Source organism: Quercus robur, chromosome 1 (assembly GCF_932294415.1).
Source record: "Quercus robur chromosome 1, dhQueRobu3.1, whole genome shotgun sequence".
Taxonomy (NCBI): domain Eukaryota; kingdom Viridiplantae; phylum Streptophyta; class Magnoliopsida; order Fagales; family Fagaceae; genus Quercus; species Quercus robur.
Genome location: NC_065534.1, coordinates 16,954,672 through 17,076,567, shown reverse-complemented (window position 1 = coordinate 17,076,567; position 121,896 = coordinate 16,954,672). Strand labels below are relative to the sequence as shown.

Below are 121,896 nucleotides of genomic sequence, written 5' to 3'. Positions count from 1 at the left end.
TAATTAAGAACCCATGATGCATATATTTATACTGGATTGTCTAACATTAAATAATAATTCATCCAAGTTTTTCTTTTCCAAGGATATTGCTTCACATGTAGGAATGGAAAGGGGAAAATAAACTGACGGAATATTCTAGCAGAAAACACAGTAAAACATATTGCCATAGTAGTTGGACACAAAAATGTATTGTAGCTGTGGGAACTTTAATTTTTGATTTTTTTACAATATGAGTGTTTTTGCCATATAGACTGCACATTGTTGTAGTATGTTAATACTAAATGATTGATTTTAATTTTTTAATGAATAAAAATAGGTTGGGAAATTAAATGTAAAAATATGAAAGTTAATATGGAAGATAAAGTTAAAGAGGTAGCATTTTAATAAATGAATGGTTTAATGACAATACCAGTTTCTAACTTGTGTAAAGATAGTTTTCCGTGTTTTCCATTGTTTGGTAACATAAAAAAAGATGAGTCAAAGGAAAACTATCTTTGGTCAACATAAAAAGTATGACTTATTTTTAGAAATTGTTTTCCATTAATTTTTTTTGGAAAACAACTCTATCTCACAGCAAGCTAAATTAGGGAAGTTAGAAGGTTGTTTTTCAACTTATTTAAAGTTGCTACCAAACATTAGAAAATGAGATCGTTTTATAGAAAATACTTCTTAGAAAATGACTCATTTTCTAAAAAACATCATTGCTGAAACAAACAGAGTGTTAATCAATAATAACTTTTGAATTACCTTTTAGAAGCATATATTATAGTTTCGAGTCTTTTGACGTAATATTTTTATAAGTATATATATTTCAGCTCTAAGAATTACATATTCCGTAAAAATCTATTGTCCATTCCCTAAAGACATTACTTGAATTAATTAAATTTTCCTATTACTTCTGCTAACCATTAACCTTTGTCTTCACCTCATTTCTTTCCCTAAAGGTAACCATGTGCAAAAAAGAAAAGCGAAAACCAGGTTGGAAATTTATTGACCATGAAAACTGTATTATTAAGACTTTTTACAGGTGTATTTGGGTCGATGACAATAGAATTAAAAGTAGCAATATCGAACTTTATGAAATTGTTAAAGAGTGCTTAGACATGTATGACAAATTCGGTCTTCATAAGAGTGGCAATAAATTACTTAAATGTTATGAAGTTGAGCTCAAGAAGCTGAAGGAGAGAAGAGAAAAGGTGCATCAAACTTAGCTACAGTTGGGACTCAATGGGTTTTGTTTCATCCCGATCTGTGTTGCAAATAATTCTATCAATGGTCTTGTTTAGTTTGGTGCAGTGACTGTTCTATGATTCAAGTCACTGTTTGGTGTCTTTACTCTCGATTAAGTCGTCAGTTTTTCTCAAAAAATAAAAGGAACGTCTATTTGTTAGTGGTGTTGCGTCGGTTTTTATAGTCAGTGCAGTGTCTATCACTTTCACATTCCAAAATACACACACCTGTACACACAAAGACCACATGGTGAAATACAATATAATCAGCTATACCAATTCCAAGTAAGCATTCTTCATATTATCCAAGAATAAGCAAAAATATGGTTGGTCTCCACTCCAATTACCAAAAGCAAGCAAATATGGTTGGTCCCCACGGCACGCCTCTTCATAATTCTAAATTGCATGATATATTAACTCAAAATAAAATAGAATGTCATTGCAAATTTAATTATGAGCTTCAACAGGTTCATTGGCTTCATGCTGTACCAATTTCAAGTTTATTGGACATTTTCGATTTTCAAGTTTTCAAGTATATCGATGCATCTTTTTAACAATGACCTTGCCTCCCCATTCTTCTCCACCCCAAGCTGATTAAGAATCTCATTCTTAAACCCTACATCTATCAAATGCGCTGATGGAAGGTCTCCGAACAACTTGGTGATTTCCAGAAGGCACTCTGAAGCAGTGATGTGAACCTAAATTTGAGAATTAGATTAGACAGTGTAAAATTTGTAAAAATGGGAATAAGAAAACGCATTAATAAATTTGAAACTGCTAGAAGCAAAGTGGAACAGTCAAACAGACATGAAAGTCAAACAATAAATCTTTTCTGAGAAAGTTAATACCAATTGAAAATAAAAAGGGAGGGGGGTTTATGCCAATTTTAGAAGTTAACATCAATAAAAATTTATTATATGAATGTGTACCATTAATTAAAGAGCTTTGGTAAATCTTTATATTTGAGTATTATGAGATGGTTATATGAATGTGTTTGATGAGCTGATACTTGGCAAAAGGTCTGGAAGAAACTAGAGGAATACAACTAAGCAAGTACAATGAAAAGAAAGTCATGAAACCTCATTGTGAAAAAGAAACTGCAGTATCACAATGCAACATTTTGATGATTTTAAAAATGCAATTTCAATAATACCTTCGGCCAAAAGATTTATATTATTTTTTAAATGTGAAAATCATGTGTTCGCCCCGCGATTACGGACCCCAAAGATGTATGTAGGCAAGCAACTGACCAATAGAGAGATGCAATATACAATTTATTTGATGTCAAAAATAATGACATGGCCATCTTATCAGTGGATTCTGATTTATTGTATTAACTAACATTTTTTTTTAAAAATTACATAAAGTTGAATTAAACAATAAAAATAATAGATGTTGCCCTATTTGGGTGGGGGAGCAGAATCATTATGACTACATATATAGGATCAGTTTCGATATGTATCAGATGTTTTACTTGAAAGGCATACAAGAGATGAGGTGCCTCCTGATATCCAATAAGTCAGGTGTAAGGGTTTCCTCAAGCTCAATGAACCAATAACTAGAACAAAAGTTGATGTGCATTGACCAGCCAAATAAGGAAATGGATAACATACCTGGGCAATCTTTACTGTGCTTATGCATTGGACTACCTCAGGTGACACTGAGTGAAACAACTGAAAAAAAAATATAGAATTTCGTGTTCAGAAAAGCCATAGAAAATATCTGACAAATGAATACAACTCTGATTACCTCCTGAACTAAAGAAGTTATGTTGGCATGAAGGGAAGTTCCGTGAAAGTCAACAGAAGCCTTGTTGAGTCTTGAACAAAGTTCTTTGATTGATGTAAACACTGATGTTTTGACTGCCCATGAAAGTTTAATCAATAAACTATAAAGAAGGGTACTAAACTTTTGAGAAAAAGAAAAAGCTAATCAGGGTACCTGTCCATGGAGATCCAGGTGACAGGGAAGTTATGAAGATGTGCAATATGTTCTTTTTCTGTTCAAGAATATCATTTATATGTGCAACATGGATGCAAGACGTCATGCAGTCCAATATTTTCTCATGTGGAATAGATACATCTTCAGCAGCTTCTGATTCTGCACAACAGAAAGTTTATAATAAGACTACTAGCACCGCTTTACAGCCTTAACACACAAATTTCAAATTGTAAAATAGTTTGATGATGCATGGAAGCAAGTGGGGAAAAGAGAAACAAAGGTAAGGCTATTTTTGCAGTAGATAATAAGCAAAGAGCTGAAGATCTTGCCCCCTTTCTTCAGTTGAGTCAAGGTTTAAAATTTGTAGTTTCATTTAGGGTTTGAAAAACTTTAGTTCTGGGGGCCTGAAAGAGGCTACGAATTGAGGACTTTGTTTTCCAGAAATTATGGGTAGTGGAAGTGATGGTCATACCCAGTGCACAAATCTACATGAAAATATCACAACAGTAAATGTACAAAGGACAGACAAACCCCTGAGGGTTGCATCTGAAAAAATAGATAGAAATTCTTTTATGCTAACAACAGAAGCCCAAGCTCATGAGAGAAACTATGAAAAATTAGCTTTATTTGGTAGGGAGGATACAAAACTGAGAGGAGGGAATGTGAGAATTGGGGGGGGGGGGGGGGGGGGGTGGTGGTGTGTGGGCGGAAAAAGAAGAAGAAGAGATTTCTAGTTTCCATTGTAAGTGTTTGGTAGGAAGGAGAGAAAACAAAACAACTTGTATTTAATTTTTTTTAATGAACTAGAGGTAGAAGACAGTCAGATAACCATGCAAGACATTTTTTCTCCTATTTTCCTCCCAATTTGGGAGGATTAAGAATGGTGATCCCGGATAAAAAAATAACCATCTCTCCCTTTGTTCCTTCATTTTGCTTTTTTAATCTATCGAAATATCAATCCGTCTTCCATTTTCTCTCTACCATTTTATTTTCTCTTACTTATCCTCTCAACCGACTGCATTCTAGTTTACACTTTCCAGCATCCTTTGGATATATGTTGTAAAATGGAAAAATGGATTTCATGATTCTACAAATACATGTCCTAAAACCATCTGCATATCGGAAAAAAGACTGCAGCAATGATCCTTTTTTTTTTATAGGTAATAGAGATTTTATTGATAAAAAAGTTTAATGCGTTCACTATGATGAAAACTCTAAACTGGAAATGAATAAATTAAACTCGAGTAAAACTAATAGAATGAAGAAAAGAATGAATGGAAATATATTGCGTATAACCCCAAACTCGAGACCACTGAAACAGAGTACCAAACAGAAGAGATTTTAAGAGTTCTAGAGATTTCTATTTATCTTCAAAGGTACGGGTACGCATTCCTGCCAAACTAACCACATTAGATACCCCGAAACCATATTCTAGATCTTTGACCAGTGCTTTCCCAACAAATTCCTCCATGCAAAAAGGAGAGAAACAACTGTCTTCAGCATCGCCCACTGGATCCCAAACACCAAAAAATATTTCACTCCATAAAGCATAAGCAAACTGATAGTGTAGCAGAAGATGGTCCATAGATTCCCCATAACAACGACACAAACAAAATCTATTAACTATTGAGGTGATGATCCTATTTAAGTCCAATTATCATTTACACTTTAGAAACTAGAGGTCAAGCCTTGGTGTGATGGCAAGTGTCTTTCCACCAAAAGCAAGTCAAGGATTTGAGTCTAGGAATCAGCCTCTCCAAAAAATATTGGAGTAAGGCTGTGTACCAATCATCTCTCCCAGATCTAGCAAAAGTGGGAGTTTTAGGCATTGGTTACACCCTTTATATTGATACTTCAAGAGCTAATTGTCACGTCCTTCAAACCTCCTAAGGAAAAGATCCCAATCAGACGAACTCAATCCCAATCATGTTCTAGATAGTTATAAGTTAACAATAATATTCTAAATTTATGAAATGATTAAATATACCTTCACCATACCTAGCTCAATTAATGTGAACTATAAATTTTTAGATAGGACTGAAAATCTGAATGTAACCTTTTGTAGCAGCATCACTTGCCAAGGGTGCTTGCCCAGACTTATTGAGTGCAGCCATATTACACATATCAAATAACAAAGGAAAGACCAAATTGAAGAACTCTGGAAGACCAAAGGCTTTTATGACCTGTAACAAATAATACAGGAAGGAAAATAAACAAAAGAAGTCAAATCTCAAATTAAAATTATAGGTAACAAAAAGAAGTCATTCTTCATCAATCACCATGAGAGCATACATCAACATTTCATAATACAGTTTAAGCAAAACCTATAATTCAAGCATGTTAAATTGCCGATTGTCCCAAAAGCTTAAACTATTAGGAAATTGTGAATTTAATCATAATTCTAACAATCCCCCACATTTGTGGGCCTAAATTCCCCCTTAATAAGTGAGCTCAACACATGGGATTTTTAACATTTTAAATGGGAGGTAGTAAAGCTAGGGATCGAATTCAGGATCTTCTGCTCTGATACTCTATTAAATTACCAATTGCCCCAAAAGCTAAAACTATTAGGAAATTTGTGGGCCTAAATTCCCCCTTAATAAGTGAGCTCAACACATGGGATTTTTAACATTTTAAATGGGAGGTAGTAAAGCTAGGGATCGAATTCAGGATCTTCTGCTCTGATACTCTATTAAATTACCAATTGCCCCAAAAGCTAAAACTATTAGGAAATGGTGAATTTAATCATTTAGTCATAATTCTAAGAAAGCATATATTGAAAAAGTAGCCCAGATAAATCAGTTAAAAATACAGCATAGTGACATCTGACTTCTGGTGGTGAGGACACCAAAAGTGCTATATTAATGGTGATTGGTTTCATTGTACCTAATTGATTGTGATTGATCTTGATGGATGCTGAAACTCTTAGGATTTTATTCTCTTTTATTTTACATCTAATGTAATAGATTACAAGTTATTTCCTTTCCTTGTTAGGTTAGAAATTTATTTCCTTCCCTTCTATGATGTTGATCCAAACAACTTAAATTATTATAAATTATTAGGAAGTAGTGAATTAAATCATTTAACCAGTATTCCAACACTCTCCCTCATATGTGAGCCCAAACTCCCACATAGTAAGTGGGACCCAACATTTTTACCTTTTTATTGGAGGTAAAATGGAGGCATGATTCGAACTCAGTGCCACATGCTTTGATACCATGATAAACTACTGATTATCCTAAAAGCTTATTGTTAGTATAATATAACTATTTTTCTACCATAGGTAATTTTAGAGTCTATTTAAAAGCCCCAAAATGCAGTTAAAGGTAATTTTAGAGTCTATTTAACAAAAGCCTCGAAATATCATAGCACTATCACAACTTGATAATATAACTGTTAAAGGTATAATGGCCCAAGAAGCCCAGGCTTATTATAGGACCATTTACTGATAGAGCAAGCAAAGTAATCTTAGACCTAGTTGTAGTGAAAGTACTGCAATTTGAGGGTTAGCTTAGGGTTAACTACTATATATCCTACATTAGGTTCATTGTAAAACACAGTTCAATATGGTAAAGGTGTGGCCACTGAGCGCTCTACACTAGGGATGTAAGCCTCTAAGGTCAAACTGTATTAATTCTCTTGCTTCCACCTTCAGACTTATTTCATCTTTCTATTTTAACATATATCAAAGCCTGGGTTCTAACACCTTTAAAAATTAAGGAAAAAAATTGTTCCTCTAAGAGGAGACACATTTTTTAGGTATCAACTGAACTAAGTGTTAATGCCAACTAATTAGGGTTCACTAGATAAATCCTTTTCCACCAATCAGTAGATGACTTCATAGAATGCTAACCAAAGGGGGCCCGCACATTGTTTCAATATTTTAGTGATCATTACATAAAGAGATGGAGTGTTATGTTAAAAAAAAGATCGGAACTTCCATTTGACGTACATTGATAACATATTTCAATAAAAAAATGTAATTCATCATAAAACATGTTTTCAGGATTGCAATAATTGGACTAAGGTGCAACTGTCTAGAAAGGACCACTGGAACTTAAACTGTAAGTCAGGAACCATAATTCCATACGACCTGCTTTAGTATGAAATAGTGAAATTTAAGAATCCTTGTATAAAAGTTTTGTGAAGACATAGGTTCTACTGTCCAATGTTTCCAGAAAATATATGAAACATTTCATGAATATTACAGCAACATTATACAATTCTAACCTGTTCAAGACAGGAGAAAGCTGCTTCACGGTATTTCTTCACTTTTTTTGTGCACGCAGAAGATACCAAACTCAAAATGGCATTGGGACTGGCAGGATCTCCAGTGGAGATTGCTGCATGGCATGATGCAGAGAGGGCACCTAAAGCATTCAATAGAGCATCCTTCCCCTGTCCACCCAAAAAATTGGTTCTCAATACTAGCAAAATAGGTTAAAATATGAAGGAAAAAAAAAAAAAAAAAGAGGAAAAATCTTACACTATGACATAATTAAGAACCCATGAGGCATATATTTATACTGGATTGACTACCATTAAAAAGTAACTCAATCAGGTTTTTATTTTACAATGATATTGCTTCATATGTAGGAATGGAAGGGGGGAAAAACTGACTGCATATTCTAGCAGAAAACACAGTAAAACATATTGCTTATGATAACTTTGACTTTGTGCATTCTCTTTATCAAAGCTCATGAAAAGATCAACCTACCTCCCATAAGCGGCCAGGAACTTCCTTCATAAGAGATTGGAGCAAAATTTGATAATAAGATGACATGGATTCACCCAAAACTTCACTAAGCTTGCAAATTGCTAGGGCTGACTGCAAGACACAAGCAGAGATCTTACAAATATAGGAAACAATTTTTATTTTATTTTTCTTTTTAGGTTCTTATGTGATTGAACCTGTGAGTGAACCCCTTACCACTTACAGGGAACGGGGAATGGGAACTCCATTTGGTTAAAAACCATAGGCAACCAATTTCCATTTCATAGGAACATAAAATTAAAAGGCGAGGAAAAGAGGGAAAAAAAAAAGAAAGAAAGAAGAAGAAGAAGATAACACTGACCTTTCTTTTACTTGCCCATGATGACAATGTAATGCTCTCGCATATGAGAGAAACAATTTCCCCCAAGTACAACTGGAGGGTGATGCGTTCACCACTTATATTTTCTTCCCACAACTCCTCAAATAAGCCAGAAATATACTTGTCATCCTCAAACCTGCATCATAATTGACTGGTTTCTTTAAAGGAAAATAAAATTTCACTTGCACAATCAATTTTGCTTGTTAATTATTATAAAGATCTTTTTGGATACATTGAAAGGGGGTTGGGAGGTGGAATTGAGGGGGAAGGAATTTCAAACCCTAGACATCTCTGTTAGAAACATCAACACCATTTGACCTAAACGTCATTGGCAATTATTATAAAGATCTTTAAAAAGTGTCAACATTTTTTGTACAGATTTTTTTATTAATATATGTAAATAAGTTTCATTGAAGAAGCAAAAATGTTGGTTTATATTTCAAAATTTCCAACAATTTAAGTGCATGAGTCCAAAAGAATACAGTCATCAAAGACTCGGGTAATTCTCTACCAGAATGGGTAATATTCTGTAAACCTTGATAGTACTTTAATCCAAAATGCAGTTTAACTTCTAAGTCTGTAAACAACTAAGCATTGTATGATTTTTACTGGCCGGAATGGTTCTCTAAAACTATTTACCATATTCATCTACATTCCCTGCCAACATGATAAATAGTAATCAGAGAATAACATGGTGACAACAATTTATTGTATGATATATTTTTCCTTTCTGGTGAGAACATTAATAATATCTCAAAGTAAAAAAAAAAAAAAATTCCAATCATCTGATTCGGACCTTGAAAGAAAGATAACTGGAACAATTGCTGCATGATATCCACTCACGACATCTGAGGCCATGGATGAATAGCTTTTTAATAAAATTGCACACGAAATTTGAGCATTCCTGTCACCAGTATGTAAAGCTGCAGTTTCTTCAATTAACTTTTGAGCCTGAAGGGGTGTTGCATGCTTAAGAACAATAGCACAAGCATTGGCAAAGGCACGCTTTGCTGCAACACTTTTCTCCTCTGTAACAACTGGAAACAACAGCCTCAATAGCATGCTTATATGCGGTCTGATATCAGCTCCAACATTTTGAACTAGTAAGGTAATAAAGCTGGCAACACCAACCCTGCAGAAGAATATGTATAGGTTACAGAAAGCATCATTGCTGTTAACAATTGTGTACATTACAGACAGGACTAATTTTTTAGAAAGTTACAATGCCTGTTCCCTTGGAGACACTATGTTCAGGAACTTCCATCACTTTTTGAACAATAAAGATGTATCCGTCATTGTTAAACTCTCTTCAGTTAAACAGCAGTCCATAGCATTACCAACTAAGATTGCTAAATGCCTTGTATGAAGTAAACAGAAAAAATGGGGAGATAACTGGGAGCACAGTACAATTAAAGATATGAATTTTGCTTTGGTCTGAAAGTTTCAAAATATAACATTGATGGTGGCCAAACAAGAAAAATGTTCCCAATATAACTTAGGTCGACCAAGAAGTTTCAACAAGAGTAAAAGCCTGTTTGGTGTAGCTTATAAGCCTACTTATGTTTAACTTTTTAAAACCTCACTTTTTCTAAGTACAGTTGTACGCTCACCCAACTTATTTTTAAAGCAAAATAAGCCAATTAAAAAAAGCTATCCCAATAACACACACTAAGCTGAAGAACAAATATGCTTGAAAAGGATCCAAACAAACAATGATCTTAAAGATTCAATGCTTCAGGATCTTTGTAATTTTCCACATGTACTGGGACTGAAACCTTCTCTTATTTAACTAAATTTTATTACTTATCAGAATAGAAATTCAATACTTATGGGTACAAGACTTTACTGTTGGCCTTTTAATTCAAATTTCACATAATAAAAAGTTGTTTTCTAAAACGCCTTTTTAATTTCTACACTAATAATTGCAAGTTGTAGGAAATTTTAAGGGTTAATTTAATTACCAAACCATCATTCTAACACTGCCCTCAGTATGGGCCCAAACTCTCCCTTGATAAGTGGGACCCAACACATTAAACTTTTAATATAAACTACCACTTGTCCTAAATGTTTAAACTAATATGAAATGGTCAATTTAATCACTTAACCACAATATATTCCACTGCGCCTTACATGGATAACTTGAAGAGAAAGGTGGACTTTTGGAGAAATGGAATTAATCTTGATTTTGTTTAAATCTCAGTTCTTGAGAATTTTATTATACAATTGAAAATCTGTCTTAGGCATTGTTCATTCCTCTTCTTAGAATTTGTTGATCTTTTAAATTTCTGCTTGTAATTTCATTAGGACTTGCTCTAGTATACAGCCTGTGTTCAGAAGCATTCTCCTCTTCTTTATAAGATGATTATTTACTCATCAAAAGATAATACGAGGATTTGGGATCAAAACATAATTCGTTAGAGTTAGTTCTAGTTGTCGTTTATTTTAGCATATTAATTGTATTTCCAGTTGGAAACCAAATAGAAATAAGGGGTTCATAGTTAATGATTATTATAATCTTCTAGTGGGCTCTAATGATTTTTGTTTCCCCTAGAAAAGCATTTGTAAGTAGAAGATCCCTGCTCGAGTGGCTTTCTTTGTCTGGACTGCTATTTTAGGGAAATTCTTGACGATTGACAATTTACGAAAAAGGAAGATTTATATTTTGGATTGGTGTTATCTGTGCAAGTATAATAGTGAATCGGTTGACCATCTCTTCCTTCATTGTCCAGTTGCTATGGATTTGTGGTCTATGGTTTTGGGTTTATTTGGAGTTGATTGTGGGGCTCCTAGCTTGCCGGTAAGGCAAACTTCGACATCAAAATGGCCATATATGGTTACTTGTTCCCCATTGTTTAATGTGGTGTCTTTGGAGGGAAAGATAGTGGGTGTTTTAAAGATAATGAGAGATCCATAACAGGCCCCAAGTTATTTTTATTTAGAACATTATTGGATTGGTTGTCTACTTTGCGAAACCAATCATTCTCTTCTTGACTTGATTTTCTTGATTCTTGTAATTTTTGTACTTGATTTGTTGGCCTAGGGGGTCCCTTTTTTGATATCAATAAAACTTATTACTTATCAAAAAAAGAATTGATTGTACTTCTCTTTTAGTACACCGTCATGTGCTAAGTTTGCTTTTTTGTTTTTTCTAATAAAAGATTTCATTACTTATCAAAATAAATAATGTATTAGATGAAATGAGGAGACACTAAGGAATATAGTAAAACTTGGATCCAAAATTGAATCATTGCTACTACCCAAAATTTTGTGCAATATTGTAAATGCAAAAGGATTTAACATTCCTTTCAAATGTGCCACATTAAGACATTACCCAAACATTTCACACCAAGTTCACCCAATAAAATAAATGAAACAAATTGAACCTTTGAAATTTGTTGTGTGTATTATGTAGTGCAACTGGAAGGGACATAATAGGGCGACTAAAGGATATATATATATATATATATATATATGTATTTTGGGTAAGTTACAAACACATCTGATGGGTCTTGAAACCATGATCTCACCCTCTGCCTAGCACTTAAAAGGGGAGAAGGTACCAATTGAGCTAGAGCTCGTTCACAACAGGGCAAGTCAAGGATCTTGAACTTGAATCAATTGAATTGAATAAACACCTATGGACATTATCTTTAGAAGTTTGAAGAAATCAAAGTTTCTTGTATTTTGGTGACCATCTGTTTCTTACTTGATTATGTCGCCCAGGGTTTTGTATGTGAAATTACACACAAGTTAAGGGGTTTGCCCCAAACTTCCGTACCCTATCAATTCTTCAATTTTTTACAATTTACAACTTTTTTCTGTTTAAGTCATGTCCTTTATTGATCTGCTTAGTACTTACCATAAAACTAAAATTTGTAACCATAGTTATGTTACTAATAATTTGCACATAAAGATTTTGCACCGAAAGTGAACAAGGGAAAGGAAAATCAAATACAAAAATTGCAAGAGTCTAGGAAAACAATAAAAGAAGGGAAAGATTTATTTTGCAAAGCAAACAACCAATCCCTTAAAGTTCTAAAAAAGAGAAGCTTGAGATCCGGAATAGATCTCTCAGAATCTTCAAAACATCTACTATTCCGCTCCCTCCAAAGGCACCACAATAAGCAATGAGGAATGATAGACCAAATAAAACCATTTCGATGATTACCCCTCCATCCCATTTTATAGGAAAAGGAAGAGCCAGTTGAGCTATAACTCACTGTAGAAAGAGGTTTTTTTTTTTTTTTTTTGATAGGTAAGAAAGAGTAGTTTATATATATAAATTGAGAAAGAAAACAGGCAACACAAACTGCTATTAAATACAAAACAAATCCTTTTTCATCTTGAATAGATGCTAAAATACAGCACATGAATTAGTATGACTATATACCTGGTATTGAGGCCTACTCCAGAGCGTACCAATTGAGCAAGACGAGGAACCAATGGATCTAATGATTCAGTATCTACAACATTTATGCATATGTCAAGAGTTTCCCACATGGGAGAGCCTTTTGCAATCGAAATTCTCAAATGTTCGAGCTTCTCTGTTTGTATTCCAACATTTGCTGCATGCAACTGGAACAGAAAAGTAAATAAATATATGAATAAACTAAACAGCATGAGCTGATATAAATGCAATAATGGCACAAAGATTATGTTATACCTCAACATAATTGAGCCCTTGGTCTTCAAGGCTTGATAAACTTTCCAGCATGCAGCAAACTAAATCAGATAAATGTGGACGAACTGCAATTCCTGCACCCTGTAAATAAGGCACAAAATCCAAGAGCAATTTTTAATAAAAGGGGATATGTAGTTTTTGACAGAACCAATGAATGAAAGAAATTAATGACTTACACCTTGGCTATTGATTAACAAGTATGCTAATTAAACATGTGACAGCTTGAAAGTTGTACTACCAGAATCAGTCACTTAGGAACAAACAAAAAATAAAAAATAAAGCACAAAACCTTATCAAGTTCAAGCATATGCAGAAAATGAGCTGTTAAACCAATCCACAAAAATCATATAAAATATCAAGATCTTATATCCTTCTACAAGTCTCCTTTATGGCCACTATAGTAAACAGAACAATTGACCATATCCCACTGGGCATTTGTGTTGCCAAAGCTTAGCATCTGACAACTTATATCATTATAACGGGAGAGAATAGAGTGAACATGCTTTTCATGTCCTTCCCACTAATCATTTATGCGCTTTAATATAGAAACACCTTGATGCCTGCTAGATCTTATGTGACGCTTAATGATAGAAAAGTTGATCCTAGCAAGGTCTTGAGCAAATCAATGGTAAGTGCAGCCTCCACCCCACTTCAACATTTCTAACATCATCAAAGTGAAGCAGTTATTGCTTTACTACGCAACTGAAGAAGATGTTTCTGCTAGTATTCCAACTTGAGGACAAGTTTTTTTTTTTTAAGAGGAGAAGTCTCTGATGCAGGGCATTCTCTGAACTGTTTTGAGTGGTTGTTACTTGTTTGTTATTTTGGGCTGTCATTTTGCTTAAGTAACCAGGATGTAAGGGGAGTATAGCCTATTATTTGTTCTTAGAGTATACATAATAGAATTCCAACCCTTGTAATAAATTTTTCACTTGTAAAGAATTTCTTTTCCAATAACAAAGCCTGGCCTTATTTTCGCTCTTAAGTTCTCGACAAGCTAATCCTTCTCTAAACCCAAAATCTCTTCTCTCACTTCTTGAATCTGAAAGTTGGAAGCATTAGAGGGGCTATTGGAGCTAGAGCTCATTAGCTAACATCACAAATATATTGACTTTACAATGAAACCCATGATTATAGAACAAAGAATTAGAGAGTGAATAAAGTCAACAACCTAATACCTTTTTTTCTGATAAGTCTACAAACCAAAACTAAAAATAAAAAAATAAAAAAAGAAAGAAGAAGAAGAAGAAGAAGAAGAAGAGAGATCATTTGATATTATATTAATGAATGAATAGAGTAAGGAAAAAGGTTCCTTGAGATCCTTGAAGGGAATATGAAAAAGCAATGGCAACATGTGGGTGTTGTGGAGCTTTTAGCTAGCTGAAAAGGCAAGTTCAGTTAGTGTCGTAATTATTACCCCTTGCCTCATGTGGGGTCTTTGGTGGCAAAGGAATGGTCAGACTTTTGAGGTTTATTAAAAATCTGCTCATGACCTGAAGCTGTTATTCCTCAAGACCCTGTTTGAGTGGATTAACGGTTTTGGGATGTTTTCTATTACTTTGCATGATTTGATTGATCAATGTACTTTAGCATTTTATTTTGGTACTGTTGTACAGTTCCTATGTACATGGGTGGCGCCCTTCTATCTTTATTTTTTAATGAAATTTTACTTATCAAAAAAAAAAAAAAAGGAATAAAAGAAAAGGCAATGACAACATAGTGAAATAATAAGGTTCGCATTGCAATTAATACAGCAAGTCAAACTAGCAATCTTCCATTTTGTCCTGTCTCCAGGCGCCAAGCCATCTGTCCAATTTCAATCTTGACTAGTTTACAAGATTGAATAGCCAAAACTTGTCTAGAACCTCGATTCAGTTGTTTTGCAAAAAAAATTAGGAGTTTATGTAACCCATGTATCTATAGGAACTTAAGAGAAGGATTTTCAGTTTTTTGCACCCTGTTTTAGTCTTCAAGCTACTAATCTTGTTACAGATATGGGAGTGAAAAAAGTAATTTCAAAAAGAGAAGACGAGGAAACATGCAGAGATCCACCAGGGCACATCAGAGATTTTTGGACAAGTGTTGAGATGGTCAAAGGCATACCTTATAATAAATTGTTGAACAGTGAAGAAACATGCCCATGAAACTGAGTACAACAGGAATGAGGATGCCAAAAGAAAGGAAATATGAAAAAATAGAAGACAAAATCAAAGGAGCTTGTTGTCAAGCTATAGGAGGCAACATGATGGTACAACAGTAGGAAATTCAATTAATGTGGACCAGCCCAGGTCAGTAATGCTTATCCAAATACAGTTAAGGAGAGATTTGATCCATGTTGAAGGTGCAGAGAGGAAAGGAGGGAAAAGAGTGGTTAAAAATGACATAATGGCTAACAATTCAAACAAGCATGAGGGTACAAATAAATTAATATGGAGAAAATCGTCAATGTAATTGACCCTAGTTGTGGGGATCAAATTAATCACAGAATGACAGAACCTATCTCATAGACCAAGGCTACTTTGCAAATTAGATGTTGAGAAGGCTCTTGATCATGTAAACTGGAGATTTCTTATGCAGTTACTAGAATGGGGTGGGTTCTCTGCTAAATGGAGGCGGTGGATTTTCTTTTGTATATCTATAGTTCGCTTCTCTATTATGATAAATGGCTCTCCTTGTGGGCTTTTTGAGAGTTCTAGGGGGTTGAGACAAAGCCATTGTCCCCTTTGCTATTTGTCTTGGTTATGGAAGCCCTTGGGAGAATGTTGGATAAAGCTGTTCATGATGATCACATGTCAAGCTTTGGTGTGGGTCATTTAAAGGGAAGATCTTTGGCGGTGTCTCATCTTCTCTTTGCGGACGATACTTTAATTTTTTGTGATGCTGATCTGGATTAGGTTTTGTTTCTCCGTATGATCCTCATTTGGTTTGAGGTGGTTTCTAGTCTAAAGATAAATTTGGGCAAGTCAGAGTTGGTTCCTATTGGTATGGTGCAAAATTTTGACTTATTGTTGAATGTCCTTGGCTGTAAACAATATAATCTTCCAATGAAATATTTGGGTCTTCCTTTGGGAACTAAATTCAAGGATAAGAAAATATGGAATCCAATTCTGGAGAAGATAGAATGAAGATTAGCAGGATGGAAACGTTTGTACTTATCCCAGGGAGGTAGAGTCACTTTAATTTAAAGCACTCTATCTAATTTACCCACTTATTTTCTATCTTTATTTCCTATTCCTATTGCTGTGGCTAACCGAATTGAGAAACTTCAGAGGAATTTCTTATGGGGTGGCATCGTTGATGAACCAAAATTCCATTTGGTTAAATGGGCTACTGGCTGCACTCCCATTGGTTCGAGTGGTTTGGGGATAAGGAAGGTAAGACTTTTTAATGAAGCTTTGCTTGGAAAATGGCTATGGAGATTTGAAATGGAGAGGGCTGCCCTTTGGAGGAAAGTGATAGCGATAAAATATGGCTGTGGATGGGGTGACTGGTGTACTAGGCCTATTAATGGCCTATATGGTGTTGGCTTGCAGAAAACTATTAGTGGAGGATGGCCTTCTTTTTCTCGCCACATTCTATATGATATTGGGGATGGGTCTAGGGTGAAATTTTGGCAATACCGTTGGTGTGGTGAAACATCTCTTGCAATCAACTATCCTGAATTGTTTAGATTTTGCCGATATCAGGAGGTTAGTGTGGCTGAGATTATGAAGTTTGATAATGGTATCCTGTTTTGGGATGTAAGTTTCTTTAGGGGTGTGCATGCTCAGGAATTAGAGGCACTGGCCGGTTTCATGTATACCATATATGGTGCTTCGGTGAGAGGGTTTGGCGAGGATAAAATGTGCTGGAAATCTGATAGAGAAAAGGGCTTCATGGTTAAGGATTATTATAGTAAGGGCTTCATGGTTAAGGATTATTATAGTCTCTTAGTGGGCTCTAATGACTACTGCATTCCTTGGAAGAGCATTTGGAAACAGAAGATTCCTTCTTGAGTAGCTTTCTTTGTTTGGACTGCTGCTTTAGGGAAATGCTTAACGATTGACAATTTACGAAAAAGGTAGGTTTGGATATTGGATTGGTGCTACATGTGCAAGTGTAATGGTGAATCGGTTGATCATCTTTTTCTTCATTGTCCGGTTGCAATGGATTTGTGGGCTATGGTGTTCAGTTTGTTTGGAGTGAGCTGGGTTATGCCACAATCTGTAGTAGGGCTTCTAGCATGTTGGCAAGGCAGATTTGGCCGTCATCGAAATGGGTAATTATGGCTAACGGTTCCCCATTGCTTATTGTGGTGCCTTTGAAGGGAGAGAAATAGTTGGTGCTTTGAAAATAAGGAGAGATCCATATCAGACTTGAAGCTATTTTTCTTTAGAACTTTAATGGATTGGTTTGCTACTTTGCGGAACCAATCATTTTTATCTTTTCTTGATTTCTTAGATTCTTGTAATTTTTGTTCTTGAGTGTTTGACCCCTTGTACTCTCCCTGTGTACTAGGGTGTTCCCCTTTTTTGACATCAATAAACTTATTACTTATTAAAAAAAATAACTTAGTCTATACCAACTCATAACTCCATAAGTTAGTTGTTGCATTTTTCTTAAAAGTGTAAAGTCATTAGTGCATTTATGGATTTATTTAAAAGTATTTCTTAATATCATTGGCACCTTTATTTGCTGTTGCTATTGCCTAAAGAATAGTTGATGTTGGGTACAACATGTCTTTTTCATTATATCAACAACATATATTTGATTTAATTAGAAATAAAGTCTTGTTCATAATATCATTTATTTGCATATCTTTTTTTTAATAAATATTTATTTGCATATCTTTAGATACAGCTCTTCAATAAAGAATCCCACTCCAAAGCCAAGCAAAAGGCTTCTACAATTTGACAGTTCAGTGAGATTTAGTAATAATGGGATGGCATTTTTTGACCTAGTTGGGGCAGCATACACAATGATACTATACTGTATGACAATAGTACTAGAGTTTTCTCCCATTTAGAGGACGCAAGCAATTCCACCTCCTCGTATCAAGATTCCCACATCATCTAAAAACAAGCAGATATAATCCCTTTCCTCTTATTGAAGTAGCCAAAGAATGTATATTCAATGTATTATCAAGATCAAAGATTGGTAAACCATTTAGCGTCCAGGTGTTACACACATACACGGAAAACATTATATATATATATGCATGTAATTATACCTTGAATAGACAAGAATATGGTTCTTATAAACAACTCAAAGTAACATTTCATAATGAGACCTCAACTGTATTGGACAGTCTGAACAATATCATTTGAGGTGATATTTAAAAGCTAGTACCACAGTAACAGAAAACTTAAGTTATTTTCACTAAAAAAAAGCGTACTGTACTGTAACACAATGCTAACCTTCGCTAGTTTTGTAACAACTTCGATAGATGCCTTACGGATACTGTCAACTTTACTTAATATGCCTTCCACAAGCAAAAAAGGAAGAACAATATTCATGGCTTGACTTGCATCTGAGATTTCAGTTAAGGATGCATCACAAAGCCTCTTAGATAATGAAGTTACAGAACGGCATAATTTATCACCAGAAGTACGAACTGTCTCTTTTATGTCATCCATGGCTCGAAATGCTGCTGACCATAATTTCTTCAAATGCTTTCCGACCTACATGTCAAAAATACAATTAAATGATATCGCCAAGCAGCAAACGCAAATGATATTTTAAAGATGCTGTATGTAGAAAAATAGGAACAATCTGAGTATAAGATGTATCAGATGGTATTGGATTCTGCTGAAAGTTATCGATGAATTCACATCTCCATTAAAAGGAAAGAATGGCCATATTGTGGATGTATATACAAATACAGAAACTTAATCTTGTTACTACAGTGGTAAAAAACGAAGAGTAAAGAAGGGCTTTTAATATTTCGGATTCTGCTGTGTATTGAACAAGATCAGGTTTGAGTGGACGACAGCAGTTGGGATGTTTTCCTTTTCTAATTTATCAGAGCTTATTGACTTTTGTAATTTTAGATCCTAGCTTGTTGAGCTGTTAGTATACTGCACTATACTTTTTTTTTTAATAAATTTTTATTACCTATCAAAGAAAAGATCAGGTTTGAATCCAATTAGTTTAAGTCCAAATCACAGAAATGAAATGAACTTTGAATCCAACTGTAAAACCAAGATTCTGGATTGTAAATTTTTTTGATAGGTAAGAAAGATGTATTATCAAAGAACTGTTAAATGCAAATTAGCACAGAGCAAAAAAATAAGTACAAAAAAAATAGAGAAAAGCAAGAACATAAAAGAAGCACTAATTGCAAAGGATTCTGGATTGTAATGCATCCATATCTGTCTTATATAAAGAACAATGTACTCTTATAGTCTTATTTCCCATTAAAAAGGCCAAATCATTGTATAATTTTAATAAAAATATGGACAAAGTTTAGCCATAAAATTGTGTTGTAGCCCAAGGCTACAACCTTACTCAATATCTTTTTATTGGAGATGAATTTTGACAAATAGATCATTGGATTACATCTTCTTCTTATAACTTCCATACTTGTAAAATTTCTAAAAATTAAAGATCAATAACTATGTCATCAATAAATTGTTTAAATTGCAAGTTTTTATAATTTAGAATTATGCATAAAATATAAGCGCTTATAGATCATATAGTAAATAATATACAATTGACACAAAATTTGACATGTGTATTAAGAAAGTAAAAAACATGTAATTCAACGGTTAGATTTCAAAATATGTAGTAATTTTTATTTTTATTGATGACACAAATCATAAAGCTTACTTAATTTTGAATGTCACAAGGCAATGGAGTAGATGATCAATAGTCTCCCCATCCCTTTTACACATACAACACCAGTCTAAGTCTAATGATTATACAACACTTATTAAGGTTATCAAAAGTTAGAATTCTCCCCAAAGTTGATGTCCAAATGAAAAAGCTAACTTTAGAAGGAACTTTAGGCTTCCATAGACTCCTCCAAGGAAAAGAAAAATGAAACGTGGAATGTAAAATCTTATAATAGGATCTAACCTCAAAGACATTCGGTGAAGAAGGGTTCTAAAACAGAATATCCACCCCACTCTGCCTTATCAACACCATATAAAGTACATTCATAAAAGAGGCAAAAGACACCATTTCCCAATCATAAATCAGTCTAACAAAGCTAATGCCCTAGTGGTAATAGCCCCCAAGTAAGTCAAATGATCCACAGTGGTGGCCCATCACACTAAGAGTCATGCCAAAAATTAATAGAAGAGTCATCACCTACCTTGAAACTGTTGGACCGATGAAAACCCTCCCAACCCTTCCTGATGAATTTCCAAAGACTAACCCCATACGGACCTTGAGTTCTGTTTCAGCACGTCCTGAATATAAATTCTAGAAGTTGACACCACTCCATACTTTCCCCAAGGACAATCCAGTAATCAGATTGAGGCACAAGGACAATCCAGTAATCAGATTGAGGCATGATATTTGCAGCTTATTGTAGTTACAAGCCCAGGATAAGAGATACTAAAATTTTTTCAAACTCTGCATTGCAAAAAAGTTTGTAAGGTGAGTTATGGTCATTGGTGTTTTGTTTGTTTGGAATTCAATGGGTTATGCCACATAAGGTTATTGAGTTGTTTGAGTCTTGGCAAGGTAAGTTTGGGAAACATCACAATATAGATTTTTGGAGACTTGTGACAAATTACTTGATGTGTCTATTTGGAGTGAAAGGAATGCTAGATGTTTTGAGGGATGTGAACGGTCTTTGCTAGAGATTAAGTCTTTTTTCTTACATACTCTCCTTGTATGGAGTGTGGCTCTATTGCTTTTTTCTTGTTTTTCCCTTCTTGTTCTACTTTATCATTGTAATTTTGGTCCATGATTTTTGCCCCCACAGTACATTCCCAATGTACTCGGGTTGGCTATTTTTTTTAATAAAAATTTTCCTTACCTATCAAAAAAACTTGCAAGGTGTACTGATTAAGCCATGCCATACTAGGTAATATTTAAATTTAAAATTGAGTTCTGAATCAATATCCTAATCTTCTGAGAAAACTTGGTTTACTACTACTGAGCAACCTAAGCAAGGATTGTATAGGTTACAATGTCAAACATGAGTTTACAATATACTAGGACAAAGAAATGAATATAGACCTCCTCACCTGATCAAATTTTCGTCCTTGGATGATATCTGCAAGGGCAAGACAGGATGCCTCACGTGAACGCCAAAGCCTCGATCCACATTGTATTAACAAATCATCAATAATGAGGTCCAAGTTTTCATCAATGGTTTTCTTTGAGTCTGTTACTAGTGACTTCCAGATGTGGGCCATTGCATCCTAAAACATTGCAAGAACAACAGGCAATGAGAAAATGACATTAGTAACATTAATTGGCCTAAAGCAAACAACAATATTAAGATATACAAGTTAGTATGCTCATTTGAAAGAGGGGGGAAAAGGAAACAAAATACTCGCAGAAACATACGCATTAAAGTGTGTGAAAATACAGAATGCAGTTGAAAATATTTACATTTTTAAGTAACAAACTACATCCAGTATAGAATAGAAATTCATAAATATAAATCAGAGCACTCAAAAATGTGTACCTGGACATTTTTATCAGGATCATATTGGTAACGAACAAGCCTTGGAATCAATGAGCGTAAATATGGTGTAAGAGCATCCCCTGCCTGCTTTGCTATCTTGGAAAACCCAAAAGCTGCACCCCTCTTGGAATTCAAAGAAGCTTGATAATTAGCAAGATCCATAAACTTATAGATTAAGTCGGGTTGCCCCATCTCATTTGCTAAGCTGCAAAGCTCCTTATAAGTGCTCAATTTCCCTCCACTTAGATTTTCACCAATAGTCCCCTCTTGAAACACTTCAGAGTCTTCAACAAGCTGCATAAAAACTCTAGAACTTCAGACTTCAATGGGAAGAGAGAGAGAGAAATAGAAGGTATCAGAACAGTAACTTATATATATAAGATACAGTAACTTATATATATATAAGGTATCGAAACAGTTACCTTGATGGCTCTTTTTCTCTTCCCTGAACCAGTCAGAGTGCTTACAAGTGCATTGACCAAGTTTTCCTTCATTGCTGCATCACCAATTTCATACACAATACTCATGCCATGAGAGGCCAACTCCTGTGTAAGTTCATTCTGTTCACCTAGTAAGTGTGAGAAAGCCTCCTGCATTCATATGAAAATGTTTTATACTCAGAAATCCAATTATGGTATTACAAGAAGCTGGAAAGAAGGTTTTAACATCGACGCCTCTTTGGTGTTTGCAAGAAAATGCAGCCGTATAGAATATTCATTGGCAGCATTAGCATTTGCAATTTGTACTAATAACAACAAAAAAACCTTAATCACAAAACTTTGGGGTCAGCATGCATTTCTTCTTCTTGAATTTCGGTACAATGCAAACAAGTAACTCTCAAAGATAAGAAAAAGGGGGGAAAATAACACAATAGATATTTTTGACTTGTAAAGGAATGGCAAACCTGAATTTCAGGAAGCATTTGTTGAATGGCTGGGTGATGGCCAGCATACATTGTAAGTGATAGCAACCAGACAGTTCCGGAACAGCGCTCTTCTTTTCTGGTACTGTATAAAAGAACGTCAAAAAGCTTTCTAGTAATTGCATCTCTAACCATGGCATGACAATCATCATTCACTTTGCCTTTCTCAACAGGGCCATATTTTGCAAGTGATGAGGTCACATCTCCAGTAAGGAAGTTTGAAAACATGGAAAGTGAAGTATAGTTAGTTTTGAGAATCGCATCGGCAGTCACAGGAACACCACCCCACAAAAATGATAGAGCCTCCCCAGCAGCAAAGAGGATATCTTCAACCTGTAAAACTCCAAAGTTGTAATTATTAGGGTTTTTCCAATCTCATCCACTAGGGTACAACTTAATCCAAAGCAACCTAAGAACTGAACAGAACCAATCCCTTGGTTGAGTTTGGTTCAGTATTTAAGCCATTTTCGCTTGGTCACAAACTCCTTATTCAAGAGATAAATAATTAACCAAAGTTACTCAAATTTAAAGATTAGAGGTTTGGGAATAAACGCAACCTGAGAATCATCCTTATTTACATGACATAAAAGGCCTATGAATGTGCAAACGTGTAGTCCTGTACTCATTGCTTCAAGTTAGAGATTTTTAACTTATTACAAAGCATAAGATGCAACAAACAACCCATTTCATCAACATTTAATTGCAATGAGGAACAAAATCCTCTTACTAATTTTTCCTTTTCTCTTAGTAGCTTTTTTTCCCTTTTTCTTTTTCCTAATTTGTTTTCCATCTTGGGTTTTTCTGGTGTAATCATGATAATGATTTCCACCCATCAAGATTCCCCACATATCATATAGAAAAAATAATAATTTTGACCTGAACCAAACCAGGATTTACACGTATTGGGTTGGATTAATTCTACTTCATTGGAGTAATTCCATGTTAGAAAAAAGAGAAATGACCGCCACTGGTCTGGTTTTGGTTTGAGACTAAAGTCATCCCTTGCTGAATTTATTGTATCCAGATTTGTTTGTGTAAGTTTAAAAAAATGAAAACACCATGCTAAATAATATTTACAAGCAGTCCAATGCGTGTACAAGCACATTAGCTGATTAAGAAATTACACCTACCTTAGACCGGCTAAGACTGAAAATCAAATCAAGGGCGATATTTAGATGTGAGGATGCTGTTTCCTTTACACATATATGTCCAATGGAAATAACAATCTTCTGAATCGCTTTAATATCATCACCAGAAAGTAGCTTCCTCAACTTTTCATGTAAAACCGTCAGAATGTCAACTGCATTTAATAAATGGGTTTATGTGATACCTCAAGTATAGCTGTAAAGATATAACAAGTACAGTACAGTAAAAGCAATCCATGAGGTTTCAGCAAATGCACAGAAACTTCACCTGAACTAGAATCATTAATAAGTGGAGGCAATGAAACACGCAGCCCAATATGACCTAGTGCCTGCATTGCAATTGAGGCCAGTGTGGCAGTCTCTGAAACAACAACATCAACCAGGCACTTAAGAGTAGTCTGAAATAATGTCTCTGGAATCTGTCAAAATATTTAAGAGAATTACAAATGCAAGTAAAAAAAAAAAATCAGATTTTCAGTTTTAATTGATAAAGTAACCTGCATTTAGAGAACAGAAATAATTAAAGTAAAAAATAACAGAAAATTTTAGTCAGTACCAATAAATTTCACTGAGAGATGACGCAAAATTATGTTGGATACATGTCAGTACTGTATAGAACATTAGACATTCATTTGTAAAATTTGGCAACTTACAATTGAGTGTACTGTTTGAACCTATCCAACCCCATCATAATACTATTCCATAACCCACAACCATAGTTCCTTGAACAAGTTTTGTACTCTATCCACCCCAGTCCTCAACATACTTCACAGCAGTTTGTGTGATTTTATTGACTAATCGTACTATTGGTCTATGGTGGTTCCCCTATGTACATCTGGTATACTCCATACTGGCCCCTTTGCAGTGTTGGAGCCAACCAGCCATTCCAACTTTCATACATAGTACTCCCCTCCTTAATACTCCTCCCCATAACCCCCACACCACCATACCAAAAAAATAAAAAGTAAACCACCAAAGCCACTAACCTAAAAGCACCCTATTAAGAAGGAAGATTCCTAACAATAATTAAATTGGGATTAAGGCTTAGCTGTCTTCCTCTTCTTTCTACCCCTCACTGAATCTTTTTTCTTTTTTTCTTTATTTGGCAAGTAAAACATTTTAGGAAGTAAAACCAGCATTACCCCATCCATGAAAAGTAAAGGAACATCCCTTCCATGACCGAATGGTGTTCAAATAAATCATCCTTCCCATTCCAAAGGAGATCCCTCTGGCGTTTCTTAATCTATTAGAAAACTCAAGAGTAAGCTTATATTAAGATTGATATTCCTGCCTTTTCAAAGATACTGCCTCTTCTAAGCAGCCAATCTCTTTTCAACAGCTGCTGCTGCCTTAAAAGGGGCCATAGTAGTAATCCACAGTATGTAATCAGAAGAGAACACACATGGCAACCCAGCAACACCACCAAGTTCCAAATACTATCTTCTTACCCAGAGGGGAGAGTGGGGGGAAAGAATGAAAAAAGATACATAATAACATAACAACACAAACATTCAACTTACAGTAGGCGTTCTAGACATGCAATCTGCAGTAATATATCCTATTGCACATAATGCTCCATGCTGAGTCTCAAACCTAAACAGAGAAAGAATAAATAAAAGACTGAGAAATCTAATACAATTTACATATTCTGTTGCAAATATCAAATTCCTTACAAGATAACCATACAAACCTTAACTTGTGTGTTCCACTGATTGAGGCAATCAGCTCATGAATAAAAGCAGATGCTGCAGGCATAGGAAGAGCAGAGGAAGCTATTCCAAGTAAGCGTGCGACAGATTCACGAGTATCCAAGTCCACATGACTAAGTAGTGCCTTCAGCCATGACAACTTAAGTGCATAGTGTGAAGCAATCATCTAGATAGAACAATAATACGTAAGAAAAGAAAGATGCAACAACAAGAACCAGTGAAGAAACAAAGCAAGAGAATCTGTGCTAACCAACCTTTGGAAAGTGACATGCAATATCTATCAATGCTTTGGAAGCATTGGCATGCAACTCAACAGAGCCTTCAAAGGATATAGCATGCTCTAGTAATAAACACATTGCTTCCACTGAAGACTGAAATTCAGATGATCCTTCTAGAGAGTTGTTCAGTTCCAACTCTGACTCGAAGCACTTCAACAAAAATTTAATCATAGCCACATATGTTTTTGATGGGAAAAGAAGCTTATGTTCCCTTGTTTCATTGGACTCTAACAACTTCGGTTGCTGCTTAAGAATATAATCTAGCATGACACCAAGTTTTGGGTATCGAAGATCAAGACTTTGAGTCATTATCCGTCCTTCATCTTTATCAGGAAAAAGGCCTTCAAGTGCCATTTCCCTAAAAAATTAAGGGGGATGCAAGTGTTATAATTTATTGATAAAAACTATCTGAGTTCTTTCTTCATCTGACAGAAGGAAATTACATTAACAACAAAACATCATCATCATGTACTTATCAAAAAAAATAACGGCGTTAGTTAAAATTGTTAGATTTCAAGAAAGAAATAATACAAAAAGATGAGATATAGATCTAAGAATCAAAACGTACAAGACATTATGAAACAGAATGGCATAAATTGTTTTCCATTCAATCACTTCATTCCAAAAGCAAGATTATAAAGAAGTTGAATTATAAATTGAATGTAAATTTTATTTATTTTAAATTATTGTACACACACACACATATATATATATAAAGAGAGCCAGAAAGACAGACATAAGGAGAGAATTTTCTGCAAATTAAGCAGAGACCATTCCAAATACAAAATGAAAATTTACAGTACCTTATGTCCAACTTAGAATCTGCAGTTCCAAGGATACAAATAAACCGACTTGGGCAATGTTGCATATCATATAAAGAAGTAGCCCATCTCAGAGCACAGAACCGTACTTCACTTTTTTCCTGGTCAGCACCAATAAGTTAGCCATATATGGTTGAGCAGCAAGTTTCTTTAATGAATCATAGAAATTCTTATCCTCAAAGGAAGAACAAAGAGCAACAGACAAACGAAGTCAACAAATTAAAAGTGTGATACCTCTTGAGAACTTTTCAGTAAAAGAGTTTCCAAATCCCTTAGCACTGTTGCAGGGGCTTCCTGATGCTCAGATAATATAGCAGCATTAATTAGATTATTATAAAGGGCATGTGATGCAGAATAATCAAAACAAAAAAGTTAATATCATAGAACATGGCTCAGATGTACAGGTGCAAAGTGGTCAAGAAGTCAAATACTTCTGAATTGTAAGTTGTCAGCTTTATCAGCAAGCTAATTGTATTCACAAAAATGTGAATGCTTACGGTAAAGCAAAGAAAGAGAATGTCCAACAAACAAGAAGCATTCAAGCCAAGTAACCCACCCATCTTTAACTCAAATAAACATTTGGAATATTTCTGACTGCACTGAGGAAGCTATGAGCATATAAATAAAGGTTGAGAGTGCATAATGACAAAGAAACAGAATTTAACTCTTGTTTTTCAGTTTTTAGTGGCCTTCCACCTGCAACCCCACCACCCCAAACAAATCTCCATCTCTACAAAGACGCCTAACTTAAGCTTTAGAGCACTAACCAATAATATACTTAAATTGATTGTAGGTTATAACTTGTATTGCAAAAGAAGATATGAATAGTAAAATCCAAATCAAGCAGTTGGGTATAAATACCACTCTTTCTAGGACTGCAATCAGTGATAACATATATTGGAAAGAATGGTTCACTTTCCACATCTTGAAATGGTTTTAAAAACCGGAACGGACAAAAAACCGAAAAAGGGACAGTTTATCAGTTTTGTGGTCTGACTAGTGACGTCATAAATAATTTAATTAAATTATAAAAATAAATAATAAGTCTTTTCATATAACTAATAAGCTAATAGTAGTAAATATGTTTAGTTAAAAATATATAAAAAAATTTAAAATGATTTAAGTAAGCTTTTAGATCTTATATTTACAAAATAAAAATACTAAAATATAACCAAAGACTTATTTAGCATATGAATTAATTAATTATATATAATATATTAATATTTAGTTAATATATAATTATTTGGTTATTTAATTCATAACTATATATAAATTTATGCTCATTTTCGTGTTTTTATATTAATGAAATGAGATGATACTGTTTTTTTTTTTTTTTAAGAAAAAGAAATGTCATGATCACTCATGACTTCACGATTTATGACTAATGGAAAAATTTTACTACCCTGCATGCCAACGACATGGCACCACATGGAACACACAATTGAATGGAAAAAAATTTTAAAAAGCCTATAACCAATAGAAAACTGAAACGTGGCACAGCATTAAATATCTCAACCTACCCCAACTTCTTTCTATGCTATCCCTCTATTTCGGCATTTGCATTTCAGTTTCTTCAAATACCAATTTTAAACTTTCAAATGTTTCATACCAGTATACCACCACTAAAGCAGACAAGAGCAGCCAAAAAAGGCCTCAACTGAAGCACAGATCATATCATTGTAAAATTGTAAATCTGCTTCATCTTTGAGCTTCTTCCTCAACACAAAGATGGTAAATCTGATGTTTTTGCCTTTTTGGGGTCATTGTGGCCATTTTAGGCTTCACCACTTCAAACTTAAGAGCATTTTCAAAATAAAAATCTCTCTTCTCCTTAAATCTGAAACAAGATTGCTCTCTTTTTTTCTTTTTTCTTTTCAAAAACACAACAGCAGAAGTCTTTTATAAAGAACTGCTTAAAACCAGTTTAATCGTACTGATTTCCGGTTTTGCCGGTGGAACCAGCGGTTTCTGGTTTTTTGCAGTTTTTCTCTTATTTCCGGTTTTTAATAATAACCGGACCGGATTAATGTCCGGTTCCCAGTTGAACCAGCTGGTCTAGTCCGGTTCGGTTTTTAAAACCATGCATCTTGAAGACAAGACCAAGGAATTGATTGGTTGGAGTAAATGTAAATGATATTGATTAGAAAATTCAAATTCAAAATATATTTGTAATAAATTTATAGTTGACCTATTTTAAAATTCAATGAATCTCATTATAAACATGGTTTCCACCATAATGTACTGTCAATCAAGTGAGTTAAAGATGTTGCCCTTTAGCATTTGTTGTTCTGGACAGGTCTTAGTGACTAAATGATGGTAACTATATCTAATTCTACATCAAATTTATTTGAGGTAACTTTTGGGCATATAACTTATACACTTCAATGGCTCTCTTTGAAATCCTTGTATAATATCCTTTTAACTAATATAATGGGTCTCTTTTAATCCTTCCATACTATGTCACAGATCTCAAAGATATCCTCTCTGACAATCTCAATTGTCTATAAATGAGTTTGTCCAGGATTATAAATGAATCTCAGACATCCTTTCTCTCATTTGGATCAGTTGGAGCATGAGTATTCCGTAAATAGAAGAATAGTCTTAAACATGTTTCCCATCATGAGCATTTTCCTTAGAAAATAGCAAGGGTAGATATAAATACTAAAAAATACACCTTAATAAATAAAACAAAACAAAACCTTCCCTGCCACTGAACCAACCAGTATCACGTAGCAATAGTTCAATTGACAAAACCACAACAGAATTGCTAAAATTAACTTCACTAAAGTAGCGATGAGAAACAACAGCTTTGTGAATTAATTGCCACATCAGCGAAAGAGAATTTATTAATGATATATTCAACCCAGTGAAAAAAAAAAATACTAGCAAACCTTGTATGCTGCAGCAAGGGAATTGGTTGCTTCTTGAACAATGAAACGAAGAGACTGATCCTCTACTTTCAATGCATCAAAAAGACGTAGAGCCATGTCGATCTTACCACTGAGAAAAAAAATAGCCATCAGAACTTTTTCCCCTCCTACACAATGTTAAGAAATGCCTAATGGGGGGTCACAGAAGAAAGCAGAAAAGTTGGGTGATGAACCTGAAAAGTTGAGGCATGCGCTGTGCTAACAACCCAATTGCTTGAAAAGCAAAAGTCTTGGTGTCCCTAGCAGTAGCATCTGGGTGAATTTAGTACACTAGATCAATCAGAATGAAGTTCTACAAAGCCTAATAAAATAAAATTTTATACATACATACATGCATACATACATAAATACACACACACACACACAGATATATATATAAGAAGTTCAAAGAACTTCAAATGCAGGACCTGATTTTGAATCTGAATAACTGTCAAGTGACTTCAGGATTCCAGTGAGTATAACTGGGCCAATAAGCTTAAGTTGATCAATTTTTGCCTGCATAAATAATTATCAAAATGAAGTGAGGAAGAAGAGCATCAAAATCTCTAATTTGGTCATGTGCAGAGGAGAGTGATTAATACACCAGTAAGAAAGTGTGAGTTAATTCAGTTAAGGGAACAAAAGAAGTTAGAGGAAGACCAAAGATAACATTAGTAGAAGTAGTTAAAAATGACATGTCAATTAAGGAAGTAACAAAAGTTATGACTTTGAATATAATAAAATGGAGGAAAAGAACACATGTGGACCCAAACTAATCTTGTAGAGGATCCATAGCTGACCCCAAAAAATTTGATACAAAGGCCTTGTTGTTGTTGTTGTTGTTTTTGTTAATGTAGAGCAACAACGACTAACAGTTGATGGTTAGCTATCCCATGCTCACATTTGCATTGCAATTGGGGCACACGCAGCATGGGGTGTTTCACTACACATGATAAAGCTCCAACTTGAACAAGAAAAAACCTTTCTAATACAAAAAAAAAAAAAAGGACCCCCCATTGTTCAAAGGCTACAATATGTTTTTCATCTGGAAATTTGATCCAAGTTTGATTTTCATTCTTCAATATTAAATAATCAAAAATCAAACAAACAAACTGCAATTTTTTCCCCGAATTTTAAAAAGTACCAATTGCTTCCTTCTCTCCTTCAGCTACTAAAGGAATTGCGTACTAGGCAAGCAGAGTACTAACACGGCACATTAAAAAGTTGAGGTTGGTCATGAATAAATTATGAAATGACAAAATTGATACCTTTTATATTTTCCACAAAATTGCAACCTTTTACATTTGGAGGACGAAGATTGAATTTAGATCAAATTTTAGAGACAAAAGTGCATTTCAACCAAAACATATTAAAATTGACATGATTCATGGCAAACATCAATTAACTTATATACCAAACACGCAAAATCTCTTAGTCATTAAAACGTCCCAACATATGTAATTTTAGATGTATGCTAGCGTAGGAAACTAGAACCAAAGGTTTGATCATAGCCCACAAAATGTAGTATCTAACATCTAGAACTTATAGTGGGAACCACAAATAGGAGCCTGCACTAGCATGAGCACTCTTTCAGAACACCAAAGACAAAGAAGAAGTTATAAGTTCCTTACGTGTTTAAATACCCAGACAGTAAACTCCATTCCCAACTGCTTCAACCTTGATGTGGTACCACTTCCTATCACATTTAAGAATTCAGGAAACCAAAGAAAAATAAGCATAAGGACATTCTATCACACAATCAACATGAAATTACCAAAATTAGAAAAGAAGATAAAAGTAAATCTGCCCTTTTATGATCAAGTAGTCAAAATGATGAGGTTTAGATAAACTATCACAAAATACAAAAATCCAAAACCTTGGATATGACATTTCTATGACACTGCATTATTAAAGTAATGTACTTATACATAAACCCTACAAATTGCAGTACCAATCAGTATTTCCTGTTCTAAAAAGCATTTAGCCTTTCAAGCTCCTTTGCCCAAAGTAAAGTGTTCAATACAAAAGGATGGCATGAAAATGGGGTTGCTGTTAGTTTGTATGTTATTTACAATTTTAGCAATATGAAGATTTATGTGTGACACCAATGGCAACAAGGCTTACATGGTTTTCAAAATCAAGTGATAAGTATTTGTGGTTAAATACTTGTGTACTCTGGCAGAATCAGAAAGACTGCATGACAAAGGCAATGGAGATAAGGATAGATATAGATTCTTTAACAGTCCGTGTTCCAAAATAATCTAAGGATGCATTTTTTTTCAAGATTATTTCCACTATTGAGTTTTACCACATTCAATACAGATTACATTTTCTTTTATAAGTATTGATTCCATACAGATTACATAAGGCATGAAACACAGATCCTTTGTTATTAAGCTTGATGCTTCAAAAGGTGAGCGAAAAGTTAATGCAATTTTTTTACCAAGATTGAAATGCATGTCTAGTGCTCATTGGAAAGAAATCAATTTCTGTGCTAGAAAAGCCCAGGCCAGATTTCTTCAAACTTGGGGAGAATGATGCAGCCATGGAAAGTCCTAAATTTCTATGTGATTTCCAATATGACAATTATAAGGATGTTTGCCTCTCTTTTTTTAAAGGAAACATCACTTTATGTAAAGGGGAGAATGCTACAGTACAAAGAGAGTACATTAGAGCAACTCTTAAGAAGTATATTCTAAAATTTAAAATATCAATCAATTCTACAAAAAAGCAGAATTAACCCTACCTAAGACAGACATCTAGTTATACAAAGTTCTTAGGTATAAAGATTTGATCAAGATCAATGTAAGCTCAGCCCCTTCAAAAGTTCAGATAATCTTCTCTCCAAATTACCCACAGAAGATGCCAAAAAAAAAAAAAAAGGACTCCCAGATTTTACCACTCACAGAGTGACCATAGTTTCCTTGCAAAGAAGAGAACAATTCTACTACCGTGGCATCACCCAACAAAATGATTGCGTTTATTGATCTTTTCACAAGTCAGCATTACTCAAGCCCCACTGGGTGTGTGTAGTTTACCAAAACAAAACAAAATATTTGCAACCCAATAACAATGCTTCAGCAAATCTAGCAACAGGAACAATCCAGATGCAGGACAAACCAGAACAATGCAACAGAAAAATAAATGATAAAACCTAGGAGTCGGCACCTAGGGTTGCTTGGAGTAAACACCAAGTAAAGGAGAACCACTAGGAGTCAGCACTAGACCACGGATTTCAATCGAAACTTTATTCATCAAAAAAATCTCTCTCCATAGGAGTACAAAACTTAGCTTATCTAGGAATGCTAAACCTTAATTCTGTAAGAAACCCTACTTATTGAATGACAAAAATACCCTAGACTTTAAATAAAAATACTAATTAACCTAATTAATTACTAGGGCCCAAACAAAAATACAATTGTCTTGCAAAACAATAAACAACTAAATTAAAATAATGATCTCTGTGTCTCCAGCATCAAGTCCCCATGTTTGAAATGGAACCATTCCAACAATGGGCAAACACAAAGTCAAGTTATATATATTATAAAATTAAAAATACATATATATTATAAAATTTAAAAAAAAAAATTAAGAGAAGCTAAGTACCATATATGCAGCCAAATATGCACTGCAAAGTTGATGGGAAACTGTTTGCGGCCATTACAGAATGGCAGAAAATAGACATCAGTCTGGATTTAAGAGCAGGATTCCCAGGATTGACTCTTAAATCTGGTTCAACATTTTCTGCTCCAACATTACCTACAAAAATCGTAATTATGTATCAAATATGTACTAGCATGATAGGAAAGAGGGTGAAAAAGACTTGCAAAAACCAATGTATTTCTTCCTCAAAAAAAAAAAAAACCAATGTATTTCAAACAAAAGCCTTAACATAAATTTTTCAGATAGAAAATATTACAAATGTAAACTCCTCTTATTCAAACTATAAGCCAAAGCATACTAGCAGTCGCTATCATCAAATACTCAAACGAACCTTTAATCATGATCAGGATAAAAGGATGAGTCATAAATATTGTGAAAAGTGATTTTCTTCACATATTATCACTTCATGACCTTCTGTTACTTCATTATATCATTTTTTAGCAACTGTATATGAAAGCTCCCAAGACTTGCAAGGAGATTCAGATTCATTACAGTTAGTACAATCTAACAAATCCAACTAATAAAATTATGGTCAATTACCCATGGAATCTCAAGGTTAAGTATATGGTAATGATTTCCATCATCCAAAGATATTTTAAAAAGCCAAACTAATATGCCAAAATTATCAAAAAAAAAATTTCAATTTAATGATAGAACTTATCAACAGATCATTTACTTCTTCATTGTGATATTGCTAGAGAGTTGTGGGTCATGGTTTATGACTATTTGAGATTAATTGGGCTAAGCCTAAAGGGTGATTTATTCATTAGCTTGTTGGAAGGGACAGCTCAGACAGCATCGTCATATTTGACATTTGGAATGCGATTCCTTAGTGCCTGATATGGTATGGTGTATATGGAAAGCGAGAAATGCTTGTGGCTATGAAGGGTGTGAGAGATCAATTTTGGACTTAAAGCTTCTATTATTGCGTTCCCTGTACGTTGGATTGCTACCACTAGTTGTTATTCCTTTTCAAAATGATAGTGTTTATTGATCTTCATTTTCTTTTCTTTTTTCGAATAAAGCAACAAAAAGGTTTTTTTTTTTTTTTTTTTTTTGATAGGTAATATGAGAACTATTTTTTTTTATAAGATAAAAAAGAAACATACAATGTTTATTGATTGTTTAATTTCAGATGATAGCTGTTTGGTATCTCTTGTATGCATTCCCTTTATTGAAGTTGCACCCATTTTTGTGCTTTTTTAATAAAATTTCTTAATAAAAAACGGATAAGATATCTAGCGAGGAAGAGAATGTGGGAAAAGAACATCACTTGATCAAATTATAACAAATCCATTACATCAAATTTAATTAAAAAGATAAATTAAGAATTACATACCATTAAATAATATAAATAGTTTGTTTATCAGGTTGGGATTCTCTAAATTCGCACCAGAACCCTTCTTCTTTAAAAGCTCCTCCCCTCTCTTAACAACAGGCTCCTGCCTTGAATCAATCAATCATAAAATAACACATTATAATTGATATATTAAACAAACCAAAGTAAAAAAAAGATAAGAAATATTTAAATTAACTTAAATAAATATACAAGAGGAACTATGACGTACCAATCTACACAAGCAGCCACATATATAGGATAAACAAGCTCAGGGGCGAACTCCATGGCTTCAATAACATTCAAGATCCCCAACTGCTTACAAAAAAAAATATATATCTATCTCATGAAAGAATTCAAGGCATTGACCAATATAGACTGCGTGCATACATGTGTAAGGAGAGATATGTTGGTGCAAGTTGATAATCAGCTAATTTTTACACTAAGGAGGAGTTTGCAATACATGAGAGCTGGATGAGTATAGTTCTGAACTGAAAATTATGTTTTGACCCCTATGTAACTAAACAGAGGAAATTAAACATGTTTATTGTGGATTCTAGTGCAAACAAATATATTAACCACATGTACCAAATCTAAACCAACACAAGTAAGAACACAAAGGTTTGGAATGAAGTGCAAAACCAATGAAGAGCCTATTCAATGGACAACCACTCCGGGAAATCCAATCCCATTGAAAATATACTATAAAGGAACAGTTACAATTAGTCAGAACTCTCAAACCTTTGTAACCTAGACTCTCTATATAACGTCTGCAAACACATGCTTACCTTCTTACCAAAATAGTACCAGAACCTATGGCATCCATTTACAGTGATATTCTCCACATCACAAACCAAACCTCTGTCACTTCAAGGACCTCCATTAAGATTTGCTGCAGTTTTTTTTTTTTTTTTTTTTTTTTTTATAGGTAAAAATAATATTATTGAAATGAGGCTACTTTGTGAGAATAAGCACGAAGTAGCCTAAAGAATTACAATGGGAGAAATATCTACACATGAATTAATTCTTCAAAAGAGTGAATAGAGTTACTATCAATAAGACCCGATACAAAAGACCACTCATAAACAGAACTAATGAAGGATGCTTGCAATTGAGATGACGCGCACTCCACATCTTCAAAAGTACACCGGCTTCGTTCCCTCCACATAGTCCACATCAAACATAAAGGAATAAGATTCCATATATCTGAATTCGGGCCTCAACATCACCACACACATGGTAAATCAAAACCTTCTCCGGTAAAACCCACTAAACCCCAAACATCATGAATATACAGCTCCACAACTTGAAAGCCAAGCTACAATAAATCAAGAGGTAATCCACAATCTTCCCACTACAATGGCACATACAACACCAACTCACCATTGAATAAACTCTCTTGATGAGATTCTCAAAAGTGAGAATTTTCCCCCAAGCCACTGTCCACACAAAGAAAGAACCTCTTTGGGGGGCCTTGGCCCTCCATATGGCCTTCCAAGGAAAAGTCAGAGGGCATGAGCCCCGCAATATCTCATAAAAAGATTGCAAAGCGAACTCCCCAGTACTCTTTAACTTCCATCTCATCCTATCATTACTTTCCCTAAGGAGAATATGAGAATCTAACAAATGGAAAAACGTAATGTCTCATTAAAAGATTGCAAAGTGAACTCCCTAGTACTCTTGAACTTCTATCTCATCCTATCATTATTTTCCCTAAGAAGAATATGAGAATCTAACAAATGGAAAAATGAAGCCACCCCATCAAACTCCCAATCATTAAAATTTCTTATGAATTCCACATGCCAATAAGATTTGCTGCAGTGAACTCACTGGAAAGAATCTTTGTGGTTTCAAATAAACTCACAATCACTCTCTTTAGGATCACAAGATGAGTGGGCAAAATCTAAAAATTTTTAGTTTGGCACAAGGAAGGAAAGGCAAGAAGTTCTCTCCATTGCTCTTGGTGTGTCAACCTTTTTCAATGTCAAATAGTCACGCAATATAAAGCTTATATAGTGGCATAAGATAGGTTTAATCAGGTCTTCAAATTGCACTTGGAAACGACTTTTGCAGAATTAAGCTCAAGAGAATGGCGAGTAAGTTACAGGCAATATCTCTATCTGATTAATGCTTTTGCATTTAATGATTTGCTTGAGAGAAATTTCTGTCTTCAATTTCTTCAGTGACACAACCCAATGTACCCAAAACACACAGAAACAAATATCCACAAAGCATAAGCAAGGCCACAATGTTAAAAACGAAGTTTAATTTTATGAACATAAATCATTTCCTGGATTAGATACCAATTAACAATGAAACCATTTGCTATTTAATAGGCATGTTAGATATATAATGAGCTTTTGCTCCAACAATCAGTTTGGAAAAATAACAAAATACTTAAAGTCAGCTCAAGATTGGATTAATAAAAACGACTTGAACAATCAACTATAATCTTGAAAGATGAATGTACTAATCATAAGCACCTAATTGCTCAGGTTGGCTTGATTCTTTACCCTAGAAAAGCTAAATAACTTGATCAATCCTAAATGAAAATTTGCTCTAGATTGCTAATAAATAAATGAAATAGCTTGAGCAACCAACCTCACAGCTCATTTATTTTAGATTTTTTTTTTTTTCCACGTAGGATTGGAAATAGGACAAGCCATCTAATTTATTGCAGTTGAATTGCCCCATAATAAATTCACCTTTGTCGTTAAAAGCATATCGCTTTTCAATTGATTTTTCCCACTAACACGACTGGCTTGAGCAATTGAAAGTCCAGGTGGACATCCTCCACTGCAAAGAAACATGAGTCTTCAAAGTCAGCTATGATATAACAAACAACATGCTTAGTGATCAAGTATCACAAAAAAACTAAATTGATTTCTGTACCTTTGAGATGGTGGTTGATACAAAACTGTATGAAGACAAAATTCAATGAAGAGCTCCCTATCCTGAGAATCATTTATTGATCTATACTTGGCAGTAACTTCATCATCAATTTGACTTGAATGACATTCACCAATCACCTAAAAGCAAGCAACAGTCGATATTTGTGAATTGCCATAACTCCGAAAGAAACCCAGATGTAAAATGGAATGCCACATAAGCTGTTTCTTAGAATTAATAAGTTAGCTAACTTTTGCCAATTTTCACTGAACTCAACCACGTCTTAACTCCAAGCATGGTCGGAGTCAGTCATGAGAATCCTTTTCACTGTCTCAACTAAGTCTTAATTTGAATTGTATTTAAGGTCAGTTATGAGAATCTTTTTCCACCATTCAGCCGTTTCCAACTTTAGCTGGTCGGTTTACCTTGAGAAACTCATTAAGAACACTAAGATATTTTTGTGTAGGAAAGGCCTCTAACGAGGACACAAGGCATTTTGGAAAGGTTTACAAAAGACGTAAGAATCCGAACTCTAAATCATGAATTTTTATTTCAGACTACAATGATACTACAAGTCTCACCAGGGATTTATCTAGCTAGTTTGATTGCTGGAAGTTTGTTATATGTGGGTCTTATGCTAAAACAGAGCTGCTGCCAGATTATCCTTTTTTTTTAAGTGCTTTATTTGATTTTAAAGTCAGGTATTTTAGTTTTATTGCCATGTAGGGTTTTATTTAAAAAGCTGTTTGTAGCCAAGATATGAAATAAGGACAATTTCTGGAATTTTCTAGAGCCATTGTAAGAAGCATTCAAACCCTAAAAGTGAATCCTCGAACTCTAGAGTAAATCATGGCCTTTTTCCCTCTTTTGTTATAATTTCTTGATCCTTTTACTTTTACATGATTTCTTGGTGCACCTCTCAAATACTTCCCTTTTACATAGGTTACACCCCTTTGAGATATTAAAGAATTTTTATTTCCTTATTTTTTCCAAAAAAAAAAAATATATATATATATATATGAGCTACTTTTGGAAGACCTTATGAATAATATGGTTACTAAGCTGAGTGCTCAAATGCCTACTACCATAAGACCGATGGTTAGTCAGACAGAGGTTATTAACCAAAGTTCAAGAAACCTTTTATGATACCTTGTTGGGGAAAATGTACAATCATGCATGTGATTCTGCCTGCAGCATAATTTTCTTATAACAATTCTAATAATAAAATAACAGGTCGGTCACCATTTGAAATTGCCACAGGATTAAAAGCCAAGCCAACCTATTGACCTTATCCGTTACCAACAGATATTAGAACAAGCCGAAAGGCTGAGGATTTCGTGAGGCATATCTATGAGATCCATGAAGAAGTTTAAAAGAAGATTGCTATTAGCTCTGAGCAATTCAAGTCTCATGCAGATACACATCCTTTTGAAGGGGATGAAAGGTCGATTCATGAGTTGAAGCTTGTCTTCTTTCAGACTCTGTTTGAATGGGTAAATGCTTAGGGTGCTGTTACTTTCATGTCTCTGCCTGAAATGCTTGATTTGTGTACTTTCATTGCTATTTAGTTTTCTTTTTCTTTGTTGCCTCTTAGCACACTGCCTGTGTGCCTTGTTATATCTTTTTGTCCTTTTTCAATTCCAATGAAGTTTATTACTTATCAAAAAACAAAACAAAAAAAAAAAAAAATTATGACAAAGTTATGGTAACAACCTAAACAATTTGCCAAAGGAGCATTTAAAATATTACACATGAACCTTATTAGCTACTCAAAAGGCTTAGGCTAAATGCATATCTACTTGAGCTCCCAAAAGATCTTAGCGTCAGCTCTATTTCAATGTGGAGAATCTCAACCCTTATTCTGAGCACCATGAAGCACTGAATGAAAACAATAAAGCTCTTAGACTGCTTGTGGTACCTATGAAACCAGACATGATAAAAGATGTCCTTGATGAACAACTTGTCTCTACAAGAAAGGAAGGGTACCAGAAATTCCTAGTCAAGTGGAAAGGGAAACCAATTTCAGAAATAATTGTATCAGACTTCCAATGTATCAGTCAAGAACTTTTGGAAAGATATCAAGCTTTTCAATAGTTGGAGCTCAGTTGTTGATGGGAATAAAGCAACTAATAAATCTAAAATTATTTTTGAGTATTCAAATTCTAGAGGAGTCATCCTTAAATAAGCCAAATTCTTAGTTCTCCAAGAAGTCAAGTATTTATTATCTTAGTTACAAGAGAAGTTTTGAATGTTCTAAGCCTCTATGAATATGTGTCATTGTATGGTTCTAGAAGCAAGCAATGAATTTTTTTTTTTCTGATCTTTGTTCTGGCAAAAAAAGAACTGGAACCTCACCAAGGAAAGGTCCTTTGGACCGATCCCTAAGAGTAAACCACGAATACATGACCTAATCCAAGAGAACTCCTAGTGAGGATTGAACCCATATGACTAAGTCTACAGCTCATCCCAAGCCTCCAACCACTAGGCTGCACCCTGACATGTTCTAGGAAAAACAATAAAATAAAAATGTTTCCTTTCAAACATAGGATTAGACTTTGAGATAGTCTGTCCAAGAAGATGCACTCGCCACACCTAATTTTCCTCTATTTCCTTCCTTTTTTTTTTAATTAATAAAGATAAATATTTTATTCAAAGGAAAGAAAGCAAATAACATCCACAGTACACAGGAAATGAACAAATGGTATGAAAAATCAAGACAGAGTGCATAAATGTTAAAATTCCAGCAAAGAAAAAGAATGGCCGCTCAATGCAGCCACCCAGTCACAATTCCTCTATTTCCTTCCTATCCTCATAAACTAACAAAAATCATTCTAAGTTTTCCAGGGCGGCATCAACAATCTATTTTTAAAGCAGATAGGACAAAAAGATACCTTGGTTGCAATTCTCAGGATAATCTCTTGGTGCTGAAGAGGAAGCTTTGAAATGTTCACCAAAAGCATAGGTGCCAACTCTTCTTTTTGCTATTACCATCAGGTATCATCATTAATTCCAAATTGCTAGTATGGCATGCTGTCATTCCAAACTAGGCAAAATAATTTCCTAAAAAAGATGTAGACTGGAGAAAACAAACATACCTTTGCTTGAACACGTTCAAATGCCATTTCAATATACACAATGCAAAAATTTCTAACCATTGGAGCAGCATTGGCTTCTGAATACATTTTCCATAACTCCAATAGCGGTAAAGCAATCTCAGGCTGATGTTTCACTCTCTTGTTTACATGACTCAATATCTCAAGAACCTGTCACGACATGGAAGTTATTAACCTTGGAGGCTTTTAATTCAAATACCAAAGTTTTTGATAATTTGATAGTTGGAGGAAGGGATTTAAGCCCGGAACGTCTCCGTTGGAAACACCAAAAGGTACCAGTTGAGCTACAAGGCTCTTGGCAATTCAAATACCAAAGTATACATCTATTACCCTACATGTGTAGAAAATAAAGTATACAGCAAAATAAGGATACACTAGAGTAGAGATAAATGTTGATCACATGTAGTAAGAACAAACATCAAACATTCCATTTCCATCAAAATAAACTTTCCATTTCTATCTAGCGCACAAAGCTCTTACTTTTACACGGTCTAAGAGAGGTCATTGGTAGGCAGCCTTACCCTATTTTTTATTTTTTCTTCAAACTCACAACTTGTCACTTTTGGGGGGAAGGCACTTGCCATTGCACCAAGTGCCCCGATCTTTTGCCACAACACAACAATAAGAACATATATTGAATTTTCACAATCCGGGTACTGGTCAAGTTTTCGAGACCTAGCCTTTTGTTGTTGCTCATTCATTTTCCATTTTCAGGTTCAGAAAGTAGTACTTATGCATTAAAAATGTGTTAGTAATTGAGAAAACCTCTCGCCAGAACACAACAATAAGAACATAAAATTGAAAATTCACAATCCGGGTACTTGTCAATTTTTCAAGTCCTAACCTTTAGTCGTTGCTCATTCATTTTCCATTTTCAAATTCAGAAAGCAGTACTTATGCATTAACAATATATTAGTAATTGAGAAAACCTCTCGCCAGGACACAAAAAATAAGAGCATAAAATTGAAAATTCACAATCTGGGTACTTGTCAATTTTTCGAGTCCTACCCTTTTGTCATTGTCAATTCATTCTCCATTTTCAGGTTCAGAAAGCAGTACTTACGCATTAAAATTGTGTTAGTGATTGAGAAACCCTCTCGCCAGAACATAAAATTGAAAATTCAGAATCTGGGCACTGGTCAATTTTTCGAGTCCTCCCTATTGTCGTTGCTCATTCATTTTCCATTTTCAGGTTCAGAAAGCAGTACTTATGCATTAAAATGGTTTTAATAATTGAGAAAATTTGACACAGCAACAGCATGAATCAGAAAATAAATAAATGGGTAGAGAGAGAGAGAGAGAGAGAGAGAGAGAAGAGACCTTGTTGCGGACTAGGGAGGATTGAAAAGATAGAGAGGAAATAGCGAAAGGGAGAAGCCTGCTGAGCAAGATATGGAGTTTGTCGTCTTCGCAGAAAGCCAAGACAGTGAGCAATTGATCCAACGCTTTTTCTCTCTCTGCATCGGTAGTTCCCCCTGGTGGTGGTGTTGATGATTTCGACGATGCCATTTTCTTTTGCTTTCGTTTTCGTTTTCTTGAGAAACAATCCAACTCCTGAGTTTCCTGAGGAAGAAACGATGGAGAGAAGTGTGGACTGGACTGGGGTTTTATAGGGTCCGTTTGGGCCAAAATGGCCAAATGGACATAAAAACCTAACTAGTTAGTAGTTCTAGTTACCAAACTAGAACACCCTTGCTAAATAAACTCAGTACGGCAACAATTTTGTTAGTTGGCCGGATTCGGAACAATTTGTAATAATAGCATCTCGAGTTTCTGAAACTCGAGATCTAATTAGAACTTGAGTTTTAGAAACTCGAGTTCGTTGTTTTCATTCTACCTTACGTGGACAAAATTTCCACGTGGAGCCACGGGAAATCGAGTCTATAAGACTCGATTTCTTGCAACCAGCAACACAAAAACCAGAAGCACTTTCAAACGGCACATTTGAAAGTGACAGAACCCTTTCAACCTCACTCACTCTAAGACTCCGCCCTCTCTCACTCTCAAACTCACTCTAAAACTCCGCCCTCTCTCACTCTCAAACTCACTCTGAAGCCGTTCGTAGCCCGCCGCTCGTAGCCCGCCGTTCGTAGCCCGCCGCTCGTAGCCCGCCGTTCGTCTGCCGTTCGTGCTCTCTCTTTTCAGGTTCTAGGTTCTCTTCTTCTCATTTTTCTTTATGCGATTTTTTGATCTGTGTGATGGGTATTGTAAATTTGAGTTGTTTTCTGTTTTGGGTTCTTGAAATTTTGGGTTTTCGTAGCTCAGTGTTAGTGGTAGCACATCTCATGAAAGAAATAGAGATTCACTGCACCTAATAATCTTTTCTCACTTTCTCCTCTAATTTCTTCTTCTGTTTCTTTTACTTTAATGTCTTGGCATTTCAGGATTTTTTGTCCCTAAAAAATCTGGATTGGGTTATATAAAATACCAATAAAGCTATTTGATTTCCATGGACATTCAGTGTTTCCCCCTTAAGTAACTGTCCGGTGTTAGGCAGATGATTTAAAAAGCCAAGGCTTGGCATGTATATTTAGAGAAATTTATTTTTCTTTTTTGGTGAAATATACAGGTGATACCTTGAATCATATTTGTTATTGAGGGCTTATTCTGAACTAATTGTTGATGTCTTTTTGCTGGGTCCATTTGTTGTAATTGTGTTAGAAGGCTTGTCCGTTCTGTTTATGGGAACAGGTTATTGAAGAAATTCTAAATTATTTAAGTAGTTTGTTCTGAGATTCTTCAAAATTTGGTGCTTATTAACTCTTTCCGTAGTGGTATATCTAATGACTCATTAAAGCATATCTTCCCATTTTCTAATGATAGCAACATCTTTTAAAGAAATAGAAACCTGGTTATGCAGTGATTCATATATGCATTTTTTTATGCTTGTTTCTTTTTACTTTATTGGGTATGCTATTTCCAATTTTGGTTCATCTATTGTGATAGTTTATAAAGTTTTTTGTGTGTTTGTTTATGTTATTAAATATGGGGTAATTGAAAAATGTTTAATTGGAAATGCTAAAAAGTTTTGGAACATTATGGGTGAGTTATTGTAGGACTAATGTTGTATAGGTTTTTTCACCTTTTAGTTGCTCATAGCTTGTTGAGAGAATAAGAAGGGTTAAAATTTTGGGAATTGGAATGAAAAATTTTGATGTTTAGCTTAGCTGAAATCATCACCCTTAGATGGAGCAGGCCCATACATCAAAAAGAGTTGCTTACTAATAAGAAAAATGTTTTCCATTTTGACCAATGGGTTGTCTGGAATTCCTATAGTTTTTTACTGACTCTGTGCATTTGGTAATTCGTTGAGCAGGATATATGTGAATTAGGGACCATTTTTGCTCCTGCTTGTATCGGTCATAGTTGGTATTTGTTGGTCGGTTTAAATGAATGAGAAAAAGTCATTATTAGATGGTATCTGATCATATGAAAGTTCCAACACACCATTTTAGGATATAACGATCAAATCACTTAATGTGCTCATTGACCATGAGATTTCCATAGTGCAAAGTGGGTTCTTGTTAGCTTTGATTATTACTGTTGTGTTGTTGGTTTGCTTAGATTATAAGTTGTGTGATGGCTTTGCGTTGTGTACTTGTATAGTCTTGTCCGAAGGTACTCTCTCTTTCTTCTGAGTGCTTTCTCGTTTTTGCTTCTTAGACTCCTCTCTCTCTCTCTCTCCAATTTTAGATTTATGAATTTCATGATTTGACCTAGGGTTTGGATCTTTTTGGGTTTTTTTTATTTTTTTATTATTTTTTTTATTAATTGTGTTTTTTTAAAAATGATTGAATTTGATGTAATTGGTTTTGCATCATGTTTGAATTTGTTGGTTTGTTCTACAAGTTGATGATTTAGTTTAGTGGTTTTGCATGATTTGCTATAGCTATTGTCTAAGTTTAGGTTTTGGGTTTCTGGGTTCTTTTCTCTCGGCCAAACTGTTGAACATATTAGAACATAATAAACTAACCAAAAGTAAAAGTAAGTTCACAAACTCAAATTATCGGGAAATTACATGAGGTTACCCTCTCAAAGTCCCCAAGGTCCCTCTCAAAGTCCCCAAGGTCTCTGCCAATCGTGTCTTCATACTCATCTCTATCCACAAAATCTTCACCATTAATGGCAATATTCTCATCAACATAGTCGTCATCATCATCGTCATCATCATTGTTAATGGCAGTAGTCTCATCAACATAGTCATCATCATCATCATCATCATCATCACCATCAACATGAACATCACCATCGGCATGAACATAATCATCCTCTACATGTGTAGAATACTCATATTGAGCATCTGGAACCATAACCTGTAAGCTTGTAGTCGTTTGTTGGATATCCTCTTCCCAAACTGCACGCGGCTCCAATTGTATGTACAACTCAATGTTAGTTACTTCACCTATTCTTTCCAACTTGTCAAACATGATCTTTACATGTTTGTCTGTTTCTATCACCATATACTTGTAATTAATCCGATGCTTCAAGATTTCGTTTGGCATACGATAAGTAATTTGTATGTTGTGTATAGCAGGATTCTCACACAACTCTTCCATGATAATCTTCTTCAATTCGTCAAGGGTCTTCAACCTACGATCAATTTGGGTATAATAGGTCTTTATACCCGGCCCTTCAAATGGCAATCCCTTGTTCGCATTGACATTCTTAAGCGGACCACCGTGGTATAGGATTATATCAATTTCAGGCATTGTGAACCTGTTCAAGTCAAGTTACTATGTTAGTTAGTTGATAACAAGAACACAATTTAACAAGAACACAATTTAATCAACTAACACACACAGACAATTAAAACTAACGAACCATCCAGTTATTTCACCAGTACATGCCCACAGGTCCAGACAACAGCAATAACCACCCAACCTTAGTTGCAAAACATTGGAGTCGCCTATTGATACTCAACAAACTAATTAAGGTAGATCTTATGTAAACATATGGTTCTGATCCAGACTTTAGAACAGAAATATAAGTTACCACACTCAAAACCTTAGACCATCGCTTGGCAAGTAATATACCATAATACAAGTTAAAAACATGGTATGAGCATTACTCTAAACTGTTTATGATTAGTCATAACGCAGAAAACAAATGATATCTAAACTGGATGAGCATTACTCTAAGGCAGAAAACAATTCATGATTACTCTAAATTGTTTATGAGCATTACTCTAAACTGTTTATGAGCAGAAAACAAATGAGCATTACTCTAAACTGTTTATGATTACTCTAAACTGTTCATGATAACAATTCCAATGTTAAGATTTTCATCAAAGGCAGAAAACAAATGATATCACCTAATTCCTTTACCATAGTCCGTACAATTCTAAATAAAACTTATATTTCTTAGCTTTCAAACAAGCCTTAGTTTTCCACTAACCTGATCAACATAAAAAGATCAAATAATTCTCAAATGTCATTTCCAAATACCAAATCGTTTCCAAAATGACCAATTCCTTATACAGTCATGTATTGTAGGTAACCACATTTTAAGATATTATGATACCCATTCATTCCATTCAATCACTACCCATTTCATACCCAAAATAATGATGAATAAAGTCAAAAATAATTGTAACACACAAAATGGGCAAATAAATACTCAAAAAATTAACACTAACAAAACAAACTTCTATAACACACAATATAAGTAAATTAACTAAGTTATGTCAACTATGTACAAAATAATTAGTCAAACTCTTTAACCCAAACCCATAGACAACTAATACCCAACTACAATGACAATCAAATTATGCAAACCCTTACCTGAGATATCAATTTGTTGAGAGGGAAGAGCAGTGAGAGAGGCAGTGTGATGAGGGAGAGTGAGAGGCAATGTGGTGTAGGAGTTATGGGTGAGTGAGAGTTAGTGAGGGTAAGAGTTAGTGAGGCTGAGAGACTCAGTGAGGATACTCTGTTTTTGGGTGAGAAGGCTGTGTAGAATGTTAGATAAGTGTGTTATACGGGCTGAGTGTTCAAAGTGTTCTGTTTTAATAATTTTCCCCAGTAGAACTCGAGTCTATAAGACTCGAGTTACTTGCATTTTTACCCCCACGAACGTAAAGTGCTGTAGCTGTAGTGGGTAATTTAATTTTTAGGATCTCGAGTCTTTAAGACTCAAAATCCTTGTATTTTTATTTAATTTATTTAGTACACAAAATAAATTAAATAAATTTGGTTAAATAAAATTTGTTTAAAAACTCAAGGATCTCGAGTCTTCAAGACTCGAGATCCTTGTATTTTTATTTAATAAATAAATTAAATAAAATTTGGTTAAATAAAATTTGTTTAAAAATTCAAAGATCTCGAGTCTATAAGACTCGATATCCTTGTATTTTTATTTAATTTATTTCGTACACAAAATAAATTAAATAAAATTTGGTTAAATAAAAGTCGGAATAAAATTCAAGGATCTCAAGTCTCAAAGACTCGAGATCTAGGTGGCAACATTGTCCACGTCAGTTGGAATAAAATAACGAAAAGCGAGTATTTGAAGGTCGAGTTTTTTAAGTGGATCTCGATTTTTTGAAACTCGAGATGCTATTTTCCAAAATTGTTTCAAACGTTGTCTAACTTACAAAATAGAAAGGCTGAAGGAGGTTATTTCGCTCAAAACCTCTACCAAACTATATTATTTATTAACATCTCAAGTTTAAAAGAGTCGATTTTGTCCTATAAATCGAATCTCAGGGACTTGATTTTCATGGTCTAATTATTTTCGATGTGGCATATTTTTTTACGTGATTACATGAAAATCGAGTCTCTAAGGCTCGATTTATAAACCTTATAAATTTCAAAGAACATCCCAGACCCAGAAGAACCCAGAGAAAAAAAAAAAAAAAAAAAAAAAAAAAAAAAAAAGCACCAAAAACAGAGAGAGAGGTGCGACCTAGGCCATGCAGCGCGGTGCTCGGCAACCCAGGCCTACCGATCCAGGTTCTTCTCTCTTTTTGTTTCTGGTTTTTTTTTTTTTTTTTTTTTTCTCTGGGTTCTTCTATGATATGTTCTGGGCAGGTCACCTCTCTTATCTGATCCGATTCTTTTTCCCTTTGATCTGATTGTTGTGTTTCTGGATTTCTTAAATTTTTTTTTTTTTTTTTTGGCTTGTAAGAGAGACTTAAGAGTTGAAATTTTTTTAAATTTTTTTGGTTTATAAATCAAGCCTTAGAGACTCGATTTTCAAGTAGGAAAAAAATCAACATCAGACCATAGAAATCGAGTCTTTGAAACTCGATTTATAGACCAAAATCGAATCTTTAAGACTCGAGATACAAGTAAATAATATAATTTGGTAACTAGAACTACTAACTAGATAGTTAGGATTTTATGGCCATTTGGCCATTTTGGCCGTCCGTTTGTTACATCCGTTTAAAAACTGGAAATTGTTGTTTGAAAATATTTGTAGGAATACGTGTGGATAAAAAAGTATGTGGAAATATGTCTGATGTTGTTTAAAAATTGAAAATAATTGTTTGAAAACACGAATCAAACACCCCATACTATCTGATTTTTCTTTTTTCTTTTTTTTGGCATTCAATTTTATTTGATAGAATATTTTAGGCTGGTATTTAATTTAGTCAATTTAAATTTAATTACCAGATTAGTCATTGACATTTAATTTCTCTTTATTTTGTAAAATCCGTACAAATCTATTGGCAAATTATATTTGTTTAATCTTTCTGTTTCTATTAAAAATTTAATTGAAAATGTTTACGAAATGTGTTATTTAATAGATTTTGTTTTTTGTTTAGTATTATTTAAAATAATTTTTTTAAAAAAATTGTTTAAATGGCTCCATCTTTTTAACATATTTGGATGGCATGCACGGAGCCATGATTTGACTTTCCCCCAAATTTTTTTGAAAATATATTATTATATATGTGGGTACTAATTTTAAGAATTTTATTTTATAAAATTATACTTTTGCCTCCTTAATAATGTCCTTGGTTCTTGGCAAAAATACAAAATTGACCCTCTAATTTTCACATTTTTTAATTTCAGTCCTCTAACTTCCATTAGACCCACTGAAACGATGTCGTTTTGCATTTTTTTTTTTTAATTTGGAATTAAAAGAAAATAAGAAAAATCTAGAAAAAAAAAAAAAAAATCTTGGGCTAAGTACTGGTTAGCGAGCGAATCGTAGTGATCAGAGCAGAGAGCAAGGTCTTAGACTAGCTAAGCAAAGCGACAGTGAGGTTTCGGTCTAAGAGTTCCCAGGCGGTACGAGATCTGGCGAGATTGACATTGAGGAAAAGTTTCACTTCATTGTCGGCGGAGATGGCGGCGGCGGCGTTAGAATTAGAGAGAAGATCGGTGGCTTTCTCGAAGCAAGAGGAAGCGAGGTCAAAGCAGCGAAGGTCATGCCAGATGAGGCTGGTTTTGTAGTAGAAGGAAGCGGACTTGATGGACGGAGATGGAACGCTGGAGACATTGCCATCGAGGGAGAGAGTATCGGCGGCAATGTGGCGGAGCTTGGCGAGATCCAGAGAGAAAGAAGAAGAAGAGGAGCGGAGTTTGGGATTGAGGTTGTAGAGGTCGACGCAAGAGTTCCAGAGACGGTAACTGAGTTGAAGAAGACGGTTTTCTTTTTCCTTCTTTTTTTTCGAGATTTTTCTTATTTTCTTTTAATTTCGAATTAAAAAAAATACAAAATGGCGTTGTTTCAGTGGGTCTAATGGCAGCCACTAACTGAGTTGTAACGGAGTCCTACATTGACAAAAATTGAAAGTTAAAGGACTGAATTGACAAAACTGAAAGTTAGAGAACTGAAATGAAAAAATGTGAAAGTTAGAGGACCAATTTTGCATTTTTGCCTTGATTCTTTTAAGAGTATTGTTATAATCAAGATTTTCTACAACATTTTTACAAACTGTTAAAATAACAAATTCTTATTGGTTTGCATTTGGACCTACCACTTATATTATTTTTTACTTACCAATAATCACTCATCACATCAGCAATTTGTAAAAAAGTTTGAAATTCTAACATTTTCCTCATTTTATAGACCAAATCTAAAACAAAATATACAAGGCCAAAAAAATTAGTCCAACAACAAAATTACCAATAGTAAAACTAAACAAAATTAAGCCTAATCAACCAATTTTACAAAAAACAAACAATCTAACCCTTTAAACAGCCAATAGCTAAGCAGTAGCAAAGTCAGAAGCCAAAATCACAGTACACAACCAGCAGCAAAGCCACCACCTTAACTCTAATGCTTTATTTGGACGTTAGGGAGAGTAGGGAGAGTAGAGTGAGGGAGAGTAATTAAATTACCTTATTTGGAAGTTTTTAAGGAATGAGGGGGAGGGATTTGGAGAGGTTTTAATTACTTATAACCCATCATTTTTTATTCCCAAAAATTGGAAAGATTTGAAGGGAAAGCAGAGTATAATGGCCTGATTGGAAGTTTAGAGAGAGAGGAGAGTAGAGGGAAATGGTTATCCTCCACCTTGTTTAGATGTTTTTAAAATTAGTAAGGGAGAAGGGAGTAATTAGTCATTCCTCTTATTTGGATGTTATAAAAATTAATATGGAAAAGAGAGGAAATTATTTAAATAGACAAATTTACCTCTATTTGAAAATGAACTTGCAACATTGGTCTATGATTAATTTGTTAGATTAAATAATTATGACTATAGCATGCAATATTTTTTTTGATAATTTTTTTTTCTTATGTGAATTAAATAATCAACATTGGTCTATGATTAAATATTTTTTCTGCTTTTTTATTATACTAAAAAAAAGCCATCCTTAATTGATAATAATTAAAATAAGAAAAAAAAATGTTTGGTTTGTTTGTTTATTGAAAAAATCAACAAAATATTGAATTTTGAGTGTTTCTTTCATTTATTATTATTATTTTTAATATATTTTTTATTTTTCTTAGTACGTGAATTTAATTTTTTGAGAATTCGGAGAAGAATTGAGACCAAAAAAACAAAAAAAGTTAGGGAGAGTGACTCTATGAATTAACTCAAAAAATAAGATCCTACTATGTAATTTAAATTCAAGTGTTTGCCCACTTACTATTCAAAAAAAAAAAAAAAGCAACTCAAAATTCTCAAGAGAATATCCCTGCTAAATACTGAGCAATAACACACAAATTTCAATTAAAACAAATGACAATAATTTCTCAAAAAAATGCAGAATTTCACACACTGAAACATTTTTTCTCATGACCATACTTATCCGCTTAGGAACCAATGCTACTTTGAATCATGACATGAGACACTGGAATTTGCCAAACATAGAGCCCATTGAGAATGCCTTGTCCATCTAATTAATAAAGCAAAATCTTTTTTATTTTTTTTAATAAAATAGGGTCTAAAACTTTCAATAAAAAATAGCAAGATTCAAGTGGTCTAGCAACTAAGGCAAGTCTAGACCAGGCCCAAAAAGAAAGCCTTATCATTTACAAACAAGATTAAACCAAGGGCTGAAATTCTTGTACAATAACAAGGCAATTTAAACTAGTACCTATAACAGTAAACAGTATTGAACAACCAGGGACATAACACAAGACCTAAGAAGTCAGCTCATGGAGTCAACGACATTGTATCATGCCAAACAACTAAGATGTGAAAAAGCATAAAAATGAATGAATGTAAGCAAACAAAGTCTTCAAGCCACTGAAAAAAGGATAGTGTTATAATGAGCTATGACCATATCTGTAATTGCTAACAGACTTGTTTTAGAAAGCAAAACTAAAAATAAACATAAGCTGGTGCCAAAGAAAAATTAATCCCAAGAGTTTACAGTTCAATGATCAATTGAAAAGGGTTTTAGAAGCTAAAATTGTCTTGGAACATTTCTTGTCTAACTGTTAGAGAAATTTAAGGATCAGACATCATTGTGAACAATAGCTCCTTACGCTCCTCCACTGGATAGCCAATAAGCCCTCATTCGCAATCTAGAATCAATTCCTATCTCATCCAAGAGATGGAACACATCTTGCTCAGGAATGGGAAGACGTGCCAAGCTCCTCTCAAAAATTAAATTTCCTTCTCTAAGTGCTGAATTTCCTTCTCTCATTGCTAAAGCAACATCCTGAATTGCTCCCATAATTTGTTCCATGTCCTCATTTTTTGATGTTTTTCTCCTTTTGGCTTTTGAGGAGGCTTCATCCACATTATCACAACTCTCCAAAGTAACTTCATTTTGAGCAACTAAATTATCAATATCTTCAATGTTCTCCATAGAGCCCTCTTCGGTTGAAGTAGCCCACCGTTGCCTCATCTCCGATGTAGTTTTAGATTGTTCCCCAGTTGCTCTATCTTTTCCATAAAGCTCAACCAATTTGTTGTAGTTTGGAATTGGTTTGTTTTTAAGCTCTTTTGCTTTAGGTTTAGCATGTTAAAAAATGACAACAAAATAAGGTTAGACAAGAAAACTCTCCAAACTCTCCAAACATTTCCCCCCTAATTAATCATAAAATGAACTACGTACTGTCAATTGAAAACTAAATAAATATAAACTAAATAATCCTAGTCATCAAACCTTCACAAATCCACGCTATCCTATTGCCCCGCCAATCTATAAATACAAAAATGTTCTTGCTTCTCATACATGTAAGAAATAAAATTTAAGAGAGAGAGCAAAGAGAGAGCGCGCGCGATTGCGAGAGAGAGAGAGAGAGAGAGAGAGAGAGAGACTGAAGAGATTGAAGAGAGACTGAGAAATGGATGACCTGGTACAATTTTTTTTTTTTTGTTTTGTTTTCTGTAATAATTATTATTGTTTTTTTTTTGTAATAATTATTATTGTTTTTTTTTTTTGTTTTTTGGATTGAATTGGTGATTAGTCTAATCTTTTGTTAATATTAGGTTAATTTTGATATAAATTAGGTTAGTTATATATATTCCTAGTATAATTACTATATAATAACATGTAATTGTAAAAAAAAAAAAAAGTATGTAATTAGTATATAGTATAATTACCATATAATAATATGTAATTATTTTTTTTTATAAGGATTTAATTGGTAATTTTTATAATATATACTCTAACATTTGAATCATTATATGAATTTCATTAATTTTTTTTATGAATCTAATTATTAGTCTAATAATCTTATTCTAAAATTAGGTTAATTTTGATATAAATTAGGTTAATTAGGTTAGTATATATTCCTAGTATAATTACTATATAATAATATGTAATTATAAAAAATATAGTATGTAATTAATATATAGTATAATTACTATATAATAATATGTAATTATTATTATTATCATCATTATCATTATCATTATTTATAAGGATTCAATTGGTAATTTTTGTGATATATGCTCTAAAATCTGAATTTCATTAAGTAATTTTTGTTTTTTTGTTTTTTATGAATCTAATTATTAGTCTAATAATCTTATTCTAAAATTAGGTTAATTTTGATATAAATTAGGTTAGTATATATTCCTAGTATAATTTCTATATAATAATATGTAATTATAAAAGAATATAGTATGTAATTAGTATACAGTATAATTACTATATATTAATATATTATTATTATTTTATTATTATACGGATTCAATTGATAATTTTTATAATATATACTCTGAAATCTGAATTATTATCCAAATTTCATTAAGTAATTTTTTTTTATGAATCTAATTATTAGTCTAAAATTAGGTTGATTAGGTTTGTATATAGTCCTAGTATAATTACTATATAATAATATGTAATTATTCCTAGTATACATTCATATATATAAATATATATATATATATATATATATATATATGTATATATATATTAATATGTATTGTTGCAATAAACAATTTATTATTTCAAATATCTTGTAGGTATAGGCTATTACTTCACAAAACTTATTACAATAGATTGCAAATAATTGACCAAAATAAGTTAGATTAAATTATTGCAATGAGATATTTATTGTAATAGATAATTACTTTATTTTGTCATTACAATAGATTATGAAATAACTGATACCAAGTTATTGCAACAATATATTCATTGCAGTTTCGTGTTTGTCATCGCAATAAATTATAAATGAATTAATATCAAATTATTGCAACGATAACTTCGTTGCAATAAGCTATTAGTTTGAAATTTTCGTTGCAATAAATTACAAAAATAATTGATATCAATTTATTACTATGATTCCTTCATTTTAAATTATTGCAACAATTTTTTTCCTAATTAATGTAATTATTTTTTTTTTATAAGGATTCAATTGGTAATTTTTATAATATATACTCTAACATTTGAATCATTATCTGAATTTCATTAAATTTTTTTTATGAATCTAATTATTAGTCTAATAATCTTATTCTAAAATTAGGTTAATTAGGTTAGTATATATTCCTAGTATAATTACTATATAATAATATGTAATTATTATTATTATTATTTGGATTCAATTGGTAATTGTTATAATATATACTCTGAAATCTGAATTATTAACCGAATTTCATTAAGTAATTTTTTTTTATGAATCTAATCAATCATATAGCAGTTGTACATTGAAAAGTATAGGTCAGAATCATGTAATCTTGTGGAAATTAATCATGCATGTATAGCTGCTCTCATTGCTGTTTCTTGTGCCTTTCATGCAGGCTTCTTCAAAATTGTTTTGGAAAGGGAAATGGTTAAGCCTCCTTTGGATGTATTGAAGATTTGGATTAATTTTATATTTGTGAGTTTTGAAAAATTTGTGAATTGTGGTTGTAATTCACCAATTACATAAATCAACAATTCAACCCGAATTAATATATATTAAAAGCGTTTTTTTTTTTTTTTGTGTCATTGATAGGTATCAAGTTTGCTGAACTACGTTAAATATTGTGTTTTATGGTGATGGTTAATTTATTATTTGACACTTAAAAAAAAAAATGTTGGTATCAAAGCATGATAAAACAATAACAAATCATGCTAAAGAGAGAGAAAACATACAAGTGTCAAGATTTATGAGTGTCACATTAATCATTTCTGTCCCTTCTTAAAAGGGCTTTTGAGTGTTTTACATTCAACAATATCCACATTTTTTTACATCATGTGTAAAGTGTGGGCATTTTTGACAATTGCGGATACCTGGGTTTGAAAAATGTTGACATTGTGTGAACTGTGAAGTATACATTACATTAGGTCCGTGAAGCATTAATTTGTCCTCCCTAGTCCCTACCTACCTGCTGGACCACTACTCGGCCCATTACTAGAGTTTAAGAACAGTGGGCTTTTGACCACATGAAGACGGCCTTTTGTTTGCTTGAATGATCAAATTCTCTAAGGGCCCAATGAGTACTTAGGCATTTGTGGCCTTAGTGAGCCATGTAGTGTAATCTCGTCCTTTTAAACTTTTTGGGTTTGGAGGTCCATTGAAAATATGACAAAACAAAATTAGTCATGAACAGTTTTGTAAGTACACTGTACATCGATTTTAAAAATAAATAATAATAAAAATACACTGTATATCAAAATGTTCAGGTAAAATGCACATATATTTCATTTGAAATAAGCTTTTAGAAATACATCATAATTTGCACATAAAAATTTAAGAGTTTATGCATTTAGGATATATTTGACATAATGTAATAGATTTTGTAATAGAATGGTTATTCATAAGGAATAACTATTTGGTTATTTAGCATGCGTTTGGATTGAAATGAAAAATTAAAATTATTTTACTATTCAGCTTATTTTTGCTACTATTTATGAGTCTCACTGTACTATTTCAACTAACTTTTATTTTTATTTTACAGTACTTTCAATAATAAATTTTCAGTTTCAGTAAAATAAGCGGTATTCAAACAGACCATTGGTTACATTTTTATTATAAAAAAGAGTTATTCCTTAGTGATTTCTATTCTTAAAATTCAGAAATAGTTATTTTTCTTAAAAATGACTATAATAATTATTCCTTGATGGTTGTAATAATTTTTACAATTAATATATTTCTAATAAATGCAAACTTTTTATATGCATATAGCAATTAATTATTCTAATTTTACCAAACATATGAATAGTAATAGGTATTACATATATACAATGTTTTTTTTATTATCAGTAATAAATTTTATTACTATTCCTACCGTAATCTACTAATTTTCATTCAGTATATTAGTGCCCTTATATTTCCAAGTCGAGCAAGAATGGTTGACCGTTTACCACATTTAATGATAAATGTCCTAGAAGAAATTTAAAGGGGTTTTTTTTTTTTTTTTTTTTTTGAGAAATTTAAAAGTAGTTGTTGAAATGTTCTAGAAGAATTTTAATAGCAGTTTTTTTTTTTCTCAAAAAAAAAAAAAAAAAAAAAAAAAGAGTAATCGATTCAACCTTTGGTTCTCCAACAAAAAAAAGAAAAAGAAAAAAAAGAAGAAGATTCAACGATTGGTCATCATCCCAGCAATCTGGACACATTTTCTTAAACATATTAAAAAATTGTGAACGTTACCAATATAGTACACAACAATTGTACTTCCAAATGTACTGCTTGCAAATGTACTTCCATATGGTACTACAAAGAATTGGAGTTATAATCATTGGATCTAAATGTACTGCTTGCATTTTGTGTAATACAACTTCAACATTTTTAACAGTACAATGGAGTTTGCATAAAAGGGAGTACAAAGTTGTATGAGCTGTTAAATACTATCAAAATCTATTTGCAAGTACTGAGGTGTAGTACATTGTAGCAAAGTACTGGAATTTTAAAGTTTGCTAGGCTATATATATAACAATGGGATTATATCCATTGACATCACCAAAATCAAATGAAAAAAATGTAAGAAATCCAACAAAGGTGAAGGAGTCCTACAGGGGCAAACTGAGATCACATGTGGGTATTCATATGGACACTCATTGTGCTTGTGTTCTTGTGTGTTAGATGTGTTCTCAGGTCGCCCCTGTGGGACTTCCCTCCACTACATGTTCATCTTGCTATCAATGTTTGATCAATTTTGACTTTGATGGTGTAGAATTTGTAGATTAGTCATGGGCCAACGTGCTTAGCATCGTAGATGATTGTGGCTCAACTGTTTGGATAAAAGTTATGTGGTCAAGGTAATAAGAAAAAATTCTACTGTTTATAATCATATTTTATTTTTATTGCTTAACACCGAAGATGATCATGGTTCACTTAAACCTTATTATGTAGGGCGTAGGACCATACAAATACTAATGGTCCGTTTGGATTGAGAGAGAGAGAGGGAGAGTAGAATAGAGTAAAGTAGATTTAGCACAAAATTAACTTATTTTTAACTAACTCTACTCTACTCCATTCCACTTTCCCTCCTTCCCCCTTCCATCCAAATAGGCCATAGGTTTTGGTTCCGTCCCTCTTGGATGGGAAATAAGATCGACTCCCTTTGACAAATTAAGGAACTAATATAAACAAAAATGTTTACCTTTAAAACTAATTTGACAAATTAAAGCAAAAGTCATGAGACAATTGTAGAGCGCTCTTGTAGAAAATAAATTGACAAACTTGATTTTGTTCACATTTGACATTTTTTTTAAAAATGTATTGACGGTTAAGATATATGAGCAAAATTTTACATTTAGACATAAATATTACTCGACTTTTAGTCTAGATGGAGGCTATTTTACCAGATATTGTTCCTCTTGTTTTGGCTTATTTATCTGCACCTGATTAATATCATGTCTTTCTGTTTCTCAAAAAATATATATAATTATATACAAATATTACTTCTTTTTTTGGTTTGGAGACGTACAAAGATTACAAATTGAATAGCCATTGTGACAACCATGCACAGAGTCCCTGTCCATGGTCCACATACCCAACTCTCGAAGCTGCTTCTGAATCAAAATCCAAACCCATTTTACTAACCCAAAAAACCATCTGCTTTCCATTCCCCAAAGAACATTGATTAACATTAATGGTATCAATCTTCATGCCAGGGCTTGTCTTGCCAACCCTCTCAGTCCTCACATCCTTTTATTCCAATGACATAAAATCATCAACCCTGAAATTCTGGGCAGAAGATGAGCTTCTGACATGGATAAGCTCCAAGCTCTTCCCAATATAGAATTCAAAGGTGGGATCAATGGACTTAAGAAGTATGTCACCATGACACCATCTAAGAATTATACCTATACTCCAAACACTTGTTGATTACATAGGCCTTCACTAAATCTCATTGATCAGCTCTGCATTAGAATCGTAATAAGTCATCAACTTGTAACTTGAAAATACCAAAATAATAGTCTTCTGATTCTGCACACCATAAAAAACAGCATCAGTAGGCCCATGCTCAGCATTGCTCATTACAACTCTTACAGGAGGTATGGTTGCATTTCCAGCCCAGTCTTTTTTTTTTTTCCATAGTTAACACCAGCATCCTGGTAAGAGACACCGAGTGCTCTATCACATCAAAAATTGGTTTAGATATTAAAATAACAAGAAGAATGAATAAATTTAATGAACCAAAGAGCCCATAACCTCTCCCCCATCTAGTACCATCCTGTTGTCACCTGCAGAAGAATTTTAAAATTTAATCCAGATCATGCCAATACCATTTTTTTTTTATCAGTATGTCAATACCAATAATATTACCAAGAAAGATAAAAATCAAGAAAATATGAGTGATAAATCCGATTTCCATCAACTCAAGATATGGCTTAATGCCCTTTTCCTTGTGCTTGCCATACCACAACCTGAGTTCTTTCCAAGGTTTTGGAAAGAGAAGCTGAACCCAACTGCTAACCATGGTACAATAAAACTGTGCTTTGTCACCTGTAGTCAACAATCAATTAAATCTTTTTTTTTTTTTATAAGTAATAAGATATATTGAAAAAAAGGAACACCCAAGTGCACCGGAAGTGAATCAATTAAATCTGAGGAAATAATTAAGGGATGAAAATTATCAACCACAAGTTGGGCTAAGGAAACATGAAACAAGGGCCATAGGCACAATAGTTCAGCATAAAAATACAATAGGGGGTAAATATAGATTAATAGTCATTAATCAGATTTTATAAAACTATATTGAACACATGAATGAAGAAACAATTCAGTAAATCAACATTAATTCTAGATCATCCTCATCCATTCAATTGTACAATTTATGCCACTGCCTTCACCATAGGACTAGAATAGCAAATATATTAATTCAATTTTCAAGAGTACCCTTGATATACTAACTAATTTAGTTCCATTATTTGGGAATTCAAAAATAAACCAAGTCACTAGAGATTACTTCAAATGAAAAAGGGAGTCACTAGGTCAGCCTGTAAATTACTCTCAAGTCCCATATGTTGGTCAAGGATCTGATTGTTGAACCTCAAATATTTGTGAGGAACTCAAGTGCTTTTAGAACGCACTATACAAGGAGATAAAGTTATGTAAATGGCTAGCAAGTAGCAACTGATGTAACTGATTTATCTTTTTGGCTATTTTTATTTTAACTGTTTATCCTACTAATGACTCCATCAAAGAATAATAAAATGTCAAAATCAGTCACTATCTGTTAAGAATTATCAAACAGCCAAAGAAGCAACTCCAAGCATTCTAATGTTTCCCAGAAACATTAGCTTTACAAACTTAATGCTTACCAGTGCATGGAGGTGTGCAAACACGTGTAATCTTACCAGATTATTTTAGTAATCTGCACGTCTCCTACAATAACTTCCAATAAAGACGTGATTCTTTTTAGAAGAACTCACAAATTTAAGTTGTTTCTGGACACCAGCTTGACAACCAGACAAGTGACCTCAAACAATTGAATGTTGATTGGAGCATAAACTGTACTGAATATCACCATTGCGTTTCTGACTTTAATTGGCTAGGCTGGGGACATCGCAGATATAAGCTATTATAATATATTACATGTGTGAGTCCAAAACAAAAACCTTAAACAGTTAATCTATCATAGTAAATTCAGTGACCCTTGTGCAACAATCTAAGTGAATGATGTCTTTCAATTCATACTGAATTTTTTCCTGCAAATACCCCTAAGGTTATAATTGTATATTACATCCCTAATTGATAATCAAAGAAATCTGTGGCAAGCATGTTTAACTATTATTGTAAAACCTATTAAAACAAACTACGTATAGTAAGATTCCAACACCTAATATGATCAGACAGTCAGAACAAATAAATAACAACATTAAATCCTTAAACAATTACCATTGCACCAAATACTAGTTCTTAATGTTCCACTAAGTGGCTGCTATTAAAACTTGAACCTTACACATGCCTGAGACTTTAACCACCCTTAATCAGATTTTATAAAACTATATTTGAACACATGAATGAAGAACCAATTCAGTAAATCCACATTCAAGACCATCCTCATCCATTCAAGTGTGCAATCTATGTAAACTTGTGTAAAATTGTAAATGGCTAGCAACTGATGTAACTGATCATTTATCTTTTTGGCTATTTTTATTTTTTAACTGTTTATTCTACTAATGACTTCCAAGAAAGAATGACAAATGTAAAATCAGTCACTATCTTTGAAGAATTATCAAACAGCCAGAAAAGCAAACTCCAAGATCCTTGATCAAAGTTGGAAGCTGGAGATCAAAACCCAAATGAAAAGTGATTCTTTAGTAAAATCAACGCTATCAGTTTCCTTCTGTCACTCCATTTCTTTTATAAGTAATGCCAAATTTCATTAAAAATAAAATTCTCATACACAGGAAGAATACAACAGAATAGCAAGGAAAAAACAAAACTTAATTACAAGGGATTTTCCTTCTCTCAAGAACAAAACAAAGTACTCTAATGTTTCCCAGAAACTTCAGCTTTACAAACCTAATGCTTACCAGCTTACAAGCTATGTTACTATGATGGAGGTGTGCAAACACACATGTAATCTTACCAGATTATCTTAGTAATCCACATTTCTCCTACAACTTCCAACAAAGACTGATTATTTATAGAAGAACACACAAACTTGAGCCGTTTCTGGACACCAGCTTTGTGAACCAAATGAGTGAACTCAAACAATTTAATGTAGATTGGACTTATAGCATATAGCAATTAGGTATCACATTTTACATGAGACAGTTGTCAAATTGTATCCTCTCAAATATGCTAAACGATACAAGGGAACACCACTTTCTAAAGCATATTCCATGCATCATTAGAAAAAACTATATGCAAGGAGCCACAAAGACAATTGTACGATTGTACACAGATGCAAGGATTCTACTCAAAACAATAGCAGCAATACTCTCCAAAGTAAGCCCTAAAGCCAGAAAATTATTCTTGAAACAAGTAATATCATGAAATGAGTTGCATTTCACACAAAAACAGAAAATAAATAGGTTAAACTCCTGCTGAAAATAACTTTAAAAAGAATCATGCTGAAGTGAAAGTTGATCTTGGTTATACAGAATGAACTTTTTTCCCATAATCAATAGTAAGATATTACCTTAAATATCTCTTCATTGCTAGTTACAAAAAAAAGAGTTTAAACTTTCTTTTCATAATCAATGATGAAATCTATTGCCTTTCGTAATAGCTAATGGCACAACAAAATAAAAAACGTCTATACTTTACGAGCTAAGGTCCTCTGCTTTGTTGCATGCTGGACTACTTTTTCCTCCACGGGAAGGCCCTTCCGTCGTCTTACACTATCGATGAGTTTCCTAGCTGTATTTGGAGGCACACTAGAACCGTCTCCAAACTCTTCAATTTCCTCCTCTGTTTTGGGTACAAAGAAAGGATCTTGAGGAAGTTCTTCCCAGTGGCTTAGTACAAGAAGAACACTAGCAGCTCCAGAAGTCCACCTTCTAAGCTCATCTGCAAAACCAATACTTTCAGAAACCGGCACATATGCATGCACGGTGAACAATGGGGAACCTTCCTGCATTATTTCCTTGCTCACTCGGGCGCGCCTTCTACCAAGGACAGCATACATGGGACCCAAATATTCAGGAGGGGTGTTCAGCTCACAGAAGTACATGGCTTCCACAAGTCTCGACTTCTTCTGAAGCACAATCGCCCTACAAGCATCTTTGACAGCTGTGATAACCTGTCCTGTGAAGATGCCATACTGCTCAGCTTGTTGTTGGTGGGAAGTTTCAGACTCATTAGCCTGCCCAATAAATGGAGAAATATAAGCCTCAACAACAAATGCCAAACCCCACATAGGTTCATCACATAAGGGTCCAGCTGCAGTAGCAAGTTGAAACCCAGTTACAACACTACTTTCAAGATGCTCGGCTTCCATGGATAATGCTTGAGTTACTTCTGAAGATGTCTCAGCAGCTTTGTCACCATCAATAGAATCATCCACAAAACCTAATCTCTGAGATACATGAGAGGAACCACGAATAAGAACAAAGGAGTCAACACCCTTTCTTTTGAAATCCGGGGTGAATAGGATATTTGGACCAATCTGCCTAGGCCCAAGTGCCCAGATCTTTTTAAGAAGCTTTAGCCACTTCGCTCTACATTTCTCAGCCCGGTCTTTGTCAGTCTCAGTCATTAACAAAATATCTTTCTCCACAGCATCCATTATCCGTTTCTTAAGTACTTCAATAGGATTCTCATCTTCTAAAATGCTTGATCTTTGGGTGTCCAAACCTTTATTGGTTTGCCCAGACTTAACTCCAATAATATCTCCAAGTAAATCAGAACTATCATCAAGCATCTTGGTTAGAGTAGGCGGAAGCTTCATGACTTGTACCCGAACTACACATCTCCCATTAGGTGTTGTCTTTTCAATATAATCCAAACCCCCAGTTAATGACTTTAAGTTCTCTAGCATATAGGATACCTCTCCCTCAATGGTCTCTCTAAAGGACACAAGGGGCGGAGAGAATTCCAACTTTACCTTGGCAAATCTCTCTGTCAAATCCTTCTTGCATCTTTCTAGATGAACTTCTCCTGCAGCTGCGAGGACATTTTCACCCCTTGCAGAAACACTGACCTCCACAAATGGGTCTGCCCGATTTAGAAGCTTTAAGCCTTTCAAAAGTGCACCCATATCTGCTGGATCAGATGGCTCAATTGCTACTCTAAGAGTTGGGGCAACCTGAAATACCATACTCGAGAAAGGCCAGCAATTCCTTGTGGATGAAAGAGTTGCACTTTTCAATATGTGCTGACCAAGGCCTCGAATTGCCACAACATTTCCTGCCTTTGCAGAAGCCACCAAGTTTAAGCCTTGACCCATCATTAGATACAAGGATTGCAACTCAGCCACCTGCACATGTTTCTGCATTGATTCCCCTTTTAGCGGATCATATAAAGCTGAAAGCACAAAAACCCTCTGTCCTGAACAAAGAACCCCACTAAAAATCCTAGCAAATGCAAGGAAACACTCATCTGACTCACCCTCTCCACTTTCAGCTGAATTGTTTATAAACTCTCCATGTAAACCCCTCTGTGGAAGCATTTTCATTGGCACGGCAAACATCTTGGAAACAAAAGCAACACATGGTGCTTCAGGCCTTGTATCACAAGCCTCAACTGATTTTCTAACAAGTTCTGCCTCTGCAAGAACATTGGAATCAACCCCATTGTTCAGAATCTCTCTCTTTGGAAGCAAACGTGAGACACGAAACGATTGTGCTGCAATAGGGTCCGGCATACACTTAACCACCATCGACAGTATTGCCTCTGATAAAGGAAGCCAACGGCTCATAACAGATTGAAGCACAACTTTCGGGTCCTTATTCTGTAACTCGCGAGCAGGCACAGACAGATTAAACGACTTGATCACTTTCTCAAGTACCCCTTTATCCCCCTCCCCATCCAAAGCCACTTGGTAAACCTGCCAAAGCGGCTCAAGTACAAATTGAACAAACATAGGCCGAGCCTTACTTCCTCCACCAACCCCCTTCTTCCCCATAATCATCTTCGTCTTGGGATTAAAATACCTAGGACCCCACAATGCCTTCTCCAATACAGCAGCACTGGCCCCAAGCTTTGATGCATAAAATTCAGCAAACTCATGAACCCCAAAACCCCACCCATCTAATGCACACACAAAAGCCACATTCCCTTTCTGGGGTTGAAATGTGTCCTCCTCATCATCCTCTACAAACTCAAAACTCTCGTCCCCACCACCACTACCCGCCTCTCCCAACGACCCTGCAAGCACTGAATCGACATCACTCAGATACTTCTCAGACTTATACCCACTAACAATCCCATTAACCTCATGAACAATCCTCAACAACCGAGTATACGCCTCTAACGGACTCAACCTCAATTCACAAATCAACCTATCAATCTTATTGAGAACCAAACACGGCGAAAGCTTCTCAATCCAGCACTGTCTCAAAACAGCGTGGGTTTGAATGTGCACGCCCTCTACGGCGTCCACCAATATCAAAGCGCCGTCGCTCAATCGAGCGGCGGTGGACACTTCGCTACAGAAGTCCATGTGCCCCGGCGAGTCTATGAGGTTAATCGAGTGGTGCTTGTATCGAAGAGCTATGGAAGAGCTCTTCATCGTGATGGCACGCCTCTGTTCCTCGTCCAAATAGTCCATGAAACGAAGGCGGCCGGCGAGTTTAGGGTTGAGCACTCCGCCGCCCGAGGCGGCGATCAAGTGGTCGGCGAGCGTCGTCTTGCCGTGATCCACGTGTGCCAGTATGCATATGTTTCGGATTTTGCGAGTTTCGGTATCGGAATTGGAATTAGAATTAGAATCGGAATCGCTCATTTTTTTTATTTGCTTGAAAAAATTGAAGTAAAGAGAAAGAGAGAGACAGACTCACCGCCGGCGAAGTGAAGAGGAGAGAGGAACTGGGTTGCTCCGGCGAAGCTTTGCAGAGATGGTAAACCGGGTTTGGGTTGAGTTGGGTCGCTACAGAGGGTTAGGGTTTATAAAGGGGCATGTGTGTAATTGTATCAGGATGTTAGGGGTATTTTCGTTAGCTCAAATAAAACCCGATTATCGTTTCAGGAAGAAGAAGCTTTCGTTTGAAGTTTGCCAGAACGGTACCTAAACACACAAAATGCACGAAAAGGGCTTTTTGCGCCTGAAAAGTCATTTTTGCCCCCACTCTAAACTCACCGCCAATTACCAAATAGAGCGAAAGGTTAAAACCCTACTATTTACCATTTAGAGAAGCCCAGATTGTTTTTATGGCATCGATGCGTGGATTGGATCAAGTAAATGGCGAAAATGGGTAATTACCCATCAAGATGAAACTATTCAGTTAGTTGGCCCGGTTTTGAAAGAAATTGGGAAACTAGCAAATCGAGCCTCAGAGGCTCGATTTTGGGCCCCTAAATCGAGCCTCTGAGGCTTGGTTTAGGTTGTTTGATGTGGCAAAAATCCACGTGGCGTTTACATGTGTTGAGGTCTAAAAAATCACAGTAAAATAAGCCCAAGAAAGAATAAGCTAAGCCCAAGAAAGAGTGAGTTAAGCCCAGAAGAAAAAAGACCAAGTCCAAAGGGATTATACAAAAGGCCCTGAGGATCCCGAAGCCCAGAAAAGGAAAAGCAACCAAAGAAGAAAAAGAGAGAACATCACAGCAAAGTATAAGACGCAAGGATCCTCGGGCACCATCAATGAGCGCGAAGAAAAAAAGAAGACCAGGACAGATCGATAGAAAGAAAACAAGAAAAAAAACAAAAGGACGCAAGCGACCCTTCATGGCACAGACAGAAAAGGCGTCGGGGAACCAAAACAAGGAAGAAGAATGTTAACAAAACGATTTCAAAAGAGCAGAACAGGATTCCGCCCAAATAGGAAAGAAACGGAGAAGTAAAAGACACCAGAAGGGCATACCTCAGCACATCCCAAAGAGGATGGCCAACCAGAAGCTTTCGAAGGAATCAGAACCAAGAGAAGGAAAGAATGAGAGAAAACGGAAAAGGGGACTTACCGAGATGATGAGGACAGAACATACTTTGTTTGCAAAAGACCAAAACATGGGAACCAACGGTTCCCCAAGACGCCCAGAAAACTCCACTATAAAAGGAGAGGATGGGTTGTGAAGAAGGGCAGCGAGAAAAAAGGGAAAAAAACACAATAGAAAGAAGAGATTCTCTAGAAAAATTATCAGAAAGTTTAGGCAGAAAGAAAATACCAAGGGAAAACAAATACTGCTTCCCGATATCCTGTAAAAGCAACTATGGCACATACTCGGATCCAACGAGAATCAAACTTCGCAAGTTTTGAAGGCTGAAATAGCCATTCAAGGCTGCAATTTTTGAGCTTGATTGGACCTTGTATCACGTCCTAGTAAGCTTGCTGTGATCGAATAGATAATGCTTTAATTAAATATTGTTCCCAGGATCCCCACAGTACTTCTCTTTTTTTTTTTATTGTCTTGCTAATCCTGCTTTTCTTTTCTTTCTGAGCTTACGTTGTTAATTTCTGGCACTCCTCGATATCCTTGTTTGTCATTTTTGTGTGTTGTCAGGAGTATTCTCTGCATTCACTTGATTCTTAAATAGCCATTTAGCTGCGGTGAGTCAAGGCCCAGTCCACCAAATCCTTTCTTTTCATTCAGGTCCGGGATCCTTCGGCCTGAGTATCCCGAAAAAAGCACTCTCACAACATGAAACTCGAGTCTCAGAAACTCAAGTTCCACGTAGATGCCACGTGAAACTCGAGTCTCTGAGACTCGGTTTCAGTTTAAGTAAACCGAGTCTCAGAGACTCGAGTTTTAAGCAAAAAAAGCGCGCATTTTAACTTTGAAACCGAGTCTCTGAGACTCGAGTTTTAAGGCAAACTGAACTCGAGTCTTAGAGACTCGAGTTTCAAATCACTCTCATGTCTGCCTGTCTGGTCATATCAAGCTGTCTTTGCTGTGCTCTGTGCTAGTCTATTAGCTGTGTGCTCTGTGCTAGTCTAGTAGCTGAATACATTGTGCTCTGTGCTAGTCTATTAAGCTTGTGCTGAAGGACGTGAATATAATTTGTCTGTTGCTTGTTAGCCTATTAGTCTATTTTGGTGCTTGTGCTAGTCAACAACAGTCTTTGTTGCAGGTACAGTATTAATTGAGTACGTTGCTGAAGGACATGTGAATATAATTTGTCTGTTTTGAGACATATTCAAAAAATATGTTAAACTAGCAGAAGCACCAAAAACTTCTCTCAGACTATGTTGAACCACAACTCTTAGACTAAACACAACTCTCACACCTTCAACAACTTGAATCACAAAGCCTCAACAACTCTCACACCTTCAGCAACTTCAATCACAGAACCTCTCTTAAGAACTCTCACAGAGATTGAAACTCTCATACATATTTAGCAGCAAAACATTGCTCCTCTCACTCTCATACAATCTCAGCAGTACATTTGCACATCATTATGTCAAGTAAGGGTCTCCTCACTCTCTAATTAGTTGTTTAGTGTATATAGCTGCTTTAACCATTATTGCTTGCATTGTTTTAGTGTATATGCCATTTCGTAATAAAATATTTGTTTGTATTAGGCAAATATATTTGTTTCCTAATAAGATATTTGTTTGTATTAAAATATGTATATTTGTTTCCTTATAAAAAATACGTATATATATTTATATTTATATGTATATTTATACAACTATATAATTAAATATTTATATATACATATATTTTATTTATATATTTATAAAACTATATAATTAAATAATTAAATATTTATATAAATATATTTATATTTATACAACTATATATATAAATACTTATATAAATATATTTATATAAATATATAAATATTTAATTATATAGTTGTATAAATAGGCTAAATATAAATATATTTATATAAATGTATTTATATAAATATTTAATTATATAGTTGTAGCTTTTGTTTAGCTGGGAATGTTTTGTGGTTTAAGGTTCTAGTTCTTTGAGATTAATAAGCTTTTTGAGGCTCTCTTAGTTGGATAGTACATGGTATTTGCTTTTTGTTATTTGGGCATAGGTATAAAGGTGTTTATGTATTTGTGGCTGCATACGTTTGGCTTAAAAAAAAAAAATACGTATATATATTTATATTTATATTTATATGTATATTTATACAACTATATAATTAAATATTTATATATACATATTTTTATTTATATATTTATAAAACTATATAATTAAATAATTAAATATTTATATAAATATATTTATATTTATACAACTATATATATAAATATTTAATTATATAGTTGTATAAATAGGCTAAATATAAATATATTTATATAAATGTATTTATATAAATATTTAATTATATAGGCTAAATAGGCTAAATATAAATATATTTATATAAATATTTAATTATATAGTTGTATAAATAGGCTAAATATACAAATATATTTATATTTATATATTAAATTAGATGATATGTCTAATTTGATTGATCATGATTATATTCACATTAGTGTTTTTTTTTTTTTTCTTTTTTTGTCTGATGAACCCTGCTCTATGTTATTTCATCAATAGTAGTGTAATAGGGTATGGCATTAATTTAAAATTACTTGAATGATGTTGTTACATAATTGCACTCATTCATTTGCACATCCTCATGACTTTTGTTGTTTGGTTTGATATTTTTATTTATATTTTTGTTAGAGCTGAGTTTCAATTTTGTAATGGGGGTGAGTTTTGTCTTCAGTTTTTTTATTTGTTTGAGTATGAAATTATAATGATTGAGTGTGTTTCTATGTGATGTGGGGTGAGTATATGCAATTGTTACACTTTTAGAAGTTGCGATTGTTGTACTTTGAGTAGATAGAAAAGGTTTTGTAATTGATGTTAAATCAAAGAGATCAAATATGTCACTAACATAAATTTACTTGGCTCTCTAATAGGTTCACAATCTTTGAAGAATATTGACATAAATGTATACTTCGGTGGACCCCTTTACAATCCTGAAGGGATTGACGGATTTCCATTTAGAGGGGAGGGTATTGAATGCTACTACATGATGTTACGTCGTAAGTTGAAGACGTTGACTGATTTGAAGAGGAAAATAATGGACGAATTGAAATTGAACCCTGCTTGGTATGACATCAAGATTATTTATCGTTACCCACAAGAAGTTCTTCATGAACGGATAAATTACGGGTATATGGCGATTAAAGAAGATAAACATGTAAAGATGATGTTTAATAGGATCTAGAAAATGTCCTAAGTAAATGCTGCTGAGTTGTATGTAAGTTTGGAGGCGAGTGTAGACAACAGTACTGAGGTGGTGCAAGAAACATCTACGGCTTTACAATTTACAACCCTAGATAATGGATGCACTACAATGGGAGGGTATGCAATGGGAGGTTATACACTCCCATCTCAAGATTATGTTGCAAATACTGGTGAAACCCTCTACTCTCAAGAGACACATTTAGAGGAGGAAGACGAAGACGAAGACGAAGATCATGCTGCGAATGATAACATAAATAATGATGATATGGATCAGTACGAAGAGAGGATTGAGCAAGGTGACTTTGAGAACGATGTGGATGAGCATGAAGTCGTTCCTAATTTTGAAGAGGAAAATATGAAGTACCATGATGAAGGTGATGCAGATGATGATGATATTGGTGTCCAGCATGATACAGATACGACCATTGGCTACAGAGCTCCTGCGGACTCATTCTACGCAAATACTTGGGAAGATATGGTTGATCCTTCACTTCTTCAGATACCATTTCTTTGTACTTGGCAAGATGGGATGCATTTTTGTAAAGGGTTGACTTTTGCAAATAAAGCTGCGGTGAAGCGTGCATTGATAATATACGCAGCAAAGGATAATAGAAATTTCTCCATCCAAAGGTCGAGTACAACTCAATTGTGCGCCGCATGCATTGACGACAACTGCAAGTGGTACGTTGGGGCATACATGAAGTCTAAATTGAATGGTCTGTGGATGGTCACGTCTTATGTGGGTCCACACAGTTGTATACCCTTTGGGCTGCGAAGAGACGGTAGAATGATGGATTCTAATTTTGTTGCATCAGAAATTGTGGGAAGATTGCGAAAAAAGCACACTGCTACTATTGATGAGCTTTGGGAGATCATACGTACTAAGTATGATCATGAGCTTTCTTACTATAAAGTATGGGACGCAAAACAAAAGGCAATTGCTAAGATTTTTGGGGATTGGGAGGAGTCTTACCAAAGGTTGCGAAAGTTATTGTTGGCATACTTGGATCAGGATTCGGGTACCCAGTATAGCTATCACACCATACCTAAGCCATTAGAAGGTACTACGTTACTGCGCTATGTATATTGGGCATTCGCTCCATGCATTGCTGCATTCCAGTATTGCAGGCCAATGATCAGTATTGATGGAACTCATTTATATGGTAAATACAAAGGGGTATTGATGATTGCAATGACAACGGATGCTAATCAAAAGGTTTTGCCTATCGCCTTTGCTGTTGTGGATAAGGAGTCAGGGGCTAGTTGGGGGTGGTTTTTAGAGTGTCTCAGGACTTCGATAGAGCGTGTTATTGAAAACAAGGACATTTGCATTATTTCTGACCGACATAAAGGTATCAAATGCGCCATTCGAGAGTGGCCTAGAGGGCAAGACGGAAGAGAACGGGTATATCATCGATATTGCCTTCGACATGTTGCTAGCAACTTCAACACACACTTTGATAACCCGACTCTAAAGGCATTGGCCTTGAAAGCTGGATATGCGACTCATGATGCTAAATTTGTGTCCATAATGCAAACCATTAAGGAGGCCGAGATTAATTTATTGAGGGGTGTAGACCCTACTGATCGCCGGATTATACGTTATATGCCATACACATATCTAATGAGTGAGGATGTAGACAAATGGACCCAGTCACATGATGGTGGAAGACGTTATGGGGCAATGACAACCAATATCTCTGAGTGCTTTAATGGGGTTCTTAAAGGTGCCCGCGGTTTGCCCATTGCTGCAATGGTTGAGTTCACTTTTTTTAAACTTGTTGCATATTTCCACGATCGACATAAACAAATTACTTCTGATCTCTCTCGAGGTAAGGTGTGGAGTGATTATGCAATGGAGATCTATAACAAAAATGAGCAGAAAATTGCAGGACACACTCTGAGGAATTATAATCATGCAGAGGGTATATATCAAGTGGTTACCCAGTATAACGACCATAGAGCTGGAGGGGGAAATCACAGTCATGATGTGCGCATATTTGATAGAACATGTGGTTGTGGAAAGTGGCAAAACTTGAAGATCCCTTGTTCACATGCAATTAAAGTTCTTAAAGGTCTGCATCTCGATGCGCCCAGCTATATTGACCCATGTTACAGTCTGAACAACGCCATTCTCACATATTCACATAATTTTGTGGTGCCAAAGTCAGAGTCATTATGGACAGACGTTCGCGGACCACGGTGGGTGCCTGACCCACAATTGTTGCGGGCCAAAGGTCGTCCTACGATGTCAAGAATAAGGAATGAAATGGATGGGGTACGGCGAGAACGGGGAAGCCGGAGGGAAGATCTGGAGTTGAGGGAGATTCAACCAAGGCAACGATGTAGAGTGTGTCATCAAGAGGGGCATAACCGTAGATGCTGTCCCAATTCCCATAGGGCTTCGACAAGTGGTAGTGCTATGAACTAGGTAAGTGCCGTCACTGTTTTTATATAATATACTCAGAATGTCATTTGGTTTTTGTTCTTTGCATTTGGAAACTAATAACCGTATTTAATGTTTGTCAGGCAAGCGGAGACTTGATTTTCATAAGTGACATTGTACGTGGGACTTGTCATGATCTTCTGTATGGACAAGCTAGGTGATTATGTAGAGTATGTTGTATCAGTATGGACAAGTGTTAGGTGAATATGTATAATATGTTATATCAGTATGGAGCTTCCGCTAGGCGAATATGTAGACTATGTTGTATTAACTTAGTTGTTATTTTGTTTATTGTTGTAAATTACGGATAATTGAACTATTTGTTATCCATTTTACTCGTTACATTAGTTGCGTGATGTAGCTTTTTCCTATAATACGAACAATGATATTACTTTGGCAATAATTTTATTGAATAGTTACTGTTTTAATCTGGTTGTAGAACTTTAATGTATGCTCCGTTCGCGTATCACAGCGTATGTAGTTGTTTGATGTGTTCTGGACCCTGGAAAATTTGCTGTAGGGGAGAAAATTAATTCTGGTCCATGCACCTGCGGCAAAAAAAAAAAAAAAATCCCAGTGGAACTCGAGTATCTTATACTCGATTTCCATAAATAGAAATCGAGTCTCTAAGACTCGATTTCCATTTATGGAAACCGAGTATAAAATACTCGAGTTCTACTGGGAATTATTCTGGTCCATGCACCTGCGGGAAAAAAAAAAAAAATCCCAGTGGAACTCGAGTATCTTATACTCGATTTCCATAAATAGAAATCGAGTCTCTAAGACTCGATTTCTATTTATAGAAACCGAGTATAAAATACTCGAGTTCTACTGGGAATTTTTTTCCTTTAATTGCCCCAATTTGGTGACCTGCGGCCAAAAAAGAAAAAAAAATTCCCAGTGGAACTCGAGTATCTTATACTCGGTTTCCATAAATGGAAATCGAGTCTTAGAGACTCGATTTCTATTTATGGAAATCGAGTATAAGATACTCGATTTCTATAAGTAGAAACCGAGTCTTAGACTTGATTTCCATTTATGGTAACCCCATTTCTACTGGGATTTTTTTTTCAATTTTTTGTTATTACCCCATTTGAGAACTAATTTCAGGTAATTTTTTACTAAACCGCCAACATCGAAGAGTAAACCTTGTAAATCCAAAAATATAACTGAAATGAACAAAATAAAATTATACAATCTGGTTTTTTTGTTTTTAACTGCCAACATCTAAGTAACCCAACCCTGTAAATCCAAAAAAAAAAAGAAAAAGAAAAGAAAATCAACATCTCATGTCTTCACAATCCAACAATACACAAAAAGCACACATTCAGTATAATTTCATATCACATTGTAATGCACAAACTATAAGCAAGAAAATTGAGTGGAATATTAAAAGTTCAAACTTGTTCTTTTAATTTTATTTTGAATATAATTGAAGTTCTAACTCTAATTAGCTCATTTACAACCACTACATGGTAGGATTGATCCCTGAGTGCTATGTCTCATGCTACAGCTACACATGCCCAGAAAACTAAGCCACATGTGCTTGTCCACTAAGCACAGATTTTTAATTATCATTCTGGTCGTCTAACCAATAGATTGACAACAGATTGACAGTCATTGTCTACGGACATTCTTGTCAGATACTTGAAGTAAAACACATATTACATAAAAATGTATCACAATAAGAATATTTAACAAAATAAACAGAGATGCCAGTGGTATTTAAAAAACTTCAACAAAGTGTGGGCACCCCCATGTGGCTTTTATATCCATACAAAGAACAGAGCTGTTGGCTGTGTGTGAAGAACAAAGCCACGGATCAATTATATTCAGGGTGGTGGAGTGAAACAAAACATTAACATGGAGACACACTACTTCCATAGCTTCCGCAATGACATGTTTTTCTCGGTCTCCTTCTTCATTACCTTTGCCACTACCATCTCAAAATCTTCTTGTGTTACATCAACCCTCCTCTCCCTCAGAGCAAACATCCCAGATTCTGTGCACACAGCCTGCAGCAAACAAAATAAACGAAAAAAGGAAGAAGGGATAATATGATTATGCACAGAGAAAACACACAATCTTTCACTTCTGAAGACTTTAATAGCCCAGTGCAATAGGTCGTTATGGAATTAACAAGACTATACTTATCATTCTGTCCAAATCCATCGAAAAGAGTTCAAATTGTTTAAATTGAATAAAATACTGGCAATCTTTACAAGAATGAAGCCTATTTTGACATGCTTGCCAAATACTTACAATAAGAGATGAATCTGTTTAAATAGTTGAGGTCACAATAAAGAAAAGTACCAAAAACTAAACAACCCAATCTGCATAATGAAAACACACACGAAATGTACATTTTTTTATTTGATGCTTCAAATCCATCCAGCTGGTTGAGAAGCTCCAGCATAGTCCACTGCACTTCACTGTCACCATTGCCAGTACCTGTTTAAATGCAGAAAGTAAAAGGGTACACGAGGCAAACCTCCTTTATCTCTTTAATTTGCTGGTCAAGACCGCCAATCATGTCATATGTGGAATCTGGAACCTTTTCAACTTTCATGAGGTTGACCAATGGATCAACTTTGCTTGGCAAGATTAAATGAAGCACATAACTGTCATTATGGAGAGCAACTCTTGTTGATGGAGTTATCTTGGTGATATCGATATTTTTATCAATGTCAACAACATAGTTCCGTTCAATTGGGACCCACAACCACCTACAATCAAGAAGAATGGATCAATAAGTACTGAGATAATCTTAAAACTATAATGTAATCACAGATATTAAATATCAATATAATACTAAAAGCTGAAACGTAGCAATTAATGTTAATTGGATGTTAAAACTAAGATATTAAACTAATTAATAATATCAATATCAATATAAAACTTATGAGTCTGTTAAAACTAAGATAATGTAATCACATATAACTACTGAGATAATCTTAAAGATATTAAACTAATTAATAATATCACTGGAATAAGAAACGGCCCTTTTAAAAGACAAAGCACAAACCAGCTATATTGAAAGTCACAAAATTATAGTAGATTAACATAAAATTCTACATTGGACCTCGGTTTAAAATGTTGTTATGTTGACATAAAAAATTGCTAGAAGCCTTTAAAATCAATAAATAAAATCAAGTTACATGATTGTGGAGTGGGTAATGATCAATCCGGAATGATAAGTGTTATTGGACCCCAATGTTTCTGTGTAGTTCATGATTGGGATGAAACAAAGGAGAAAAATCAAGATTTCGGTGGCTGTGAACAGAAAAATAAAGAAAAAGAGACTCGTGGCTGTCATCATTCTTTTAAAATTCACTCTCTCTATGAGTGTTACTGATTACAATAAAGCCTTTATAAATAACCTAAAGAGACTAGGACTTCAAATAGCAAATAAAAATACTCAAGAAGAAGTTAGAACCAAATAGAAAAAGAACTCAAAACATAATATAAGACTCGTGCTTTGGTGAAGACAGTATGTTATAGCAGTATGAGGTAGAGACTTACTTCAGGGATAGTGGACCACGTACTGGAGGACCGTAAGCACCCACTGGCGGGCCTCGCTCAACTGTCGGGCACAAATAGGGGAACCTGGCCCATGCCCAGTACTGGAGCAACAGCAAGCACCCACCAATCTGACTGGTGTCCTCGCTTGCCCTGCATAGCTCTCGATACAACCATGCAAGGCAAGCACTTCCCCAACTGTACCTCCGTGGGTTGTGAAGGTCTTCCAACTGCTGCACCCACATTAGATGCACCCTATCGCCGGATTTGTCCATGAATATTGTGTCCCCCAATAGCGCTAGGATGTAGTATCGTGCGTACTTATGCAGCTGATCCTCTTTAGCATCAGGCGGCAATGGGTTAGCAACTTCCTCCAAAAGGCGGTTGATGAGAATCCTCTGCCCATCAAGTTGCTTATGGTTGTTTTGAGTTATAGGTCGAAAGCCAAGGAAGTCCCGGCACACATCCACCCAAGTTTTTTGTGTGCTCTCTGTTATAGCCTCACCATCAACAGGAAGCCCGAGAAGAACCTCCACATCCTGCAATGTGATGGTCACCTCACCATGTGGCATGTGAAAGGTGTGAGTCTCGGGCCGCCATCGCTCCACTAAGGCCGTTATGAGGCCATTGTCAATCTCTCTACCCGGGACCCACAGGAGTCCCTCCAAACCAACTGTGGTGATGATGTTCCTCACTCGGTCGTCCACCATTGGAGGTTGCTTGGAGAACTCTGAACTACGACTACGGCAGGTAATGGACCCTGGATCCTGCACATAACATCTCGTTATGGATTAATATAGTATATGCAAATACGTGTACATTGTATGGATTAAATGCATGTGCACAAGTAAATATTTAGTTGAGTGTTTTACCCGCCCATTCCAAATAGCTTCGGACCGATGCGTCGCCTACTGTGACAACACCGAGTCGTCAATGGGTCCAGGCTGTGTATAGTCAATGCGTCCAGCATTTGCAGCAGCCATACTGAAGAAGAATGATAAGCAGTTAGTTTCAAAATTGAACACACAATATGCTTAAATATATAGGTACGAGTTAGAGCAACTAAAGCCAATTTGTACAATGAGAATTCAGTAAAAGATGAAAGAGTAAACCAAAAGAGACCAATATGAACACAAAGCTTTTTAGACTTAGGATTTTATTTTTAAAGTTACAGTTTTGAACACACGCAGTTTTTTTATTTATTTTTATTTTTTAGAAGAAGATCACACACAGAATAATGCTTAGTTACAAATACCACAATACAATGAAGGGCTTTGATAAACTTACTATCAAACATGAGATTAAAGGGTAATTTAGGAACATAAAAAAAGAAAAAGAAAAAATAAACTAATGTATTAAATAGTATTGATTGATTTCATATCAACAAGTAAATAAATTAATTTTTGAATGAAAGAAACAATTTTTTTTTATATCAATTTTATTACAAAATGCTTACAAATTGACATGATAATTCTTCTCAAAAAAAAAAATGACATCATAATAATTGTGATTGATGTCATGACAACCACATAATAAGTAAATTTCTTAATTACTTTTTTTTTTATGTGTTTTAAATATCAAAGTCAATCATCAGGAACTAGAAATTCTGGTGGCAGCGGACTTGGCCTTGCAATTTGTAAGAGGTACTTAAATCTTTTGTTGTTAGATGTTTAGCTTTGGTTTGGTTTTGTTAGGCTATACATTCAGTATATGCAGGTGTCTCTGCCTGTTTTTTTTGTATTGCAGTTTTTGTGGACTAGATTTGAAAAGACTATTTTCATATAAAGATGCAGCTGTAATTCTTTTTCCTTTCCTATGATGTGATCAGGTTTGTAAATCTTATGGAGGGACATATCTGGCTTGAAAGTGACGGCCTTGCCAAGGGATGTACTGCCACTTTCATTGTAAAACTTGGAATTCCAGAGCGATCAAATGAATCTAAGCTTCCCTTCACACCTAAAGTACCAGCAAATCATGGCCAGACAAATTTTTCAGGGCTGAAAGTTCTTGTCATGGATGATAACGGGTCAGTAACTTTGCCATCTTTTGTACTTAGTCTTGGAATTGTATCTATGGTTGCGAAATAATACCAAACAAAATGTCATTTAATTGGTTCTAAGATCATTAGACCACGTAATCCTGGATTTTGATAAGGACATAATGCATACCTCTCTTAGCAATCGAAGTGCGTTGTCTCCCAATGTATTTATGTTACTCTTTCTCTTTTTCTTTAGTGTTTTGTGGATAGGTGCAGTTCCCCAAAATAGTTTTGGTGGCCAACTAGGTTGTGGTTTGTCTTATTTATAAGACTTTAGGTAAAAACCTTATAGAGAGATTGAATGTGGGATCCTTAGTGATATTAATCTTTAGCTATAAAAATTAATCATTTCCTTTAAAAGGCTATTGACATAAACTTGTAAACTCTTTTCCGTAATCAAATCATTCAATTGACCCTTGAAGATTTGAAAATTACAAGTGAGGTCTGCACCTACAATTTCTCATATTTTTCCTTCCTCCATTCAATATTCCACATGAGCCTCTACTTCAAAACAATTTCTAAAAACTCTTAATACATGTGTATATATGTAGTTTGAAAAATGTCACCAGCCAAGTTTCATTAAAGTCCAACCCCCATAGAAATTTTTGCTATATACTATCTCCTTTTAGAGACTATTGGGTTCCTTGCCTTTGGTTCATTAACCACCGGTATGATTTTTCTAAATTGATGCCCTCACAAAATCTATGTCAACATCATATGTCTCACTTTATCAATAATTATACCCATAATAATCATGCATGCGAATATGACGTTTATTATTAAATAATAAATTCTTATACTTGGTTGTTGAGTGTTCAATTACCATTTCTCCCAAAAGCTTCAAGTTATTAGAAAATGGTAAATTTAATCATTTAACAATAGTTTTAACCCCCCCCCCCCCCCTTCTCTCATATGAGTCTAAACTCCCCCTTAATAAATGGGGCCCAACAAGTGGGATTTTTAACATTTTAAATAGAAGGTAGAATCAGAATCTCCTGCCATGATACCATGTTAAATTGCTAGTTCTCCCCAAAACTTAAGCTATTAGAAAATGGTGAATTTAATCATTTAACCATAGTTCTTATATTGAAGGTATAGGAGTCTTATACAAAATTTTTTTAAAAAAAAATTTTTCTAACATGTACCACTATCTTATTAGGGGTTTATAAATTATTTACTCACTTAGTGAGGTATAGACAGGCTGGAATACAACAACGTTTAATCTATGGTTACAATCCTTGAAACAGTTAATAAAAATGGCTCTTTTTTTTTTTTTTTTTTTTTTGATGAGTAAAAACAGCTTGGGAAATGAGAGGCTGGGATTTAATCTGATTTTGAGAATTAAGCAACATGCATTGGTATAATATTTGCCAAAATTTGTGAAATTTCTTGGAGATACTGAAATGATGTCTTTTTGTCTCCAAAACATTTCCCATGGCATTTCTGTTAGTTCATCTATGTTTCTGTTTGACTTTGAACACACTATAAACAGAATCACACTTGAGATCAGATGTTCTGGTAACTGGGCTCTAACTAATCCTGAATCACTTGGGATGTGTCATATTTGACCTCTAGCTCAGGCCTTGAGCTTGCAAAATGTCTCCAACCAAGGCAAGGCGGGCATCTAAAGAACATGAAATCCAAGTTAGCTCAGACTTTGGGTTAACAAAATGTCTCCAATGAAGTTAGCCTAACCTCTTCCTTTTGCAGCTGGACATCTGGCAGGTAAGGCAGGTCATCTAAAGAACATAAATTCCAAGTTGCCACCAGGCAAAACTGATAGAAGTCATAATATAAACAACAACAATTGGCAAAACCTGGCATCTCAAACATTGACAAGGGAGAAGGCTTTAATAAGGATGGCATTCTTTTTAGGGCAAGGCTTGCTAATTAGGTTAAGGAAAATATAGTTACCATTTACCACTTTCCAAATTTCCATTAATATCAGCTCTCTCTCTCTCTCTCTCTCTCTCTCTCTTGTTGTGTATGTAAGTCTTTATTTACTTAATTACACCACTGATCGTGCATAAAAATTTGGACTTAAAGCCCTGGCACTTGAAATGCTTAAAAACAGCTACAATTTGCTTTAGTCTACGGCTTTATTGTGTTGTGTTGGTTGAAGTTCTTGAAAACTGGGATTTTAATTTAAGTAATCTTGACAAAGTCTGAACTAGACAACTTGTCTACATTGGACTTAGACTGTAAGAAGTCTAAATTGTATATTGAAATTACAAACAATGGGATGGTGTGGCACTTCTAGTTTAAAATGTGTTTATATTTAGTGATAATTACTATCATTTCAATATTTCATTTCAAGTTCAATGGAACTACTGTTAGCAATTTCAATCACATTACTGAATGTTGAATTTTATTTGTGTTATACAGGGTTAGCAGGATGGTGACAAAGGGGCTACTTGAGCACTTGGGATGTGATGTGTCAACTGTAAGCTCAAGCGAGGAGTGCTTGCATGTTGTTTCTCATGAACACCAGGTGGTGTTCTTGGATGTGTGCATGCCTGGTATAGATGGTTTTGAGCTTGCTGTCACTATACGTGAAAAATTCGCAAGACGTCATGAAAAGCCACTTATAGTAGCACTTACTGGAAACACAGACAAGGTTACCAAGGAGAACTGTATGAGGGTTGGTATAAATGGAGTAATACAGAAACCCATTTCAATTGATAAAATGAGGAGCATTTTATCAGAACTTTTGGAGCACCGAGTTCTATATGAGGCCCTATAAGCAGCAGAAATATGCAGCACCATTTGAGTGGTTTCAGTCTTGTGTATATACCACGTGTATTGGAATCGAGTCTTAAAAATGAAGCAATGATGCAAATAACATGACATTCTATAAACGGTTTTATGTATTCCTTCTGTGCAATTTGCTAAAAAACGTTGGCAGGAAAGAATGATGACGGCTTGCTGCCATTTTTTTTTGTAAACGAGTTGGTTCTTATTCGAATCAAAAAGGAAATTGTCATTTGGTAACTTTTACAATGAATTGCTCTTCTATTAATTTGAAATTTTATTTTGAGTTTTAATATAGAAACATCCAATGTTCCATTCTCTATGCTATCAGTCCATGGGAATTCTGAGGTGTCCTATTAATTGGGAGTGGAATAGTCCGATAAAGGCTGGGAGATTACTTCCTTATATGGAAATTTCTAGATACCTAAAACCAATTTATGCCAAGCCAGCTAACGTAAACAAAACTTCTAACAAAAATCCCTTAATCAAAACTAAATCTAATCCATCTATTTAAACTAATTAAACAAAACCATTCCTAACCGAAAAACCTAAATCATAACCAATCAACCAAAATACATAACTGAAAAAAGACTATGTAATTTGTTTCTTCAATAGCAAACTACTAAGTGCTTTTTTATATGCATATAATTTAGTAATTTGTAATGGTACGCAAGCACTATAAATATATGAGATAACTATTTCATATAAACTTGTAAGTTCTAAGCTCCTAATAGACAAGCAAATGGGCCTAATGAGATATACAATTCTCTCGTAAAAGCTATAATCCTAATCAGCAATAACAATCTAACCTGAAGGCAGAAATTTGGAAACTCTTAAGGATGGCAGCAACAATATGCACTATCCAAGCAACAATGTCATCTGCACTCACCAAATCCAAACCCAAATTTCATAAAAATCATAAAATAAAAATTAAATAAAGTATCTACCACAAAATCCAAACCCAAATTTCACAAAAATCAAAACTGAAAATTAAATAAATAACCTAAATGTTAAGTATCCAAATCCAAACCCAAAATTTCACAATAATCAAAACAAAAAATCAAATAAATAACTTACCAAGCAAAATCGGAATGGGTAACCAAGCAAGTTTGACTTCAGCCAAAGAGAGTTGAATGTCATCTGCACTCACCAAATCCAAACCCAAATTTCATAAAAATCATAAAATAAAAATTAAATAAAGTATCTACCACAAAATTCAAACCCAAATTTCACAAAAATCAAAACTGAAAATTAAATAAATAACCTAGATGTTAAGTATCCAAATCCAAACCCAAAATTTCACATTAATCAAAACAAAAAATCATATAAATAACTTACCAACCAAAATCGGAATGGGTATGGGTATGGGTATGGTGAGGAAAAATGAATGGGTATGGGGGTGGTAATGAGAGAGAGGGAGAAAAGGAGAAAGGATCTCCTAGTGAGGGAGAGAGAGATCGATGAGGAGAGGAGCCGATGGCTGGGCTCAGCCTCGTCGGCGTCGTCGCTGGGCTCTGCTCGTCGACGCCGGCGGGGTTCTGTGTGTGTGTGAGCGTGTGTGAATGTGAGAGGCCGTGTGAGAGATAGAGAGAAAATGAGAGAGTTTTGTGAGTGTGGGAAATGAAAATGTAAGACTGAGGGTGAGAGAGTGAGAGCGCTCTGGTTTGTGTGAGAGTGAGAGGGTGTGAGCGTGAGTGTGAGTGAAAGTGAGACAAATGCAATAGACGAAGACGTTAATTTTGAAAAACCCCAATTGGAAACCAAGTCTCTAAGACTCGATTTCCGGTTGGAATACACGTGGAAATCGAGTCTAAGAGACTCGATTTCCATGTCAATGCCAGATGGCAACTCTGCCACATCAGACATGGTCAAAGCACGTAAACCGAGCCTCAAAGGCTCGATTTAGAGGGCCAAAATCGAGCCTCTGAGGCTCGAGTTGCTAGTTTCCCAATTACTTTCAAAACCGGGCTAACTAACTGAATAGTTTCATCCTTATGGGTAATTACCCATTTTCGCCGAGACCGAATTTCGGGCTTTTAAGTTTAGATTTTTAGTCCAAGTGCTGCGGATTGGGTTATTAAAAGTTTTTTTTTTTTTTTTTTTTTTTGGGAAACATGTTCCGTCGATCCTGACTCAATTCCAACGTTTCCAATTTTGGATAGGTGTCAAAATCATATTGGGTCTAGTACATTAGTGCACTGGACCTAAGCGTAACTCTTTTTTTGTATAGATCTAGGATGTGTTTAGATAGTTTATTTTTTGCCAACTTATTTTACTATTCAATTTATTTTTGCTATTATTCATAACTCCACTGCACTTTTTGATACTATTCATGGGTCTCATTATACTATTTCAGCTAACTTTTACATTTATTTACAGTATTTTCAGTAAAAAAATTTCAATTTCAGTAAAATAAACGGATTTTAAACAAACTATTGATACAAAATGGTAAATTATACTTTTAAGTGAAAGAAGATCTCTTATGTCAATTCCATGATAATTAGCGGTTAGCACAAGACTATTACAAGTATGTGAGTGTTTTGTCTTTTAATATGATTTTAAAGTTAGAAAAACTTAATATTTAGACATCTCATATATGTGATAGTTATTAATGCCCGATCATCTTGATATTTTGCATGCACATAAGGTACCGTACAAGAAAATAATGTAAACCAAAAATAGATTTGTTAAAAAACACATCTAAGAAAAAATCATTGAGTGATGAATGTAGTATGGATTTAGTGTTACTTTAACCCAATCCAAACAAGATTACTAGTTAATTTTGGTAGAGTTGGTCACAAATCTCCAATAAATACATCTGGGATCCAACCTGTCATTTGTATTCTCCATCTACCAAAATAATTAACTTCATTAGACCAACATAATTGATTCAATAAAACCTTGACTTCAATGATGGGAACCTCCAACCAACTGGTTGAAATTTGTAAATGTCTCAATAATGGGAACCTCCAACCAACTGGTTGAAATTTATTTTATACTCATTTCTGTCTAATATAGGTATCCAATTTTATCAAGTTATTTTCTCTACAATACAACATTAAATATAATATTCTATTAGCAAACCAAACAGAAAAACACACCTCAGTAGCAAATATAATCCCTAAAGGCTAAACACACAAAGAGGTTTACAATAGCTTTGAAAAATAAATAAATAAAGAATGACCATTGAAAATTAAAAATAAAAAAACTTATCATAACAAACAAACAAGCCCTAAGAAAACCAAAATCACAATCATTGTCCTGTCTTTTAGCTTCCAATACATTGATAATGAAGCTGACCCAGATGCCTCTTTATCAGCACTTTCCTCATGGGGGTTGTTGAAATTGGAAGGAACAATGGTATCTGGTGCAGACTCTTCATCACCAGAAGTAGGACTGACTGGTCCAGGGGATTCTTCTGAAGGAGTGTTCTCCAAACTCTTTGGCAACCCTTGGCCATGTGTTACATTAACTTTGAAGCGCTGGCCATTCTTACATTGTTCACCATCATAATCACTTGAAAAGAAATATATCATCCCTTCTTTGACCAGTGGAACTGGCACTGTCACTGAATTTAGGGTTGTGGCAGATGGATCTGAGGTTGACCATTGGATGGTATCATTATCTTGAGCATCTTCATAGTCACAAAGTTTGTAGGTGGTGAGATTATATGTTTGGATTACTGAATGATTGGTATCAGTGTTGAAAACTGCATTAAGATAAATGAACATACATGAGTTAAGCACATAATGAAATGTGAAATTCCAAGATGCAAGGAAACTTACATTTAGAGGTTTAAAGTTTAATTCAGTTTTTGGAGTGAATAATTAAATATAAATTGAATCATTATGAATATACAATATAGAATTTGCTCTTTTTTGGAGTATACACCTAATCTTTTAATCAATTACCTCCCCAAAAAAACTTTGTATTATTCAAATGGATACCTCCAAAAAAATAGCTTGACATTTGCAAATATTCTCATCATAGTTGGTGAGACAAAGTATAGATTTAGGTAAGAGTTGATAAAAATGCAATTCAGGCTATTATTTGTAACGTGAACATGCAGTTCATCCAAAAAAAAAAGTAACGTGAACATGTGCCTTACTGCAATGTTTTTATAATTGCTTGCTGCAGAGGACAAGAATATCTGACAAACTAATCATTATCTACCAAGCTGGAAGCATAACTTTATGTTAAGATAATTCTTTATGCATTTTTAACAACTTTGATAATCATAATCATCTAAAAGTGGAATTTGATAGGATTTAATTATGGCTAATTCTTGTTCCATATTGCATTGTAACAACTAAAATTATGATTTGAAATCTCAAATTTGAGAAGTTCCGATGCTACAAACTAGTGTACAACTTTGCCCACAACTCGCCACATCTACAACTCGTCCATGTGGCGAGTTGTGGTTAGTGGAGGGGTGATGATGGGTCACCCTTCCACCAATCACAACTCGTCACACATGGGCGAGTTGTGGGCAAAGTTGTGCACTAATTTGTGATAACAGAATTTTTCTTGAAAATGTGAGTTGAAATTATGATTTTAGTTATTTGAATACAGTGTGCATAAATATACGTGAATTTGTAAGTTTAAGAAATAAATTTAGGGTCTGTTTGGATCCACTTATTTTGTTGAAACTGAAAATTTTTTGTTGAAAATATTATAGATAAAAGAAAAAATAAACTGAAATAGTGGACCTATAAATAGTATAAAAAAATGCAATAAAACTATAAATAATAACAAAAATAAGTTAAATGGTAAAATAAATTGACAAAAATAATATTTCTCAAATGTTCACTTACTATTATAAACAAGAAAAAAAGAGTTTCAATTAACAATATTTTAGTAACAAGAAAAAGTAACGTAGTAAATATATATCTCTTGAATCATTGATTTTTTTTTTCAAGAAAGAGAGGTACTAGCGTACTACGACAGCTGAGTTTTATGCGTAACACGTGCAGTGCAGCTGAGTTTCGTGTGAATTCAATTCCATGCAACTGTTTCTTATTCTTTCTTTCTTTAATGCTTCTTTTCTTTGGCTTAGCTTTTCACTAACTTCTATGACACAAGTGGGAAAAGCAATACCATGTGCCCACTAAACAGTATTTGATTGATTGAGTGTACATATTCAATCGGATCTAGATTGCATATATTCTTTTTCCGATAGAGTAAGAACTTACTAAAGTAATTTATGATTAAAGTATAGATTTATCACTATGTTATTTTTATTATGTAATAATAATGATATGTTATATTCCTCAAAAAGTAATAATAATAATAATATGTTATATTTATTGTTGTGAAAATTTTTGGTGTCTGGTTAAGTTTATCGTCCTAGAAAAGAGAAAAAAGTGATCCTCAAGGTTTCTTTTCCCAACTCAAGAAGAAAAGAAGGGAAAAGTCAGTTGAATGAAAGAATTCAAGGAAAATAGAACCTATGACATGCTTACAGGGCCTAGGAGTGGAAGGACAAAAAATTTAAAAATAATCAAAAAATGGGAATTTGATTAAAATGGTTACTAATATTCAAAAGCAGTATAATAACTTGGAAAATCAGATAAAAATTTTGTATATTTTAAAGTTCAGTATTATTCAAATCTTATTAGATAAGTAGTTATTAAAATTTTAGACAGATTGTATTTTTGGACCAGAAAATAAATTGTCCATCATCAATTTAGATAATTATTAAGACCATGTACTTGATGGCCTAAAAAGTTATAGATCCAATGGATTACTAATAATACTAATACTTAATGTAAATTCACTTAAAACTCCCCAAGTTTCAGGCATGATTGAAAGAACAAACTCAATGAAAAGGCAGTAATTATATGACATATGAGTAAGAGTAACCACAAGCCTTTATAGGCTCCAAAGATAAAAAGGATAAGAACAATAAGCATTGTTTAACATGTAGCTAGCTATTGTAAAAGCAATGGCTTTGGGTGCTTACTGAGGAAATCTCCCAAGCTGAAGTTCTTGCCAGCAACCCATTTCTGGTAATTGACATTGGGCTTCTCAAGGGTGTCATACCAACCCAATGAATCTCCCACTGTGTAGTTCTTGTAAGCTTCAACAACAACAACGGAGCCTGAAAAGGAGAGGAGAACAAAACAAGAGAGAATGAAGAATAGAAGGCCTAAACAGTACCTTCCCTGTTCCATTCTTCTTGGGTTTTGTGAACTGATGGTTGTAAGAGCTTGTGATGAGGAATAAAGAGGTTTGGGACTGTCTTGCCGACAGAGTGTATGGGTCTTATAATGTACATGATATTTATTCCTGCTTTTCTATGAAATTACTAAAATAGTCTCTTTGGGTTAGTACCAATAATGTAAATCGGTTAAAGAGAAGGAATGTTACCGGTTGTAGTTTGGTTAGGGATACAATACTTCTTACAAATCTTTTTAATAATTACTCCGTAGGATTGTTTAATTGGTGCATAATAAAAGTGATTATAAGTTTATGTGAAAGTAATATTATTTTAATTATAACAAATTATGTCAACAGTTATAAAAATAATTGAAAAAATATTGTAAGAATGGTAATTGATGTTGATTACTTGATATGGAACCGCTAAAACATCTGGATTATACTATTGAAAATGTATAGTATATTAGGAAGGATGTGATTTGAAGTGATGATGAATGGCTTATACTAATGCCCATCGTCAGTCTATGAGGAATCGTTGCTAGCTAAGAGTTAGCTTATGGCCTAATTGGTATCAATGTTTTCATGTTGATTATAGTTTATCACTTGTTATAGTATGTGTTTGGCAAAAATAATTTTTGCCAATTTATTTTATTATTTAGTTTATTTTTGTTACTATTTATGGGTCTCACTGCACTTTTTGATACTATTTATTAGTCTTATTATACTATTTCAGCTAACTTTTACCTTTATCTACAGTACTTTTAACAAAAAAATTTTAGTTTCAGCAAAATAAACGGGTTCCAAATAGACCCATAGTGTAATCAAGTTTGTGATAATTATTATGACTTTTGAGTAGAGTTTGTAGTATGCTATTATGTTTGAACTTTTTTTTTTCCTCTCCCTAGTGTGTTTCTTAAAAAAAAAAAAAAAAAAAAAAAGGTTTGTGACAATCAAAATAGTTTACGACAATTCCCATGTAGAAAGTCAAAATTGAGAAACAATGCAACCCAACAAGCACAGTTGCATTGGTTAGAAGAAGAACAACTCTTCAAAAGAGCTACTTATAACTCTTCATTACTCATGAGGAGTCATGTTGATCACTATAAAATAAAGGATTTGACACTCTTGACCATTCACTTAAATTCTTATCATAACCCAAATAAGATTTCTGGCATGTGATTTCCAGTTTCCACCATCACGGAATTCAATTTCTTCAGAGCCAAACAATCTGAACTTCATAATTAATCATATCCCCGTACACAAATAATCGTAGCCAAAATATATATATCTTATTCTTACCTTTCCTTTTCATATTAGACTATATAGTATATTAACGTAGAAAAAAGTGACACGTAAGGTTTTACGTCGGTTCATGATAGCTGGATGATTGCTTTTACAACCTAATAACGCATGTTATTCTAAACAAAAAAAACAAAAAAACCCTAACAATGCATGTGACTCGTGGCAAAGGAGCCCTTATTTTTCTTTTTGTTTTTTTGTTTTTGTTTTTGTTTTTGTTTTTTGTTCCTTCTTAGATCTCGTAAAAATATGACAAACAAATTAAACAATATAGACCTCATAAGTTTACAAAGTGTTCCATTAGAAATTACTTTCTTTTGGTTGAGTTTAGTAATTCATATCTTAACAGAGATTCTCTCTCCCCTAAAAACAAATTAAAAAGAGAGAGAGATTCTCCATTTTTATTTATAATCAATTAAAAATATATAGTAATAGCTAAAGAAAATACAACGGATATTGGAAGGTGTCCAATCTTTCAACATTTCTTTTTGTCAAACAAAAATAAGATCCCTTCTTTCTTGTTCAAACCAGGATCTCTTATTTTTATGACTGGCAAGACATGTTATAAACTTATTATAACAATAAAAATACATGACATAATGTATAAGGAAATTTCCCTCAATTAAAAGTATATTGAAATAAAAGAGGATTATAACCAAATATAAATAAATGCATGACATAGTGTATGGAAATTTAACATGGGGAATAACTATTTGTTTTGTTTTGAATATGTTTATTCCCTTTATTGATGGCATTGCATCTTTTTTATTTATTTATTTATTATTTTTTTTTGAGAAAAAGATGGCATTGCATCTTATTATCACTTATCCAACCATACTAAACCATGTGACTTCATGAGAGAGAAGAAAAAAAAGTATGATATGTTTTTCTATAATTGATAGTCAATTTTAGACCACCACAATTCCCAAGTTGGAACGAAGACTTCCATGTCAAGTTGGAACGAAGACCACCACACAAACATTTGCCAAATCTTTATTGACTATTAACATTTATTATAATCACAATAATTAAGAGAAATTAGTAAAACCACGTGATAGAAATTCATATTTAATTAAGTAATAATAATTAATTAAAAGAAAAATGTGCATAGCTTATCATTTTTTGTGAACAAAATTTAGTTATAAAATTAGTTATAGATTAAGGTTACAATTTTACTCAATAAAATAAATATTACTACATATTTTGAAAATCTAATTGTTGAATTGCATATTCGTTACGCTCTTAATACATATGTCAAGTTTTTTGTCAATCGGATATATATTATATATCATATATATGATCTATAAACTTATATTTTATGTATAATTTTATATAACAAAAACTTGCAATTTAAATAATTTATTGATGACATAGTTATTAATCTTTAATTTTCTAAGTATTTTGCAAGTGTGAAGGATATAAGAAGAGAAGACGTAATTTAATGATGGATTTATCAAAATTCATCTCCAACAAAAAAATATTGAATAAGATTATAACATTTTATAGCTAAAATTTGTCCTTTTTCTTTTCTTACCAACATGCATTTTGTCAATATTATTTCGTTTGGCTTTGGTCATATAAGGACAGACCATGAAAAAAAAAAAAAAAAAAGTCTCATTTTGTGTACTTCTAGTGAGAATTTGAAGAGGAAGTGTTAAGAGTCAATGCGCCCTTTATATTCATTGGTAATTTAGTTGAAGAAGGGAGAGGGTTATTGTTACTGTGTTACATGTAGAGATAAAGTCATCGATCTTGAGCCAGTACATGGAATTTTTTTTTTTTTGGAGAAAAAAGCACACATGGATACAAATGTTGGTATATATTGGTAGCACAGTGTTCAAATCGTATTACATTGTCATGTTTGTGTTGGGTGGAATTCAGCTACACGGATCAAGATGAACACAACTTATTTAATAATCGTGTCTAAAGACTAAACGATTGTTTAATAATAGTGGCGATCTCATACAATTTATTCACTCCCACGTATAGTCATAACCCCGCAAACACAAATAGTGTAAGCGAACATGGGTAAATACTCTGACACCAAATAATCGTCATGTGTGAGTGGGTCGAATTGATGGCATAGTATCGATAGATATATATCACTTATCCTTCAAACATATAGTGTGCGTTTGGCATGTATTGTTTTTGTCAATTTATTTTACTATTCAGTTTATTTTTGCTATAATTTATGGGTTCTACTGTACTATTTCAGTTAACTTTTACCTTTATTTATAGTATTTTCAGCAAAAAATTTTCAATTTCAGCAAAATAAGCGGATCCCAAACAGATACATAGTGTTTTAGTTTATCACAATTAGGGTCTGTTTGGGATCTTCTTATTTTTCTGAAACTGAAAACTTTTTACTGAAAGTACTGTATATAAAGATAAAAGTTAGTTGAAATAGTACAGTGAGACCCATGAATAGTAGCAAAAACAAGTTGAATAATAAAATAAGCTGACTTTTTAAGTTGGAGCCAAACGCACACTTAATGTTCATTTGGTAATTATTTATCTAGTTTTTTGCTTTTTTTGTTATTTAATGAAACTATTATAGAAAAGAGCTAAAAGATAAATAAAATAAGTTGATTGTTTTTTTGCTGAAAGTATTATAGGGAAAAAAAAAGTACAGTGGGACCTGCAATAAGCTAATCTTACCTTGCCCTATTAGCAAAAATCATAGAGTGGAACTTGTAAGTAAAATAATTGTGAGACCTACAAGCGGTATATATAGCTAAAAGTAAAATAAGCTTCTTTTTTGTAGGACCCACAAATAGTCGATAAATTAAGCAAAAAATCAACTTATATTTGTTTACCAAACTCACACTTAGCTTATATGTGGTTAGTTTTGTGAGTTAATTTACCTTAACTTATAGGATTTGATGATGTAGTTAGTGTGGACATTGCATACTTGGAAAAAATTGAAGAAAAAAGAAGAAGAAGAAGGAAAAATAAGAAAAGGTGTTTCCTTAAACTTAATTCGTGTGAATAGTTACAAACTCAAATGAGGATTGAGTAAGAAAATTAGCAAGAAAACAAGAAATTTGAAGAAAGAACGATATTTTTCTTTATACATTTTTTTTCTTCTCAATAGGCGTGTTTTTATTTTTTTTAATTTTTTTTTTATATTTTATTGTAAACATATAACTGGATTTCATTAATACGGACAATAGTCCCAGGAGATTACATCATTCAGAATCTGATGTTCAATTAAGGGAGGAGTATCCTCAACCCATATTACACTATCTTTTACATTCATTGCATTCCTAGCTAGCAAGTGAGCAGCTACGTTGGTGTTTCTTCTGGTATGCTCGGCCTTCCAAGAGTTGAACTTCAGCAGAAAATGCTTCAAGCCTTCGACGAACTTCAAAATGGAAAGGGCAGGAGGGTTGGAGCCATTTAGAGCTTGTATAACTTGTTGGGGGTCCCCTTCCACAACAATATCTTTCAGCCTAAGATCCCAGGCCAAGAAAATTCTGCTTCAGTGGCTTTTGCTTCTGCCTTAAGAGCCCACAACGGGAATTCTACTTTCTTGCACATTGCTCCCATCCTCTTGGTCATTTCTAATTACCACAACAGCCCAAATCATTGAACACAGCAGCATCTATGTTGACCTTGTATTTTCCTTGAGGAGGAAGAGTATAGCGCTTAAGTCTAGGAGCAGATGGAGTTCCTTTGCAGCTGAAAGGTATAGAAGCATGCACTTCAACCTCATATTTTTGAGCTTCCCCCGCAATGGTTTTTCCCCGTTTACAAACTCCCCCATGCCGAACTGAGTTTCTGTTGTTCCACGAACACCATACCGTGATAGCAAAACTTTCCCAGTTCATTTCCCCCGATGACTCAAATAGTAGCCAGACCACATTTAGAAAGTCCTTTGGGGGTTGAATTAGGTTGTCAAGCCTGAATTTTGTTTCAGCCCAAGTTTCCTTTGCAATCATACATCCCCACAAGGAATGGCCAAATGACTCACTTTCGCTGCAAAGGTCACACTTGTCCTCTGTTACCACCTTTCGAAGTAGCAGGCACTGCTTCGTGGGGAGCACGTTCCTACAAGCTCTCCACATGAAGTGTTTTATTTTATTTGGGCACTGTAAGTTCCATAAAACCTTCCAAATCGCTGTCACTTTGGAGTTGTCTCGGCAACCTGGGCTTTCCTCCCTTTCTTTAAGGTCAGCAAGGTATTTAGCTGCAACTCTGTGTGCACTCTTAACAGTGAAGATGCCATTTAGGGACTTTGCCCAAACCTGGGAATCCGATGGGTTCATGGGGCTAATAGGGATGCTAAGGATAGCCTTAGTTTCGTGGGGGAGGAAGGTGCGTCTTATCAAGGCGACATCCCACTTAACTCGTTCTTGCACAATGAGGCTTGCAACTTTCGCTCCACTATCCATTGAGGTTCTCGGAGTTATTATTCTGCCTGACTCTATGGAGGGGATCCATTTCTCACCCCATATCTTAATGCTTTTCCCGTCACCAACAACCCATTTGGCCCCCTCCTTAATCATTGGTATGGCAGCCACCATGCTTCTCCATATGTAGGAAGGATTTTTCCCCACTTGAGCATCCATGAAAGAGGAGTTTGCAAAATACTTTGCTTTAAGAACTCTATGGATCAAAGAGTTTGGGCTTTGTTGTATCCTTTAGCCTTGCTTGGAAGGCAAGGTTAAATGCTCTCAAGTCCCTAAAACCTGACCCCCCCCCCCCCCCTCTGCCTTTGGTTTGCACAACTTTTGCCACAACACCCAAGCAATCTTTCTTACTTTGTCTTTTTGTCCCCACCAGAAATCACTCACCATTGAATTTATTTCTGAGCATAGAGAATCAAGGAGTTTGAAACAGTTCATGGTATATGTTGGTGTGGCTTGCACAACTGCCTTTATAAGAATTTCCCTACCAACGTTGGACAACAGCCTCCCTTTCCAACTCGCTATTTTCCTTCCCACTTGGTCTTTAATATGATTAAAGACCTTTTTATTGCCTCTTCCAACCATTGGGGGTAATCCTAAGTACTTTTTATGTTGTTTGACAATCTGGGCTCCAAAGGTATCCTTCACAAAATTTTGAATGTCTTCTTTTGTATTCTTGCTGAAAAATAGCGAGGTTTTTTCCCTATTCAGCTTTTGCCCTAACTCCTTTTCAGAGACTTCCAATTCCAAGGCCACTTGTTTGCACTCCTCCATAGTTACTCTACAAAAAATGATGCAATCATCCACAAAAAATAGGTGCGAAATTGAAGGGGCAAGTCTGCTCACAGCTACCCTTCTTATCATCCCCACAACTTCCTTTTTCCTGATTAGCGCTATCAACCCTTCAGCGCACAATAAGAACAAATACGGGGATATAGGGTCCTCTTGGTGCAGCCCCCTAGATGGTGTAATTGTGCCTCTTGGTTCCACATTAATGAGTACCAAAAAGATGTCATGGTCACGCACATCATAATTAGCGAGATCCATTTTTCTTAGAAGCCCATTTTTCGCATCATTGACCCAAGGTAAGCCCATTCCACACGGTAATAGGCTTTACACATGTCCAACTTGATGTCCATGGACCCAACCTTCCCCTTTTTTTCTTTTAGCAATAGAGTGCATGGTTTCAAACGCCACAACTACATTGTTTGTTATGAACCTTCCCAGGACGAAGGCACTCTGTGCTTCATTGATCACATTGTGTAAAATTTTATTTAGTCTATTCACCAGGACCTTCAATATTAACTTGTAAATCACATTGTAGAGGCTAATGGGGCGATATTTAGTTATCTTTTGGGGGTTTTGGTCTTGGGAATCAGGCAGATATAAGTATCATTGATGCTTTTTGGCATTATACGTGTGTTAATGTAATATACAATTTGATACACTAGGACCAACAATATCCCAATATTTTTGATAAAAGATAGGGGACGTACCGTCGGGGCCCGGTGATTTTGTTTGATGCATTTGTTTGAGTGCACTCCAAACCTCCTCTGCCCTGAACTCCTTTAGAAGTACCTTGTTCATCTTTGGGGTTACCTTTTTATCCATAGCTTCTAGGCTTGCTTTGAAATTGGAAGGTTGGTCTGAACTAAAGATTGACTTGAAATAGTCCATAATGATATTCTCTATTGCCTCGTGCTCTTAATGCCACACTCCCTCATCATCCATAATTCCCCCAACTCTGTTCTTTCGTTGCCTTTAGCTGGTTGTGGCATGGAAAAACTTTGTGTTCTTGTCCCCATTTTGCAGCCAGCACACTCACGACCTTTAGTTTCACACGATTTCTTCCGTAATGTGTTATTCATTGATTTCCTTTCGGATTGCTTATATCTCCTTTGCCGTCTCATGTAGCAGGTTGAGGGACTCAAGTTGTTGAAGGCACATTTGTTTCTGCTTTAAATACTTGTAGACATTCCCGAAACTATTCTAGTTCCAGCATTGGAGTTGACGCTGGCATCTCTCTAGTCTCTCCTGGATAGGCTAGGCAGAGTCATCCTTATATGGATCCCAAGCCATCTCAATGACTTCCTTACACTCTTCCTCTCTTGTCCACATTGCTTCAAACAAGAAGCGCTTCTTCCCTCGTTTGCTATATTGATTCTTTTTTAGTAGCAAAACCAGTAAGCAATGATCCGATGCCGACATTGACACATGGTGTACCTTTGCCTCATGGAAAATCTTTATTCATTCATCATTTGCTACCATTCTGTCCAACCGAAGTAGCGTGCGTTGATCCCCAAACCTTCCATTACACCAGGTAAACCTTAGACCAACAAAGCCTAAATCAAACAAGCCACACCTGCTGAGAAACTCCCTGAACTCCTTCATCTGATCAGCATCTCTTTCTTTCCACCTTATCTTCTCGTCTGGATGCATAATTTCATTAAAATCCCCACAGACCAACCATGGCATCTTGCATTGGGCATTGAGGGATTCAATCAACTATCATGAGCTTTGCCTTTTGCTCGTGACAGGATGATCGTAAAAGCTAGTGGTCCTCCACGGGCCTCTGCTGCCTTCACCGTGAACCACCAGGTCGATGTGGGAGTGCAAGTAGCTCTTAAAACGTACATCTACTCCTTCCCTTCAAAGCATTGCTAGTCCTCCACTCTTGCCATCACTAGGGACTATAATACCTTGAGTAAAGCCTAATTTATGTTGAAAACCTCTCATCCTATCAGTTGTTACCTTCGTTTCTGCTAAGAACACCAAAATGGGGTTTTTTCCTTTCACCTCCTCGGTGAGCGTACGAATTGTTGGAGGAGTCCCCAGCCCCCAACAATTCCATGCTAATATGCTCATTGGGCTTAGCGGCGCTGCGCCGTAGCCACCGCCTTTCTGCCAACCTTAGTCTTGTCTTCATCAAGTTTTTCCCCTATTTGAAGCTTCCCCTTCTTTCGTTTGGTGTTTAGAGTATTAAGATCTAAACCCTGTAGCGGGACTAGGCCGCTTCTTTTTAATTTTTCTAGGCTAATTCTCTTACTTGGGCTTGGCTTATTGGTTTGCCTAGCAAGCCTTTTCCAATGCCCGCTTGTGGGGCCCAAAGTCTCAGCAACCCATCCCTTGTCTTTGTCAAAACTCATTACTAACGGGTTGGATATGTCTTTGGCCCATGGAATGGTCTCTTTTATCTCCAAGCCCAACTCATTACAAGCTACCATGTACCTTACCTTTTCTACAGGTTTACTATCTCCCACCTCATTCTTGGTTTTCTCCCATTGCATGTCACCCTCTAGTTCTGCTGTGGGTAGGGTGTCTATTAGAAAGTCCATCCTTCTTATGTCTAATCCATCCTCCCTCTTTTCTTGTAGCAGGTCGGCCTTTCCATTTTCATGATTAATCTCCACTGCCTGACACGCCAACCTTGTTTCCTCTAGGTTGTAGCACTGACCAAGCCTCTGATTGGACCTCTTCCCTATCACGTGACCCTCACCTGCACCCTCCCTTTCCTCTTGTTGGACTGTTTCTTGTGCTTGCTTTCCCGCTGTCGTCTCCTCCCTATTTGGTCTGAAATCCGATCTATTTACTTCTTCCGATTTCCCTTGGTCTTTTCCCACCCATCTTCCTGGCTCTCCCCTTAGCCACGCCTCATATTGCATACAGCCTTCCCCATCTCTATTCCCCGAACTCGACTTTTCTATGCATTCCTTTTCTTCATGATCCAACATCCCACACCGATAGCAGAAGTTAGGAAGCCGCTCGTATTTGAAGAATACCCTCTGCTCTCTCCACCTTCAATTGATACCCTTTCTCCCCTGACCAGCTTTTTTGTAGCATCGAAACGTATTCGCACTCTTAAAAACTTTCCCCATTGTACACCTTTTTCAGGCACATCAATGTCTAGGACCATTCCAATCTACACTCCAATCTCCATACCTATTTCTCGTGTCATGCTCTTTGGGGGAAGATTATAGATTTGAACCCAAAAAGGGGTCCATTTCAGGACTATCTCTTTTGGAACCAACTCACCTTCAAAGTCCTGTAGGAGTATAAGTTGCTTCTCAAAGCTCCAAGGGCACATCTCCATTATCCGTTTCTTGTCTCTTCCATCGCCAAACTCCACAAGAAACATATCATCTTCAATTTCAGAGATCTGAAGTCCCTTGTTTGGTTTCCACAGCATTTTCATGTTCTTTCTTAAAGCTTCCAAATACGTTTAGTGAGAATCTTCATAACCACGCAGTTTTTTCCGATCTCCCTCGCTGCCTTTGTACTATTACTTCCTAGTTCAATATCTTCGCCTTCTTCTTCTGTAAAAGTTAGCTTGCTCCATAAAGCTTCCAGCTCATCCGCCATTCTGCTAGAACACCCACTCTCCCTTCCCCAGAGGAGCATTGGCGTGTTGGCACGTTATATCTTCATATCTTTTTAAACTTTATGACAAAAATACCTCACAAAACTAACCACAAAAGATGTAAGTGTCACAAAATAAAGCATAGAGTATAACTCCATATTTTTAAGGTATATCATAGGGTTGAAATCTGTAATTTACTCTTTAATTTGTAAACTAAAGCACATTGTTTGCCCTTAAAATTTGGGGTCATTTTCATTTTAACCCCCTAAATTTTTAAAATTTTATTTTAATGCTCCTTATTTGATTCTTTTTCATATTAGTTTTTTACATTTTAAAATTTTCATTTTGGCTATGTAGGGGACATTTTTTTTACATGGGCCGAAAATCAACAGGTGCTTCCTGTTTTATTTAGATATTTGTTTCAAAATGACCGTAAAGGGCCCAAAAAAAAAAAAAAAAACTAAATCAAACATGAACGGATAAAATAAAAATTTGAAAATATAGAGAAGAAATCAAACATGACAGGCCCAAATTGAAAAATGTACAGTACTTGTTTTATAACCCAAACCCGATTTGACCTTTTAGCCATTCCAATTTCGAAGCGAAGGAAACGCAAACGGCACCAAAGTTTCTAAGAAAATGGGGAACCCCACAACGTGTCCCCAATCCCATTACCAGAAAATCGAACAAAACGCATCAGGTCAATCTTCTACACCTTTTTTTAACAACAACCAATATTTACTCTCATTCACAACAATACCACTCTCATTCAAACAAAAAACAAAACACAAACATGAACATGAACATGAACAGCACAACCACTTCAAATCCTAAGAAACAGTGTTTGAGCGTTGTTAAGGACGAGGTTGTTGGTGGTGGTGGTGGTGGTGGTGGAAAGTGGGAGAGTCTGAACCCAGAAATATTGGCTCTGATATTCACGCGGCTTTCAGCTGAGGAAAGGGTCGGAGTGTTGCCTGTGGTTTGCAAGTCGTTTGCGGCGTGTGTGCATGGTCCTTATTGTTGGGCTGAGATTGACATCGATCAATGGTGTCGCAAGATGGACCGTACGGGTTTCCAAGTTGACTCGGCCGTACGGAAGCTCGTGCGGCGGACTAGAGGGACTGTGCGCCGCCTCTCTGCTTTCAAGGTTGGCGATCCTGGCTTCGCTTATGTTGCCAACTGGTATGAATAATAACTGTGTGTTTATGTGTGTATTTCTTGTGTCTCAAGGTATTGCTTGTAAGGTGATAAAACAAAATGCAAAACTTGTGTGAATCTCTTTCTTTATTGGAATTAGAAAGAAAAAAAAAATTTTGAATGGTGGCATGAGTACTTTTGAATTCTCCGTTACAAATAATAAAATGTATTAGTTGGGTTACAAAAAAATCATAATTTGTTAAATAATTAGATCTTTACTTTTCTTTCTTTTTTTCTATTTTAATAGTTTGAGATTTTGGGACGAACGGGTAAAATTTTTATAGTTCAGTTAATTGCTAGCTCATAGTGTTTCAATGTAGACATCTAAGGTTCAAAACCCCATACCCGTTATAATTATTGGATTAGATTTTGGGAGAAATGAGAATTTCTTGTGGTATTAGAATATGTGGTCTTGAGTTCAAAAAAGCTATCTTTGCTTTACCTTTTATTTATTATTAAGGTGGGAGTCTATGCCCACACATGTAGGGGAGTATTGGAATAATAGTTAATTAATTAAATTTATTATTTTCTAATATGTTAACATTTTGACACAAATGGTAGTTCATCTCTCATTCATTACTAAGGGGGAGTTTGGGTTTACACATGGGTAGGAAATAGAATAATGGTTAAATGATTAAATTTATTATTTTCTAATAACTTAACCTTTTGCCACCGATAGTTTATCGGTTTTAATAAATTGGAAACATTAATTGCAGCTGAAATAGAAATTTAGTGGATGGCCAAACGGTCTCAGAAATTATCAGTATACTTGAAACATGATATATATTATTACTGTTTTCTGTAAAATATATATAATAAAAAGTACTTTAAAAGCTGTGGGTAGCAATTAAGGACAGATTCTGTACTCGTGAGAGGCTAGCTAGGAGGAGATATATGTGTGTACTGTAAAAGTTGATTAGCAGGTATAGACCATTCATTCTTTGAATGCTTCTTCACTGGGAGAATTTGGCAGAAAGGTCCTCTCTGTGGTCCTTGTTATAATAGGCAGTTCTTTTCATTGCCTGATCTTGTGCTTTGGAGTGTTCATCAAGAGCTTAAGGGTTAGAGCCTTAAGAGTGATTAATTGTATGCAAGCTTACTTTTTGCTTCTGCTTTGTACCGCATTTGGCTGCAAAGGTGTTCCAAGGGTCTATAAATATAATAGCCAAGTTGAAACTGTGGAAAGGCTGTCGAAGGAGATCAAAGATTATGTTTAAGCTCGGATTGGAGGCTTCAAGAATGTTTCTAATCTATTAGGAAAGGGAATAATCTGTTCTAATGGAGAGTGGCTATGTCTATTCTTGGCTAGAAGTTAAGTTTTTGGGCTTGTTAATGTTATTGGACTGATTGTTTATCAATTTTTTGCACTAAAAGTATATCATTCATTAAAAAGGAAGAAGATTGGTATAACTGTTTTTCTTTTCTGTAGTGGCAGATTCCTTAGGGTATTGCAGATTCCTATGAGTGATGTCACTGACAAAATGGTAGAGAGGCATGCAATTTCATTTGAAAACATGGCAGTCCTTGACATCAGCTACTGTTTGAAGATAACATGCAAAGGGCTTGAATCTTTTGGAAAGAACTGCAAGACCTTGGTTCACTTGAGGAGAAATATGCCCCTACCGGAGGTGTTGCCTAGTTACAATGTGAATGGGACGGGCATCAAGCCTGATGATAGCGAGGCAATGATCATAGCTGACACAATGCCAGGACTTCAGCATCTTGAGCTTTGTTATGGCCGCTTTGGCGATGTTGGCCTTGAGGCCATTCTTGCTAAGTGCACGGCCCTTACACATCTTGACATTCGAGGGTGTTGGAGCGTGAAGTTGGATGGTGATCTTGAGGATAGATGCTACCAGCTTCAAGAGTTTAAGAGCCCCTGGCATGATGAGTTTGACAACGAGGCCTCCTCAGGTAGTGACAGTGATGGAGCCAATGCTGATGTAGAATCTTCCTCTGATGAGGATTAACTCATGGTTTTGTGGTAATCTTGACATAACAATAGGCCCCCCAATAAACCTTCTTCACTCCCTCTTAGGAAGTAATGCCATTCCTAAAACTCAAAGTAAATGCTTCTTGCTCTTCTTTCATTTTCCTTTGACTTAAATAGAAGTTTCTTTTACCTTTTTGCAAGAGTAATTCTCTGTTTTGTCTCTAAGAAACTGAAGGAAATAAATGAAGATATAATTTTGAAATTCAAGTTGGCTGATGTACACGGTTTTGTTAAGCATTTCATCAGATTACTTATTTTATATTTTCCTTTTGTATTAGTCATATCATACTTGTGATTGATGGATTATTTTTCATCTTACCATGTCCGAATTATTATTTGGAAAATATTGCTTTCTTGAATTCATACTGTTTGGAGAAAAGCTTTTGCATTGGTTATTAATGATCATATGTAATACTCCCTTGCCTGTTGTATTCTTTAAAAAATAAGTAAATAAATAAAAGAACCATTATAGAACTGGAATATGAAGTTGACCAAACTTATTAAGTGAAAAAAGATTGGATTTAACTACTAAGAGCTACATATTTTCATGGAACAGGCAAGGGAGTGTTCAATTCCTAAACCACCAACGGACTTCCAAAGAAATAATAACTGCATGATTTCCATTTTGTCAATACCTTTTATAACTAATAAGATCTATATGAAAGCCATGGAAGTCACATAAACAGTAATTTGTTTGTATCTATATGGTATCAGTTGTTCATGATGCTTGATGTACACACACATATATAATTGTATCTATTTTTACCGAAATATCAGAATGCATAGTATCACTAATCAAAGGAATTTAAAAACTCTGCATTGGTTTTTTAGCCTGTGATGCAATTGCCAAACCCATTAATAGCTAGTCCGGTGCCCAACCCAAGCTAGCATTGGCACACTCTTATGCTTTTTACTGACGACAGTGATGAATTGGCTGAAGATGGAGGGAGACCAAATTGGCTTTGGAGAGCCGTGTTGTGCTATAGACTTTAAGGTTGGTGATTAAAGAGTTGAATGTAGTATTTATGGCGGTTTGTGATTTGTCAACACTATTTTGCTTTGTGTTGGTGTGGTGAGTTTGGTTCTCTTTGATAGGCGATTGGAGAAGAAAAAAAATACAAAAGAAAGGATGAAGAAATGAAATAGAGAAAGGGAATATGAAAAGGTGGGAGAAGAGAAAGGCTACATAGTATATACCAATCATACTAATAGTTCCCAATAGTTTCTTCTAATTGACTCTAACCTTTTACGTAAAGGCTATTCTCCAAAATAATTCTTATAGAAAACTATTTTTAATAATTATTAATTAAATAATATTATTTTCCCAACAAAAAATAAATAAATAAACCCCTTAATTTGGCATGTCTACATTAAAATTTAAAATTAAGCTTTGACAAGCACTCAAAAGAATGTCGAGCTCTCCTAGAAACTTGTTTTATCCCTAATAGCCCCACTTCGAGTTTGGGCCTCCATTCCATGCACACACCTCAAAAGTTTAAGGCGTGCTACAAAACAAGAAACAAAATTGAAGAGAAAGAGATCATGATCGAGTAGCACCTACCATGCGTGAGGCACAGAAAAGCTTCAGATATAGGATATAATGCTAAACTTCATGATAGAAATGGATAGAAGCAAAGTTAGAATTCAAAACATACACAACTTTCTAACTCCCCAACTACAAATATTTCACGATTTTAAACAAGGAAAAATAGGCATTTTCCCAACTCTCCTAAGAGTTCCCACTTCATCCATAGAAAAAAACACAAGAAAATTATCTTATGATTAATTGCTTGTAGATATTTTTAGGCCCATGTCGTTGCTCTCTTGCACACCTTACATCTCCTCCTGCTCAGCATCCTCCTCATCCTCATAGTCAAGTTCCTCATCTGCTGTGGCATCTTGGTACTGCTGGTACTCGGATACCAGATCATTCATGTTGCTTTCTGCCTCGGTGAACTCCATTTCATCCATGCCTTCCCCAGTGTACCAGTGCAAGAAAGCCTTTCTCCTGAACATAGCTGTGAACTGCTCGCTCACCCGCCTAAACATCTCCTGGATGGAGGTTGAGTTCCCAATAAAGGTCGACGCCATAGAGAGGCCCCTGGGAGGAATATCACAGACACTTGATTTCACATTGTTTGGGATCCACTCAACAAAGTAAGAAGAATTCTTATTCTGCACATTGATCATCTGTTCATCGACTTCTTTAGTACTCATCTTGCCCCTGAACATGGCTGAAGCTGTGAGGTAGCGACCATGGCGTGGGTCTGCAGCGCACATCATGTTCTTTGAATCCCACATTTGCTGGGTAAGCTCTGGGACAGTTAGAGCACGGTACTGTTGAGAACCACGTGAGGTAAGAGGAGCAAATCCAACCATAAAGAAGTGCAGACGGGGGAACGGAATGAGATTCACTGCAAGTTTCCGGAGGTCAGAGTTAAGCTGGCCAGGGAACCTGAGGCAGCAAGTAACACCACTCATGGTTGCAGAGATCAGATGGTTCAGATCACCAACTGCGAGAGGAAATAAATCAGAGTTGATCAGCAGATACCTTGGAAGATAAGGATAGCACTTTTTAAAATATGAACCCTTTTCACACTATAAAAATATCACAAAACATTCCCTTCACAAATCTTTTATCAATATTATCAAATAGTTTTGAGGATAATACTCTTATGGGGGGGGAGTTTAAACCTCCGTCAAAGGAATCATGACCAACCAAAAGGTCACAAGAAAATTTCATAAATAAAATAAATAATTAATTAATTAAAAAGGCCCATTATATGGCGGATCCCGCATCAGTGAAAGTTATGGAAAAGGCCAACTTAAAATTATTGAGATTTTCCAAATCAAGAATCATAAACAAGTTGTTGCATTAATATTTGATACGTTACATTCATCACATTACATATAGGAATTAAGTTCTAAAATGCAGTTGCCAAACAAAAGCAGGTTATCATGCAGTAGTAACACACCACCCAAACACAATAAGACACTGACGAAAGGCATTAGACAGTGGCATCTTACCAAATAAATGTATTTTTCCCCATAAATACATGCCCAAATATCATGCAAGATCCAATAAGGCCCCCACATTCAAAATCAACCAGCTCAGAAGTCAAACTCAACACATGCCATCATACTAAATTAATTGGGATGGCTTCATTTCAGGCATCAACTGGACCTAACAGTTGCTATCAAGCATATTTCATTATAATCCCTATAAGGTGGGCGAACATCTGACCCCACAACATACTTAATGCACTGACCTACCAAGAAGGTGAAATCAATGAATGATAAAGAAATTCATCAGGAAAACAGCTGTCCACTACTAACCACAATAATAGACAACGCTAAGAACACAACCAAACCAAACATAGTGTGAGCCCCCCCACCCCCAGGCACATGGGCTTCAAGCCTTCAAGTGCAAACAAAATGACACAGCAACCCAGTAGCAGCACATTGAATTCAGATCATGTTAGAATGTTTTTTTTTTTTGGGGATAAATAATAAAGATTTATTGATATCAAAAAAAGAGACACCCAAGTACACAGGGAGTATAGAGGGGTGTAAATATCAAATACAAAAATTACATAAATCAAGTAAATCCAAAATTGAAGAAAAAGGTTGGTTTCTCCACACTGAGAACCAGTCCAATAAGGTTAAAAATGTTTTACAAGCAAAAAACTAACATCTCAGGGATTCTTACTAGTATTCTAACTTTTCCACTTTTGTTAAAATACATAATCATATACTTTGTTAGTCCCGTTTAGAAAATCAAATATTTTAAGGGAACATCATTTGTAGTGTCTCTCTAAGAAAAATGTGTAGGTTTTAAAAAATGCCCTTATAAACTTAAAAAAAAATTAAATTGACTAAAATAAAGGATAGGGGCTTTTTTTCTTTAGAATCAAGATACTAAAGGATAAGGGCATACTGAGAAGTCAATAAATAATGACCATTAATTTTTAAAACTGAACAAATATTTTGGGCAGCCTGATGGAGAGAGGCAGTAATTATAAGCATATGCAATCGAAAATAGATTACAAAATAATTCCAAAAAAATAAATGAACAATTGTAGACAAAATATTTAACTTGTTCAACATGGTCCTAAATAAGCATGATACTTGTTAAAATTCAACTAGTTCACATGTGACAGTCAAGACAACCTTGCATAAGAAACAGCATTATACTAATATCTTTGAAATAAGGCCAGTAGAAAGCTTTTATAGAAAACTGAATTGAAATCCTAGCTTCTACTTTGTTGCAGTTGAAAATAATCTACTTACAGCTTGGGGTAGTTAACTTCAGAGTCCTGAAACAAATATCATACAAGGCCTCATTATCCAACACCATGCACTCATCTGCATTCTCAACAAGCTGATGAACAGAAAGGGTGGCATTGTAGGGCTCAACAACTGTATCTGAGACCTTTGGCGATGGGAACACAGAGAAAGTGAGCATCATCCTGTCAGGGTACTCTTCCCTGATCTTCGAAATAAGCAAAGTACCCATCCCAGAACCAGTACCTCCACCAAGAGAGTGGCATACTTGGAAGCCTGAAGCAAGAAAAACCCATGTATAAATCAGTTTCATTACAATGACATACTATACATCATTTTACTTTCTTTATAGTTGTGTCAGCAGAGAAGATTTAATATAAGCTATAAAAATAAGATAAAAGTGCTCTTCTTAAATTCCTAAAAAATTAAAATGTTATTCCATCAAGAAAGAAAAAGCAGTATAAGTTAGATAAAAATAAAACTATGATAAATTGTTGTGTAAAAAGATCTATTATTCACTGTTCATTCAAGAAATCTTATGACTTACAATAAAAATAGATAAAGGCATAAGACTACTAACAAAGATCTCACTCAAACAAAAACTCTAAGAGACATATAGGAAACAAAATAGAATCTAGACAACCTTTGCTGTCCAAAACTAAGTTAATTGAATTGATTCAATATCCAATAAATTATAATTCCCAGAGTTCAACAGGCAAAAGTAGCATAATATCAATATCCAAATCCCAACTCCATGAATTCCTAAACCATTAACAACAAAAAAAATAAAACATAAAAGAACACAAAGAAAAATCAATAAAAAAAAACAAGAAGAAATTATACCCTGAAGACAGTCACAATTCTCAGCTTCCTTTCTCACAACATCAAGAACCGAGTCAATGAGCTCTGCTCCCTCAGTGTAATGCCCTTTGGCCCAGTTGTTTCCAGCACCAGACTGCCCAAAAACGAAGTTATCAGGCCTGAAGATCTGACCATAGGGACCAGTCCTCACACTGTCCATGGTACCTGGCTCGAGATCCATGAGCACGGCACGAGGGACGTACCGCCCACAAGAGGCCTCATTGTAATACACATTGACGCGCTCCAATTGCAGTTCAGAGTTCCCAGTGTAACGGCCGGTAGGGTCGATGCCGTGCTCGTCGCAAACCACTTCCCAGAACTTTGATCCGATTTGGTTTCCACATTGTCCACCCTGAATGTGAAGGATTTCTCTCATTTTCTCTCTGTAGAAACCGAGTAGAAAAACATCAAGTAGCAATGTCAGTAATATTTAGTGAAAAACCTAATGCACTGTTTGGTTGATGAGAAAATGAGGGTAAATAAGATAATAGTCTCAAAACCTTTAAAAAAAAAATTAAAAAAAAACTCTCAATTCTGAATAACACAAGCACAAAATCAAGTAGCAATGTCTGTGAAAAACCTAATGCTCTGTTTGGTTGATGAGAAAATGCAGGTAAATAGAATAATAGTCTCAAATTCTTAAAATCTCTCAATTGCTCTAATTTTCCACCATTTTCTCAGGAGCCAAATCGATTTAAGTAAAAAAAAAAATACTTCAAAGAAGTTCAAATCGAAATTAAATACCAAAAAAAAAAACAGAGAAACATAAAATTCGAGGATTAAGAAAAAAGGCTAGTAGATCGAGACCGTTTGGTTGCCGAGAAAATGAAGGAAAGTAAAATAAAGATAACAAAACACATTACAAAGCATTGATTCAAAAAAATGCGCTAGTATTCTACTGTCTTTTCCTTCACTCTCCTAAGGTTTCTGGGCAACCAAGCAGAGAAGAAATGTATAGCCGAGAAACTTACCAAAGAGCGGAGATACGGAGATTGGAAGTGAGAAATGTGAGGATTCTGATGAGGCTCCGGCTACCAGCGGCGGAGCTTGACTCGATCGGAGGGTGTAGAGAGAGAGAGAGTGTGTGTGTGATTTGAGCGTGAGAAACCGAGCTTTGGAAATGTGGAATTATATAAGGAAGCAAATGGGTGAGGATTTGAAGATCGGACGGACAGCGTTATTTCCCTCGCGTTTTGGCGTTGTTGGGCCGTTCGATGCCATTGATGGATTAGATTGGACGGTGTGGATTGAGTTGTTAACGTTCAGAAAAAATGAGGGGTCTCTATTTGTCTTTTTCATACTTTTTAAAATAATATTTTGTAGACGAAAATGACCTTGTGGTTATTGACTAGATTGTCCTTGGCGTTGGCTATGATCAAACGGTTGAAACGTTTGTGTTGTAGGCCTGTAGCATGGCTTGCGCATTATATTTGTCCCGATTGATTTTTTAAAAGAAACTATATCTATCTCCTTCTCTATCAGTAATGTTGGAGACACTAATGTTAGCACAATTTTATATCATAACTCGCCACATGGCGAGTTATGATCGGTAATGGTGTGTCATCAGCATTATTTCTATATCTGTATATTAATTAAGAGATATTAAGAAAATTTAGAAAGTTAGTTATAATTTCAAAAAATGTTTAAAATATTTTTAATTTAATTAGATAATCTTTATTCCTAAAAAAAAAATAGAATTAAAATTGTAATTCAATAAAATTCAAAAACAAAAAATTACTTGAGAAACTTTTTTTTCCTAAAAATTAGTATAAATCTCTATTTAAATATACTTCACACACGTTTGATACATTTTTTTTCCCTGAAAATTGGCATGCTAAACCTAGCAGTTTATTTTTTTCAAAATCCTAAATTTTAGCTTCTTAAAAATTCATTCCCGTATAACCTCGCTAACAATATACAAAATTTAAAAATTATGACATTAAACTACACAAAAAATAAATAAATAAATAAAAACTCATCACAGGTGCTGAGCGCATGTGATGAGGCTAGTAAGTGATTATGCGGTTTAAAACTTGAGTTTTACAGTTTACTAACATATGCCTTAAGTGCATGTGTAGGGACACGATTCTCAAACGGCCCAACGATTACGTTGGGCTCGCACGTAAAGGATCCCTCACAATAAAATTTGTAGAGAGTGGGCTTAAAAGGCTAGCGTTTGGTCACAGGGCGTTGGTCCAAACCGGATTTTAAGGAACTCAGATAAGAAAAGGCTTCGGCCTAGATATCCAAGCCCCACAGTTTTATAACTTGTGGGATTGGGCTTCTCGGATCAGGTCCGAGGAGCACTAATGTTTTTCTCCGGTTATCCGGCGGTGACTTTTTAGTGGTGGTTTACATATATTATCCGGTCATTCTCATCCCTGGAGCTTTTTCCGCAGGAAGTGAGATGGATCTCTTCTTTGTTACCTTACGTTTTCTTTTATACTAGCCTACGTTCGTTGTCCTTCGCCCACGTGTAGGGTCGACTTTTTCAGGACAGATATTTGTCCCGTCAGTCTAATCCCGAAATGGTTGGAGATGGTCAATAAAGCCTAAGAATCCGGTTCTGTCAGGTGCAATGTCATATCAATGAAGGGTATTAAGGACTATTTCCCCGAGATATTTTCTGATCTTTTAAGCTTGCTTGTATGCCACTTTCATCAATGAGACTTTGGGTCTGCCGAGGACTAAGCTGTCCTCGGCTGTATCTTCGGGCCACTTCGGGCTTACTATTTTTGAGCCTGGGCCCTGGCCTCCTTTAGTTTGGGGCCTGTGGACTCCCCATAAGTGAGCGGGCTGAGCCCACAAACTATTGTGCCCCACAGCATGTATTAACCAGTCCCTTAAAATTTACACAACTTAGGTCGAGTGTTCATATGTAGTATGCATTGGACTTAATAGAATGCTAATATGTGTTCAATACTTGTTGTGTATTAGCACTTAGCATCTTATCAAATTTATTACACATGAGTATTAAACCTAAGTCTTGTGCATTTCTTTGTTTCTTTCTTTTAGGTGCAGCTCTCTCAAATAGCCCATTTTCTAGATTTTGAAAAATAAGTAAAAGGCACTAAATCTTGTTAGACAAAAGAGAAAGATGAAATCATTACAATGTAGGTGCTACTAGTATAATCAGATGCTATTCAAAATTTAGTCATTTAATTTCTATCTTGTATCCAATTTTTTTTTTTTTTTTGTCATTTGGGAATATATAAAAATAAAAAGATTGTATAAAGTGTTAATGTTTTTGTAGTATAAAATATTAAATTTTTTAAAAGATCAAGAATTTCTTAGAAGTTTGATGATTTTCTTGAGAAATAAGTTGAAAATGATATTTGACTTGTCATAAGATAGATGGGTCGCGTGTGTTGACATTAGTTAGTTTCATTTTCTTTTTTCAAACATTAGAAAAAAGATGCATTGTAACTTACATGGAATGAATCACAAATGATATTAGTTTTGTGATGATTCAATAGTTATAACTTATAATAATGGGGAGGAGCATTTGAACTTTGTATATCTATGTTGGAAACATTAGGATTTGTGAACTAAAAGACTTTTTACACCAATAATAGTAATTAATTTAGTATTCATACATTATTGCCATTTCTCACTCTTCATCAAGTTTTTTGTTGATTCTTTTTCTTTTTTTTTTTTACTCTCAAAATGCTTTTCCACGCAGAAGGCATTGTGACTTTACTTAGAGGGGCCTTCCTAAAATTAATAAACGGGAAATACTTTACCTTAAAAACTTTATGGAATAATGAATGGGTATTGATTGGTTGATTCTATTGAACATTGGTTATCATCCTTGCTTAGCTAACAAAACTTAGTTGAAGGCTTTTGTTTTCGAAAACCCATGCCCCATTTGATTTAGTTTCACATAATTTTTCCATTTAATATAATTAACTCATTCTCATTAATTTTCTACCCACACAGTAATTTAATTACCATTGACTTTGAGTTTAGCTTTTCACACAAAGTATTAAAAAGCTTAAAGCATTTCACACAAAGTATTAAAAAGCTTAAAGCAGTTCATTGTATAAATCAAGTATCACTTGTAAGGTCAATAATTTTTCATTTCATCCTGGTGTTTTCTTCTATACCCTTTCCTTTAGTTTGAAGAATATTTGGTTTTAAAAAATTAATTTTTTTAAAAAAATTCTATCAACAATGATAGCCCCCAAATACTTGTCATATTATTTGAAATTTTGAACTTCTAGGGTGCTATTAGTCTCTTTTTTAACCACATGTCGCATTTTTATATGGAAGAGTGAGGAGATCTTATCTTTTTTTTTTTTTTTTTTTTTTGGCCTAATGCGTCTTCATACTCTTAATATTCTTTGAATGGACTTCACATCCTCAATCCTTTTTCAACAATAGAAAACAAGACTAATTATCAACAAATAATAAACAAGTTATTCATGTCCCCCCAACTTAAAAAGCAGTTCAATTTTACTCTCATAATAATCCAATAATGCTAACCTCTTTTTTCACTTTTGACACCAAATAACAGCCCCAAAAGCCATTACCAAGGTGGAGGTACCAAACAGTACACTAAACCGAAAGGTCATTTGCAAATTCCTTGGGACCCCATTGTCACGTTGAAGGGGCATACTGGTAATTTCAATGAAGAAAAACTTTATTAGACATCAGGGCAATCTAGTAATTTTGTTACACTAAATATTAGGATTACATGAATGTGAGAGTGTCTTCCTCTTATTGATTGGTAATTCAAGAAGAAAAAAATCAAAGAAGAGATATTTTTTATTTTGTTGTGTTTGGTGTGTCCAAAGAAATAGAAATAAATAAAAAAAAGGACAGAAAAGGTGGAAAGAGGTTTGCTGGGGCAACAGTAGCATTTGGGGTTTGGAGTTGAGAAATCGATGTGCCCATGTGAGCGGCCAACCACTCTTATAAGTCTATCTCATCTCTCTCACCACACTGCACTAGTACCTAAAAGACTATCTTCTACTTTATTCTATCCGTGACTTTCATTTTTCTTTAGCTTAGATTTTGGGCAACTTAATTGTGTCCCCGGCTTATTAATATGTATCTGCCTATGTCTACATATGGCAGAAAAAAAAAAAAAAAAAAAGTGATTGGAAAATAATTTCATGCTCTTGGCTCATATTCACTAATGTTTTTGATAAGACTGGGTGCACTGTTATGACTTATTTGAATCTCTTGTTCTTGCAGGCTTGGGCTTAGCAAGTAAGATGTTATTATAGTTACGCTCAAATAAAAGACGCCAAATCAAATCGTCCTCACCCCTTATCCATATTTGTTTATAATTAATATATATATATATATATATATATATATGTGGTAGAGAGAGAGATCTATGGTGTTTACTTTTTTTGTATGGTAAAAATTGAACCTTTATCTTATAACATGCCTCTAGCACCGATATGACGCACATAGGCAAATTCTATCCTTCAATCAAATCTTCTTTCCATTCCATTGTGTCTATCAAGTCACAGACCAAAACATTTTGAGAGAGATAGTTTTGTGGAAAAATTACTTTAGAATTGTTGGGATTAGGTAGTCCATCTAGATCTATTCCCCCCCCCCCAAAAAAAATATAGATTTGTCTTCCATTTTTCACCTTGCATCTAAATCCACATTATAGGACCTTCATTGTCTCGATGCTCCACACATATGAAGCATTAGCGGCAATTTTGCATTTAGGAATTTGTTGGGGAATTACTTTGATTCGAGAACCCAAAACAACAAAGACCCTAGTAAGTTAGCGATTTTGAGCCATACTTTGCAAAGAGAGCAAGGCTAAGGAGATGCAAATCACATATACACATCACTCCAATTTTCTATTCCATGCATAACTTCTTCCAACTTAACCAATGCATTTTACGCTCAAAGTCACATTGTTCCCACCAAATTTTTTGCATCATAGTATTCAAATTAGTTTAAAAATAAATAATAAATAATAAATAATAAATAAAAAACCCATTTGACAAGAGGAAACAACTCATCGCAATTGTAGGGATGGACTGAGCTATGACTTTCAATAAAATATCCCTCCCAACTTGAGATAACAATTTTTCCTTCCATCTTTGTATTTTTCTCTCCACTCGCTCTTTAATAACAAAAAATGCTTTTGTCTTTAACCCCCACCTCTTTGTGGATAATTGGTAGAAGGAAAGCTTCACTAGTAACATTTCATAATGTTTTTCAATGTGTCCATCAAAAAGAATATCATAATGTTTTTTTTCATACAATACAGGCATGCTTTGCTAATTGAGTTTAATAACTATCAACTACTATATTGTCAAAAATAAAATAAAAAATAAAAAATCTCTTCTTTTTAATTTTTTTTCACACTAAAACCCTGCTTGCCCCTGTAGACTAGAACAGTCATTTTTTTGGTCCATCATATCAATCAAGATCTCATCCTCATCTGCTAATATGTATCATATATGTGGTCCCAAATTATACTCTAATGAACACTTTCTGTCCCAAAAACATGTTGCAATAGGTCTTGCTCACATGCTGTGAGACACTGATCATGGAAAAATCTCATAGTTATATCGTATTTATAGATCTGAACATGTGACTGCCATTTAATTTTGCTTAACAAGTATGCTTTCTGTGTGGTCTGGAGACAGGGTTCCTCTATCGGATCCTAGGATTAGAAACTAAACCCAGAGACACTATTTTATGAATTATATATTATATCTGTATCAGACATCTATTATTGGGTAATTAGTTGGGTGCGTTTGGGACTTGCTTATTGACTAGTTTTTTGCTTTTTAGTTTTAATGAACAGCTTTTTAAAACTATACATTTTCAAAGTATACAAGTATATACTTTAGTACACTTTCATGATTTTATTTTTTATTTTTAATGAATTTGCAAGTGGTCTTTTGTTGTAGTAACATCTAGGATGCACGAATACTTCATTTGGGGTGCCGTACTATTATCGTCTTCATGTCATACACATGTCATAATAATATCCTATCTGCCGTATCATATTATAATTTTTTAAAAATTCGTGTCCTTGTTATTGATTTAGTTCCAATGTTTATCTCCTAAATTCTTCAAACTTCAAGGAAAAAGAAAAGAAAAGAATGTAGAGCACAAGTTTAGAGAAGTGGTAAACACTATTACTAATACTTGTAACAAATTGACTCAGGATATTGTGATGGATCAAAGCCTTTCATGACTACAGTAGAGTGCACAAGTTTAGAGTAGCAATTGTCAATGACAATCTGGAGAAAAGAGGACATCAAGCTGAATCTTTTGTAACCCATTTTATTCCACTTTCGGAACTTGCTTTTGTATTAGCTTTTGACAATTCAGATGTAACAAATATTCATTTCGTACGTTGAATTAACTAATGCTTTATTCTTTTTTTTTTTTAATTAAAAAAAAATGTTGAAGGAAAGAGATGGCATCTCTTACAATGTTGTGTGGGCATCCCACCCATGAGCCAAACACAAGAGTGTTTTAAACACTCGATTTAAACATGCCCGCCCCACCTATGGGTGAGACTCGAATCCAAGCGCTTATGATGAGGAATCCAAGCTCATACTATGATCCACCAATGAACTTTAGTGATATTAATGTTTTATTTCTTTCTTTTAAAAAAGAAAGAAAGAAGCTATTAGTGCTTTTTCTTTTATAATTCATATTAGATTCTCTCTCTCTCTATAAAAGAAAAACAACTTTTGATCTATCAATTATCAAAAGACATGTCTTGAATTCAACCAATAAAATGAGAACTTGGGAAGGGAACGGCATATTTGATAGTTGATACTTGATACAGTCTTTTTCTTATAATTCTGAAAGTAATGCCCGCCATGCGCATTTAGGTCAAATATTAATGAGAGTATTCATGTTAGGGGTGTCCAGCAGACCCGGTGACCCGCTCAACCCGGCCAACCCGCCCGATTCCGACCCGCCACCACCCGATCCGACGACTCCGGCGGTCGGACGCGGGTTTCGAACTGTCAAACCCGACCCCCGGCGGGTCGGTTGGTGGTTTTGCATTTCAAAACCCGTGAAACTCGACCCGAACCGATACCTTTAACGTTTCCGGCGAAATATTACGCAACCCAAACCAATCTCCGATACCTTTAAACGTTTCCGGTGAAATATTAAGCAACCCAGACCAAATCTCCAAACCTTTAACGTTTCCGGCGAAATATTCAGCATACCAGATCAAAGACGGCGAGATCTCGACGTTATCCGACGAAATCTAGGCCAGATCTCGACGGATCCGGCCATATTTCGGCCAGATCTCGTCGAATCTGGCCAGATTTCGGCCAGATCTCGCCGGATCCGGCCAGATTTCGGCTTCGGCGATGAAACCCGAAACCGACAAGACCCGAACCGAAAAATCCGGCCAGTCGTCCGGGTCGGTTCCGGGTTGGGCACAAACCCGACCCGGCCCGACCTGTGGACACCCCTAATTCATGTGCATTCCTCACATGAAATAGTGAATATTTTATCAAAAGGTTAAAGTACAGGCATGCGAATAAATGAGTAATGAAACATGAAAAATCATTATCTTTTGGAGTCACCTATGAAATAATCTCGTGCACCATGTAGACATATCATATAAGATTTGCATTTTGATATTTTAACTTGATCATGCATCTCATGTACATGGAACGATGGTTAAGTATTCTTATGATCAAATCAAATCATCAAATGCATTATTGTGCATAGATTGTGATTGATTTTATGTTTTGACTCATATATGTGCTATTTGAAGGGTTATTTGTTTGTTTTTATTTATTTTTAAGTTGATGTTAATTTTAATTTTTGTGGGGACACATCCATAGTTTAATCTTTGACTTTAGATATACCGTGTAAGATTGTAGTTATCACAGCATTCGAATACACACCTAAAACATGCATATGCACCCTTCTACCATGATGCACAAAAGGACAACTTTTTATGGTTTTAGGGGATTTGTTTGCTATCCTACTATGATGTATTAATTTCCTAGATTCATTGTTAACTTAGTGTGAAGTGACCATCACATCAAAGGTGGCATGGTGCGATTGTTATTTCATAAGTATAAGTTCTTATGAGGTAGGGGAAACAAGAACCGAGATTCAAGTTTCCAAAATGGAGCTTTATATACATACATTTAGATTATGTTAAAGTATAATTTCTATTTTAGATAAATAATCACATCTTACTTGATTTGATTTGATTTCACTATTTGGATATTTTCCATATATGATTTGATTTGATTTCACTGTGTGATTGACTTTCCATTTTTAATTTGATTTGCTATTTAATTTCATAATTGAATATAAAAAAAAAAAAAAAAAGTTTCCTCTTATGTTTCTATATCTCTTCTTCGAGAGAAAAGAGACTTTATTTGTTTTGTTTTGTTGTGTTTTTGTTTTTTTTTTTTTGTTTTTGTTTTTTTTTTTAAACAATTTGATAGTTACAATGGGGGATAATTGGAATCCATTGAAATAAAGTTTTCTTGAATGTGCCTTTATTTGATGCAATAATTATATGATAGGATATGAATCCACTCTAATGAATTCCTTAATTAAACAATAGCCTAATGGCCCTAATCGCTAAAGACACTAATGGAAGTTAATCCATTTAATCATGTGGGATTAAGTGTCTAACATGGGAAAGAAATTATTCAGTCAACATAGTAACATCAATGTTATTTAGTAAACAATAGCCTAATGGCCCTAATTGCTAAAGACACTAATGGGAGTTAATCCATTTAATCATGTGAGATTATGTGTCTAACATGGGAAAGAAATTTTTCAATCAACATAGTAACATCAATGTTACCTAGGTCTTCTTACCCAATAATATTGTGCGATGTGTTTTAATTTATTGAATCAATTCTTAGTCACTATCCTAGTAATAAAAAAAAAATAAAATGAAAGAAGAATTTAAAAAAAAAAAAAAAAACCCTTCACCTTTGTGGTTACCGTGTGTGGCTCCACCACCGCCACCGCCGTCCCTAACTCAAAATCCACTATTAGGCTCGATAATATTGTGCCAAGTGTATAATCCTAGGCACGTGTCTGCATCGTATCGGTGCCGTAAAACTATTACTTTGTATTATACACGCACGTGAATCGCAAGTGCACAAAATGTAATAAAAGATGATTCTCAAAAAAAAAAAAAAAAAATGTAATAAAAGATCATTCTCAAATAATAATAATAATAATAATAATAAAAGAACACCAAAAAATAAATTAAAAAAAAACCATGAAAAAAAAAAAAAAAAATTACATAGCCATAGGATATTTAGGAATAGGAATTTTGGCATGAGAAGGTAAACTGTGAAACAAAGAAAAGAACGGAGGCGGAGAAGAAGTCTTACTACTGTTCCGTCCTTTTTCTCCATCGCATTCTCAGGTAATCACTATTCTCCATTTTCCTCTCCAATCTCCGTTTTCGAATTTCCACTTCTATAGATTCGTTACGTTATTTTTATTATTTTTTTTCGGTTTGTTAAGCGATCATTCCCTAAAAACTGGTTTGCTAAGCCTTCAGGCTCTGCGTGAATCTCTCTCTATATATAAATTATTTACAATGAGCTTAACAATATATAGGGTTTCGAGTTTGGACCGTTTGTTTGTTATATCATTGTGGCTTTTCCTAAATGGTGATTATAAAAGTTTACTAAAAACACGAACTTATAATTCTTCATTATATCACTCATTTACTACATTTTTAAATTTGAACTGTATATGTTTGCTTGTTAGGCATGACAATGAAGTTCTTTTTATTTTTATTTTTAATTATATATATTTTTTATATTTGTTTTTAAGTGTATGTTAATGAATTTATAAATTCAAATAGTTTGAATTTAATAGGTAAAGAACAATGTACATATTGTGTGGTTGCAGAAAAGAATACATGTGACTGACCCTAACTAATCTGTTGCTGCTAGCAATTACATTGTATGCGATAGCAACAGTAAAGCCGGAACATAGGAATTATATTGAGATTGTTGAGCACTTTAGTCTTGGAGTTGGATTGAGGTTTCTCTTTTTTGGGGGGCTCGTACATTTGTAATTTTATTATGTTGTGTTGATGATATGGAACCTGGCTACCTATGGTTTCTTACACAAATATAAAGAGCTTCTCGGAAGGTGTTCACTTTGAGGAGGAAAGGAAATTCTTAGCTAGTGGTTTAAAGCGTGTTTGAGTAGATGATTGTTTGTATATAGTGACGTAGGACTGAAATTATAGAGGGTTCTGATGCCAATTTGATGTATAGGGTTCTCGATAAGTTCTTGAAGGATTCTTGAATGGAGTTTTATGTTTAAGGGTTTTGAGATAGCTAGGTCGTTAAAAGAGGCTCTATTTAGTAAGTATCAATGATATATCTTGAACAAAACGATTTAGCTCTACCTGAGCCTAAATAGGCTCAACATCATGAATCTGAGTAGTTGAATTTCATCTCTTTAATTTTGAGCTTATTGTCTCCTTTTGCTGTAATGTTTAGTCTCATAATACATGCCGATAGTTTTTTGACCAAATGGCATGTCCTCCCCAATAAACAAAGATTTCATTAATAACTCAGAGGGTCAATTGTGCACCTGTAAGTGAGTTGTATCTTATACGTCATGCTCGCACCATGTGGCTTAATGTAAGTACTACAAGTTGTGTCATGCGGCTCATTATAAGTACTTTTAACATTATTAGCATAGTTTACTTTAAGTGAAACTTCATTACCAAGGTTTCAGAAAAATTAAAAAACTACTCCAACTAAAGTCTAAAACTCAATTATCAAAAGTTTCAAGAAATTTAAATGGAGTTTCATTATTTATTTTTTTGAGTATTTTATAATCTATTATAATATTTAGTTCTTACTATCTATTTTATCATTCAATCTTAATTATATCATTGAAATATTTTCTTTAAATTACATATAATTCTTCGTTAAGCGTGCATTGCACCTGCATAATACTAGTTAACATTAGAGATGGTAACTTTTAATTCCTATGGGGGCATAATTTATCATTTCTTGTCTCATATTCTTCATGGTTTTTTTTTTTTTTTTTAGTTTTAATTCATTTTTATATTGTTGACTGAAATATATGTTGATTCAAGGCAAGAGTTGTATCTTGTTTTTTAGCTGAGATTTTAATTACTAGAAATTAAAGAGCAGGGATGTTGAGGAGGTTGGGAAATATCTTTAGTTTTGTTGTGCTGACTAGAAATGCTTCCAGCCAAAGATTACTTTTGGTCTGTACCGTGGTAGGTCTATTCCCCTCATGGAAGTCAAAGATGAGCCGAGCGATCTCCTAGGCACTTAGGCAAGGCAAGTGCCTCGGTAAAGGTGCCTTTACCGAGGCACTTGCCTTTAGAGCCTAGGCAAGCAAGGAAAGAGCGCTAGCTTAGATTGTGTGTGTGTTTTAATTTTAATTTATTTTTAAGTTTATAGTAAAACATATTGTTAGATTGTTAATTTACAGATGGTTGTTGTAAAACCTTTAATTAATTTATAAAGCTGGTTTTAAAACTTATTGTTTCAATTAATTAGTAGAGCCTAAACCGTGTTAAGTGGCTTAAGCCTATTTTGAAATCAATTAATAGACCTAATTTTGTTGTGCCAACATGTCAGAAACACTTGATTATAACATTTCATTATATTAGATACATATGATTAAGTTCTATATGTATATAACTATATTTAGAATTTGGCTCCTTGCTTTAATCGAGCTAGCACCTTTTTGCAAGGCCTTGGTGCCTTAAGGTCACCTTTTGCCTTTGACTATTCCCCTTCAAACCAGAAAATGTAGCAAATAGAAAAAAAATGCATTGCATATAATTCCTTTCAATGGCCCATTCAGCCACTGGTGTGACATGTTGGTGTTCCTGCCATATGATGTTAGGCAATGTTCAATCAGAATCAATGAGAATGAATTTATTGGCAGCCTAGGATTGTTTGTCTTTTAGATGCAATTAACAGAGCATGTCAACATGTTTTTTACTATATGGTTGAAAATTTTCAGGAACAAGGAATGTATCATAAAGTATATGAGACTCGTAGTTACAATGCTAAGGACAAGGTAAAATACATGGCATGGACGAGTGAGATGGACCGTTGCCTTACTGAGATTCTTGTTGAGGAAGTGAAAAAGGGAAACAAGATAGACAGCACTTTGAAGCCTGCAGCATACAGAGCAGCACTTACAGCCTTAAATGAAAATTTTGGCCTTGATTTGACAAAAGAACATATTAGAAATCGGCTAAAAACATGGAGGAAGCAATTTGGGATCTTAAAGGAACTCCTTGCTCATAAGGGATTTAAGTGGGATGAGACACGAAAGATGGTTATTGCAGATAATTCTGTCTGGAATGACTACAGCAAGGTGTGGATTCATGCACTATGATGCTATAATTATGCAATTGATCAGGGTAATACTGAATTCTAATTGATTGTAATTATTTCATAGTCTTATTTTACCTGCAGGCTCATCCTGATGCCAAGCAGTTCCGTGCAAAGTTCATTGAAAATTATGATGAATTGTGTATTATTATTGGCAATGATCAAGCAATGGAAAGCATTTCTGATAGTGATACTGAAATTAATGAGGACTTGACAGTCGGTAGGGAGGGTGTGGATGCAGGCATTGTGTCTGAGATTCAGAGTGATGACAGGCATACAAAAAACTTAAGGTGGACAGAAGAAATGGATCGTTGCCTTGGTAAGATTCTTGTGGAACAAGTGAATAAGGGGCATAAAATAGATAAAATTCTACAGCGGGAAGCATACGATGCTGCTGTTTTGGCTTTAAATGAAAGATTTGGGCCTGATTTGACAAAAGAACACATTAGAAATCGCCTGAGAACTTGGAGGAAGCAGTATTTGATCTTGAAGGAACTCCTTTCTCATAGTGGTTTCAAATGGGATGCAATGCAGAAGATGATCATTGCAAGTGATTCAGTATGGGATGACTATGTCAAGGTATGTCTCATTTTGAACAAACACTTTTAGGTGTGATATTTGTGGGACCTTTTAAGAATTCATTCATTGAAATTTTCAAATCTCATTTTTTGGTCACACTTATTTGCGTATGTAATATCTTTTAAATAATAATTATAATGTAGCAAATAATTGTGTGTAGCAAATGAACTGTTTCAAATTATTTGCTCTTCTTAAAGGCAAAAACCAAAAAGAAAGCTGATAACATATGAAGCACTATGGTGAAAGGGAGAAACATGCATACAATGAGCTCACTTTGCTGTAGGAAATAGAGCTTTTGCGATGTAGTTTTAATTGAAAAGCTCTTTAGCGTTTTGAATATTTGGCAAATTACAGTGAATAATATTATAAAATTATGAATTTATAAATAATGAAAAATAGTGAATTGTAGAACCTTTTCTAAAAGCTCCAAATTTCAGCTTTTGCCTTAAAGTTATTTTAGTTTGAAGGACCCCCCTTAAAGCTCTTTCAGCAGAAATTTCCAAATGCTTGGCAATTTCACCATGAGCCTCACAGATCTTAAAGCAATTCTCTGGTAGTGTGTTAGACACAATGTCAAGAAACTCATTCAAGTGGGAAATACTTTATTTTTAATCCCAAAAAAATGGAAAATTACAATTTACTCCTTGTTGGTCCTATAACAATTTAGTTCACAAACTTTCAACTACTACATTTGACCCCCTAAAGTTTGGAATAAAATGAAATCATTAGGGTTTCTTCCAAATTAATAATTTTTTATTTATTTTTTTATTTTGTGGTCAAATTTCCATTTACAAATTACCCCCTTTGGTTTGATCATATCACATAGTACTACACCATTTTCGATTTGCCACATTTTGACCCCCTAAAGTTTGGATTAAAATTAAATCGTTAATGTGTCATTGGACAGAACCCTAACCATTTTATTTTAATCCAAACTTTTGGGGATCAAAATGTAGCAATTGAAAATGTTGTAGTACTAAACTAAATTCTAACCCCCCCCAGCAACACACACACACACAGAAAATTTGGCTTGCATTTAGTTTCTTTTTGAAGATCAAGAGAAATAAAGGATGTGAAGCAACGATGAGAAAAAATAAATTTGAATTATCCCATCACATTCTAACTTCAAATTTATTGTACAAATCATTCTAACTACCAATAAAGTGTATAAGCCTATTTCCTTGCAACTCAATTTCTAATTTGTGTACCATTAATGCCATAGAGCTCTAGCTCATACCTCCTTCCCGTGTAAGAGCAAGATGCTAGATAAGTTTGTGGGTTAAAGACGTACCTGTGCGCGTATAATTACCAAAAATAAAAGTGTATCATCAATCTGAAAGTCCCTGAAAATATTCTATAATCTGAACAGATGACTGTTTCAGATGGTATCTCTGTTGTAAGAGCAAGGTGTAGGATAACGTCGTGGGTTCAAAGACCCAATAGTGCGTATGTAATTACCACCAACAAAAGAAATAGCATCATTAATCCAAAACTCTATTAAAAATATCCTATCATCTGAACAGCCCAAAGAACAAAAAAGAAAAGGTAATATCTTATATCTGAAACAGTCATCTGTCATAACCTAGTTGACATCCATTACAGAATGTGTTGATTTAATCAGAGTTTATCTAGGAGGTCATATAATTTGATTGCCTGTAGAATAAAATTGCCATTGTGCCACTATGATATCCTATTACAAAATGGGAAGGAGATAAACCAATCAGACAATGACAAAAACCATTTAGTCAATTCAGAAACATGCTCAATTGACAGGACATATAAAAGCATCTAGTTCTTGAAATCCAAGTTTGAAGTTGATTTCTATTATGCTAAATTGGTAACTCTCTTTTTCAGATGTAAATTTAGTGATAAAAAATGATCTCTGTTTTCTCAAAATGAATGTCAAGTATGTATTATGTTGGTATTCAAATTGGGTCCTTCCTCCTGTTGTAGTAATGCTTAACTATGACCATGTCATATTGCTAAGTCTTCTATGTACTCTACAGACTCACCCTGATGCCAGGACTTTCCGCAATCGATTTATTCAAAACTATGATCAGTTGTTCATTATCTTTGGTGATTCTCATGAGGCTGCAGAGCCTGTTGATGTTATTGATGTCTCCCCTGTTCGATGCGGTGGAAAGGCAAAAGATCTAGGGAAGAACGTGAGGTGGACATTTGAAATGGATCGCTGCCTTGGCAAAGTTCTTGTTGAGCAAGTGATACTTGGAAATAAAAATAGATTAGATAATAAATTCAAACCTGCCGCATATGAAGCGGCTGTATTGGCTATAAAGGAACGATTTCATCTTGACTTGACAAAGGATCATGTTAGGAACCGTCTCAAAACATGGAAGAAACAGTATGATATTTTGCAAGAACTCCTGGATCAGAGGGACTTTGAATGGGATGAGAGACGGAAGATGGTAATTGCAAACGACTCAGCTTGGAATGAATATATCAAGGTACCTAACATGCTTGACAAATTTGTTATAATAATACTTCATATAGAAAGTTAGGGCTGCACCCTTTATTGCACTTTTTTAATGAATCTTATTGAAAAGAAGCATTTCATATACAAAGTTGCATGTGGATCTTTTCATCATAATGTGTACAGGGGGATGATTTTGATTTTTAACTGTTTTTATACAGATAAACCCTGATGCTAGGACTGTTCAAGGACGAGTCATCAACAACTATGAGGAGTTGTGTGTTATTATTGGTTGCAATGATCCACCTGAAAGCTCAGTAAATTTAGCTGAGAATAATTTGGATTTAATTGCTGAGAATGAAGCAGTAGTTGCTGAGGAAACGTACTATAATGAGGTTGACAATGCAAAAGATAAAGGAAAGTACATATCTTGGACAGATGAGATGGATCGATGCTTAACTCAGTTGCTAGTCCAGCAAGTGATGTTGGGAAATAAGCTTGATAAAAATTTTAAGCCTGTAGCTTATATGGCTGCTCTTACAGTTCTCAATGAGAAGTTTGGGTTGGACTTGACAAAGGAAAACATAAGAAACCGGTTGAAGACATGGAAGAAACAGTATGGACTTGTTAAGGAACTCCTATCCCATGGTGGGTTTGAGTGGGATGAGAGATATAAGATGGTTGTTGCTACTGACTCTGATTGGAATGAATACATAAAGGTACATTTTTTGTTCCTTCAAAGATTCAGTGTTTCGGATGCAGTTTTTTCAATCATTTATGTAGTTCCACCATTGCAGTTCAATGTGCAACTTCTAAATATGATGATAAGTTCACTTTTCAGTCTCTTGGACTCCACCGGTAAAAATATTTGGATGTAAACTCATCTTTGTAAATGATCAAACTTGAGTGTTGTTGGATGAGCCTATTTTGCCTGTTGTTTTTAAATTCCAAAAATTCTGTTTCTCCCTTTTTCTTTTTTCTGATTTTTTTTAAGTAAAAGAAAAACTGAAACCTAATTGTGATTATGGAGTGCTGAGTGCACCTTTAGAGAATGATTTTCTCCAGTTGCTTTAAGACATTCTTAATCTTTTCAGATTCGTTTTTTGTCATGCATTACTTAATTAATGTGTACAAATTTCAGAGGTATCCGGATGCAAGGCAATTGCGAGCCAGGTCTATTGAAAATTATGATGACTTACGAATAATAGTTGGCAATGAGGCACCAAATGGACATTGGTTTGAAGCTGGTGCCACACTTAGACTTGAAGGCAATTCTTCTTTCAACGATGAAGAGCACGTTGAAACCCCGGTACAGATGTTTGCTAATGAAGAAATGTCACATGAAGATACTAGTGATGGCATGCAAGGTTCATCTCAGCAGACAAGAGCTAGGCCTTCTTCATCATCTCATTCCAAACGGCTGTTGAAGAGGAGACGTTCAAGTGATGTTATGTTAAAAATGATGAGTGCCATGGCTGCAGATATTGGTAGAATAGCCGATGCATTGACGGAAAATAATAAGACCGTGTGCTTGGATGAACTGTTTGAAATGGTACAAACAATACCTGGCTTTGATGACGATCTTATTATTGAGGCATGTGAATATCTTTCTTTTGATGAGAGGAGGGCGATGATGTTCATGAAGTTGAATGAGAGGTTAAGAAAAAAGTGGTTATTAAAACGTTTGCGTGGTCAGGGTAATTAGAATGCCTTGTTAATTTTGTCGATATATAGTTCTCATTTTGTGAATGGGTTGAACATGAATAAAATATTCATTTTTCCTATCGTAGATTTTTCTCCACTTTTGTTGGCTTGCCTATTGGATTTTTGGTTGCTGGGA

General features: G+C 34.7%; 9 protein-coding genes across 9 annotated transcripts; 4 read left to right on the top strand and 5 right to left on the bottom strand.

The window, feature by feature from the left end:
• Positions 1-1,620: 1,620 nt before the first annotated feature.
• Positions 1,621-41,941, bottom strand: LOC126723567 (uncharacterized). Its single transcript, XM_050427130.1, has 35 exons — positions 41,673-41,941; positions 40,335-40,502; positions 40,131-40,220; positions 37,243-37,379; positions 37,056-37,146; positions 34,583-34,665; positions 34,354-34,460; positions 32,958-33,110; positions 30,983-31,047; positions 29,780-29,867; positions 29,546-29,624; positions 29,334-29,442; positions 26,677-26,736; positions 26,425-26,543; positions 25,598-25,979; positions 25,325-25,509; positions 25,155-25,227; positions 23,903-24,053; positions 23,620-23,789; positions 22,472-22,822; positions 21,990-22,157; positions 21,568-21,861; positions 21,122-21,298; positions 18,341-18,604; positions 12,927-13,025; positions 12,654-12,838; positions 9,060-9,395; positions 8,246-8,399; positions 7,888-7,998; positions 7,401-7,568; positions 5,227-5,353; positions 3,171-3,329; positions 2,979-3,091; positions 2,843-2,902; positions 1,621-1,927 (listed from the first exon to the last, which is right to left on the bottom strand). Exons 1-35 carry the CDS (start codon positions 41,859-41,861, stop codon positions 1,730-1,732), a joined length of 5,463 nt encoding a protein of 1,820 aa, XP_050283087.1. The 5' UTR covers positions 41,862-41,941; the 3' UTR covers positions 1,621-1,729.
• A 2,409-nt stretch (positions 41,942-44,350) lies between these two features.
• Positions 44,351-46,184, bottom strand: LOC126725107 (uncharacterized). Its single transcript, XM_050429662.1, has 2 exons — positions 46,133-46,184; positions 44,351-45,068 (listed from the first exon to the last, which is right to left on the bottom strand). Exon 2 carries the CDS (start codon positions 45,059-45,061, stop codon positions 44,351-44,353), a length of 711 nt encoding a protein of 236 aa, XP_050285619.1. The 5' UTR covers positions 45,062-45,068; positions 46,133-46,184.
• Positions 46,185-60,638: 14,454 nt separating this feature from the next.
• LOC126723556 (uncharacterized) lies at positions 60,639-64,351 on the bottom strand. The gene has a single exon (XM_050427118.1). The coding sequence runs from the start codon at positions 63,970-63,972 to the stop codon at positions 60,844-60,846; it is 3,129 nt and encodes a 1,042-aa protein (XP_050283075.1). The 5' UTR covers positions 63,973-64,351; the 3' UTR covers positions 60,639-60,843.
• A 4,136-nt stretch (positions 64,352-68,487) lies between these two features.
• Positions 68,488-71,125, top strand: LOC126725035 (uncharacterized). The gene is made up of 4 exons (XM_050429552.1): positions 68,488-68,674; positions 68,762-68,890; positions 68,945-70,809; positions 70,908-71,125. The coding sequence occupies exons 1-3, from the start codon at positions 68,488-68,490 to the stop codon at positions 70,807-70,809; spliced, it is 2,181 nt and encodes a 726-aa protein (XP_050285509.1). The 3' UTR covers positions 70,908-71,125.
• Positions 71,126-75,607: 4,482 nt separating this feature from the next.
• Positions 75,608-79,139, top strand: LOC126724964 (ethylene receptor-like). The gene is made up of 4 exons (XM_050429454.1): positions 75,608-75,651; positions 75,927-75,986; positions 76,172-76,369; positions 78,767-79,139. Exons 1-4 carry the CDS (start codon positions 75,608-75,610, stop codon positions 79,122-79,124), a joined length of 660 nt encoding a protein of 219 aa, XP_050285411.1. The 3' UTR covers positions 79,125-79,139.
• Positions 79,140-82,089: 2,950 nt separating this feature from the next.
• On the bottom strand, positions 82,090-85,395 carry LOC126723551 (uncharacterized). Its single transcript, XM_050427110.1, has 2 exons — positions 85,095-85,395; positions 82,090-82,841 (listed from the first exon to the last, which is right to left on the bottom strand). The coding sequence occupies exons 1-2, from the start codon at positions 85,303-85,305 to the stop codon at positions 82,345-82,347; spliced, it is 708 nt and encodes a 235-aa protein (XP_050283067.1). The 5' UTR covers positions 85,306-85,395; the 3' UTR covers positions 82,090-82,344.
• Positions 85,396-95,945: 10,550 nt separating this feature from the next.
• Positions 95,946-98,700, top strand: LOC126723550 (F-box protein FBW2-like). Its single transcript, XM_050427096.1, has 2 exons — positions 95,946-96,538; positions 97,983-98,700. The coding sequence occupies exons 1-2, from the start codon at positions 96,150-96,152 to the stop codon at positions 98,521-98,523; spliced, it is 930 nt and encodes a 309-aa protein (XP_050283053.1). The 5' UTR covers positions 95,946-96,149; the 3' UTR covers positions 98,524-98,700.
• A 1,437-nt stretch (positions 98,701-100,137) lies between these two features.
• On the bottom strand, positions 100,138-104,814 carry LOC126723545 (tubulin beta-5 chain). The gene is made up of 4 exons (XM_050427082.1): positions 104,663-104,814; positions 103,674-104,074; positions 102,837-103,106; positions 100,138-101,059 (listed from the first exon to the last, which is right to left on the bottom strand). Exons 2-4 carry the CDS (start codon positions 104,065-104,067, stop codon positions 100,380-100,382), a joined length of 1,344 nt encoding a protein of 447 aa, XP_050283039.1. The 5' UTR covers positions 104,068-104,074; positions 104,663-104,814; the 3' UTR covers positions 100,138-100,379.
• A 9,104-nt stretch (positions 104,815-113,918) lies between these two features.
• Positions 113,919-121,845, top strand: LOC126723539 (uncharacterized). Its single transcript, XM_050427069.1, has 6 exons — positions 113,919-114,060; positions 116,670-117,029; positions 117,131-117,625; positions 119,632-120,090; positions 120,278-120,775; positions 121,198-121,845. Exons 2-6 carry the CDS (start codon positions 116,679-116,681, stop codon positions 121,759-121,761), a joined length of 2,367 nt encoding a protein of 788 aa, XP_050283026.1. The 5' UTR covers positions 113,919-114,060; positions 116,670-116,678; the 3' UTR covers positions 121,762-121,845.
• The last annotated feature ends 51 nt before the right edge of the window (positions 121,846-121,896 follow it).

What these genes read in the sequence shown, in the direction of transcription:
- LOC126723567 (XM_050427130.1), bottom strand. Translation starts at nt 41,861, where the DNA reads ATGGCATCGTCGAAATCATCAACACCACCACCAGGGGGAACTACCGAT. An exon ending in GATTCTAAGTTGGACATAAG is followed by an intron (nt 25,980 to 26,424) that starts GTACTGTAAATT and finishes TTAATTTTTTAG; the next exon opens with GGAAATGGCACTTGAAGGCC. An exon ending in ATCCTGATAAAAATGTCCAG is followed by an intron (nt 21,299 to 21,567) that starts GTACACATTTTT and finishes GCAATGTTTTAG; the next exon opens with GATGCAATGGCCCACATCTG.
- LOC126725107 (XM_050429662.1), bottom strand. Translation starts at nt 45,061, where the DNA reads ATGCCTGAAATTGATATAATCCTATACCACGGTGGTCCGCTTAAGAAT.
- LOC126723556 (XM_050427118.1), bottom strand. Translation starts at nt 63,972, where the DNA reads ATGAGCGATTCCGATTCTAATTCTAATTCCAATTCCGATACCGAAACT.
- LOC126725035 (XM_050429552.1), top strand. Translation starts at nt 68,488, where the DNA reads ATGGGAGGGTATGCAATGGGAGGTTATACACTCCCATCTCAAGATTAT. An exon ending in CGAAGAGAGGATTGAGCAAG is followed by an intron (nt 68,675 to 68,761) that starts GTGACTTTGAGA and finishes AAGGTGATGCAG; the next exon opens with ATGATGATGATATTGGTGTC. An exon ending in TCTTCAGATACCATTTCTTT is followed by an intron (nt 68,891 to 68,944) that starts GTACTTGGCAAG and finishes TTGCAAATAAAG; the next exon opens with CTGCGGTGAAGCGTGCATTG.
- LOC126724964 (XM_050429454.1), top strand. Translation starts at nt 75,608, where the DNA reads ATGAAGGGCTTTGATAAACTTACTATCAAACATGAGATTAAAGG. An exon ending in GGCCTTGCAATTTGTAAGAG is followed by an intron (nt 75,987 to 76,171) that starts GTACTTAAATCT and finishes TGATGTGATCAG; the next exon opens with GTTTGTAAATCTTATGGAGG. An exon ending in CTTGTCATGGATGATAACGG is followed by an intron (nt 76,370 to 78,766) that starts GTCAGTAACTTT and finishes TGTGTTATACAG; the next exon opens with GGTTAGCAGGATGGTGACAA.
- LOC126723551 (XM_050427110.1), bottom strand. Translation starts at nt 85,305, where the DNA reads ATGGAACAGGGAAGGTACTGTTTAGGCCTTCTATTCTTCATTCTCTCT. An exon ending in CAGCTTGGGAGATTTCCTCA is followed by an intron (nt 82,842 to 85,094) that starts GTAAGCACCCAA and finishes ATCTTAATGCAG; the next exon opens with TTTTCAACACTGATACCAAT.
- LOC126723550 (XM_050427096.1), top strand. Translation starts at nt 96,150, where the DNA reads ATGAACATGAACATGAACAGCACAACCACTTCAAATCCTAAGAAACAG. An exon ending in TTCGCTTATGTTGCCAACTG is followed by an intron (nt 96,539 to 97,982) that starts GTATGAATAATA and finishes TCTTTTCTGTAG; the next exon opens with TGGCAGATTCCTTAGGGTAT.
- LOC126723545 (XM_050427082.1), bottom strand. Translation starts at nt 104,067, where the DNA reads ATGAGAGAAATCCTTCACATTCAGGGTGGACAATGTGGAAACCAAATC. An exon ending in GAATTGTGACTGTCTTCAGG is followed by an intron (nt 103,107 to 103,673) that starts GTATAATTTCTT and finishes TTCTTGCTTCAG; the next exon opens with GCTTCCAAGTATGCCACTCT. An exon ending in GAAGTTAACTACCCCAAGCT is followed by an intron (nt 101,060 to 102,836) that starts GTAAGTAGATTA and finishes TTCCTCTCGCAG; the next exon opens with TTGGTGATCTGAACCATCTG.
- LOC126723539 (XM_050427069.1), top strand. Translation starts at nt 116,679, where the DNA reads ATGTATCATAAAGTATATGAGACTCGTAGTTACAATGCTAAGGACAAG. An exon ending in TATGGGATGACTATGTCAAG is followed by an intron (nt 117,626 to 119,631) that starts GTATGTCTCATT and finishes TGTACTCTACAG; the next exon opens with ACTCACCCTGATGCCAGGAC. An exon ending in CTTGGAATGAATATATCAAG is followed by an intron (nt 120,091 to 120,277) that starts GTACCTAACATG and finishes GTTTTTATACAG; the next exon opens with ATAAACCCTGATGCTAGGAC.